Genomic DNA, 120,274 nt, shown 5'->3' on the forward strand with positions numbered 1-120,274 from the left:
TGTGGAGCTGTGAGAAGAGGGCCACCATCCTTCAGACTCCAGAATGGTAAATCCACCAACAGCTTGCACTGTGTGCCCAGAAAAACTTCAGGCACTCAATGCCAACCCGTGAAAGCAGCCACAGGGGCAGTACCCTTCAGAGCCACAGAGGCAGAGCTGCCCAAGGTCTTGAGAGCCCACCTCTTGCATCAGCATGCCCTGGATGCGAGACATGGAATCAAAGGTAACTATTTTGGAGCTTTAAGATTTAATGACTGTCTGCTAGGTTTCAGACTTGCATGGGGCCCGTAGCCCCTTTGTTTTGCCCAATTTCTCCCTTTTGGAAAGGGAGCATTTACTCAATGTTTGTACCCTCATTGTACCTTGGAAGTAACTGACTTGTTTTTTATTTTACAGGCTGATAGGCAGAAGTGACGTGCCTTGTGTCAGATGAGACTTTGGACTTGGACTTTTGAGTTAATGCTGGAATGAGTTAAGACTTTGGGGGACCATTGGGAAGGCATGATTGTGTTTTAAAATGTGAGAAGGACATGAGATTTGGGAAGGGGCAGTGGTAGAACGATTTGGTTTGGCTTTGTGTCCCCACCCAAATCTCACGTTGAGTTGTAATCCCTAGTGTTGGAGGTGGGGCGTGGTGGGAAGTGATTGGATCATGGGGTGGTTTCTAGTGGTTTAGCATCATTCCCCTAGTGCTGTCTTATGATAGAATTCTCACAAGATCTGGTTGCTTAAAAGTGTATGACACTTTCCCCTTCTCTCTCTCTTTCTCTCTTTCTCTCTCTCCTGCCACCATGTGAAGACATGCTTGCTTCCCCTTTGTCCTTCTGCCATGATTGTGAGTTTCCTGAGGCCTCCCCAACCATGCATCCTGCACAGCTTGTGGAACTGTGAGTCAATTAAACCTCTTTTCTTCATAAATTACCCAGTCTCAGTTAGTTCCTTATAGCAGTGTGAGAACGAACTAATACAATCAATAAATACATATTCACAACAAACCATTTTTAATTAACAAAAAACTATGCTTCTTGTAATCATTTCTATGTGAAAAACTCACAGAAAGCAGGCCTTGAACATTCCTCTAGTCAGCCTAGGCTTCTGGTGATGACTTTCCCTGGCCTGCAGGTTCCCAGTTCAACCAAACTGCCATCAATTTCCACCCATGGAGGCTGGAGGAGTTCTGTGGCACAACTTGAGCACCACTCTTCCTCCAAGATGTTTAGCAAGTGTGTGCACATAAATCAGATTAAAGACTCAGCCTAAATCAAAAACATGAAGAATCATCCTTACAAATGCTTTAAAAACCATGAAAGCCCTGAACAATCACCTTTCATTCAAACACCCGCTGAGAACTATGTGGTCATTTGCTATATTTTCTGAGAAGAAATCAAATAAACAAATAGATATAATAATATTATAACATCTAGTTTTAATTAAAACACAAAATTAAACATAACATTTACTTTGGTCAGTTTTAAGAATGATAATTCCACTGATACTTTTTGGAAAACACTTGCTTATTAATGCTGGAGAGAGAAAAACCAAGAATAATGAATGCTTAGCTCATTATTCAAACTACCCTGGAGTCCTTGTTTTCATCTCGTCCTAAACCATTCACGTTTCAGGCTGACAGTTTTTCCACTGTCACTCAAGGCGAAAACAGAAGACTCCTTAAATTATGTTAGAAATAAATTAGCTCCCAGATAACACACACTCCATGTAAGAAAGAAAAGAAAGAAAGAATAAGTCCCGAGGTAAATTAACTCCTGGTGTACATAATGAAACTTTACCCTCAAGCTCCAATGCAGTGATACAAATACCAAAAATTCTGCCAATGACTGCACAATCTGTTTATTTGTGAGAAGGTGGAGGAGAGAAAAAGAAGAGCACCAGGTCCTTAGACAAATAAGACCATAATGAAATGACCCCTCTTAAAAATGGACTTTATTTTTTAAAGCAGTTTTAAAACTGCTCACAGCAAAATTGAGTAGAAAAAAAATTGATGAGAAAGTACAGAGAGTTTCCATATTTCCCCTGTCCCCACCCGCCACACGCACAGCCTGTCCCACTGTCAACATCCCCCACCAGAGTGGGACATGTGTTGCAGTTGATGAATCTACATTGACACATCATCGTCACCCAAATATTACAGGTTTTAACAAGGGTATGACAACATATATTCACTATTACAGTGTCGTATAGAATAGTTTCACTGCCCTAAAAATCCCCTGTGCGCCAACTCTTCCTGTCCTCCCTGGCTAGCCCCTGGCAACCACTGACATTTTCGCTGCCTCCATAGTTTTGCTTTTTTCAGAATGTCATATAGTTGGAATCACACAGTGTGTAGCCTTTTCAGATTGGCTTCTTTCACTCAGTAATATGCATTTAAGTTTCCTCCATGTCTTTTCATGGCTTAATAGGACCCTGACTTTTAAAAGAATCATTTCTACTGTAGTATTGGATATTTATAAATATAAATATTTATGCCTTAAAACTTTAGAAAAACACAGTACCCTTCCACTGATATCCTAGGATACCTCTTATCTTTTCTACTCCCGAGGTGGGTTCAGGAATTTGAGAGAGCCCATGGCCAATCGTTCATTAATGCATTCAGTGTCTGTCATCCACCATTGTTGCAGTTATTATGGATTCAAATAACCCCAATGCTTAGTGGTGTACTCCATTTATTATGCTCAGAGACTCAACTGTGTGGGTTAAGACTTGGCCATGGCACACCAAGGATACCCCGTCTCTGCTCTGTAATGTCTGAGGATTCAGCTGGAAGACTTGAGAACTGGAGGATGGGATCAACTGAAGGCTCATTCATTCACTCATCTATCCTGGTGGGTGAAGCTGGCTGTTGGCTGGGGGCATCTTTCACCCTCCACATGAGCTAGTTGAGGCTTCCTCATAACCCAGTGGCTGGTTTCAAGGGTGAACATCCCTAGGGAGAGAGCTGCAGGCAGAAGCCTAATTGCTTTTTATGACATAGCCTTGGAAGTCAAGCATTCTGTAGCATTCCAATTATCAAGACAGTCACGGAGTCAGCCCTTCCCCAATCCTGAGTCTCTGGAGAAGACAAATAGATTCTGCCTCATGATGGGAAATGGAAAGTTTGTGGAAAAACATGTGAAACTGGAAATACTGCTGTTTCTATTTTTGGAAAACAGTCACCTCTGTAGGGCAAGGACTTTGCCAGGTCTGGGGATTCATAGTGAAAAGCCATGGTTTCTGATCTCAAGACAAGAGAGAGGATCCATAGAGTAGGTTAACAAGCAACAACTCTAATGATTTTAACTTCTAGACTAGTGAATAACTGAAGCATTTTAGAAAACAGGAAAAGCCTCATTGATATGGATAGGAGACAGGGAAATACTGGGTAGAAGAGGGTGGTTCCCTGGCAAAGGCCCCACCCTGAAGTCCCGAGACCCTCGGCCCTAAATGGAAACAGGCATTTCTGTTTTTGAGTGCAAAATTTGCCTTTTGGCCCACCATGCCCCCCTATCCTGTACCCATATAAACCCCAAACCCCCAGGTTCCAGAAGCAGATGAACAGACAAGGAGACAAGCAGAGGAATGTCAAAATGCTGCGGCAGAAAGAGAGAAGAGGAGGAATGTCTCAACACTAAGAGTTTAGCCTGGGGCGGTTCAGCTGCCGGAAGGCCAAACTCCAGGAGAAGACCATCTTCCTACTCCATCCTCCCTTCAGGTTCTCCATCCATCCGGCTGAGAGCCACCTCCGCCATTCAGTAAGACCCCCACATTTATCCTTCAAGTGCATGTGTGACCCAGTTCTTCCAGGATGCTGGACAAGAGCTTGGGATACATAAAGCTGTCACACTGGCCCTCTGCCCTTGCTCGTTAACACTCAAGCCATTCGCAGACGGCTAAAAGAGCACATTGTAACACGTGCCCACTTGGACTCCTGCACCTGCCCATCTGCATGCTTCCCATCCTGTAAGGGGTTTGAGCGGTGTCAGCAATCTAACAGACAAGCCACACCCTTGTTTCATGTCCTGTGAGAGGGGTCAGGGAACTCCTCTGTTTCATCATTACCCAACTTTGGAACTCAAGAAAGGACTCACAGGGAAATTCTTGCAGAATCTCATGGAAAATCTCACATGTATTTGTGAAAATACAATGTGGATCTGTGAGATCCCACTTCAACACAGGCCACGGGGCCACCTTCTGCACCCACATGGGTTGTTTTAAGTCTTCCTTAGTCTCCTTGAGAATAACATGATGCTATGATGTTGGCAGGAATCTTCCACACCTTCCAAAACATGACAATATGGGTCAAGCCCGTGCAGAGACTGTGGCTCCTGCTTTGGGAGTCACCTGGAATTGTTGAGAGATTAGCAAATCCCAGAACCAGGTTTGTTAGAATTAACTGCTCAACCAGATTGTATTGAAAATGGTCTGAAGTCAAAGATGACAGACGCAAACGGGCTAAATTGCTCAGTTAATTCTTCCATTTCTCTTCCTCCTACTTGTTCTAGCTTCAGGGAGGACTCAGGAGAGTACTGTTTGAAAACCACTGATCTAGTTTACACTTTCATTTTACAGAGAGGAAACTGAGAGCCACGGAGATTCAAGTGACTCATCCAAGATGACCCAAACCCTGGGGTTTGTTATTGTTTTTCACACTATGCAAAGCACTAAAAAACATTCATTTGAAACAGGTGAACAAAAGTCTAATTTGTAGTGAGGTCTGGGGGAATGACTGTCCAGTCAATTCCTCAATTCATGAAGGAGCATTTGGGACGCCACAGAGGAACATACACAGGTATCCCTCCTCCTACCCGACACCATTCAGGAAGAGCGGTTACCCCTCCAATGCACTGAAGCAGATTCATTTCCCTCAGGACTGTGGGAGGCGACTGAGGCTGAGTGAATGATACAGCCTTTTAATTTGTTTTTAATTGTCGTGTCCTGGTAACCCTTCCAAAGACCCTTCACGGAGAGTAGTTTTATTTTTCCACTTATTAACCGCATTCACTAGACTGGAAAAAGAATTCCCTATCTCCCAAGAACTCTCCCTTTCATTCTTGTAATTCCTTTTTTTTTTTTTTTTTTTTTAGCACCAGGAAAGTAATGTGTGTAAAACTAGAGCCAAGTATATTGTGGTTTCAAATACAAGCCTGTTTGGAGCAGAAGCCCGTGGGATTGCTGCGTTTCAGCCTCAGGGGATGGCCCGCTGATGGCCTAGGCCTGTGAAAGGGAGGGGCTTGAATGGCCCTTTGATTCAGCCCAAATCTGGGGGTGGAGGGTGGGGAAGGGGCAGGCCTGTTATTTGACACTCTCTGTTGGGCTTGGCCCAGGCCTCACTCCTTATGCAGGCCTCCCTGGAGCCTGCAAGCCCTCTCTGAGGATGCACTGACTTAGCAAGGGCTGAAATGTGTAACATTCTTTGCTGCTTAGGAAGTAGACCAGCAATCCCCAGGGCTCGCGAATTCCCTGCGCTTTGAGAATGGTGCTCTTTATAACGTTCCCCATCCAAACACACACACAGACACGCTACACACACATACCCCAAACATACATACACACGCACACACACACTCCACACACACCCAAACATACACGTACACACACACTCCACACACACACCCCCAATATACATACACATGCACACAATAGACACACACCCAAACATGCACACACACTCGCCACACACACACCCAAATAAACACACATGCGCAAACTACACACACATTACACACACACCCATACACACACATCCAAAAATACACGCACAAACTACACACATACTACACACACACCCAAACATACACACACGTGCACACACACGCTCCACACACACATCCCAACATACACTCTACACACGCGCCACACACACCCCATACACACACGCACACAATCCACACATACACTCCACATACACACACTAACCCAAACATACACACTCTACACACACACCACACACGTCGCAAACATACACACACACTCTACACACACCCAAACATACACATGCACACACACTACACACACATTCCAAACATACATACTCACACACATTCTATACACAGTACACACACGCTCTATACACACACTATACACACACTTTATACACATACCCCAAAACACACTCTACACACACCTACACACACACCCAAACACACACACTCCACACACCTATACACATACTCTACACACACGCACTCCACAGACACAGACTCCCAAATATAAATATACACACACACCCATACACATACATGCACACACACTACACACACCCCCCAAACATACATACACACACTCCACACACACACTCCCCACACACGCTCCATACACACACACTCCACACACACACACCCCATACACACACACTCTACACACACACTCCACACACAAACCTCCCGAAACATACACATATACACACACTCAATATGCACTCACACCTCCCACACACTATACACACACCCCACACACCCAAACATACACACACACGTGCCACACACACACCCAAACATACATATACACACACTCCACACACACGCCCCATACACACATCCATACACATACACACACTCTACACGCACACACCCAAACATACACATACACACACTCCACACACACCCCCCAAACATACACACACCCACACATATGCACACACACTCCACACACACTCCACACACTATAAACGCTCCATGCACACACTACACACACCCATACACACACACACACGCACCTAAATATACACATACACACACGCTCTACACACACACTGCACACACTATACACACACTACACACACCCAAACATACACACACCCCCCCAACATACACACATGCACACAGAAACTCCACACACACTTTACACACACACTCCACACACACACCCCAAACACACACATGCACACACACACTCCACACACACCCCAAACACACATGCACACACACACTCCACACACACACCCCAAACACACATGCACACGCACACTCCACACACACACTTTACACACACACTCCACACACACACATCCCAACATACACACACTCCACACACTCCATATACACATACACATAAATATACACACACACCAAATATATGCACACTCTCCATACACATACTCTACACACACACTCCATAACACACACACTCACACACACATATCTACACACACACCCCAAACATATACACACACCATGTATACACACTCCACACACTCCGCAAACACACACACAGAACCTAAACATTCACATCCACACACACACTCCCAAACAACATCCACACACATATCTACACACACACCCCAAACATATACACACACCATGTATACACACTCCACACACTCCGCAAACACACACACACAGAACCTAAACATTCACATCCACACACACACTCCCAAACAACATCCACACACACACTACACACAAAAACACATTCACACATACAAATCACACACACATACACACAATACATGCATACACCCTCCCACACCCCATACATACACCCTCCACACACTCTCTACACACACACACACTCCACATACCTCACACATACACACCCCATACATACACACTCTGCACACACACACACACACACACACATCCTACACACTTTACTATGGCATTAACCATTTGTGTGTTTGCTAGCTGATTTTAAGGTATTTATTATCGTTGTTTGCATGGAAAACCTGAGAATAGACAGGCATATTATCAGAATTAATAACAGGGCTTACCAAGAGTAAGAAGTAAATGCAGTACCACGAGTATAGCCCTGGATGCTGGAGAATGAGTTTGAATCCTGGCTTCACCACTTATGATGGAATCTACTTAAGTTCTCTGCACTTCTTTGGACTTCAGTTTCCTCATCTATAAATAGTTATAATAATAAGATCTCCCTCACTGGGTCATTGTGAGATTGAATGCATGTCATCCATGTAAAATGCCTAGAACAGTGCCTGACACATAGTAAGAGTTATATGAATGTCTGCTATTATGATAAGGTAGTATGATATTCTGCTATGGCTTTGAGATCAATATGCAAAAATTGATAGTATTCTAAACACTGCAACAAATAGCGAAAATATATAATTTGTAAAAGATCACTTTTATATAACTTGTAATAGCATAAAAATAAGGTACCTAGGAATAAATCTAACAAATGAGGTGCATGATCTTTAAAAAGAAAATTATACAATTTTATCAAATGTAATTAAAGAGACTGAAATAAATGGAGAACTATTCTATGTTCTTTATGAAAAATGTATAACCTTGAACACTTTTCTTCCTCTCATATTACTCTTTAATTCAAAGTAGTTCAAAACAAAATATCGATCGGTATTTTTAGTGTACGTTGTGGAATTTGACAAGTTTGATTTTAAATGAAGGCTAAATAGTAAATATTTGAGAAGCATGGGATCAGCACAGAGATTGACAAACAGAACAATGAAATGGAAATAGCATGTCCAGGAAGACTTTCCTGCATTTATAGAAACTTGATAGTTGGCAAAAGTGATATTACAGGTCAGTGGAAATAGGGTGAATTATTCAAAAATAATAATACTGGGGCAATTAATCAGCCATTAGCAAAAACTCAAAATTAGATCCTAGCTTCAGTCATACCCTGGGCTAAAGATTTCAGTGTGAAAAACAAAACAGAGCCGAATATCTTCCTGGTGACCCTGGGTCAGAGAAGCATTTCTTAAACAAGATGGGAAAACACAAACCATAAAGGAAAAGACCGATAAATGTCACTATGTTAACATTAATTTTGTTAATGTTTTATTGTTTTCCGGTTCACCAGGGTAGGCTATGGTCCCAGTTTTGTACTGTCTCTGCACAGTATCACCACACAGCTATGGCCTTTACATAGTGACTTTGCATCACCTGCCTGTAGGGTGGGCAGCATGCATCTCCACACAATTGAGTTTGAGTCTCACTGGGTGACTTGCTTTGGCCAACAGAATGTAGGACAACATGCATGATGCCCAACCCGATTTTTTTTTTTTTTTTTTTGAGACAGAGTCTCACTCTGTTGGGCAGGCTAGAGGGCAGTGGTGCGATCTCCACTCACTTCAACCTCCACCTCCCAGGTTCAAGCGATTATCATGCCTCAGCCTCCTGAGTAGCTGAGATTACAGGCATGCACCACTACGCCTGGCTAATTTTTGTATTTTTAGTAAAGATGGGGTTTCATCATGTTGGCCAGGCTGGTCTTGAACTCCTGACTTCAAGCGATCCACCCACCTCGGCCTCCCAACGTGCTGGAATTACAGGTGTGAGCCACCGCGCCCAGCCCCAACCTGAGATTTTACATGAGCTTGTGTGGTTTTCCTTGGCCTCTTCCATTTATCATGAGATGAACATGCCCTGAGTAGCTGCTGTCTTTGAATGTGAAATATAGACAACAGACTTAAACCAGACCTGAAGTCTGAGGCAGAGCCACCCTGGTTGAACAATAGAACTGTGAATTAGAAAAATACAATTTTGTTGCTTAACTACTGAGATTTATCTGCAATATTATCCTAGTAATAACTGACTAGTACATTAACTTATTCAAAATAGGTTTTTTTTTTTGGAGAGGAAAGGACATCGGGGCTCATAAAATCAATAAGAGGGTAGAGGCTTCGAAATAGGCAGGAGCCAGGATATTTCTCGGGGATGGATTCCAGGACCACCAGCAAGTGTAAAAAGCAGGCTCTCATAAGGCCAGGGCACAACTGCTGGGATGAAATAGAATTATTTTCTGCTTCTTTGATCCTCTGGTCAAGATCCAAGTACTAGGAAGAGAGTATGTAATTGTCCTAGCTTGGACTACCTCCACCCACGAACTAGACAATACAGGTATCTGGGTCACTATCTATCAGACAATATCCCCTGGGAAGAAAGAAGGCCTCAAAGGAAATGATGAGCCGGGCACGGTAGCTCACACCTGTAATCTTAGCAATTTGGGAGGCCAAGGTGGGTGGATCACTTGAGGTCAGGAGTTCGAGACCAGCCTGGCCAACATGGTGAAATCCGTCTCTACTAAAAATACAAAAATTAGTCAGGTGTAGTGACGCGCATCTGTAATCCCAGCACTTTGGAAGGTTGAGGCTGGCGGATCACTTGAGGTCAGGAGTTTGGGACCAACCTGGCCAATATGGTGAAACCCCATCTCTACTAAAAGTACAAAAATTAGCCAGACATGGTGGCACGCGCCTGTAATCCCAGCTACTTGGGAGCCTTAGGCAGGAGAATCATTTGAACTCGTGAGACAGAGGCTGCAGTGAGCCGAGATCATGCCACTGCACTCCAGCCTGGGTGACAGAGTGAGACTCCGTCCCCACTGCCAAAAAAAAAAAAAGGAAGTGGTGTACTTTTCAGAAGAAGAGATTGACATTGGGTAGAGCCAGAAACAAGAAATGGCCAAGACACATGCTGACCAATGTACTTTTACACTGAGGGTTCCCAGCTTGTGGGCTAAGAATACCTTGGAGAGCTTTGGAGCTGTTGCAAGAGACCCTAAGTCTATCTATGCCACAACTATGGTCTGAGGCTTGGTAGATAACATGATTTATATCCCTATACTACCCTTCCCTGAAGATATATAGATGCTATTGGATGTTATTGGCTTAATTCAATGCAAATTCATTTTCAAGAGTTACTAGATTCATAGTAATAGTATCTTCTTAGGGTAGACTTTCCTAACCAAAAAATACTACAAACAAAATGACTGCCACACGGGAGTCTGCAAAATAGAGATCACTATTTTGATCTCACTAAATTGTTCTAAGGTTCAAATGACTAAGTACATGGAGGTGCTTAGAACAGTGCTTGGGACACAGTAAATATGCAGTAAATACCAACCACTAGCCTTCTGATGATGCCATTTCGTCCCATGAGGGCCTGCAGGAGAGAACTCTGCCAGCATGTGCACTGACCTGGTCACCTCAGTAGCTATATTTCTCACAGTGAACTCACGCTCGGTCTTGAGAGAAGGCCCTCCAACTCTGTGGCTCACCAGCACTGTCTTTCTGTGTCTGGGTAGGACCTAAACATGCATTCCTGGTGACTTAACTCAGGTGCTGCTTCCCAAGGAAGGTCACCTTAGCCACTAGGTGGCCTCCCTCCAAGTCTGTTTGTTGGTTAGGAAAATCTACACTAAGAAGAAACTATTGCTATGAGTCTAGTAACTCTTGAAAATGAATTTGCATTGAATTAAATCTAATAACAGCCAATAACATCTATATATATTCAGGGAAGGCTAGTATAGAGATATAAATTATGTTATCTACCAAGCCTCAGACCACGATTGTGGCATAGATAGACTTAGGGCCTCTTGCAACAGCTCCAAAGCTCTCCCTCCAAGTCTTCTCTAAGGCCAGCATTCTTCTTGTCCTATGGGCAACACATAGTCTAGACAGAGGGTAAGGGACATCAACAGAGTAACAACAAGCAGGTTGGTTGGTATTCGATTTTGCTTTGGAGACGAAGATGGCTTTACCTTACAATAAGCAGTCAGGTAGAGCTGGGGGTCATTTTGAGGGGGAAAATAACCCAAACAGAACTGTGTTTTAGGAGAATTAACCTTCCTAGGGTGTATAGGTTGAAGAATGAAAAGGAGACACTGCCCATGGTCTCTTTTTCTCTGTAGTGTAGCTTTTTCAAGCTAGAAGAATAACTATAACAACTTTCTGAAGTCAGTTTCCTCATCTGCAACTTCCCCCACAATCTCCCATCCAAGACCAAGGTAGCCTGATCCCACTAATCATCAGAGACCAGATGAAATCAGGTGTGTTCAGGATTGTACGGTGTGCCATCTATAAAGCACGTGGGGTGTGCTTCTACACTGGGGGTTCCCAGCCTGTGGGCTAAGAATACCGTGGAGAGCTTTGGAGCTGTTGCAAGAGGCCCTAAGTCTATCTATGCCACAACCGTGGTCTGAGGCTTGGTAGATAACATAATTTATATCTCTATACTACTCTTCCCTGAATATATATAGATGTTATTGGATGTTATTGGATTTAATTCAATGCAAATTCATTTTCAAGAATTACTAGATTCATAGCAATAGTTTCTTCTTAGTGTAGATTTTCCTAACCAACAAATAGCACAAACAAAATGACTGCCACACAGGAGTCTGCAAAATAGAGATCACTATTTTGATCTCACTAAATTGTTCTAAGGCTCAAATGACTAAGTACATGGAGGTGCTTAGAACAGTGCTTGGGACACAGTAAATATGCAGTAAATGCCAACGATTATCATAAAGCAATTCTCATTCCTGAAAGGTGGGGCTCACTCATCTAGATGATCTCTAAAGCCATGCTTTGTGCCTCTGAGCTTTAATGGCTTTCTACATTTTATGAAAAATCTTGTGATGGGGGCAGACATTCTTTGAGATCTGTTGCTGTTGCTGACGCAGAAAGTGCCTTAGCCTATGAGCCATTCTTCTAAGCTTGGATAGAAGGCGTCCTTGGAAGAGGGCCCATATCTCTTCAATTGACAGTGTGGCCCAGAGAGGCCGCAGTCGGAGACCTCTGGGCACTAACACAAGGGCTGTCTGTTTCCTCCAGGGAGGAATGAACTGACTTCTGTCGTGTCCCACGCAGCTCGTCCACTGCAAAGCTCAGGGAAAAATACTAAAGTGACCTCAAGGTGGCACTGCGACCCAAAATTTCACACAAGGGCACACAACCTCAGTTCATTTTTTGGGGTTTTTGTGGGGTTTTTTTGTTAATTTTTGTTTTTTGATCATATCAATTATTTTTATTATCTTTAGAAATAGAAACACAAAACTTAAGAATTTTGTAGAGAATTTGAGTGACTTTAAGAATGTGTCCTCAGAGTCCAGTTTAAAAAAACAATTCTTCCGACTGGAAAGTCCTGGAGTTGCAGGAAGTATCCTGTCTTCAGGTGAGGGTCTCAGAGGTGATTTATTCCTGAAGTTGAGTATTTGCAAGCTTTTCAAAGCTTTCAGAGCTATCATCATCAGAGGGCCACGAGATGGAGAAGGCACTCCTTGAAATATCCTTTATTTTAGGAAAATAATTTTTCAAAAATTTCAATAGGTTTTGGTGGAACAGATTGTGTTTGGTTACACGCATAAGTTCTTTAGCGGTCGTTTCTGAAATTTTGGTGCCCTCATAACCCAACCAGTGTACGCTGTACCCAATTTGTAGTCTATTATCCCTCATCCCCCCGCTCCCACCCTTTCCCCCGAGGTCCCAAAGTCCGTTGTATCATTCTTACGCCTTTGTGTCCTCACAGCTTAGCTCCCATTTATAAGTGAGAACATGCGATGTTTGATTGTCCATTCCTGAGTCACTTCACTTAGAATAATGGTCTCCAATTCCATTCAGGTTGCTGCAAATGCCATTATTTTATTCCTTTTTAAGGCCTTCAGTTTATTTTTTTTAATGATATATGATTGTTTACATATTTATGGAGTACATGTGCTATTTTGTTATATGCATCAAATGTGTAATGATCAAGTCAGGGTATTTGGAGTCTCCATTACCCTGAGTATCATTTCTACATGCTGGGAACATTTCATGTTCTCTCTTCTAGCTACTTTGAAATATACAATACATTGTTGTTAACTAGAGTCACCCTACTCTGCTATTGAACACCTCCCCCCATGCAAAAAAAAAAAAAAAGGATTGTATTGCTCAGTTCATTTTTAAAGCCTTCTTTCTCAAACTTTACTGTGCATAAAATCCAGCCAGGATCTTGCTAAAATGCAGCTTCTGAATCAGTAGGCCTGGGATGGAGCCTGAAATTCTGTATGTCTGACGTCTCTCAGGTGATGCGAACGCTGCAGCCTGGTTTTAGCTGGAATATAGCTTTCAGCAATTCTCTGCTGTTGTTTCTAATTAGGGACAGGAGTGAGAATTAAGAAGACCAGAAAAATGGCCCCTTTCTGTGCCTTTAGGAGGTGATGAAGAGCAAGAAAAAAGAAAAATCAGAAACAACCAAAGAAAACCAAGGCAGCTTTCTCTTTCCATTCCAATCCCATGAGATTTGCGGTTCTGCCCTCGGAGACGACTGATTCAAGGTAGCAGGTGCCCTGGTCAAGATGAGTTGTGGAGAAGGCCAGACCTTCCCAGTAGGTTCTTTCTCTGACACAAGGGCTCCTTCCAGATTTTGTTACAGAATTTACAACACATGAAGTGACCCGATGCTTCAGCAAGTGCTTCATGGCTTCCCCCAAAACCAAAGTCAGGGTTCCTGAGAGAGTGCCTAGAAAGTCGGGGTGGAGGTCGGGTGCGGTGACTCACGCCTGTAATCCCAGCACTTTGGGAGGCCGAGGCGGGCGGATTACGAGGTCAGAAGATCAAGACCATCCTGACCAACATGGTGAAACCCTGTCTCTACTAAAAATAAAAAATTAGGTGGGTGTGGTGGCGCATGCCTGTAGTCCCAGCTACTTGGGAGGCTGAGGCAGGAGAATCGCTTGAACACGGGAGGCGGAGGTTGCAGTGAGCCGAGATCGTGCCACTGCACTCCAGCCTGGCGACAGAGTGAGACTCCATCTCAAAAAAAAAAAAAAAAAAAAAAAGTCTGGGTGGAAAGAACCAAGCTTAGAATTGAAGAAGTGTGGAGTCACAGGAAGAGGCGCTCTGCCGGCAGCGTTACTCTTGCATACACAATGAGATTTATTTTAATCCCATGAACTTCTGCTTTCCACAGTGAGAAGGCCCCGTGGGAAGCAACCAATGAAGTGAAACTGCTTCTACCCCAGTGCTGGGCGTCTGTAGGTATGGACAGGCCCTTGCTTTAAGGTAGATGCCCGCCGCAAAACGGGAAGTTGCATTATGGCTGCCTCCCGCTGGGGTTCTTTTTCTCTTGGTATTTTAATTTTTGTTTTTTGGATTTGGTTTGGTTTTTCCTCTTTAAGGATCTTCATATCGTTTTTGTCGTTTTTGTTCTTCAGCCTGAAGCCGAGTTTTGAGACAATAAAAAATTCAAAGCCAAATTCGATCTTTTCAGTTTTTAATCTATTATAATGATTCAGATTAAAGTTTCTCCAGCCACCTGCTCCTAAGGGTGAAGGAGGATGTTGGCTCTATGTTTTCTCCGAGGCTCTGACAATGGAGTTCATTTCCCACCTCTCCCAGGCGGCCTTAGGAGACAAACTTTCCCATTTAATTTGTAGAAAACATGGATCAGGGTGTCCCAGCTGTACCCAAGCCGGGAGTAACAGTTTGGCTTTTATTTGGGTAAATTTTACTCGTCTCCGTCTGTGTGCATGAATTGATATGCATAGGTGGGTGGAAGGAGGATTATTTGGGGGTTAGAGAGGTGGGACAGAATAGGGACAGTGGAAAGGACGAGGTACTGTGTCACCCTTCTTGCCCCCTTGGGCTAGTTTGGAACCCCCGCGGAGGGAGGAGTGAGAGCTGAAGAAATGGATTTCATGAGCAACTCGGTGAGATGGTGGATCCCAGCATTGCAGCACTGGGATGCTGAGAGGTTGACACACAATTTTGAGGAGAGAAGTACCGAATCTACTGCTAGCTCCGTGGAACTCGGCATGGCTCCTCGTCTCAAGGATAGTTGCATTTGGGATTACTGGGAGAAAGCACCCTTAGCATGGTCGTTAGCACCATTGAGAAAGCACCTTCATTCAGCAATGTCAATAGTGAGAGACTCTTGCAAGGACCTGCAAAGGGCCCAGGGGTAGCTGCTGCGAGCTAGAGGGGAGTAGACTACGGCAGCATGGGGAGAGGAGCTGACAGGAAGCTGTCCGGCACCTGCGAGAATCTCAGGTTCGAATGGAAATATTCGTGTGCACGTTTGCAGGAGGGTGAGAGGCCCCGCTTCAGCAGGTGGGAGCCAGAATAAGAACTGGGGTCACCGATGCTGTTGTGCCTTCTTTGTAGCCTCAGGCTGGTAAGGATTGGTAGCATTTGGATTACACACGTCATGATAAGAATTGCTCTTCCACAACGAGATACCTCCATCCAAGAATAGGGTCTAGCAGGAACAGGTATGTCCATGTTACTACACATAGGAAAGAAACTAATTCTTCAAGTCACCAAGCTCTGGCTCTACCAGTGTAGCAGAGCATCTGTGAAAGCAGACTCTGGGCTGGGCATGGTGGCTCAAGCCTGTAATCCCAGCACTTTGGGAGGCTGAGGCAGTTGGATCACCTGAGGTCAGGAGTTCAAGACCAGCCTGGCCAACATGGTGAAAACCTGTCTCTACTAAAAATACAAAAATTAGCCAGGTGTGGTGGTGCACACCTGTAATCCCAGCTACTCGGGAGGCTGAGGCAGGAAATCACTTGAACCCAGGAGGCAGAGGTTGCAGTGAGCAAGACAGCACCACTGCACTCCAGCCTGGGCAACAGAGCAAGACTACGTCTCAAAAAAAGAAAAAAAAAAAAAAAACAGGCTCTGTCATCACAATCTTGCATTTCTGTCACTTACTAGCCATGAAACCTTGACTTCTGGTTGGGGACTTTATCTGTTAATAGGAATAATGATAATATTTAACCCTTGGATCTATGTGATTTAACAAGTATAACATCATGACAGACTTAGAACAGTGGCTGGCACATTTGAAATCTCAAAAAGGGCTGAGCATGGTGGCTCACGTCTGTATTCCCAATGCTTTGGGAAGCTGAGGTGAGAGGATCACTTGAGCCCAGGAGTTCAAGATCAGCCTGGGGAATATAGTGAGATCCTGTCTCTACAAAAAAAATTAAGATGTGAGCAGAGCATGGTGGCACGTGCCTGTTGTCCCAGCTACGCGGGAGGCTGAAGGGGGAGGAATGCTTTAGCCCAGGAGGTGGAGGCTGAAGTGAGCCATGGTCATGCCACTGCAACCCAACCTGGGCAACAGAGTGAGACCTTGTCTCTAAATAAATAAATAAATAATAAATCCTCAAGAAAGGTTAGTGCCTTGTATTGTTAAGTATACAAGGCCAGGATGTTAATGACAGCATCATGGAAACATTTTTCCAGAAATAAAAGAGCCAGAAAGAGGTTGAGGGCTCAGGGGTAGTGAGTCCAGGAATCAAAGATATCGATCCTAATGGAATATCTGAGCTAACCTTGCACAGATTCTTTCAGCAGCTTTCTCTGGCCTGTTTTTTCCCAGGGCCAAAGGTACTGCTGCCAGGAAAGACACTTAAAGTCCTTAGGTCTAGAAGGTTCCTGGGCATGACCAAGGATCTAACTTTCTTCACAGGGAGAACACAGTCTAATAATGTGGTGCCTTAACCCATCATGGCCTAAAATAATAAAGGCCTCATCTCCTTTCCATTTTTAATAAACACCACAGGAGGAACATCCAATAAACTTAATATGGTGGTATTAGAATGTGCCTGTTCCAATCTGTCAGAGCAACCCATCTTACCACTGAATTTCACCACATCATCCATTAGTACTCAAGATAAAAACTGTCCTGTTGCCAATGACTTCCTCCAAAACAGAAACAAATCATTGTGCAGCTAAAAAATCAGAAGCAATACACATTCTGGCTGCATAAGCCAAGATATTCTTCTTCTCAGAACTGTGTAGCACAGGGCCCCTGTCTATAAAATAATTTGATTAAAAAATATGTTTTGGCAGGGAGCGGTGGCTCACGCCTGTGATCCCAGCACTTTGGGAGGCCGAGGTGGGCAGATCACTGGAGGTCAGGAGTTTGAGACTAACCTGGCCAACATGGAGAAACCCCATCTCTACTAAAAATACAAAAATTGTTCCAGCGTGATGGCGTGCACCTGTAATCCCAGCTACTTGGGAGGCTGAGGCAGGAGAATCGCTTGAACCTGGGAGGCAGAGTTTGCAGTGAGCCAAGATTGTGCCATTGTACTCGAGACTGGGTGATAGAGCAAGACTCCATCTCAAAAAAAAAATTGTTTTGTGGCCCGGCGCAGTGGCTCACGCCTGTAATCTCAGCACTTTAGGAGGCCTAGGCAGGCAGATTGCTTGAGCCCAGTTTAAGACCAGCCTGGGTCACATGGCAAAAACCCTGTCTCTACCAAAAAACATACAAAAATTAGCTAGGAGCAGTGGTACATGCCTGTAGTCCCAGCTACTCAGGAGGCCAAGGTAGGAGGATCACTGAAGCCTTGGAATTGGAGGTTACAGTGAGCTGTGATTGCACCACTACACTCCTGCACTCCAGGTTAGAATGAAATCCTGTCTCGAAAAAAAAAAAAAGATTTTGAAATGGATGGACCCATGTGAGAGGTTCAGTGAGTTATTAACGAGAATTGGTACAGAAGAGTCATTTGCGTATTGTTTATTTTCCAGCTGCTACCTGTGAGGATTCTTTGCAGCATCCAAGCAACATCTCTTCCTGTTCAAACCCAGGAGCCATCTCTTCATGCATTTTATTGTCCAGTGTGCTGTTTTTGGTTAACTGTGTCTCTCACCAAGAAGAAAACAGCAGCAGTGTTGTAATTAATCACAAGGCAGCTCTTCAGAACCTGCTCACATTAAATGATGTAGGTCTTCTTGCCTCTGCAGTTCCCTGACAGTATGTTTGTAATGCTGGTTGAATTATTACTCATGCCGCCACATCATCCATCCACCCTGGCTTCCCATGACTCTCAAAGGTTGTTACTGTGCTTCATGAATGCAAGCCTTCCCCAGATGAGGCAGGGAAATGTGAGCCCATACAGTATTCATTTTCCGATTCTGTTAAGTTTACCATTCAGAATTTTGTAGTAGAAACATAGAACTACCCACCATCCAGCTGCGTTTTCTCTTGGCCTCTTGAGGTGGTAACCATGGCATTCCTACCATGGAAGTACTTTTGGTTCTGACTGAACCCCTGCCTTCCACACAAGGGTAGGCAAGGGGTCAATGCAGAAAGAGGGAAGAGCAGTCCCGCTCCTGCAAGAAACATTCCTCCTCCATCAGGCACAGCTTAATACTGACTGGCAGAGCACCATGTAACCATGGGAGGCAAGACAGGACGTTGATTGGAAGGCCCATTGGTGTTCAGTTTTGAAAGTCATCCTTGAAGGACTGCCTGGCACATGGCTCAGAGCATGCAGCAATGGCAGCTATTGCCCTGGGTGCCCGAGGCTGGGAGCACAGTCGGGCGCAGGGTAAAGGACACCTGCCAGCACAACTGCCACCCTCAGGTGTTATAGACAAGAGGTGGCACCACAGTCAAAACACAGATGGGCATAGGTCCACACTGGTGGCTCAAGCCCAAGGGTCAGCGATGAGCTGCCGGTAGCCTATGCCCTGAAGTCATCTTGTGTTCAATGTGAGAGTCGCCCCAATCAACATGTCAGCAGCATTCTGGTGCCCAATCCTGGGTGGGCCTACACTGCTTTCCAGGCCACCCACCTCAAATGGGGATCCAACCACCAGTCTCTGAGAGAGCCCCATAGATGTGAATTACAGAGCTCCTCAGGATATCTGGTTGACTCCATGCTTGCGATAGAGGGTCAGAGGTCATCTCAAAGGGGAGAAATAAAGACTGGGGTCCATACGGGTCTGCGTCTGGGCTGGGGCATCCTGCTTGGGGAACACTGCCAGTCCCAGCTGTACCAGGCCCTCAGAAGGACTTAGAAAGTTCAAGGGAGACCTTCCAAAGCACTGGGGCAAGGGGAGATCTGAGGCGTGGGCCCACGGCAGGGGCTTCATTGGCCCAGTGCTGCCCCTTCCCCTCTAAAAAGGCTGAGACAGCAAAAGAACAGGGGAAGTGGTTGGGGGTGGGGGAACCAGGTACCCCATTTGCAGTGATTCATATAATCTGCAGACTCCAAAATAGTTAAAGGGCTGCCCACAGCAAGCACCTGAGATCCAGCAGCTTCCAATAGGAGGAGGCAAAGAGAAGATTCATGAAGTGTGGGGTGGTTGGGGGAAGCAATAGGCCAGTGATGGCAGGTCCTAGAAAGTGTCAGCAAAAATACAGATGGTGAGGGATGCCCCCGATATGATTTGGCTGTGTCCCCACCCAAATCTCATCTTGAATTGTAGCTCCTATAATTCCCACATGTTGTGGGAGGGACCCAGTGGGAGATGATTGAATCATGGGGGCAGTTTCTCCCACACTGTTCTCATGGTAGTGAGTAAGTCTCACAAGATCTGATGGTTTTATACGGGGTTTCCCTTTTTGCTTGGCTCTCATTTGCTCTTGTCTGCCACCATGTAAAATGTGCCTTTCACCTTCTGCCATGATTGTGAGCCCTCCCTAGGCACATGGAACAGTGAGTCCATTAAACCTCTTTTTCTTTATAAATTACCCAGTCTTGGGTATGCCTTTATCAGCAACATGAAAATGGACTAATACACCCCCTTACAAGTAAAATCTGTATCCTTGATTTCCAACAACAAGCGCTGACACTGAAGGGGGCAGCCTTGGCAACAGAGGCCCTGCTGGACTTCAGAGGAGCAGAGAAGACCAATCAACAAAGAAAATAAAATCAACACAGAAAGAAAATCCCTGGGGAGTGGACCTGTGCCAGGCACTGTTCTAGGCAGAGATAGAGACAATATCTGTGAGCAAAACAGAAAAAAATTTCTGCTCTAAAAGAGTTTGCATTCTAGTGGGGGAAGACAGGGAATCAGCAGGATAAAGAGAAAACTTAGAAGTAAACTTAGAAGATGGCAAATGCTATGGAGAAATAAAAAGCAAGGAAGGTGGACAAAGAGTGCTGCCATTTTCTGCTAGGTCATCCAGGAAGTCTTCAACGGAAATGGGATTGGAGCAAAGATTTGAAGGGCAAAAAGAATACTGAAATAAATGTCTTGGGGAAAATGTGAATTGATTTAGAGTCCACTCCACTGGCTTTTCATTAAGTATTTCAAAATAATGACTAGAATGTGCATGTGTTGTTAGAGTATTAATAGTTACCCTTGAGGCTGCTTGGACACCACTAACAAGACAGATTCTGAAGACAAGAATCTCATTGTGAAGAGGCAGACATGGGCTGCCGTCGGGAGTTGTGCTGGCCAGGATCCCCCACCCAGCTTCCCTAACCATAATCCTGAACACCCCTACTGTTGGCTGCAACTTTGTCCTTGAACATCCAGAACGCAATGTTGTCCAGCAGCTCAGAGCCCCCATCTGTGAAGGAGGGCAGTGTCTCAGCAGCTGGCTGTTGAATAGATGTACAGGTGTAGGCCACTTCCAGACCCACAGTCAGGAGTTTTTCATTGTGCTTGTCCCCTGGCAGGACTTCAGGATGCACCACCAGACCCACTCCCTATCTCAAGTGGGTCCTCAAGGAGCCCCGTCCAGGGTTAAAAGGATCAATGGCAGCAGCACGTCATGGGTCACAGCACACCAGGTGGAAAATTGAGCTCAGGGACCAAGGGATGTATCCCCAGCAGGATGCTGGTGATTAAGTTGCCTTTGAAACCTCCAGGGGAGAACAGGCTCCCCATTATTCCCCATCCTTTACATAGAGAACATTTTCTGGCTCCTAGACCAGGGGTGGCTGATCTGAGGAGCAGCCCCCATCGCAAGTTACCGATGGCAAAAGAATGTTTTTTTCGGGGATAGAATCAGGTGGCAAATACAGGATGCTTTGGCCATGGAGGAAGACTGCAGAGAAAGCCTAGACCTCAAATGACTTTGGGGAATATAGACGGGATAATCAAAGTGCCCCATCCAGGGCTCTGTTCTTGAGAATTGCAATAGAAGGAATGAGAGAATAAAAATCAAATGCAAAAAGTAAAGGCCACTTGGTTGTGGATTGGAAGGAAAAACATTAGGAGTTAAAAGACTATGACCTTGGGCTTAGGTGGGTCATTTAAAATTCTAAAGCCTCAATTTCCCCATTTGAAAGTGAGAGTTATACTTGACAATCTCCAAATTCTCACCCACTTTTAATATGCCTAGTCTATGCTTCTCTTGAATGCTTCATCATAATAGATAAAGGAGTGAACTTTGGGGAACATTTGCCAAAAATTAGATGTAAAATTCCTTCTTCCCACTAATCTATTGGGAATTCAAGGACTGCAATTCCATTTCAGTACAGCTCTCTTTGCCACATTTGCTGAGAGAATACAGATCATTCTCAACAACTCAACTGTTGACGTCCAGAAAGGATTGCAATTTATCTGTAGAGATGCTAAGAGATTGTGAAAGCCCCCTGAGGAATACACAGACAGACTTCACTTAAGAGTTCAGTTTCCTCGGGGAAAAAAATGAAACAAGCTCCAGGTTGACAAATGGCAAGGAAATAAAAAGGAACTTACAAGCTCCAGAGTCATTTTTAAAACGTGATCGGAGTTCATGACACCGGCTGCTGTTACAGCATTCAGCCTGGGTATGCTCACTTCCGCATCAATGTCATGATTCAGAACAGTGGGTCTTTGTTGAAATCTGAAATTTCTTGGGTAAAAGTATATCATCAGGTTTGTATGAGGCAGGTGTTACTTGTATTTCAAGCCTCAAAAGCAAATAACATACAACTCATGTAAAATTTATTTTTTCTGATTGTAATTCATAACAGTCAAAACCAAGCATATTAGGAAATGTTGGATGGTATTTAAGTTTCTGAGACAGGAACAGCAAAATGATTTGATAGGTAAGATTTAAGGATTGTCCAGCTGTGAAGTTGCTGAGAGCTCAGCCTAATGTGTTATTTTTAAACTTGTAATAAAACACATCTGTTTTGTAAATGGTATTGCTAAACTGAGGGTTCTAGCATGAAATAACTAAATACCGGTGACTTTAGGGCTAATCTTACATTCTTCGTGTGTTCCAAGTTAATTAATTAAATGTGAATTAATTAAAGCTGGATTAATTAATCAAAGGTGAATTCATTAAATAATTAAAGGTGAATTCATTAACTAATTAAAGGTGAAAGTCTCATTCTGAATAATTTACTCAAGATTTACAAACCCTCGTGCAGAATCGGTCTCACTCCTCCAGCAGCCAAGAATCACATTTACATCAGTGTCTTGCCCAGGAAGTCACCTTCCCCATGCTTTGTCTCCATTCCACTGTGGTTTCCTTGGGTTTCCCCTTCTGCCAGACAGACCATGGGCTCACCAGGGAAGAGAAAGAGAGATGCTCAGCCCCCAAGCTGCTAGACTCTAGCTCCTCAACTCCAGCTACCGGCTAAATGGTAGCATGGCCTGGCTTCTAGATTGACACCCAGTGCCCTCCCTGTACTCTCGGGTTGGCCTTCTTGAGTACAGTTTTTAAAATAATCACTAGCATGAGGAATTCATAAGATCACAAACTATAAGAAAATGAATTAGATGCAGAATCCAGTTTTAACTTGTTTAGGAGATTAGTCTTAGTAGATGATGTGATGGCTAATATTGAGTGTCAACTTGATTGGATTGAAGGATGCAAAGTATTGTTCCTGGGTGTGTCTGTGAGGGTGTTGCCAAGGAGATTAACATTTGAGTCAGTGGAATGGGAAAGGCAGACCCACCCTTAATCTGGGAGGGCACCATCTAATCAGCTGCCAGCATAGCTAGAATAAAAGGAGGCAGAAGAACATGACGAAACTTGACTGGGCTAGCCTCCCAGCCTACATCTTTCTCCCATGCTGGATGCTTCCTGCCCTCAAACATTGCACTCCAAGTTCTTCAGCTTTGGGACTTGGACTGGCTTCCTTGCTCCTCAGCTTGCAGATGGTCTACTGTGGGACCTTGTAATTGTGTGTGTCAATACTCCTTAATAAGCTCATATATATATATATATATATATATCTCCTATTATATATATATCCTATATATATATATCCTATTATATATATCATATATATAATATCCTATTATATATAGGATATTATATATAGGATATATATATATAAATATATATATTTATATATACTTTATATATATTTGTATATATATCCTATATAGCTCCTATATATATCCTATTATATATATCCTATTTTATATATATATCCTATATATATAATATCCTATTATATATATATATGTACCTCCTATATATATAGGAGTTTATTAAGGAGTGTTGACCCACACAATTACAAGGTCCCACAATAGACCTTGCAATAGATAGATAGATAGATAGATAGATAGATAGATAGTATTGTGTGATATATATATATATATATCCTATTAGTTCTGTCCCTCTAGAGAACCCTGACTAATACAGATGGAATGAGATTTTTAAAAGTAGATGCTTTTCTAGGTCAAGAGCAACCAAATTTTGGCAATTTCACATGACGTGAGCTCTACTTAGGAATCCTACAATTCTGGATTCTCTGTCTTCTTACCTGAGTTTTACCTATTCCTGCTCTTCCTGAGCTTCTCAGAATATGCCTTTAAATTCCACCATCTATCCTTAAGCCAGTTGAGTTCCCACTAAGCTCCTCTAGCCAACCCAACATCCATTCCATAAACATTCATTGAGCACCGGTTCTGAACCAGGGACTGCTGCAGACACAAGGGCAGATGTAAGTCTGTCTTAGCCTTTGAGGAGTTCATAGTCTAGTGGGAAATTGAAACTTTAAAAATGTACATAATTAGGTTGATGATAGAAATATGTCCAAAGTGTGGAAGAGAATCAAGAAGCATCATGCTTACGGGAAAGAGTGAGGATGATTTCAAAGAAGAGTCGATATGCGGATTGTGTCCTGAGAGAACTGTAAGGTTTCCTGAACAAACCCAAGTAGGGAAGGCATTACAGCAGGCAAGATGTGAAATCTGGGCTCTGGAGCCATGAAAGAACACTGAAAGTTCTGGGGAAGGGCCAGTAGCTCCACAGGGCCCAATGATAGGATGCAAGGAGGGGCTGTAATCCCAGCACTTCGGGAGTCGAAGACAGGAGGATCATTTGAGGCCAGGAGCTCAATACTGCAGTGAGCTATGATCGCACCACTGCATTCCAGCCTGGGTGACAGAGCAAGAGCTAGTCTCTAAAAATTAAAAATAAAGAAGATGCAAGGAGATAAAAGGAGATTGCTGTCAGATCTTAAAGGAGCATGACATTCTCTCCCTGAATCATGTGTTTAAGCCACAAAAATTTTTTCTAACCAGAGAAGTGACATGATGTTTGTTTTTGAAATATAATTTTGCAAAATTATAATTTTTGAAATATAATTTTGCAAAATTATAATTTTTGAAATATAATTTTGCAAAATTATAATTTTTGAAATATAATTTTGCAAAATTATAATTTTTGAATATAATTTTGCAAAAATTATATTTCAGGAGTGCTTTTCTTCCTGTGACCCGTGAGACCAGAAAGAAGAATCAAGCCAAATGAGTAGGATGTGTAGGCTTTAAAAACTATCTTTATTTTTTTTCTACTTATAAAAGAAATACAGATTCATTCTAAACAATTCAAACATTATAGAAATACACAACATAGAAATCAAATGCTCCCTGTAATCCAACCTCCCAGACCCAAACCACTGTTACTACATCTGGTATAGATTTCTTTACACTTTTATTTCAATGCCATTTCAATGGCAAAAACCACAGTTAGTTTTGCACCAACCTAATAGTTTATAACATATTAATATGTTTTTTCCATACCAGGAAATGTACAGCTACCTTATTCTTTTTAGTGGTATGTAATATTATATTACATTAATGTACTATAATTTATTGAATTAGACCTTATTTTGTGGCCATGAGGATGTTTTCCATTTTTTTCTTTTTTTCTTTTTTTTTTTTTTTTGAGATAGAGTCTTGCTCTGTCACCAGGCTGCAGTGCAGTGGCTCGATCTCAGCTCACTGCAACTGCCACCTCCCAGGTTCAAGCGATTCTCCTGCCTCAGCCTCCCAAGTAGCTGGGACTACAGGCGTGCACCACCACGCCCAGCTAATTTTTGTATTTTTAGTAGAGACAGGGTTTCACCTTGTTGGCCAGGATGGTCTCCATCTCTTGACCTCGTGGTTCACCCACCTTGGCCTCCCACAGTGCTGGGATTACAAGCGTGAGCCACTGCACCTGGCCACATTTTTCATGATTATAAACAATCCTGGGATGAACACCTTTTTCCATAAGCCCTTATAAACTTGTGAAGGTGTTTCTATAGGATACATTCTTAGAAATCCTTCTAGAAACTGATATGAAGGGAATAACCATTTTTTATTTTAATAAATATTGTCAAATTGCCATCATAAAGGTTGTATCAATGTACATCCCAAGAGTGTATGTGGTCCCCAACTTCCCAAGGACTGTGGGATTTTATAGGCAGTCTGTTCTCATCAGAGAGATTGTAGAACCTCGAGACTCTTCATTTAACTCTGTGAATGTCTGCAGTTCATACATTTCTCTGGTGGCTGATACATTAACATTAATAGCAGCTCGAAGGTTTGCCCAGAAAAGCCCACATTTACGCCTATCCTTGGGCCATTCCAAGTATGCTTTTTTTTCCAGGAGAGCTTTCAGTTTATGATACCTGGTGGGAATGCAGTAGAATGGAATGGGTTCCAGTAAGATAAGAATTATATGATCAGAATTTTCATGGAAGAGATTGTGGTGGGCAAAGTAGAATTCATAATGGCACCACTCATTCTGGACAAAGTTGGGAGACAAAACAAAGATGGACTTATAGCTTTTCTCAATGAAGCTTACAATATTTTCACTAATGCTTTTGCCAGGGTCAAAGTAGCTTTCATAAAGGCAAATCAAGATAGAACCATCTTCCTTCTCTAGATTGGGGATCAATTCATTCTTCACCCACAGAGAATCATGTTCACTGTATGAAATAAATGCGTGGAATCGGACATTTCTCTTGAGTTGTTCTTGGGTTGTTTTCCTAACCCTGTGCCATGTTTGTGTGCATTGACCTAGCATCCTGAGATACCAGGGCAGATCAAAGTGGAGACAGCAGAAGGCCACAGCCAACCCCAGAACTAGCATAATAACCACAATGGTGACAATCAACAGAGCTGTGTTGCAAGATAATTCGTGGAGATGAACGTCTTTTAACCGAGTTCCCCTTAGGTTTAAAGGGTATTCACAGGTGTATGAATCTGACCATCCAACCATCATGACCTCTGAATATGTTTCAAGCTGAATGAAATTTTTTAATTCACAGGTACACCGGAATGGATTTCTTCCCGCATTTAGAGTCTTAACTTCTTGGCAGCTCTGAACAAAATCCAGAGATGGGCTGAGAATGAAGTTCATTTCAATGTTCAGAATCGAAAGTCTACTGAAATGACTGCACCCAGGGAGATCAGTTAGAAAGTTAAATGCAATATTTAGTTCTCGTAAGGCCATCAGATGAATAGTCTCTTTAGGTACAGTTTGGATTTTGTTATTATTTAGGTCAAGTATTTGAATACTTTTGGGCAAGCACCTGAAGACAGAATCAGACAATTTATTGTATGACAGATTCATATTGACCACAGTTTCTGGCCATGAGCAATTTTCATCATTTTTATGTTGTAATAGATTTTGACTCAGATCCAAGTGTTCCAAGGGTGTGTTGTTAGCAAAGCAACTCACTAAAGAAAGTGTCTCCAGTTTATTGCCATTCAAAATGAGAGTTTTCAAGTGAGGCAGTTGGATAGTTCTTTTAAACAACTCGTCTGTTAAGATATTATTGGCAAAATTTAAATATTGGAATTTCGTAGGATAATTAGGGAAAAGCATGTGTGGCATTTGTGCATTTGATATTGTCAGGTTTTCTATGTCCATTTTGGTCAAAAGCAAATAGATTTTATCCTGTTGAATGTAAAACACTCTGAAATGTACATGCTCCAATTTTATAGTTCTCATTACAGTATTTGAGTAGTCAAATGAATTGTGGTCAAGATAAGCCTTACCACCAAAAGTCACATTTCGGATCTGAAAGTGTTCCACTGATGTATGCCAAACAAATTGTAAGATAAGGAAAAGGTCGTCCCAGAGTAAATCAACTTTATTAAGTAATAGAATCGATGTCTTAGCATTTTCTAAACTAAGATTTCGTTGCATTTCATAACTTACAAATTGGCTTTTGCCATCTATATTTGTCATTTCTAATATTTTTGAAGTCTTGATTCCATCACGCAAAAGAACCCAGAAATTTGTGTCCATTGGTAAAACAATGTGCAGTTTTGTTGTGTTTAAGATGGGCAGGCTACCTTCTTCATAATGAGAAAGAGTTCTGAATCCTAAGAAGACAGTATTTAGATGCAGATGAGCAATTTTCTGGAAATCTGATTTTTGTATTTTTGCCCCACTCAAACCTAGGATTTCCAGGTGTGACATGTTGCCAGCTTCCTCACAGATAGGCATGGTGTCAAAGTCATTAAAAGAAAGATCTAAATACCTGAGACCTGCCAGTAAATACCAAGTTACACTCTTCAGTCTGTTATTAGACAAATCTAAATATCTTAACTCCTTGTTGAATTCAAAGGTTTTGAGATCCAGCTGTTGAATTCTGTTATGGCATAGAATCAAAACTCTCAGTTTGGAGACAGAATGAAAATCTGAACTCTGGAGTTGAAAAAGGAGGTTATAGGATAAATCCAGTGTTGTTGTGGCTGGGGTCAAGTCTGCGGGAACCTTTCTTAGAGACATGTTGGAGCAGTTGGTCATCAGTTCCCTTTCTTCTGGCAGCTCTGGAGCATCACCCTCTACTGTCATAACAATACTACAAAATATGTAAATGTTTCTGATGAGTCTCATTGTATTTCCAAGGATTTTACCACTGATTTCCTCATACGAATGATGAAGATGAGCTCAAAACCCTAAAAAAAAGTATACAATGTTAGATTTTTATTTGGTTTGTTAAATCCTGTAGGATTTTTATTTGCAAAAAAAATGCCAACATCTGACTACATTCATCAAGAGGTTGGAATAAGGTCCCAACCTGTATATTGGGTCTTCGACTTGATCTCAGAGCATTGGCTGAGAAGTCTCCAAGCTGGCTACTGTGCCATGTCTCCGTTGTTGAGGTAAGTGAGGATTCTCAGAGAGGAGAAGCATAATGGCCCTTTGGTTTAAGAACTGCATTGTCAGGCCATACTCAATACCCTCTCTCACATCTCCTTTTGATAGCCTGAAGATTTCAAGAAAATTGAAAGTAATTTGTTTTATTACCAGACATTGTGAGCCTTTGACTTGATATCAAGGAGTTACCCCTCAATTTTTGTATTTTTGGATATAGAAAGTCCCTGGAGCCACTATCTGACTTTCAACACTTACCTTACAGATGGAAGTTTCAAAACAGGAAACAAATAGAATTATTCCTGTCCTTCTGCCTCTATATGTCTTCAGGTTGGTGGCAAAAGCAATCTGGATTACTGCCAAATAATAGTATTAATGTTGAAAAACAATTTCCAGGTGTGACATGTTGCCAGCTTCTCCACAGATAGGCATGGTGTTAGTCATTAAAAGAAAGATCTAAATGTCTGAAACCTGCCAGTGAATACCAAGCTACAATCTTCAGTCTGTTGTTAGACAACTATAAATGTCTTAACTTCTTGTTGAATTAAAAGGTCTTGATATTCAGCTGCTGAATTCTGTTATGGCATAGAATCAAAGCTTTCGGGTTAGATTTCAATGTGCCAAGATACATACTAATTGCTTCATGTATATTATCTCATTTATTTATCACCATACTCTGTGAGGGAAGTACTACTACTCCCATTTGATAGATGAGGAAATTGAAGGATATAGAATTCTGAGGACTTTGGGAGATGTGCCAGGCTTCACGTGGTTGGATTAGACGTAGAACAGAGGTAGTTGGAGTACTAAGATTTTACGATATTCATTATTCAAGATATTTATTAAGTACCTATTCTGCCAGAAACTTTTCTAGGCACTGGGGAAGTAGCAGTGAACAGAAGAGATTTCTGTTTCTACATAGCTTATATTCTAGAGAGAGGGTAAGAAAAGAGAGACTGCAAACAAAACAATACGTTTATATGTTATGACTCACAATTCCACATGCCTGGGGAGGCCTCACAATCATGGTGGAAGGCAAATGAGGAGCAAAGTCATGTCTTATGTGGCAGCAGGCAAGAGAGCATGTGCAGGGAAACTCCCCTTTATAAAACCACCAGATCTCATGAGACTTATTCACTATCATGAGAACAGCATGGGAAAGACCCGCCCCCATGATTCAATTACTTCCCACCAGGTACCTCCCACAACATGTGGGAATTATGGGAGCTACAGTTCGAGATGAGATTTGGGTGGGGACCAATATCAGGCAGTGATATTGTCTTGAAGGAAAAATAACTAAGATAAGGGAAACAGAGAGACACTGGGGAGTGATTTTCTTTTTTATAGAATGATCAAAAAAGGCCTCCCTGATAGTGATCTTCATGCAGAAATCTAAAGGGGGTGAAGAAGCAAGACACTTGTTGTCTGGGGAAAGAGTATTTTGGAGAGAGAGAGAACAGCAAGTACAAATTTAAAGATCCTGATGTGCCTGGAAAATGTGAGGAAGACCTGGAGTGGAGTTAGGGGACGGAATCAGAGAAGAGGTCGGATCTTATAAGAACTTGTCAATTTTCCTCTGACTGAAATAAGAAACCAGCAGAAGATTTAGAGTCCAGGAGTGGCAGGTTCTGACATACATTTTAAAGATTCCTCTGTTTGAGGCAACCTATAGAATGGGAGAAAATTTTTGCAATCTGTCCTTCTGACAAAGGGCTAATACCCAGAATCTATAAAGAACATAAAAAAAAGTACAAGAAAAAAACAACCCCATCAAAAAGTGGGTGAAGGATATGAACAGGCACTTCTCAAAAGAAGACATTTATGCAGCCAACAAACATATGAAAAAAAGCTCATGATCACTGGTCATTAGAGAAATGCAAATCAAAACCACAATGAGATACAATCTCATGCCTGTTAGAATGGTGATCATTAAAAAGTCAGGAGACAACAGGTGCTGGAGAGGGTGTGGAGAAATAGGAATGCTTTTACACTGTTGGTGGGGATGTAAATTAGCTCAACAATTGTGGAAGACAATGTGGCGATTCCTCAAGGATCTAGAACTAGAAATACTATTTGACCCAGCAATGCCATTATTGGGTATCTATCCAAAGGATTATATATCATTCTACTATAAAGATATATGCACACACGTGTTTATTGCAGCACTATTCACAACAGCAAAGACTTGGAACCAACCCAAATGCCCATCAATGATAGACTGGATAAAGAAAGTATGGCACATATACACCATGGAATACTACGCAGCCATAAAAAAGAATGCGTTCATGTCCTTTGCAGGGAAATGGATGAATCTGGAAACCATCATTCTCAGCAAACTAATACAAGAACAGGAAACCAAACACATGTTCTCACTCATAACTGGGAGTTGAACAATGAGAACACATTGACACACACCAGGGCCTGTCAGGGGGTGGGGGGCTAGGGGAGGAATAGCATTAGGAGAAATACCTAATGTAGATGATGGGCTGATGGGTGCAGCAAACCACCATGGCATGTGTATACCTATGTAACAAACCTGCACGTTCTGCACATGTACCCCAGAACTTAAAGTATAAAATAAATAAATAAATAAATAAAAAGATTCCTCTGTTTGTTGGGTGGAAATGACTGGGAGCCACAAGGCTGGCAGGGAAGACTCCTTGGGACACTATAGAGTAACTTGTGCCAGAGAGAATGTATCAATGGAAGTGGAGAGAAGTGGTTAGATTCTAATTTCAAATTAGTAAACAATTTAACTCTACGTGCCCCCAGACCAGGCTCTCTGAAGGCACCAAGGGCAGGTGATAAGTTAGTGGCGGAGTTTTTCTGCTTCCATTTGTATGTATCTGTTACACATTGACCCTCAACCTCCTTCAGACAGGTCACTCCCATAGACAAGCAGAGGGAGCAAAAGACATGCTCAACAGAAAGAGGATAGGGTAGAGAGACTTCTCTGTGCGTGTCATGTTCCCATCATTCTGAAAGGCTGGATGGGAGGTGAGGGAGGCAGTGGGCACGCCCATCCACAGGAATGCACACAAACATGGCGGGGTAACAAAGGTGGGGCAGAATCAAAACATAAGGCCACTTAGAATGTTACCTCTCTCTCATCTGTATTTCTCTTTCTCTAGAACCTTCCCAAGTCTGGTTTTTTTCTTGAAGTGAAGAAATTCCAGAAAACCTATGGAGAGTAGGGAGTGAGAGGGCCACTCCCAAGTTTTCCATTAGCCGCTGATACTAGTAAAGGAGAGAGAGCATCTTATCTCTGATCTTGGGAACACATATGATCATAGTTTCTTTGTGTGAACTCCCTTACAATGTAAACTTGGAGAATTCTTTTGTAAAAATATTAATTATCCACATTGATCATATAATTTTTATATTTCATAAACTATTGTTTCTGGTAAGTGTTCTCAAATATCTTGGAGAAAAAGCAATCATTTTGGTAAGGTCACCACATTTAGATGATTTCTCAAAACACCAACTTTTAAAAACATGGTCAAATGACTTAAGATACCTCCGGCCGTATTTTTCTTTACTGACATTTCAGTGACTCCCTAGAGTGTAATGTATACTAAAATATTATACTGCATTAATATGTAAATATAACACAGTATAATTATCAGAAAAAACAAGTGAATATTCTATTTAATTAACTTAGTTCCTGCTGGATTTTTGAACTGTTATATATTTAAGAGTAAGTTTTCTACATCTACTTTAAAATATTTCTAATAGAAAATCAGTTTACAACTGTGGCCTGGAAGTGTAATTACTACTCAAATTATTGTGTTCATAGTATCCAATGTATAATGATAAACTTTATATTTTCTTTCAGTTTTCTTAAAACTATACATTAAAATTCAGAATATCTTAATTTCCATGCCACTAGATGCAGAAAATAATTTTCCATGAATTCATGATCTCTTCTGAATGACCTCTTAGTAAATAAACTTTCATTCATTTGCTTATCACCTGTCCCTTCTCTGTTCATTCCCGTGGTAGCTGTCTGTCTTGTTCGCTTCTGTATCCTCAGCATGTAGCATAGTGCTTGACACATGGTGCCTGCTCATTACTGCTTGTTGAATGCACATATGAATGAATGAATCCTTGTATGTATGAATTTCAACGTTTTAATCCTTAGCACAACGTGATGCATAATATGCTCTCATAAATATGTGTTGAATGAATGAATTTATGTTGTGAATTCCTGATACAGTGCAGGGCATGATGGTTGAAGAATGAGTTTGGTAGGCCTGGCGCGGTGGCTCAGGCCTGTAATCCCAGCACTTTGGGAGGCTGAGGCAGGTGGATCACAAAGTGAGGAGATCAAGACCATCCTGGCTAACATGGTGAAACCCTGTCTCTACTAAAAAAATACAAAAAATTAGCCGAGCATGGTGGCATGTGCCTGTAGTCCCAGCTACTCTGGAGGCTGAGGCAGGATAATCGCTTGAACCCAAGAGGTGGAGGTTGCAGTGAGCTGAGATGCCACCACTGCACTCCAGACTGGGCAACAGAGCAAGACTCAGTTTCAAAAAAAAAAAAAAAAAGAATAAGTTTGGTTTTACGGATTGATGGATCTGTGTTCAAATCCAATGCTAACCATTCATCCACTCATTAGCTATGTACTCGGACCATTTATTTAATCTCTGAAAGATCTGGTTTTGTCATCTGTAAAATGGAGCTTGTGAAGAGGCATAAGACAATGTATGTAAGTCACTTAGTACCATGCCTAGCATATCACACTTAATAAATGGTGGCAGTTATCAGGTCAAGACTCAGGTGAAGCAAGGAAGGCATAAATGTTAAGGGGGTCCCAAGGAACTAAGTAATCAAGATAATGTTTACATGAAATATTTTTAAAAATGAAAATTAATGCAAAAATCTATGTTGAACAAAATATCGAAATTTTTCATAAAGACAGGATCAGTATTACTGATTGTTTCTTTTGCCTCAGGCTCTATTATGGCTTGATAGGACCCTGGCAGTTATAATCATTAGGTTGACAAAGGTGCTTTTAATGTTATCATCTCATAGAGTGCTTAATTTGTAGCAATTGACTTTAAGCTTCTAGGTCTTAGAGCCATGGCCCCTTAAGAATGCAGCAGAATCTAACCCAGTTGCTTTAGCTGGAACTCTCTGCGCTGAGAAGTCAGAGTTTCTATCTCTTACCCACTTCTTCCCCCTGCCCAATACCACAGTCTTATCTGGGACTACAATGGGAGAGGAACTCTTTTTGAACTTCTCTTAATATAACAATAGTAAAGGTCCTAACTCTCAGGCAATACTTATGCATTATGACATTTTATAAAAACAACTTTTATATAGAGACAGGGTCTCACTATGTTGCCAAGGCTACCCTTAAACTCCTGGCCTCCAGCAATCTTCCCACCTCAGCCTCCCAAATGGGTGGGATTAGAGGTGTGAGCCACTGTGCTTAGCCTCATTAAAGCAATTTTAAAAGTAGGACATACACTTTTTTTTTTTTTGAGATGGAGTCTCGCTCTGTTGCCCAGGCTGGATGGAGTAAAGTGGTATGATCTCAGCTCACTGCAAGCTCCACCTCCCAGGTTCAAGCGATTCTCCTGCCGCAGCCTCCTGAGTAGCTGGGATTACAGGCACCTGCCATCATGCCCAGCTAATTTTTGTATTTTTAGTAGAGATGGGGTTTCACCATGTTGGTGATGTAGTCTATAAATAGTATATATATGTTAATATCATATCCCTACTACTACGTTAAAAGCAGGTAAAAAACAGAGAATGACCTTCCTTAATACATCTTTAATATCTTATAATTTAAAAGTCCAAGTCAAAAGACATCATCAAATGTCTAGTGTTTTACCAAAGAATATTTAATCATCTAATTTATCTTTTCCCAATGATATAAAGAAATAGAAAAGAGATTAAGAACCTATTGAATGTTGAATGATCTTTGCAACATAAGAGTAAGAATGACTTCTTTTCAGTATTTCCTACGTGTCTGACATGGAGCTAACTGTTTTATGTCCATTACCTTGTTTAATCCCTCAATGACTCAACAAAATGGCGGTCATTATTATTCATATTTTACAGATGGAGGAGCTAAAGCCCAGAGGTAAAGTAACTTGCCCAAGATGACCAACTGAAGAAGCAGAGATTTGAACCCAGACCTGTTTTGTTCCTTCTGGATGGTAACTAAACCCAAATGCAAGGCACCTCAAACCTTGAAATGAGGTGGCTTAAGATGTAACGACATCCTAAGGACCGAATCACTGAGGTTGAATCCATTGATCTGACCAGCTGCCATGGCGGCCACTTCCTCCTTTCTCACTCCATGCCCCTCTCTATGAAGCTTCATGCAGCTGCTGTGGGACACTCTGCTAGGTGCCACAAAGTTCAAGAGACTTTGCCTACATGTATAAATATATTCTTAGGAAAGTTATAAGTTCACAAGAATTGAAATAAAACTCGAAGTGCATCCTATTCCTAATTAATAGCTCAATGTAGGTGGTCTGGGAGAAAGCTTATCAAGAAACCAAATGCTCACAGGTTGTTAACCACCTCTTCTTTACAGCAACCACATATGGCCCTCTTTGTCCACTTCTGAAGGAAACGGAATAAGAACTGCATTGTACAAGATTCATCAGGTCTGCCCCTACTTTTAAACAGGTAACACAAATGCAGAACTTTTCAACGGGGTAAAGGAGCAACAAATATGCCTTAAATAGCCAAAGGTTTCATCCAGCAGAGGTTAACATACACCGTGGGGAAATAAGAGCTAGAAAAAACTTGCCACAATGCATGGGACCGTTCAATCTGAATAGAAGAGCTGACCAGGTTTGATCCACAATCAGTGAAAAGAAACCCACGCTCTCAAGCATCTGCAAGAAATTCCTCAGATCAATAGCCCCAAGGTCACTAATCATTAATCTAGACAAAATAGTAAATACTAAAAATCTAAATAACCCTACTTCCCTCCCCTCAATATTAGCTCAAATTATCTCCTCTTTAGAAAATACCCATGCAGCCCTTATATCTTTTTAATGAGAGTTACAACAAACAAAGCTAAGGTTCTTACCCCACGGCTTGCACTCTCTCAGCAGAGCTGCAGGTGCGTGGATGATTCGTTGACACGGTCAGAATTGGCTGCAGGAGGGAATTGAATCAAGTTTTTCTGTAAAGCTTAAACCCCATACGCCCTCTTCTGCATTCTAGTGGTATTTCATGTTATATATATTCATTATAATCTTAGCACTTTTTAAAATTGTGGTCAAATACACATAACATAGGAGTTATCATGCTCACCATCTTTCTATTTTTATTTTTATTTATTTTTTTTTGAGGTAGGGTCTCACTTTGTCACCCAGGCTGGAGTGCAGTGGTGTGATCACTGCTCACTGCAGCCTTGACCTCTTGCGCTAAAGCCCGCAAGAGGCTGGGCTTCTCAGTCCCGCAAATGTCTGGGACTACAGGCGCTCACCAATTGGCCTGGCTAAGTTTTTTGTATTTTTTGTAGAGACGGGGTTTCGCCAGTTGCCCAGGCTGGTCTCGAACTCCTGAGCTCAAGTGATCTGCCTGTCTCGGCCTCCCAAAGTGCTAGGATTACAGTGTGAGCCACCGCGCCTGACCTTAAGCATTTTTAAATGTACAATTTAGTGGCATTAATTAAGTACATTCACACTGTTGTGCAACCACCACCACTGCCCATCTCCAAAGATTTTTCATCATCCCAAACTGAAATTCTATGCCATTAAAAAATAATTTCCCATTTTCCCCTCCCCTCAGACCCTGGAAACTATAATTCTACTTTCTGTCTGTGTGAATTTGACTACTCTAGGTACCTCATGTCCGTGGAGTTATACCATATTTGGTTTTTTGTGACTGGCTTATTTCATTGAGCATAACGTCTTTAAGGTTCATCCATATCATTTCTATTATTATTACATAGAATAATAGAATCTTTCCTTCCTTTTTTAAGGCTGAATACTATTTTGTTGTATGTACGTCCCACATTTTGTTCATTCATTCATCCATCAATGGACATTTGGGTAGTTTTCACCTTTGGGCTCTTGTGAATAATGCTGCTGTGAACGTGGTGCACAAATATCTATTTAAGTTGGTACTTAACATTCTTTTGAGTCTATACCTAGAAGTGGAATTCATGGATCATATGACCATTCTGTTTAATTTTTTGCAGAACCACCATACTGGTTTTCCACAGCATCTTAGAGCACTTTGATGATGCTTTTCTTCAAGGTGCAGGTCGGTTATCCCTTTCATCAGTTGGGTGGGGCAGTCATGTGATGATGGGCAGGAGTAGGAATAGTGACTCCATAATTTCAGCAACCAGGCAGGAAGAGGGCGGAAAAGAGTTATCTAGAGCAGGGGCCCCCAACCCCTGGGCCACAGACAGGTACCAGTTCACGGCCTGTTAGGAACCGAGCCACACAGCAGGAGGTGAGTGGTGGGTAAGCAAATGAAGCTTCATCTGTATTTACAGTCACTCCCCATCGCTTGCATTACCACCTGAGCTCCACCCCCTGTCATATCAGTGGCAGCTTTAGATTCTCATAGGAGCTTGGACCTTACTGTGAGCTGCATATGGGAGGGATCTAGGTTGCGTGCTCCTTATGAGAATCTAATGTCTGATGATCTGTCACTGCTTCCCATCATGTCAGATGGGACCATCTAGTTGCAGGAAAACAGGCTCAGGGCTTCCACTGATTCTACATTATGGTGAGTTGTATAATTATTTCATTATATATTACAATGTCATAATAATAGCAATAAAGTGTACAATAAATGTAATGTGCTTGAATCATCCCGAAACCATCTCTCCCCCCATCTCCAAACCCGGTCTGTGGAAAAACTGTCTTCCATGAAATTGGTCCTGGTGCCAAAAAGATTGGAGACCTCTGATCTAGAGGCCTTTTCTTGAAGTGAAGTGGTAAAATAAGCATGGTATTTTTTAAAATGTAGATCGCAAAGTACGGATCAATTTTTAAAGCAACATTTTTGAGGTTTTTTTCATACTTGACTTAAGATTTAGGTGACTGCTGGAGATCACGAGTAAAGAAGAAAATTTCCAGATGGATTTGTCTACAGGAGGAATGATCAATTTAAACATGAATGATTATGATAGATTTATGTCTCATAAAATTAGGGAGTGGGTGGGTTCTTAAAATACATTTTTTAACTATCATATTGGGGTTTTTAAATTTAAAATGTAGCCCATGTATTTCCACATATATTGTAGGGGGAAATCACACAAAATATAAATAACTGAAAAAAGAAAAACAACAGCAAAACAAAACCAGCTCTGCTCCTCACCTAAACATATACAAACCTGTCTATATTACACAGACGTAGGAAGACAGGTGCTGGCTGTACACCCGTCAGGAACGTTGGAGAGGGTATTCCCAGCTTGTTGGATGAACTAAGCTCTAAAATCTTTTTCATTTCAGAAATTCTCAAATTACTATGATCAGCACACTCACATTGTATATTGCCCTCTCAAGGAAAAATAATCACTTGGGGTTTTTGTTGTCCAAAGACATATTCTTCCTTTCCCCAGAGACCAACATGTTTAAATGCTTTATTGTCAGAAAACGGAGAAGTTTTCTTTAAGTGTTTTTACATTTGTTTACCACAAACAAGTTGAGCCAAGTAGAGTTGTTGTTTGTGTCATCTAATCATCATCATTAAGCTTGCATTTACTTCCTAAGTGCAGATAGTATTGCACACAAGATATTGGCTAATCATCACCACAAACTACATAGAACAATTACTTTATTCCCATTCGCTAGATGGAAAAACTGGTTGAGAGAGAACAAAAAACTTGCACAAGGTCATCATCCAATAGGGGAGGGAGCCAAGATTCAAAACTAAGTAAGTCTGGTTCCAAAGCCCACAATTTTTTCACGACTCCAGATGCCCAAGAGGTTATGTAATACTCTCTCTGCCTTCACCTGAGATTTCTAAAACGTTTAAATCTTTATTCACAACTAGCAACCAAGAATAGTACGCTCAACCATATGTGCTGATAACTTTGAGATGTAATATTTTTATTCCTTTTTAAAAAACTTCCCCCTGCCCCTACACACATGCATGCACACAGACGCGCGCACACACACGCATGCACACAAACACACAAACACACATTTCCCTCCTATGTCTTCCTCTGATACCAGATGTGGGCCAGCTGTGATTCTGCCTTCATATAAGTTGCAATGAACAGAGAACCTTGGGTTACCACAAGGGGATGGAGGTTTATTTTAAAGACACTAGAGGCTGTAAGGAAACACAGCAGCACAGCCAGGCCCTGTAGAGACCTGGAGCAGTGGTTTCTGGGGACTCCCAGAGCAGCCGTGGTGGTCAGCCTGTCTTGTTGGGCTGCTCTCCACTTTAGCTATGACTTGACTTCTCTTTGACTCTTCCTCAATCTGCTTCTCTTTCTATTCCCCACTTCTCTTTATTGCTGCCTTTGCTTCTATATGTGTCTTCCTACAGCCTTTTCCCAGGCTCATGGCTTACAGTCAAGGGCTGAGGCCCGCTCTGAGAATACTTCCCCCAAGAAGGGAAATCTGATCAGATCTTTGCCTCACTATGCAAGATGGAGCGTCTCTATTGGGCAGAGGATTCATGACCACCTTACAGGTGGCTAGCTTATTTTATTTTTATTATTATTTTGAGGTAGAGTCTTGCTCTGCTGCCCAGGCTGGAGTGCAGTGACATGATCTCAGCTCACTGCAACCTCCTCCTCCTGGGTTCAAGTGATTCTCCTGCCTCAGCCTCCCAAATAGCCGGGATTACAGGCATGTGCCACCATGCTCGACTAAGTTTTGTATTTTTAGTAGAGATGGGGTTTGCCATCTTGGCCAGGCTGGTCTTGAACTCCTGACCTCAGGTGACCCACTCACCTCAGCCTCCCAAAGTGCTGGGATTACAGGTATGAGCCACCGCACCCAGTCTATTTTTATAGTTCTTGCCTTTAAGAGGGCCTTGGTCCCTGATCCAGGCAGGTAGGAAACTTACATGACCTAGAGCTGCTCACGGGTAGAAGAAAGGGCCTGGGCTTGCATTCTCCCTAAGAGCACTGTGGGTGGCTCAGGGTCTAGTGTGGAGCACGTGTTAGCTGGGGAAAGCGCCTTTACTTTAATTACTGGTATCAGTAAATGAAAATAGTAACAACTTTTTTTTTTTTCTGAATCCTATTTCTGAAAAATAAATGAAAAGTAATAAAATTCTCACATGGTTAGAAAATGTAAATCATTTGTCATTCATTTACTACATTTGAGTATAAGGAGAACATTTTAGTTCAAACAAATAAAATGATCCTGGCCGGGCACAGCGGCTCATGCCTGTAATCCCAGCACTTTGGGAGGCCGAGGTGGGTGGATCACCTGAGGTCAGGAGTTTGAGACCAGCCTGGCCAACATGGTGAAACGCTGTCTCTACTGAAAATACAAAAAATTAGCCAGGCATGGTGGCACGCACCTGTAATCCCAGCTACTCAGGAAGCTGAGGCAGCAGAATTGCTTGAAGCTGGGAGGCGGAGGTTGCAGTGAACCAAGGTCGCGCCACTGCACTCCAGCCTGGGCAACATGAGCAAAGCCCCGTCTCGAAAAAAAAAAAAAAGAAAAAAAGAAAAAGAATAAAATAAAATGATCCTAGATATGTGCTAGTAACCTGAAAGACTTTGGAGAGATTTGGTAACCACATTAAAAAGACAAAAAGAGGTGAAATTAATTTTAATAATATATTGTATATAATTCACCACATTAAAATATTATTTCGCAAGTACTCAATATAAAAAATTACTAGCAAGATATTTGACATTCTTTTTTTATATAATGTCTTTGAAATTTGGTGTGTGTTTTACACTTACAGCACATTTCAATTCAGGCTTGTCACTTTTCAAGCATTCCATAGCCACATACGGCTGGTGGCTACCATATTACACAAACAGGACTAGAGCCTTAGGTTAATAAATGACAGTCCTACAATGAGCCAACAAACTTGAACTCTAATGCACCCACGAAACTTTCCCTAATGATACCAAATATTGATATTTCTCATCTCTCATTTTCCCATGTGCTACCCCTGACTCCCGCTCCCACTTCCCCTCTCAACTGACCCTGCTCACTCTGGGAATGGTCCTGTTGTAAGAGCCATTACTTAGAACCCAAGTCTTCAGAAATTATCCCAAAGGCTTTAGGGACAGAGAAGGAATATGTGTATCTATTAGAGGTGACATGGGGGAGAAAAGGAGGACAAATAAATATTAAAGAAAAATTAAAGAGGAAAGAGAGAAATGGAAGAGAAAAGCACTGGGAGGAGAGGATCAAAAGGAAAAAGCAAAAAAGAGAAAGAACAAGGGAAACATAAATAGAGAAAATTAGGATGGAAGGCAAAGAACAAGAGAGAAATGGAGAGAAAAGGAAGGGAGAAAATAAAATACAAGGCTAAACAAGGGAGCGGTAAAGAGAAAAGAGTACAGACAAAAAGAGGAAAGCCTGGATTTCTCATCCTGGTCTAGGTATTATTATAACTTTATTAATTAGTTGCTTAGCATTGCTCTTAGGGAGAATTCCAAGACTTAATCATATAACAAATATCCAAAAAGACATGTCAGCTTGAGGAATTCCCCTGGATTTCCTTGTTTGCATCCAAGCCACATGCCATTGTTGCTTGCACTGAATATGAACAATTATACACTGAATCATGCTTACTAAGATATATTTCAATACATCCAGGGCTCTGCTAGAGCCTGCTTATACCAGCTCATAAGAGCCAATTTTTAATTTTCAAGAATTTTGTGAGCCAGTTGTTAAAAATAATCATTATTAAAAATGAAATCATATACACCTGCATTTAAATAAACTATATTTAGGGCCAAGTGCAGTGACTCATGTGTGTAATCCCAATACTTTGGGAGGCCAAGGCAGGAGGATCCTTTGAAGCCAGGAGTTCAAGGCCAGCCTGGGCAACATAGCAAGACCCCATCTCTACAAAGAAAATTTTTAAATGAGCCAGGTGTAGTGGCATGCCCATATTCCCAGCTACTCGGGAGGCTGAGGCAAGAGGATCTCTGGAGCTGAGGAGTTTGATGTTACAGTGAGCTATGATTGTGCCACTGCACTCCAGCACAAGTGGCACAGCAAGACTCTATCTCTAAAATAAATAAATAAATAAATAAAGCTATATTTAAAACAAAAGTAGTAAATACTCAGAACTCATCACTTCCTAATTATTTGACTGTATATTTACCATCATTATGTTCTGGGAGTTATTTTTGTCTACTGTATCTGTATGGTGGAAACACTTTACAATGAATGGTATACTGCACTTCTCTTTCCAACTCCACCTTCAGCGATGTCATGTTGGTACCTTGAAATCAACCATGGTAGGAGTATTTACACCATAAAATTGGCAAAAGCTACAAATTAGGACTTTAGTTATTGTTTTGTTAATTTTCTAGACTTACAAAAGTAAAGAAGAAAATGTTAATAATTTGTCAAAGCGTTTTCTTTTTCTGCGAATCTGTTGTTAAACATTTACCAGCACACTACAGCAGCTGGTATCATTTATATCTGATTTAAAAAGAAAGCATTTATCTAACTCAATGGTTTACTTTTTTTTTCTTTTTCTTTTCTTTTCTTTTTTTTTTTTTTTTTTTGAGCTGGAGTCTAGCTCTGCCGCCCAGGCTAGAGTGCAACAATGTGATCTTCGCCTTCCAGGTTCAAGCGATTCTCATGTTTCAGCCTCCCAAGTAGCTGAGATTACAGGCGCGCACAACCATGCCCGGCTAATTTTTGTATTTTTAGTAGAGCCGGGGTTTCACCATGTTACCCAGGTTGGTCTTGAACTCTTGACCTCAGGTGATCCACCTGCCTCGGCCTCCCAAGGTGCTGGGAATACAGGCATGAGCCACTGCATCAGGCCTCAATGGTTTACTTTTTAAAAGAGCAATATTTTGCAGAGGTTTATATATGAACTCTTACTTTTGGTTAAATTGATGTTCAGTGTTTACATTATTATGATCTATGTAATGTTGGGCCTCACTAAAAGCTACATTATACACTATGATTACAATCTATGATTATGCTTTTTGGTTTTCTTGTAGTTAATAATTGCCTTGTATTTTGTTTTGTTAGTTTTCAATGCTTCTATGATAATTTTCCTCACATTCCCAAATAGCTCTCAAGTCAAAAAATGTAATACAATGAAATCTATCAAATAAATAATCACCTCTCTCAAATTACTGTCTGTCATTTTGCTCCAGTATGCATTGGATTTCTGCAGAGCTGACATCCTCTGACTTTGAGTTGTTGCTATCCTGGAAAGCTGTTGTTGCTATCCTGGAAAGCTGTTGCTCCTCTCTGCTGTATTAGATCTCTTGTTTCTTGGGATGCACAGCATCTTCTTTCTTGGTTTTTATCTGTTATAGTGGAATTCATCATCCAGTAGTTTCCCGAAAGAATGCATTGATGGTTAATTTGGAGGGAGAACTTACATGTCATGAATCATATTTGATTGATTGTTTGGCTGGATATAAAGTTATATGTTGCAAATGATTTTTCTATACAATTTTGAAGGTATTGTTCTATAAGTTCTAGCTTCTAGCATTGTACTGAGAGATGCATGGCTATTCTGATTTCTGATTCTTTGTATGTAACCTGGTTTCTTTTTTCTTTCTCTCTCTCTGGAAGCTTTTACTATTGTTGTTCCTGATGGTCTAAAATTTCAAGAGAAAGTGCCTTGGTTTGGGTCTTTGAACTGTTCGTTTTGCTGGGTACTTTTAGGAGATTCATGTCCTTCAGTGGGATTTCTCTGTCTTATTATTTTTTTTTATAACATCTTCACCTCATCTCTTTTTCTGATTCTGGAACACCTATTAGATGGATGTGGACTTCCCAGAGTTAGGCTCTTACTTATTTTTTCTCTTGCAAAATAAGTCATTTTGTTCTAATTTCATAGAAATTTCTTTAACATATTTTCCAATGCTTCTATTTCTTTGGGTAAGGGGCTATCAAACTTTTTAAGTTCTAAGAAGCGCTGTAACTTCAAGTTGACTTAGAGGAAAGATGAACATCCTCGTAGGTCTGCCTGTGACTATATCATTACCGGTAGCACTTCTGTCCCCTGGCTCTCAATCTTGTTTGGGACCTTGTTGATTAATTTTGACAATTAATTTTTATTAAGGCTTGTCATTCACACAGGTGGGTGTTTATCTGGGGAATTCAAGAAGCGACTCTGTCCTAGTAGGATGAAGTCCATCACACAGTTCCAGAAGAGCCAAGGAGGGCAGTGCGAGCTTGTCCAAAATGACAGGGAGCTACCAGAAGAAGCAGTTCAGAAGAAGAGAATGTAAGAGTCAGCCAGGAAGTCCAGCTCTTCTCTGAAATCCTCAGGAGGAACTGTTTTCCTGTAAACATAGGGGTTGGGGACTTGAGTCATTTTACTTAAAATGAAAAGGAAGTGGTAACCCAAAAAATGAGAAACTTTGGGGACACTTGGGCTGCATTAATGAGGTTGAATTTTTTCATAAATTTGTTTTCTAACTGGATCCTGTTTTGGGCTGACCATGCTTATTGCCCACATATCAATGGAGATCTTAGTGCTTTTCTATTTTATTCTATTAGTTCTTGATATACATGAATTTTATCTATGATATTTGCTAACAGTTTACTTCCCGGTTTCTTATTTCCCCATTTGCCATTTTTAGTTGTTTTGTTTGCCTCATTTGTTCATTCGCTTGTTTAACATGGAGCTGTTCCCAGTTTTTCTCTAACTTTTGTCTCTTTTCTGATTTTATTTCATCTTAGAAAGCCCGGGATAATCTAGATGAAACATGATCAGCACTTCAGCTCCAGTTCCATATTTGTTGGTATAATAAGGACAAGAAGAATGATGATAATGACATAATAACTCTAACATTTATTGAGCTTTTGCTTAATGCCAGGAACTGTTCTGTAGACATTATATGTATTAACTCATTTCATCCTCTTAACAATAGTATGAGACAGGTATTTCCATTACTCTCATTTTACGTCTCCACAATAATAAAGCAGAGAAGGAGTACATAACCACCCAAAGTCACTGGAAGAAGGTGGAAGAAGCAAAATTCAGGCGGAGGTCCGAGATGCTTCTCCTCCCCACTGTGTCTGCCACCTCTAGAGTGAATAGCCACGACCCTGAGATAAGTCAGTTACACACATTGTACCACCGATTTCTAAAACAACCATATGAGAGAGGTACCAGTATTATGCCCATTTTATAGATGAGAAAAAGGAGGCTAGGAAGGGTGAAGGAATTCATCTATGGACAGAGGATTTGTGCCCTCTCTTTTCTCTTCTACAGAGAAATTGAGCCAGGATTTAATCCCAGCATGCTGGTTTACAAAGCCCAGCTTTATAACCTTTATTTATTCTCTACTGTTCCACAGGGAGAGACCTATTTTTGGTCTCCTAAGCCCGATTTCCTTATTTGTTTGTTGTAAATTTTTCAAGTACAGAAAAGTATAAAAACAAAAACAAACACCAGTTGTAGGCAAGCAGTGATAATTTTTTCATATTTCATCTAGACCATTTTCTATGCATATTTTAACCTAGTTGAAATCATAGTGTACATATACGTTTGTATCCTATGCTTTTTATTTATGTTGTAATATAAGCATAGCTCACTGCAGCCTCGAATGCCTGGGCTCAAGTGATCCTCCTGCCTCAGTCTCCTGAGTTGCTGGGATTACAGAAACTGTGCCACCACACCAGGCCCTATACATTTTTTTAAAAATTGTAGTGAAAAAGACATAACATAAAACTTACCATCTTAATCCTATACATTATATTAAATGGTTGTACTATATGTCATTAAACACATTCCCCCATTGTTAGAAATTTGGAGTGTCTCAAATTTTCCATGGCTGCTAATAACCTCACAGTTAACATACTTATAAATAAATATTTGTTCACATTTCAACTTATTTCCTTAGGATAAATTCCTAAAAGTGGAACTGACAGATCAAAGAGCATGACTATTTTCAAATTTTATATATATATATATATCTCCAAATTACTCTGCCCTCCTATTATTGCCATATGAAATGCCCATCCCACTGCAGTCTCGCTAGTATAGCAGGCTGATTAAATGGAACTAGGTTAGTCTCAATTTTGGTGGAGGTCCCCTGAGTGAGGTGTGAGACTAGATAACTGGTTTTGTGACCTTTGCTAACTACCCATCTCTAGCCAATAAAGGGGATTGGAGAGACTGAGAGGAGTTATACATTAGAAGAGCATTTTGGAGAGAGGTTTTGGTATATTATGAGTTTCATTTACCCTCAAGAAGGATGGGTGGGGTGTGCTCCCTCTGACCTAGGTCCTAGGGAAAGGGCTTCAACAGTACCACTTGGAAAGCTCGCTATGTGAAAACTGTAGTTTGGGAAACATATTTGACCACTCTTTTCATTTATACTTGGAAATCTAAAGGTCTTGGCTAGCTACTCTAAGACTATATTTTACAAATAATGAAATCTATGCTTAGAAAGTTTAAGTAACTTGTCCAAGATCATCTGCAAATACACGACGGAGCTAGAATTGAAACCCAGACTTGATTAAGGGCTTGCATATTTACCCATTCTGTAATACTTCCTCTCATTTATCTGTGAAATCTCTCTTATTTTCATTGATATTTATCATACTTTGGCCTGAATTCTTCATCTTCCAACTTTGAATTCTTTGGCAGGAGACTCCACCAATACAATTTCAACCTCCCGCCAGCATCCTTAAAACCACTTATGAGATCAGCTATTTATGTATAGGACTGATCTAACATCTAAAAATTTTGAGTTTATTAAATAAACTCTAAGTGACTTTATGTTCCTTTCAGGGAATTCTTTTTCGGATTTACAGGGTGTAACAAGTTGAATTGTGTCTCCGAAAATTCATATGTTGAAGTCCTGAACCCCAGAACCTCAGAATTAGCCCTTCCTTGGAAATAAGGTTGTTGGGAGATGTACTCAGTTAAAATGAGGTCATTAGAGTGGGCCCTAATCCAATGTAATTGGTGTCCTTATTAAAAAAAAAAAAAAGAATTTTGGACACAGAGACAGACAGGCATAGAGGGAAGACGATGTGAAGAGACAGAGAAAAGACAGCCGTCTATGAGTTAAGAAAAGAGACTGGGTTGTCCACAGTAGAAATGGATCCTTCCCTCTCTCCTCTCAAAAGCAGCCAACCCTGCCAACACCTTGATTTTGGACTTTCAGCCTCCAGAACTATGGGAATAAATTTCAGTTGTTTAGGCCATCCAGCTTGTTAAAATAGACTTTGTTAAAATAGACCTTGAAAATGAATACATAACTGCTTGCTGAGTAGTTGAAACTTGGTTATGAAATCTTGAAGTTCCATACAGAAAGTGCAATCATCCTAGAGAAAATGGGAAAATCCAGTTCTTACAATTTTTGCAATTCCATTACAGAACAATAGTTCTCCTATTTTTAGCATACATTTCATGGTTTGAATTTGCCTCCCACTATTATGCTTCAAAGAAGTTTAAATAATGACTTTCCTCTATCCCCAAGCTCTAACTCCGTGGTTTGACTTTCAAGATCCTTGACAATATAGTCTTAATATAACTTTCCACACTCCTATCCTACTGTTGTTTTTCATGAACCTCACGGTCCAGTCAAACTGGGATACCAGTCCAAGAATAGGCCTGGGTATACCTGCCTTTGCTCTCTTTATCTTTCTGTTTAGAATGGCCTTTCCATTCTTCATCATTACACATTGAAAAATCCAAAGTTAAAGTCTTCCTTCAAGACCTAATGGAAAAAAAAAAAGACAAATCATTTCTAAGATTTTTTTTCACTCAATTTAAGCAACCTCTGAACTTCCATTTTATAGCTTTGTTTCATTGATTTTTATTTTAGTTATTTGGATATGTTTAGTGTTCTCTGATTGACTGTAAGTTCTTTAGGCCAAGAAGCTAATAGATATGTATGTGTTAGTTGGGTTCCTTCCCACTCAAAAAAGTAGAGACTGAGACGAGAGCTTTGTGGGCTGGTCATTTGTAGGCTTTTTGGTTTTTGTTGCTTTTTATTTTATTTATTTTTTCTAGACTCCTTGAGTTAAGGAAAGGTCGCTTGTTTGGAGCAGCGATCTCAGGACTCAAGAGTGACGCGAATGAGAAGAGTGACCAAGGAAGAATGGAAAGTCAATGCAAAAGCAAGTTACTGAGCTGGTTACCCTGTGGGTAAGTAAACCTAAATGCCACTGGGGATTGTCTGAGAAAAGGTATCAATTACACCTCATTTTTTAACCCAAGAATAGAAGAAAGGAGCATGTATATAACGCCTCCCATCCCGTAGTGTTATCCCTTGTGCTTCCAGGTTTGTGCATGTATCAGAATGGTTGAACAGGCTTCTACAAGCATCCCATGCAGTGGTATCAGTGAAGTCATGGGGCATAAAGTGAAAGATACATGGTGTAGTTATGACAAGGTTTTTGTCAAGACTACACCTGCCCAGAGCTGGCTGCTGGAGTAAAAATGTAGACTGACAGGATGTTTGATGGGTATGAAAAGCATCAGATATATCCATTCCTTACACTGCCCCATCTGCTCATGCTCTACCTTAATAGTTCCCCAAAGAGACAGATGCTATATATAGAAGCACCGTATATCAACTATATTCTTCCTTCTAATCAAAAGAGCAAAGGCTCTTGTGCGTGTTAGTTCATACAACCAGAATCTCAGCGAGATCTCCAGTCATGGAAAACCAGACTGAGAATTTTCATTTGGACTGAGGTGGAACACTTTCTTGGTCTGGGCTCCCTCATAAGCAGCCCCTGAGACAAATATTCAGTGGCAAGTAGTTTATCACAGAGGTGATCCCATGGAATACACATGGAGGAATAAGTAAGTGAGAAAAAAATGGGAAGGAAGCCAGTCGAGAATACTTAATCAAGCCATTTCTACTGTGGACAACCAGAATTTTATCCTACTGGGGAACTCAGGGAGAGTGTAAAGTATACCCCATTTTTTGATTTATCTCAAAAAATGAGTGATAAAGTTGGGATATTTATCCACCAGCTCTTTCTGACATTGGTTGAGGGCTGTTTCCAAGGACAATTTTCAGCACTTCTGAACTGCCCTTTGTGTGGGCATGATGGTGGGGGGTTGGGGAGGAACCTTCAGGCATAGTGTCTCCAGCATTATCAACGAGCAGCCATCAATAAGTTGAGTTGAATGCACCATGGATATGAGGAAAGCATCAAAAGCTGTAGAAATCTGCTACACAAACCCAGCTATATTCACAAAAGTCATGGCATTTTCCAATATTGGCCATGATACACTAGAACACACATCACTGAAGAAAAACAGGTGCTTCCCTTGACTTCATGATAAATTCAGAACTCAGTTATAGCAAAGAAACAAGTGGATCCCTTATGTGTCAGAACTGTTTAAATCAAAGTTATATCATTTCATTAATTTTTAATACCACATATAAATGGTGAACTGCGACCCGAAGGTGTATATTTTTACCTACATCATACACTCACAATTGTGTTTACATCTATGCTGATGCAAAATAAAGTCATTGTTGGAACTTCCAAAAGCAGCAACATCAAAAGGAGGAATATTTTTCGCTTGATGTGTAATCTATTTCTTTGCTTGCTCTGTCAGCTTAATATTAATGGCTGCCTTTAAGTTAGCCCAAAAAAGGCCACGTTTGCTCTTTTCCTTGGGCCATTCCAAATAAGTCCTCCTGGCCATGAGACTTTTGAGCTTGTGATAACTGCTAGGAATGGAGTACTGTGGAATGGGTTCCAGCAAGATCAGGATTAAGTTATTAGATCCTTCATGAAAGAGATTGTGATGGGCAAAGTAGAGTTCATAATGGCACCATTCACTCTGGACAAAGTTGGGAGACAAAACAAAGATGGACTTGTAACTCTTCTCAATGCAGGTGATGATATTTTCCACAATGCTCTTGCCAGGAACAAAGTTTCTCTCATGAAGGCAAATCTGCATACCTTCTTTCTCTAGGTTTGGTAATAATTCATTCTTCACCCAGAAAGAATCGTGCCCACTATATGAAATAAATGCATGAAACTGGAGATTTCTTTGGAGTTCTTCTAAGGGTATGTTCCTGGCCCTGCGCCGGGTCTGGGTCCACTGGCACACCATCCTGAGATACCAGGGCAGATCCAAGTAGATGCAGAGGGAGGTCACAGTCACAGCCAACACCAGCATGGTGGCAACGATGGTGACGATCAGCAGAGTTATGTTGCAGGATAATTCAGACATGTGAAAGTCCTTTAGTGGGCTTCCTCTATAACTTTCTGGGTAGTCACACTTATAAGAATCAGGCCAGCCCTCTAACACTTCACTTGATACTTGGTCTATATTTTTGACAAATTCTCTTAGCTCACAGGTACATTGGAATGGATTGTCCCCTGCTTTTATTGACCTCATCTTCTGGCAGCTCTGGAAGAAATCAGCCGATGGGTGGGAAACTGAATTGTGATCAATGATCAATACAGAAAGGCTGCTAAAGCTGCCACATCCAGGAAGGTCAGTTAAAGAATTGAAAGCAACATTGAGTTCTTGCAAAGCTTCCAGTTTTACGACTTGTTTAGGAACGCTCTTTATTTTATTGCTGTGAAGATCAAGTACCTTGATCCTGGGAGGTAAACATCTGAAAATAGTGTCAGTAAGTATATTTGAAGACATATTTAAACTTAATAAACTTTTAGTCCAAGAACAGTCTCCTTTCTTTTCATCATAGCTTACAGAATTCTGGCTAATATCCAATTGTTGCAGAGACTTCATCTGTGTAGTCATTTCAGCTATTTTTGAAAGTTCTTTTAATTGATTCATTTGTAAAATAAGTGTCTCCAACTCAGTAAGGTGCCCACAATTTTCAAAAACCGTGTCTGTTAAGAGATTATTGGAAAAATCCAAATGCAGGAACGGGCTAATTTTGGATGGGCAAAGCATGTGGACCATGCGTGTACCAGACACTGTGAAATTTTTGATGTTCATATTCGAAAAGATTTCATAGATATCACTTTGCGGAAAACTGAACACATCGCTGACAACTTGGTGTATAGACAAGGCCTTCAAGGAAGTGCCAGAATAATCAAAATCTCTGAAGTCCAGCTGACCCTGTAGCTTCACGTTTGAAATTGAGAAATACCATACGGTTGTATGCCAAACCAGCTGGAGGATCCTAATGAAAGAATTCCAAGTTGTTTCAATGTTGTTTAAGGTAAGACTTGATAACTTTGGATTTGTTTGAAGTTTCGCCAGAATACTTAGGAAGTAAGAACATTTGTTATCTTCTAGCACACATTTGATATTAGATAGTTCCAGATTTGCTACAGTCTTGACTGACACATCCAAAATAAAATGGAATTCTTTGTTTGTGGGGAACACAATGTGCAGACTCTCAGTGTTAAAGTCTTGAAGGCCCTCAGGGTCTTCTTTTTCCCCATAAGTCTCTCCTAAGACCAGCAAGATCTTGCTGATATTCAAATGAGCAATTGGCAGCACACTAGATTTTTCTAAGTGTGTGGTGCTCAACCCCAGAAATTTTAGTTGAGACATATTGCCAAACTCTTTGCATATAGGCAGGGCATCAAATGCATTAAATGACAGGTCCAAGTGCTTGAGGTTCACAGTAGGGTGGCAAGAAATCTTCACCAACTTGTTGTGGGACAAATCCAAGTATTCCAATTCGTGGTTGAATTTGAAAACACTGATATCAAGATACTGGATTCTATTATGAGAAATTATCAAAATCCTCAGTTTTGACAGTGATAAGATGTCAGAAGTCCAAAGCTCAGATATATAATTTTGCGATATATTTAAGATTGTTGTTTTCTGGGACAGGTCTTTAGGAACGTGGATGAGACCGTTTTTTGACCTATCAACTAAAAATTCACTTTCTTCAGATAATTGTATTCTGATCTGAAGTATTAACATGAAGATAATGGCAAAATGGAAGATGCTAGGCATTTTGGAACACTAGACATTCCTAAAGGTAGAAGCTGTTCTTCAGATCATCTTGATACAGATACAGATTCTAGAAAAAAAAAATGAAATGATGAAATACATTACATACATTTTTAAAATACATGAAATTAGTCATGGCTGACATTAAACTTTTTTTTTTACAGACTTATAAAGTGGAGGCTACATTCTTTTGGGTTACATGGCCTAAAACTAGAGAAGTATATATATTGGTAAATAATGATGCCAGCTCTAATCAAATAAGTTTTAATATGGATGGTGTAATAGGTTGAATGGTGGCTCACCAAAAGATATGTCTACATCTTAACCATGTCCTAATCCCCAGAAACCATGAATGTTACCTTCCTTAGAAAAGGGGTCTTTGCAGAGATAATAAAGTTAAGGATCTTGAGATGAGGAGATCATCCCAAATTATCCAGGTGGTCCATAAATCCAATGACAAGTGCTTTTTTAAGAGAAAGGCAGAGGGATATTTGACAAAGAGACAAGAGAAGAGGCAACTGAGACACAGAGGAGAAGGCCTTGTGACAGTGGAGGCAGAGACTGGAGTGCAGCAGCTACAAGGCAAGGAACATCAACAGGCGCCAGAAGCTAGAGGAGGCTCTGGAGTGAGGGCAGCCCTGCTGACACCTTGAGTTTCGACTTCTGCTCTCCAGAACGTTGAGGGCAAAGCCACCACGTTTATGATCATCTGTTACAGCAGCCTCAGGAAACTAATACAGGTGGGTTCATAGAAAGTTCTCTGGCCCCAAGCTTCCCAAAATTATTTAGAACTCCAGCTAAGACTCAACTGGTGTACTTTCACTCTTTGACGTGCATCTCCCCATGACTTTCTCAAGAGGTGTTCCTAATGGTGGCATTGGGACTGCTCTTCTATTACCCTTTATGACCTATACACGGTTTGGGTCTAAGTTTGGTCTTACTCAAAAGGTAATTAGATCCTGATAAAAGGCCTCTCAGAAGATCCATTTATTCATCCATTTATTTATTCAACCAGTATTTATTGATCACCTACTGGCCATGTTTTAAGAACTGGAGATAGAGCAGTGAACAAGATAAAGTCCGAATTCTCAAGGAGTTTTTATCTAGTGGGGAGACAGAAAATAAATGAATGACTAAACTCAAGTTCCTGTAGTGATAAGTTCTGTAGAGAAAAATAAAGCAGGGTAAATTGTAGGTATGAGACAGTGCTTGGGGGTGGCTATTTTTGAGTGATTAGTTAGAGAAGGCCTTTTTGAGATGATGACACTAGAGTAGAAATCAAAATGAAGTGAATGAGTAACCTATGGGAAGATCTGGGTAACCTACAGCATTTCTGGCAAAAGAAAAGGCAAGTATAAAGGACCTGAGATGGAATTGAGCTTGGCTTGTCTGAGAAGGAACGGGAAGGTCAATGTTAGCATGGAGTTAGGGAAGATGAGAGGAGTTAGGGCCAAGATCACTCAGGCTTTGTTGATCATTGCAAGGACTTGGGATTCTATTCCAAAAATGATGAGAGGGTGGAGAACACTGGGAGGTTTTGAGAAAGGGAGTTGTTTCCTCCTCTCTCTTATTGAGAATACTTTTTTTCATTCATTCATCAAATATGTATTTATTCTCCATGCAGTGGTAGGCACTGTTCTAGGTTATGCCTATTGTACCAGTATTCAAACTGCTCTAGCTAAGACACCATTTTGTGGTCAGCATTCCAGTGGCGTATGAGAACAGAGGGAGCTGTGTTGGGATGAACTCTAGAGTGTGCAGTCCTCACCTCCAGAGACCCTTTCAGCCGTGATTACACAGCTACCCAGTTCTCACAAGGAACTTATTCAAAATCCCCTAGAACCATTAAACAAGCAGAGCATTAGTATCAGCAAAGCACCAAATTCCTCTTCACATATCCCCTCCCATATCTCAATGAGCACAGAGAACCTAAATAATTTAGCTGCTAGAAACAACCCTCGGTTACAAAAGTTCCCCAATTTAGATGTGCAAACTTATCTGGGTTTTGGAGCCTTCCTTGGGCTTACCCTTTTGTAGGGGTGCCCAATATGCCTCTGTTATCCTGATTTCTTCTAACGAGGAAGAGGGCCTGGTACCCCTATTAGTGTTCATGAAGACCCTGAGCAAGGAAGATGATGCAGACATTAACGTTCATGTTAAAAGTCAAGGTGGTGTTTTTATGACATTAACTGTATTTGGCTGAAAGACCCGGAAATTTCCCAATTCTTCCTCTCCAGCTTCCTTAAAGAGCTACTCACACAAGGAGCAATATTTCAATGGATGTTATAGCTTGAATGTTTGTGCCCTGTGAAATTCTTATGTTGAAATCCTAACCCCCAAGGTGATGGTATTAGCAGGAGAAAATTGTGAAGTAATTAGGTCATAAGAATAGAGCCTTTATGAGTCAGATTAGTACCTTTATAAAAAAGACCCCAGAGAGCCTCAGGCTGTCATTCTGCCATGTGAAAATACAAGAAGGAGGCATCCGCAAACCAGAAGAGGGCCTTCGCCAGAACCCAACACTACCACCCTGATCTTAGACTTCTACCTTCCAGAACTGTGAAAAGTAAGTGTCTGTTGTTTATAAGTCACCCATTCTGGTACTTTGTTACGGCAATTTAAACAGACTAAAATAATGGGAATAAAAATAATACCCTGGGGCAGTGCCAAGCTAGGTCGAAGCAAAAGTGGCCTGGTCTTAAGGCCTAAGTGGGGTTCCCTGCTTATTCCTATGCCTGAATCCAGATCAAGGCTCTTTCCACCTCCTAGCCAACTCCAGAGTTCGTGGAAGCAGTGATCAGCACTGTCAGGCGTGGTATTCAAAAGTGATGAGAGGCACACAGGACCCCGTGCATGAGTGCGAGAGCTTGGCTCGCAGAACCTACCACACGCAAGATGAAAGTTGTCCTTTTTCCCTTAACAATAGCTATCATCACAAAAATATATAAATTTATATAACTGCCTGCCCCCAAGTGTTAGAGTAGGTACTTAGGCAGACAAGAGCAGGACAGGAGAGGGGCCCCCCAACCAGGAATATCAGGTGACCATCAGGTGATGATCAGGCAGTTGTTAAACAGTCTCTCTAAGCCGGGGGCCATGGCTCACACCTGTAATTCCAGCACTTCGGGAGGCTGAGATAGGTGGATCACTTGAGGTCGGGAGTTTGAGACTAGTCTGGCCAGCATGGTGAAACCCCGTCTCTACTAAAAATACAAAAATTAGCCAGGCGTGGTGGCAGGTGCCTGTAATCCCAGCTACTGGGGAAGCTGAGGCAGGAGAATTGCTTGAACCCAGGAGGCAGAGGTTGCAGTGAGCCAAGATCGTGCCATTGCACTCCAGCCTGGGCAACAGGGCTAGACTCTGTCTCAAAAACAAACAAACAAAAACAAAAAAACAGTCTCTCTAGAATAATAATTGTTTGCAGCCAGCATCAGGGAAAGTCAGTCTCCTAATAGATAGAAAACACACCTGAAGCTGGTGGTTAGCAGCCTCCTGACAAACTCTCAGGAGCTGGGCAAGCAGGCTTGAGCATGCATACCAAGAGGCAAAATGGCGGACTTCAACGGGTATGTGACCTTCTTCTAGGAAGACTTGTCTGGCAAGGGAAAAATGTCTCCAATGAGCATGTACACAACTTCAGTAAACACAGTGTGTGTGCAGCCCATCCCAAGGGCTGGCAGGCCACTGCACATGCAGACAGCCCACCCCAAGGGAAGAATCAGGGGAGAAGAAACGCAAGACTCCAGAAGCCTGCCAACAAATAAGCCCCAAGTAATAGGTTAAACTGGGCACTTGGATCTCTCAAGTTGCCCACTTGGCCCTCCTCCAAGTGTACTTTATTTCCTTTCGTTCCTGATCTAAAACTTTTTAATAAACTCTCTGTAAGGAATATGGCTGTGCTTTGGTCAAGGATAGGCCAAGGTAAACATCCAGAGTGACTCAGCGAGTTTAGAGTGCAGGCGTATAACTCACTTTTTATCATAGCCATGTAGACATAACATAGAGAAGCTTACCATAGCCATAACATAGGGAAGGTTCATCCCTTGGCTCTAAGCCACTATTGTCCGTAAATGGTATAATTGCCCTGCTGACGCTGTACAGGTGCATTGGCAGCCAGAGAAAGAGAGAGAGAGAGAGCCAAAGCTGTCCATCTTTGCAGATGGACTGAGGGGAGCCAGGACACAGCTCGGCTTGCTTGTACCCAGAGAGAGAAAGAGTTAAGCTGCTGACCCTGAGGGCCAGGGAGAGCCGGACGCACAGTTGTGTGTGGAAGCTGCCGAACTAAGCAGCCAGGACAAGGCGGACAGTCTGAGAGAACTGCTGTAAGTAAGCTGCTAATGAGAGCTGTTGCTGAATAAAATCACCTTTCACCTGCCTATGGCCCCCTGAGTGTTCTTTCAGCTATCTGCTCATCCACCCCCTCCCCTCAGACCTCAGTATGGGCTGGAACCTGGCCCTGGGCGTGACACTCTCTCTCTTACTCTAAAACTTGCCTTGGTGTCTCACTCTGCCTTATGCCCCTCACACAAATTCTTTCCACTGAGGAGGCAAGAATTAAGTTTCTACGACCCATATGGATTCACCACTGCTAACGCAAGCATTTAATGAAAGCATAGCTTCAGTTTTATGTCGAGCTAAATTAATTGACTCAAATATCTTCTATTTGCCTAACCTCCATCTTGCCCTTTCATTTAAAGTCATTAATTTTAAGTACTCAGTTTATGAAACCATTCTTATTTCTATAATTAAGAAATCAAAATGTTATACACAGGAATAACTGATTTTTAATACTTCCAGGATCTTTGAATTTTATATACCAAACTTGCTAAATCCATGAAAATCAATGTCTCAGTTTCCTAGACCAAAGAATTTTTTGATCAACGTCTTAATGACCATGACTGAGCCTCATCTATTTTAGAACCTTTAAACTCTTTTACTATCCAAAAAATAAGCTGAGCAGAAAAGGATGCTTTAATTTGACAGTGTAAAATGCCTCTAGGTGAGCTTCTGTGAATTTTCATTATTATGATAGGTTTAGCCTCATATTATATGATACAATGAATCAATACATTTAATTTGTCTTCTTTTGGAGACTTTGGAGGCATCAAATCAAGGCTTTGACTGGTCTTAATGGACAATACCCATACAATCTATCTGGCCCATTAAGTTTAGTCCTGTAAATATTTACTAAGGGCCTTCTCTGCACAAGACCAAATAGCTATTAACCAAAGGTTAAAAGAATCTGAGACAGTTCAAGAACTGTTCTGCTTTGCTTTCTATGTGGTTTTGTGAATTCTTGCTTTGTTATAAAACAAATTCACTTTCAAGTCTTTTGACCAAATTGGGTGTAGCCTGGGAAACATTTTCAAAACCTGCAATTCCACCTCACGTCTAGCTCCCCAGAACAGTGTTAGTGGCCTGAGAAACAGAAGGACTAGCTAGTGGGAAGGCCCCAGAGGAAAAAACTGAAACAAACCTGGCCACAAAAACAGAAGAGCTGAACAGCAGCATTGCCTCCGGGAGTAACTGACTTATATCTCATTTTCTTTAACACTGAGAAGAGAATACGAATGGCAGGATTAGGTGAAGAGAAATGCTGTCAAAATCAACAACTAGCAGCTGCTCTGGAAGAAAACCAGAAGACGTGTGTGACCCAAATATTTATTTCCCAACTCAAAAATATTTCCTATAAGCAAATCACACACGAGGTGTTATTCCCAGAGGAGTGTGGGGACTTTCTCTGATTTAGGACTCAGAACTGATACACAAATGCCAGTACAAACTACACAGTAACTATATACATATCAGAAATATAACCCACTTAGAAAAACACCCAGGACTTACACAGATTTTTGAGACTTCTGTACTTAATAACTAGCTATACAATTATTTTCTTTTACAAAATAAAATAATGTGTTGCTTACCAAGACAACCTGCTTGTCTGTTCCATTTGGCAGTCTGTAAGAAATTCAAGCACTTCCTTGAAGATTTATTTCACTGTTAACCACATTTGGTGTTGAAAACAAAACAAAACAAAAAGGCTGTTTTATGCCACCTACCGAATTCCACTGGAATTACATTACATAGTTAAGAATAAACTTATTTTCTCTTATTCATATGTAGCATAGTCTGTGGGTTACCTGATAGGCCTGTATTAAAATAGAATCACGTTTCTATGGTTCCGAATTTCACTACAGTCAGTTTACTATTGTCTACACTGATGAAGTAAATGAGGTAATGTTAATAATCCACAGATCATAATTGGCTGAATTCAAAATGCTTACCGTGGTGGCTATGCTTGGCAGAAGTGTGCATCTGGGTGTGTTTCGGCTGCTTTGTTTTTCCTCTTGCCTTTTCATCCATCCACTATTAAAAGTGGAAAGAGGGAGGGGTCGAGATTAAAGTTTTGCTGAAGCACACTCGTAAAGAGGGAAGATCATTCATGTGCTGGTTACGGGATGGATGTTAATCACGTCTTTTTTGACAAGTTGATTTTCAGAGAAAATTTGGTGCTGAATTTTTTTCCACTGATCTTTTCAAGCTTTCTTCAAAACATATTTTTGTAAACCCTAAGTGAAAAATATGCTAAGAAGAAAAGAGATTCTTAGTGTGTTTTTCACATAGGGTTTATAAAAATCCTGGGGTTTGTTGACAGCATGTTCAAGGAAGACATTCTGATAGCTCTACTCTTGCCTTTTCCAGTAATGACAACAACAAAATAACAACACAATAAATGGGCAAATAAAGCTAAGGGATTCCAGCTGACTGCCTCTGAAGTTGATCTCAGCCTGCATGGTGTCCAGTCAAAACCGGATGTGGGGATGACAAAACTGCCTCCCTTCCTTCCCTCCACGGTTCTCTCCCGTAATCAGCTTTTCTACCACACAGCGAGCAAGGCCAACTTCCCTAAACTAAGAATGCTGAGATTCTTTTCGACTTATAATGTTCTGACTGTCTCTCTCTGTTTCCCCTTACCTCAGAATTTGTTTAATAGAGGAAATATGTTATGTCTACAGGTATTTTCTGAAACTGAAAGAATGAAACCACCCACCTGCCATTTCCTCCCTGAGACCCATAACTGGACAGGAGGGAGGTGTCTTTGACTAAGAATTTAGTTCCTGGCTCCCAAAGGCATTGACTTTGTGAATCCAGGCTGAGGGAGCAATGCCCAGGGGAGGGAAGTGGGCAGGGCAGTAAGGGAAGCTCCTCAGCACTCTGAATTCCTGTTTATCCCCACAGACTCATCCCCACCACTCCCAGTTGTGTACATGATTACAAGTGTGTGTGTCTCTGCCCACCCCTAGCCCATACCTGGGCATTTCTTTTTGGATTCAGGGCAGTAAAAATATGCTGTCAATTAGATGTAATCTGTAGTTAGTTGTGTTTTTTTTTTTTAACAAAACCTTATTGATATATAATTCAGAAACCATAAAAAATTTCACCCTCCATAAAAAATTTCACAAACCATAAAAACTACACCCGTTTAAAGTGTATAATTCAGGCCAGGCATGGTAGCTCATGCCTACAATCCCAACACTTTGGGAGGCTGAGGCAGGCAGATCACCTGAGGTCAGGAGTTTGAGACCAGCCTAGTAGAGATGGCGAAACCCCGTCTCTACTAAAAATAAAAAAAAATTAGGCGGACGTGGTGGCACATGCCTGTGATCTCAGCTACTTAGGAGGCTGAGGCAGGAGAATCATCTGAACCCAAGAGGCGGAGGTTGCAGTAAGCCAAGATCACACCACTGCACTCTAGCCTGGGTGACAGAGCGAGACTCTATCTCAATAAATAAATAAATAAATAAATAAATAAATAAATAAATAAAATAAAGTGTCTAATTCAGAGGCACCTACCTGCCTCTTTTTCCCCCTGCTGTCCAGTGGGTCACCACAGAACAAACACACACTTGTAATCATGTACACCCATCAATCAACAAACACACACCCCTCTCCCTCTCCCCCTCCCCCTCCCCCTCCCTCTCCTTCCACCGTCTCCCTCTGATGCCGAGCCCATGGTCTCCCTCTGATGCCGAGCCAAAGCTGGACTGTACTGCTGCCATCTCGGCTCACTGCAACCTCCCTGCCTGATTCTCCTGCCTCAGCCTGCCGAGTGCCTGCCATTGCAGGCGCGCGCCGCCATGCCTGACTGGTTTTCGTATTTTTTTGGTGGAGACGGGGTTTCGCTGTGTTGGCCGGGCTGGGCTCCAGCTCCTAACCGCGAGTGATCTGCCAGCCTCGGCCTCCCGAGGTGCCGGGATTGCAGACGGAGTCTGGTTCACTCAGTGCTCAATGGTGCCCAGGCTGGAGTGCAGTGGCGTGATCTCGGCTCGCTGCAACCTCCACCTCCCAGCCGCCTGCCTTGGCCTCCCAAAGTGCCGAGATTGCAGCCTCTGCCCGGCCGCCACCCCATCTGGGAAGTGAGGAGCGTCTCTGCCTGGCCGCCCATCGTCTGGGACGTGAGGAGCCCCTCTGCCTGGCTGCCCAGTCTGGAAAGTGAGGAGCGTCTCTGCCTGGCCGCCATCCCATCTAGGAAGTGAGGAGTGCCTCTTCCCCGCCGCCATCCCATCTAGGAAGTGAGGAGTGCCTCTGCCCGGCCGCCCATCGTCTGAGATGTGGGGAGCACCTCTGCCCCGCCACCCCGTCTGGGATGTGAGGAGCGCCTCTACCCGGCCGCGACCCTGTCTGGGAGGTGAGGAGCGTCTCTGCCCAGCCGCCCCGTCTGAGAAGTGAGGAGACCCTCTGCCTGGCAACTGCCCTGTCTGAGAAGTGAGGAGCACCTCCGCCCGGCAGCCACCCCGTCTGGGAAGTGAGGAGCGTCTCCGCCCAGCAGCCACCCCGTCCGGGAGGGAGGTGGGGGACAGCCCCCGCCAGGCCAGCCACCCCGTCCGGGAGGGAGGTGGGGGGGTCAGCCCCCCGCCCGGCCAGCCGCCCCGTCCGGGAGGGAGGTGGGGGGGGTCAGCCCCCTGCCCGGCCAGCCGCCCCGTCCGGGAGGTGAGGGGAGCCTCTGCCCAGCCACCCCTACTGGGAAGTGAGGAGCCCCTCTGCCCGGCCAGCCGCCACGTCCGGGAGGGAGGTGGGGGGGTCAGCCCTCCCCCCCGGCCAGCCGCCCTGTCCGGGAGGGAGGTGGGGGGTCAGCCCCCCGCCCGGCCAGCCGCCCGGTCCGGGAGGTGAGGGGCGCCTCTGCCCGGCCGCCCCTACTGGGAAGTGAGGAGCCCCTCTGCCCGGCCACCACCCCGTCTGGGAGGTGTACCCAACAGCTCATTGAGAACGGGCCATGATGACAATGGCGGTTTTGTGGAATGGAAAGGGGGGAAAGGTGGAGAAAAGATTGAGAAATCGGATGGTTGCCGTGTGTGCAGAAAGAGGTAGACATGGGAGACTTTTCATTTTGTTCTGTACTAAGAAAAATTCTTCTGCCTTGGGATCCTGTTGATCTGTGACCTTACCCCCAACCCAACCCTGTGCTCTCTGAAACATGTGCTGTGTCCACTCAGGGTTAAATGGATTAAGGGCGGTGCAAGATGTGCTTTGTTAAACAGATGCTTGAAGGCAGCATGCTCGTTAAGAGTCATCACCACTCCCTAATCTCAAGTACCCAAGGACACAAACACTGCGGAAGGCCGCAGGGTCCTCTGCCTAGGAAAACCAGACCTTTGTTCACTTGTTTATCTGCTGACCTTCCCTCCACTATTGTCCTATGACCCTGCCAAATGCCCCTCTGCGAGAAACACCCAAGAATGATCAATAAAAAAAAATGAATTAATTAATTTAAAAAAATGCATTCAGGTAATAACATGACAAGAATGTCAGCAGAAAACTAGAAACTATAAAAAAGAATCATATGGAAATTCCAGAACTGAAAAATAGGATACTGAAATTAAGATTTGCAGTTATTAAAATCACAGACTGTGAGCCACACTGCCCAGGTTTAAGTCCGGGCTCCAGTCTCTGCCATGTACAATGCCAAAAAAAAAAAAAAAAAAAAAAAAAAAAAAAACAAACAAACACTTGTAATCATGTATACCCATGCGTTGACACAGCCTCATTTCCCAGGGAAAACTTCCATTCTCAGAGAATACAGCTTCTTTTTAAATTTTTAAAAATATTTTATTTAGCCTAATACATCCAAACATGCAATGAATATAAAACATTATTAATGAGGTATTTTATATTTTTTCATTCTAAGTCTTCAAAATCCAGTGTGTGTTCTACACTTACAGAATATCTCAATTGGGTTATACCATTTTAGGCACTCAATCACGTTTGGCCAGAGACTACCATATTGGACAATGCAGGTTTAGAATAGCATTATCACAGCCATGCAAAGAAGTACAAGCCTAAGTCCAGTTAACAGCAGCCCACAGACTTAATTCAAAATAAAGACTTCATACTTTATACTCTAAGCAACCCCATACATCTCTTCATAGCAGTTTCTCTGCCCACCCCTATCCCATACCTGGGCACTTCTTTTTGGATTCAGGGCAGTAAAAATATGCTGTCAATTAGATGTGATCTGTAATTAGTTGTTGCTTGTTTTTTTTAACAAAGCTCTATTGAGTTATAATTCACAAACCATAAAAAAATTTCACCCATTTAAAATGTGTAATTCAATGACTTTAGGCATATTCACAGAGTGGTGCAACCATCACCAAATCAATTTAGAACATTTTCGTTACACTAAAAAGAAACACTATACCCCTTAGCTATCACCTCCACTTCTCCACGTATCCAAGCCCTAGGCAACCACCAATCTACTCTATAGATCATACTGGTCTCTATAGATTTGTCTATTCTGGATATTTCACATAAATGCAATCATATAAAAAGTGGCCCTTTGTGACTGGCTTCTTTCACTTAGTATAGTGTTTCCATGGTTCGTCCACTCAATATTTCATTTTTAATTTTTTTATTGCCAAATGATTTTCAAGTGTATGTGTGTACCATATTTTATTCATCCATTTATCAGTTGATGGATATTATGGCTCTTATGAATAATGCTGCCATTGACATTCGCATAAAAGTTTTTGTGTAGACATATTTTCTCTTGGGTATATACCTAGGAGTGGAATTGCTGCATCATATGGTAACTCTGCATTTGGCCTTTTGAGGAACTGCCATACTGAAAGCAGCTATACCATTTGTTCTATGAAACAGCCATATAGGAAAAGCAGCCCCCAAATGCCCTAGGAGCTGAGAAACCAAAGAACGAAGCAGACAAATCCAGTTTGTCAGTAAAGGGTGATTTATTTGGGGAACTTACCCACAGAAGCATGGTCATAACAGGAGCAATACAGGTAGATCTCTGCAGCATTACTGTCCAGACCTAGGACTTATAGACACCTTATATAGGGAAAGGAAGTACATGCTCTATAGAGACAGCTAAAGGCCACCTTCCAGAACAGGCGAGACTGCTATGTGCACCATAGCCTATAATATGTGTGATAACATCAATGTTGCTTTGATCTAAAATCAGGATCTGTAGTGAGTTCATGTTCTTACACTAAGGACAGGAAATAAAGTAGGAATCAGGAGGCATTCAGGATACTGGAGCTAATCAGAAGTCAGCATGGTGGATTAGCATCCAAGATAGAGCCCCTTTTGTCTCCACACTCCACCCCTCTAATCCGGCTCTTACAACCTCAAGCGCCCACCTCTTCCATGATGGGTCCTGAGCCAGGGGGCTGCTGCAGTCATTTTGGGGATGTGGGTGACACATTGCATCAGTTTCTTTTCTACTTGTAAGCAGAGGCTGCAGCAACAATACAAACAACAGGCAATGATACCTGTGTCAAGTATGAGACACAGAATTAATCATGCCTTTGCCACCATATTTTCCAGAATCCAAACCAAGAGGCATTTTGCAGGGCAGAGCAGCAGCAGGAACAGAAGACTATGGGAGGAAATACAAGTCTCGAGTAGGTACTTGGCAGGGCAGTTCTTCCCCATCAAGCAAAATGGCTGTGGTAGCTTCATCTCTGTTAGTTATGACGCAAGCAGCCCGAGGATTATGGGCTGAGGGTGCACACCAAACGGGTTGCCTGAGGGGCGAGGGTAAGGTCACAGGGGCAGCAAAGGACCATACCAAGCAGCCACCAGAGTGCCTTTTTAAAAGGGCCATGTTCAGTGTATGGGTATGTGGAGCGTCTTGGTCCAGACTCCAGCAGGATCAATGAAGACCTCTTTAGTTGCCAAGGAATTCCCTATTCTGTAGCAAAAAAAAAAAAAAATACCTTATCCAACCTGGGGGAGATTGCCAGTCAAACTTCCATTCAAGTGTTCCCTCCTCTGCCTCAAGGTCTTGGAGAGTCCCAAATAATATTTGCTGTTGGCCTTTTATCAGCTCCGGTAGAAATTTGTCTGGCTGGACTTTCTTTGCCACTGTGGTTAATGGACCATCCTCTACAGTGGTCCTGAGTTGTTGGTGTGGTGCCAGCCGTATATTTGTCTCAACTGAATTAAAGTTTCTAAGGCCTTTGAGGTAGGAGGCAGGACTCGACTCCAGGGGCGGGGCTCAGACACTGGACCAGATTGAGGACTCACTAAAACAGGGGTGGGGTGAAAGCAGCTTTCAATCAGACACACCCACCAGCATGCCACGTCAATTTACCATTGCCGTGGCAACTGGCAGACATTACCACCCCTTTTCATGGCAATGACCCAATGATTACTATTACTACCCCTTCCCTAGAAATTTCTGCATAAACTGCCCCATAATCTGCATGCAATTAAAAGTGGGTATAAATATGACTGCAAAACTGCCCTGAGTTGCTACGCTGTCTATGGGGTAGCCCTGCTCTGCAGGAGCAGTCAGGGAACTATAATACCACCAGAGATATAACACTGCCTGTTCAATAAAACTGTTTTCTTCTACCTCTGGCTTGAATTCTTTCCTGGGCAAAGGGAGAAGCCAATTCTGCTGAACTTAAAAAGGGAGACCTAAAAGGCCCGGTTAGAATTATCAGGAAACAAATGTGGTATGATCTGATCTCAGCTGGAGTAGGCAAAGAAAAAATAGATCAGCAACCCAATGCCAGAATAGTGGGCCTTTGAAAAACCTGATTCTTGATCAACAGCTTAGACCCCTTCCTACTGTCTATAGTGAGTACACTAAGGATAGTAAATAAAGTAGGAATCAGGAGGCATTCATGGGACTGAGGCTAATCAGAAGTCAACATGGTGGATTTGCACCCAAGATGGAGCCACTTTTGTCTTGATATCATTTTACATTCCCATCAGCAATAGTTAAGAGTTCTAATTTCTCTACATCCTTGCTAACTTGTGAGGCTGAGGCAGGAGAACTGCTTGAACCCGGGAGGTGGAGGTTGCAGTGAGCTGAGATTGCACCATTGCACTCCAGCCTGGGCAACAGAACAAGACTCTGTCTCAAAAAAAAAAAAAAAAAAAAAAGTCTTCTGATTCATGGGCATGGGATGTCTTTTATTAATTTTGGTCTTTAATTTTTTCAATGGTCTTATATAGTTTCAGAGTATATGTTTTGTATTTCTTTCGTTCAATTTATTTCTAAGTATTTTTTGATGCATTGTTTTTCAAATTTTTGATTTGTTCATTGTTGCTGTATAGAAATATCATAGATTTTTATATAGTGATGTGTATCTTGCAATCTTGCTGAACTTGTTTATTGGTTCTAATGGTTTTTTAGTGGTGTTACAGACTAAATGTGTGTGCTCCCCCAAAATTTATATGTTGAAGTCCCAATCCTCAATGTGATAATATCAGGAGGTGGGACATTTGGGAGGTAATCAAGTCTTGAGAGTGGAGCCCTCATGAATGGTATTAGTGCCCTTATAAAAAGACCCAAAGAGCTCACTAGTCCTTTTTCTGCCATGTGAGAGTATAACAAAAGACAGAAGTCTACAACCCAGAGAAGGGCCCTCACCAGAAGACAACCATGCTGACACTCTGACCTCAGACTTCCAGGCTCTAGAACAATGAGAAATAAATTTATGTTGTTTATAAGCCACTCAGTTTCTAGCACTTTTTATAGCAGCCCAAATTGACTAAGTCAAGTAGATTTCTAAGTATTTTCTATAAAGAAAATAATGTCATCTGCAAATAGAGGCAGTTTTACTTCTTCCTTTCCAATGTGGATTCTTAACTCCTAATTGCCCTGGCTAGTACCTCCAGTAAAATGTTAAATAGGAGTGGTGAGAGCAGGGCCAGGCACAGTCGGTCACACCTGGAATCCCAGAACTGTGGGAGGCTGTGGCAGAAGGATCACTTGAGGCCAGGGGTTCAAGATCAGCATATGCAACATAGGGAGACTCTGTCTCTACAAAAATAAAAAAAAAATACCAAAATTAGCCAGGCATGGTGATGTGTGCCTAAAGTCCCAGCTACCCGGGAGGCTGAGGTCGGGGCATGGCTTGAGCCTGGAGGTCAAGGCTGCAGTGAGTTATAATCACACTATTGCTCTCCAGCCTGGGTAACAGAATGAGATCTAGTCTCAAAAAAATGTAGTGGGAGCAGACATCCTTATCTTGTAGCTGATGTTAGGGCAAAAGCTTTAAGTATATATTTTACCATTAAGTACAATGTTAACTGTGAGTTTTTCCATAGATGCTTTTTATCAGTTGAGAAAGTCCTCTTTTATTCCTAGCTTGTTGGGTGTTTTTATCATGAAGGAGTAGATAGTATGGTTTCTTAATCAATAAGGAAGGAAACAAATGCTATGGGCACAGTGTCATAATTTGTGAGGTGCTTCTTGCAGTGAGGTTAGCACTCACATCAATTGTGCAGAATAGTGATCTTCCTTTCCCTCTTTTCCTCCCTACTGCCCCTACACAATCCTATAGTTTCTCTTACCCACCTGATCCTAGAACTTCAAAACTGCACCCTGTAAACATCTTGGGAATGAGAAATGTCATCACATTTACATTTACCTTTTAATAAATTCTCCCTTAATGATCTAAAGTTTTCCAGTCAAATTTTTGAAATTGCCACTGATATATCAGTACCTGAGTAAATCTTAGGTCATGACCAGCCACCCTCAGCTCTGTCTGAGCGGAGATTTGCCCTTTGCATTTCACAAAATGTTATAAGCACCTTTGTACACAGTCGTGGTCTGAATCTTTTACTATTGCTTTAGGATAAATTTCTGGGAAAGAATGACTAGGTTGAAGGACATGAGCATTGTCATGTTACATAGCACCAAATGTTCTCCATAAAGTTTGTTCCACTTTACCTGCGCTCCAAGAGTGTGCTGGGGTAGACATTCTACACATCCTCCACAAAAATAACATTATAGAGATCTGTCAATTTTATAGATGTAGAGTGACATCTCATTATTGTTTTATTTTTTTTTATTATTGGCAATATGTATCTCTTTAGTGAATTACCTGTTCATGTCATTTACCTATTTTTCTTTCAGGGTTCTGTTTTTTACTATTTAATTGTGTAATAGTCCATTCTTGCACTGATGAAAAAAATACCTGAGACTAGGTAATTTATAAAGGAATGAGGTTTAATTGGCTCACAGTTCTGCAGGCTGTACAGGAAACACAGTGGCTTCTGATTCTGGCGAGGTCTCAGGAAACTTACAATCATGGTGAAAAGTGAACAAGAGAGCAGGAACATGGCTGGAGCAGGAACGAGAGAGAGAGAGAGAGAGAGGAAGGGCTACATGCGTTTAAACAACCAGATCTCATAATATGATAACTCACTTACTCACTAACATGAGAACATCACCAAGAAGATGACGCTAACCCACTCATGAGAACTCTACCCCCATCCAATCACCTCCCACTTGGTCCCACCTCCAACATGGGGGATTATAACTGGACATGAGATTTAGTGGGGACAGAGATCCAAATTATATCATTCCACCCCCAGCCCCTCCAAATTTCATGTCCTTCTCATATTGCAAAATACAATCATCCCTTCTCAACAGTCCCCCAAAGCCTTATCTCATTCCAGCATTAATTCAAAAGAAGTCCAAAGTCTCAGCTGAGACAAGGCAAGTCCCTTCCACCTATGAGCCTGTAAAACCATAAACAAGTTAGTTACTCTTAAACAGCAAGGGTACAGGCACTAGGTAAATACAACTGTTCCAAAAGGGAGAAATCAGCCAAAAGAAAGGGGCTACAGGCCCCATGCTAGTCTGAAACCCAGCAGGGCAGTCATTAAATCTTAAAGCTCCAAAATAATCTCCCTTGACTCCATGCCTCACATCCAAGGTACACTGGTGCAAGAGGTGGGCTCCCAAAGCATTGGGCAGCTCCTCCTCTGTGGCTTTGCAGGGTTCAGTCCCCACAGTTGCTCTCAAGAGCTGGTGTTGACTGCCTGCAGCTTTTCCAGGCACAAGGTGCAAGTTGCCAGTGGGTCTACTATTCTGGGGTCTCGAGGACAGTGGCCCTCTTCTGACAGCTCATCTAGGCAGTGCCACAGTGGGGACTCTGTGTGGCGGCTCCAACCCCACATTTCCCCTCCACACTGCCCTAGTAGAGGTTCTCCATGAGGGCTCTGGCCCTGCAGCAGGCTTCTGCCTGGACATCCAGGCTTTTACATACTTCTTCTGAAATCTAGGTGGAGGTTTCCAAGCCTCAACTCTTGCACTCTGCACACCTGAAGGCTTAACACCACGTGGAAGCTGCCAAGGCTTATAGCTTACACTCTCCGAAGCAGTGGCCTGAGCTGTACCTGGGCCACTTTGAGCCATTGTTGGAGCTAGAGTGGCTGGGATGTGAGGAGCAGTGTCCCTGGGTCTGGCCCAGGAAACCATTCTTCCTTCCTAAGCCTCCTTAGGCTTGTGATGGAAGTGGCTGCCTCTAAGGTCTCTGAAATGCCTTTGAAGCCACCTCCCCATTTCTTGGCTATCAGCATTTGCCTTTCTTTTAGTTATGAAAATTTCTGCAGCCTGCTTAATTCCTCTCCTGAAAATGGGCTTTTCTTTTCTACCATATGGCCAGGATGCAAATTTTCCAAACCTTTACACTCTGCTTTCCTTTTAAATATAAGTTCAAGTTTCAGGTCATTTCTTTGCTCACACATATGAGCATAGGTTGTTAGAAGCTGCCAGGCCACAAGTTGAACGCTTTGCTGCTTAGAAATTCATTCTGCCAGATACCCTAAATGGTCTCTCTCAAGTTCAAAGTTCCACAGATTCCTAGGGTAGGGACTCAATGTTTCCAAGTTCTTTGCTAACACTTAACAAAAGTGACCTTTGCTCCAGTTCCTAGTAAGTTCCTCGTTTCTATATGAGACCTCCTCAGCCTGGACTTCATTGTCCCTATCACTACCAGCATTTTGGTCAAAACAATTTAACAAGTCTCCAGGAATTTCCAAATTTTTCTTCATCTTCCTGTCTATTTCTGAGCCCTCCACACTCTTCTAACCCCTGCCTGTTACCCAATTCCGAAGCTGCTTCCACATTTTCAGGCATTTTTATAGCAATGCCCCACTCCTCAGTACCAATTTTCTGTATTAGTCCATTCTTGCACTGCTATAAAGAAATACCTGAGACTAACTAATTTATAAAGAAAAGGGATTTAATTGGCTCACAGTTCCACAGGCTGTACAGAAAGCATAGTGGCTTCTGTTTCTGGAGAGGCCTCACAGAGCTTTCAATCATGGTGGAAGGCAAAGGCGGAGCAAGGTGTCTTCCACAGCAGGAACAGAAGCAAGAGAGAGTGTGGGGAGGTGCTACATACTTTTAAACAACCAGATCTTACAATAACTCATTCACTCACTATCACGAGAACAGCACTAAGGCAATGATGTCAACCCATTCATGAGAACTCCTCCCCCATGATCTAATTACTTCTCACCAGGCCCCACATTCATTTTTATATAAACAAGTAAGTTCCCCTTTTCTTTGCTATTACTGTCTTTCAGATGTGTGCTGGTAAAGCAGTTTCAAAAGAAAAGTCTGATTTGTAGCATTTGCTGATATCTGCAGTGTCAGTATTCCCGCTATTGCTGAGGGCTAGCTACCAACTAATTTTTTGGCAAAGCTCTTGAATATTTTATTTTTATTTATGTATGTATTTATATTTAATTTTATTTTTTGAAATGGAGTTTCGCTCTTGTTGCCCAGGCTGGAGTGCAATGTCATGATCACAGTTCACTACAACCTTTGCCTCCCAGGTTCAAGTGATTTTCCTGCCTCAACCTCCCTAGTAGCTGGGACTGCAGGCATGTGCCACCATGCCTGGCTAATTTTGTATTTTTAGTAGAGATGGGGTTTCACCATGTTGGTCAGGCTAGTCTCAAACTCTTGACCTCAAGTGATCCACCCGCCTTCGCCTCCCAAAGTGCTGGGATTACAAGTGTAAGCCACCGTGCCTGGCCCTGAATACTTTAGAATCAGATTGAACAAATCTGTGCAAGCAAGCTCCAGCACACCATGGCTACCCTGGTTTTAGATTTAGAAAGTTTTTCTCCATAACAAGATAAGATAGATATACGTGTATCTGTTCTTCGCAAATGTATTTTTTTAGTTTTTTTAATTTTCAATTATCCAAGTAATAAATGTTTACTGTAGAAAAATCAGGAAATATAAATAAATTTTAAAATATTTAAATAAGCAGTAATCTCACCAAATAGAATCACACCAATATCATTTTTAGAGCAACCATGCAGTCATTTTTCTCTATATGTTAACATTCTTTAGATTCTTGGCTCCTACTGCAAATTGTGGTTCAGAAAGTTTATAACAATTTATCTACTTACACATGCCCAAGTGCATGCACACACACATAGCATCATACTACGTATACTGTTTGTAATATGCTTTTCTTAACCTATAATCCATCATAAATATCTTTTCATGTCAGTAATTATCCATTTACAATTTCATGATTATTGGCTGGATAATATTCCTTTTTATTTATAATGCAATTTCTAATATTTTAGTTTATAATGCATTTTACCAATCTTCTGTTGTTGGACATTTAAATTGCTTCCAATTTTCACAATTAGAAACAATTCTGCAATAAGCAGCAATGTTTCCTTGGGATGTGTATGAACAATTATTTTTATTTTTATTTATTTATTTTTTTTGAGATGGAGTTTCACTCTTGCTCCCCAAGCTGGAGTGCAATGGCATGATCTCGGCTCACCACAACCTCCACCTCCCAGGTTCAAGAGATTCTCCTGCCTCAGCTTCCTGAATAGCTAGGATTACAGGCACACACCACCACGCCCGGCTAATTTTGTATTTTTAGTAGAGACAGGTTTTCTCCATGTTGGTCGGGCTGGTCTCGAACTCCCGACCTCAGGTGATCCACCCACCTCGACCTCCCAAAGTGCTGGGAATACAGGCATGAGCCACTGTGCCTGGCTGAACAATTATTTTTTTAATATATATTCTATAAAGTGGACTTTTTGAACCAATAGACATAAACCCATACCACTATTCTTTGCCTTTTTTTCTATTACTATAGATGAAATGTCTTTTTTATTAATTATTTAACCCAAATTTAGGATACTTTTTTTAGATTGCTCATCTGCCATATAATTCAATAGCCTATCAACAATTTGGTTTCTCTTCTCATCTGTTGGTTGTACTGATTACATAATAAGGTGTTGACTGGAACTTGTCCTATGACTTGGGTCCAAAACTGAAGACAAAGAAGTATTATGTACCACATTCTATACAAAGCTGCTAGCAACTGAAGCATGTCCTCCGGGGCATTCTAAGAAGCAGTAGAACCAGATAGCACTGTCCACAGCATCGCCTCACCCTACCTTCCCCCATTCACCTGAAAATGCTGGGGAGGGTGACAAGAGAGTCAGCAGCACCAGGAGATGAGTGTTAATGATGTAAGCCTGCAAGCTCTTCTCTCTATGCAAGAGATGACATCTCTTTCTCAAGCCAAGTGAAGGGGAAATAACAGTAAAATTACTCTTAGACACGGGACAGGCAGATCAGGCATTTCTTTCCTCAAGAGGATTCTTGTTTTGATGCAGCAATGTGTAGGATCACCCTCTGAGGTTGATCCCCCTGCCCATCTGAGCAGTATTAGAGAACATTACACGTGCCCCCTGGGGGTTCAGGAGTGTAAATTAGTAGAGGGACTGGTGTCTACTCTGTTGGAGATTTCCATTGGACCAACCCTTGCCAACTGGCAATTAGAGACTGTGGTATCAGGTACCTGGGAAAGGGGGTGTATCTCCACCTCAGCATCCCATGGGCCACACACACACAAAAAGGCACAGGAGGGCTTCATCAGCTCCTGTGGCTCCATGCAAGGGAGAATGGAGGCCATAGGATAAGACCAGAGCTATAGGAAACAGAGACATCTGGTCATCCTGAGCCCTTGAATGATTTTGTGGAATAGAGACAGCTTACCTATTCTAGACCTCTTAGCTATACTTTTTCTATTATATGAGAAAGAAATAAACCTCAATCTTATTTAAGCCTCTGTATTTGAGGTCTCCCAGTCCTGCAGCTTAGACTGTACCTTAATCGACACAATTATAGAAAAGGATATCTGCCTTCTTACCACTCATCCCTGATCTCCACTTCAGGGAGCTAGATCTGGGAGAGGGAGGGGCAAGAAGAGTGTATCTCAGATAAACCATGCCTACCTCCAAAATATATGCCAAGGTTGAGCTGCAGACCTAGCCTGTGACATGCAGAAAGAAGATGAGTTTTAGATGAAGATGGAGATTTAGAATTTTAAACTAGATTGGAGTATCAGTATCTCAAAAGGACTGCAGAAGTATTAAATCTGCTCAAGATATCACTAAGGAGTGACAAGAGGGGAATTTCAGAATCCAGTTGATGGAATGACTGAGAAAAATAAACACTACTTCACATTTGGACTAGACGATGTTGAGATTCCTCATAAACTAACCGTAATTGAAACTCTCAGAAAGTCCCTGTGGTTTTAGAAATCCCCTCAGGTCTTTTACTCCCTGTAGTTTAGTCTCATTCCTTTCTAATCAAACCAGTCCCCAGAAACCTAGACAGAAATACCTCCACCTTTCCCCATATTTGTGGTCTCATTCTCTTTAAAACTCCCACACTCTCACCATTTATATCCCGGGTCTCCATCCACTGTCTCTTTCCTGTGCTCTTACACCCATCCACTCTATTCTCTTTGCCTATTACTCCTTTCTTTGTACCTCTGACTTTCCAAGCAGCTTCTTTTAGTGTCTTCACTCTTTCCAGGATAACATTTCTTTTCTGCTGCCACACTCAACTGAGTCTCCAGGGCATCAGAGCTGGTCATGCCAACTCCAGATGACTGGGTTGAATAGTGTCCTCCACCCAACCTCCAAACATTTATGTCCATTTATTTCAGATTTATTCTGAAATCTCAGAATGTGACCTCATTGAAAAAAGAGTCTTTGTAGATCTAATTAAGTTAAGGACCAAGATGTGATGGCATCAGATTAAGGAGGCCCCTAAATCCAACTAGAGTGTCCTTGTAAGAGACAGGAAAAAAAGACAGAGACTTGGAGGAGAACACCATGTGAAGACACAGGCACAGATTATTGATTATTTAACCCAAATTTGGGATACATTTTTTTAGATTGCGCATCTGCCATGTATGTCAATAACCTACCAATAATTTTGGTTTCTCTTCTCATCTGTTGGTTCTACTGATTACGTAATAGGGTGTTGACTGGAACTTTTCTTATGACTTGGGTCCAAAACTAAAGACAAAGAAGTATTATGTACCACATTCTATAGAAAGCTGCTAACTATTGGGGCATGTCCTCCAGGGCATTCTAAGAAGCAGCTAATGCATCTGCAAACCAAGGGACGCCAAGGTTTGCCAGCAACTACCAGAAGCTAGGAGAGAGGAAAGGGATGATTTCTCCCTGACAGCCTCTGGAAGGAACCACCCTGCCAACCTTGATTTCTGACTTCTGCCTTCCTGAACTGGGAGAAATATATTTCTGTTGTTTTAAGCCACCCAGTTTGTGGTAATTTGTTTTGGTAGCCACAGGAAACTAACACATCCAGCAACACTGCCAATTTGATGCTTTCTTCGCTCATGGTATTCTTTCACTTCCAACTTTGCACCCACTGTGCCCTCCCCTTTGAAGGGTCTTCCCAGCCACATGCCCAGGACCCTTCCCAGCCACATGCCCAGGATCCTCCTGATGAAAGATCTTTCATCAAGGCTCATCCTAGCAGCCCTCCCTGGTCACTAACCTAGGTTTCTTATCTCTTTTGCTATGGTCTGGATGTTTGTGTCCCCCCAAAATTCATCTGGTGAAATCCTAACCCCCAAGGGGATAATACAATCAGCCCTTCATATCCATGGGTTCCACATCCATAGATTCAAACAACCATGGGTTGAAAATATTCAATAAATGAATAAATAAATAATAACAATACAATAATACAAAATAATAAGAATAAAAGACCATACAGTTTAACAACTACATAACATTTACATAACATTTACATTGTATTAGGTATTGTAAGAAATCTAGAGATGATTTAAGTATATGAGAGGATGTACATAGGTTATATGTAAATAGTACACTTTTTTATCAGAGTCAGTGTCTTGCTCTGTTGCCCAGGCTATAGTGCAACAGCATGATCATAGCTCACTGCAGCCTGGAATTCCTGGGCTCAAACAATCCTCCCACCTCAGCCTCCTGAGTAGTTGGGACTACAGGCATGTGCCGCCAGGCATGTATTTTTTTTGAGGAGGTGGGGTCTCACTATGATGCTCAGGTTGGAAGTATGCCATTTTATATAAGGGACTTGAGCATTCACAGACTTTGGAATCTACAGGGCTCCTGGAACCAATCCCCTGTGGATATGGAGAAAGAGCTGTATTAAGAGTTGGAGATGTTGGGAGACAATTAGGTCATGAATGTGGAGGCTTCATGAATGGCATTAGTGCCCTCCCCCAGGTGAGGATACAGTGAAAAGACAAGCCATCTATGAACCAGAAAGTGGGCCCTCGCCAGGCACCAAATGTGTCAGCAGCCTGACCCTGGACATTACAGCCTCCAGAACTATAAGCCATAAATTTCCATTGTTTATAAGCTACTCAATTTGTGGTAGAGTCATGCAGTGCATAACAATATTTCACTCAACAGTCATGGCCCTATAAGATAATAATGGAGATGAAAAATTCCTATGGCCTAGTAACATTGCAGTGCAATGTATTACTCACATGTTTGTGGTGATGCTGCTGTAAACAAACATACGACACTGACAGTCATATAAAAGCACAGCACATACAATTATGTACAGTTCATAATACTTGATAATGATAATAAGCAACTATGTTACTGGTTTCTGTATCTAGTAGACTATAATTTTAATCATTATTTTAGAGTGTGCTCCTACTTATTTTTTTAAAAGCTAACTATAAAAATCCTTAAGCAAGTCCTTCAGGAGGTTTTCCAGAAGAAGGCATTGTTGTTACAGGAGATGATGGCTTCATGCATGTTATTGCCCCTAAAGACCTTCCAGTGGAACAAGAGGTAGAAGTAGAAGACAGTGATATTGATAATGACCCTATGAGTAGGCCTAGGCTAGTGTGTGTGTCTGTGTGTGTGTCTCAGTTTTTAACAGAAAAGTTTAAAAAGTGAAAAATAAAAATAAAATATTTTAAAAATAGAAAAAACAAAATAAAGATATAAAGAAGGAAAATATTTTTATATAGCTGTAGAATGTGTGTTTTAAGCTAAGTGTTATTACTAAAGAGCCAAAAAAAATTTTAAAGCAAAAAGTTGATAAAGTAAAAACATTACAATAAGCTAAGGTTAACTTCTTACTAAAGAAAGAAAACAATTTTAATAATTTTTCTTACTAAAGAAAGAAAACAAATTTAATAATTTTTGTGTGGCCTATATGTACAATGGGACTTATAAAGTCCACAGTGGGACATGGTAAAGTCCACAGTAGGATATGGTAATGTCCTAGGCCTTCACATTCACTCACCCCTCACTCACTCACTGACTCACCCAGAGCAACTTCCAATCCTGCAAGCTCCATTTATGGTAAGTGCCTGTATTCGTTCATTTTCATGCTGCTGATAAAGATGTATCTGAGACTGTGCAATTCACAAAAGAAAGAGGTTTATTGGACTTACAGTTCCACAGAGCTGGGGAAGCCTCACAATCATGGCAGAAGGCAAGGAGGAGCAAGTCACATCTTACATGTCAGCAGGGAACAGAGAAAACTTGTGCAGGGAAACTCCCCCTTAAAGAACCATCAGATTTCATGAGACCCATTCCCTAACAGGAGAACAGCACAGGAAAAGACCCGCCCCCATGATGCAATCACCTCCCACTGGGTCCCACCCACAACACATGGGAATTCAAGATGAGATTTGGGTGGGGACACAGCCAACCCACATCAGTGCCCTATACAGGTGTACCATTTTTTATCTTCTTTACCATATTTTTACCATACCCTTGCTATGTTTAGATATGTTTGGATACACAAATACTAAGCATTGTGTTACAATCACCTAGAAGCAACAGGCTATACCATAAGCCTAGGTGTGTAGTAAGCTATGCCATCTATGTCTGTGTGAGTGCACTCTATGATGTTCAACCAAAGTCAAAATTACCTAACACACATCTCAGAACTTAGTTAGAGCAGCCCAAACGGACTGACACCTTTCCTCATCCAAACTCATCTCTGCCATGCCCCATTCCTTTTAACAGGTCATCTTACTATGGGATCTATTGTTTATTCTCATCACAGTGTTAAGAACTGAAAACGTGTTGAGGCAAACTTACCAAATTGTGGCATTGGATGGAGGAATGAGAAGGAATAGCGCAAACATGGATGGAGGAGATACTTTATTTGTATGGATTTTTGTTTTGTTTTGCCTCCTTTTCGCTCTTTTGTTTTTCTTTGTTTTTTGTTTTAGGTCTTTCTGGATCAATTTTTCAACCTCCCAAAAACGACGGCAGGGAAGATGCATGACCCTCAAAACAAAAGCGCGCGTCCTACCGGGCAACGGCCCCGTGGGACGAGCTGCAGGGCCGCTGTGGGGCGGGCAAGTGAGGCACAGGGAAGGGCTCACCCAGCCTCCGAAAGGCAGCCATTTCCTTTTCTCGGTGTCCTGCTAAACCTGGAGCCGCGTGGCCCCAGCATCTTCCAGTGGCGGATGGGGAGGAGCAGCGCGCACCTCGAAGGTGTCTACGGCCAAGGTCAGGCGCCCGGGCCGCCCAGGCACTGCGGCGGGGACGAGCGGCCAGGAGGCAGCTCAGCATGGAACTGTAGCCCCGCCGCCCCCGCCCCCACTTGCCTGGGCTTTTTAGATAAAATCCAGGACTTCATGGACATTTCCTGCATGGGACCGTTTCAGAGTCATTTGTTCATCCCACGAATTTTTACTGCGCATCTACAATGGGGTGCACAGTGTCCCCTCGGCACTGGGGAGAGGCAGGGAACAGGTGGAGAAGTCTCCCTTTTTCCTGGAGCTTAGACTTTAGAGGAGAGAAAAAGAAGACGAGTAAGCAACTAAGCAAACAAGATAATTTTAGACAGTGATGTGTTCTGTGAAGAAAAGAAATGGGAAGAATGTGACGGAGAGGACTGTGAGGACCCTACTTTCCACTGGGATGCAGAGAGGCCCCTCTGCCGAGGGGATGTAGGTTTAAAAAAAATTAATGCTAAAATTCTATATTTTCAATGTCAATATTTTGTGGGAAACATTGATACCATTTAAAAAGATCTGATTATTTAGAATCTGTGGCAGTTTTTTGTTGTTGTTGTTGTTATTGTGGTTGTTTGTTGTTTTTATTGGTTTTAGATTAGGCAACAGTTTAACAAATCTGTTCAACAGGGGTTGTGGAAGAATGTGCCATTTGGGATAGAGCCTAGGGAGGAAAACAAATGTTGTTCTCCTGAAGAGCAAGGAAGGGCTAATGCAGACAGAAGATGATGCTAATAAAATATCATTAAGGCTTATTTCGTTACAGCTATTATGAAACCAGATTTTTTTTCTTTTAATTTTTTTGAGATGGAGTCTCACTCTGTTGCCCAGAGGGGAGTGCAGTGGTGCTATCTCAGCTCACTACAGCCTCTGTCTCCCAGGTTCAAGTGATTCTTCTGCCTCAGCCTCCCAAGTAGCTGGGACTACAGGTGCACACCACCACACCCGGCTAATTTTTGTATTTTTAGTACAGACAGCGTTTCACCATGTTGGCCAGGCTGGTCTTGAACTCCTGACCTCAAGTGATCCACCTGCTTCAGCCTCCCACAGTACTGGGATTATAGATGTGAGCCAACGTGCCTGGCCAAAACTGGTTTATTGAATGAACTAAGTCCAGAAAGCAAGGGCTTCATTTTTCCTTAACCATTGCCTTACAACAAAGTTCTGTTGGATCTCCTCCCATCATCACTCCTGAATCTTGGGCAGATACCATAAATTTTAGTGACAAATCTCATTTTAGTCATTGTACCTCTATTTAAGGGATTAAAATGTCCAGGCCAGTCCAATTTAACAGCAATCTCACACCTCATTCAAAAATCTGCTTGGCCTTCCTTGCAGTGAAATGAAGAAGGCATATAGTCAGTTTCTTTACTCTTCCTCCATTGTCTCTGTCTTCTCTATATTCTAGATGTCCCTATGCCATTGCAAGGGAAGAGGGTATTACACAAAGAGGAGCAGATCTTCCTGTCGTTAACTATTGAATAAGGCAGACAGGCCAGCATGTTCCTGCCAGCTGCTATGGCAGAGTCCAAATGCTGGCTTTTTCATAGGGCACATCTGTGAGTTATTGGAGGGCCTTGAGTGTACCCCACATTGCACAGTTCCATGATGCAGGGCCACATTATCTGGTTGACCTCTTGCAGCAACCTCCACCCCAAACCCCTCTTCAGCCTAACCCCGTGTCCTCTTACTGCTATAGTTTCTTTGCACAACAGGCTACCCTATTGGCTGATATCCCATCATGACAATGCAAGCCCAGCTACTCTTCCATAGTCAAAACCATGTGAAGAAATTCACATCCTTTTACCATGTCAATAATGGAAGGGCAGGTTGCTATCAGTGCTTCTCTTCTCTCATCCTGCCATTTTGGGTTGCTCAAGCCAACCTTTCACCTTCTGAATTCCCCAGGGGGGAAGAACTCATCTATTCATTCAACAAATATTCATCAAGCACTTGTATTTGCCAAACACTATTTACCAGTCTCTGTGTTCCCAGTGCCCACCCTCATCCCAAACTCCAGCAAACACTCATCAAGCTCTTCCAAGAATTCTCAAGCCACACCACATCTGCTGCACTGAACCTGTGTGCTCCTGTTACTCTGCAAGCTTTCAGTCTTGGAGTGGGATGCCAGGCTACCTTCTACCGTGCTGAGTCCCTCACACTTGTCTGCAAGAAATTCAAAGCAATCTCCCTATGGCCTAGAACCTCCGCTTAATGACTCTTTAATCACGCTTTTGACTCCAGTCTTCTAGAGATGGATAATACGGACTGGGAGTCATTGGTCTCTTTCTGCTCTTTTGATAAGTCCAGACTGGCTGTGTCTAGTATCATGTTGGTGCAGTTACTGTCTTTTGTCAGCTTTGAGCCTTTAGCCAGAATTCTAAGGCAACCAGAAAAGTCCCATTCAATATCCAGTTGCAAATAAATTTGGCCCTGAGTTTTCTTGGAAAGCAGGTGAATCCACGTCTTTCACCTCAACAGCTTATGATTAAGTCCATATATCCCTTTACATACATACACTATCAAGTCATGAGTCCTCCTTGGTTAATTACATATTTGTGTAGCAGGATAAAAAATTAAACAAGCTATTACACATATGTGAAACAAAAGACTTTTTTACATGCCGTAGCTGATCTAATTTTTCCCTCAAGCCCCAGACTTGAAGAGAATGATGACACTGACCCAAAGACCAATAGGATTCACAGGGCACTCTGAGGACTGGTGCATATGATGCTGAAGTTGACTGTTCCCTTGCTGCCATGAAGCCATATAAACTCTTGCTCACAACAGAATCCATTTGGGAAAGCAGAGTGGAGAGGAGCTGAAAAACTGAGCATTTACTCAAAAGAGACTGTTTCAATTTGAAACATAATGATTAAACCAGAAGAGACTGGGTTGTCTCTAACTGGCAGGTTGAGTACCACCTCACCGCCTAGCCCAATTCCCCAGATGAAACATTGTTTTTGTTAAGTCTTTCCTGAAGGCATGAGGATAATGGAGGCACCTCCAGACAGTTACTTACGACTGTACTATTCACCATCGTCCAAGTAAATAATGGTTTCTTAAGTTGAATTTCCTAAATTTTTTTAAGATTTCACATCATTGTTTTCAGTGACTAGTGTTAATTTCATATTAAAAGCGGCTCTAATGTTAGCCCAAAAGAGCCCACGTTTGCTTTTCTCCTTGGGCCACTGCAAATAAGTCCGCTGCATCATGAGAGCCTTCAGCTTGTGGTACTTGTTGGGAATGCTGTTCTGTGGAATGGGTTCCAGTAAGATGAGGATTAAGTTATTAGATCCTTCATGAAAGAGATTGTGATGGGCAAAATAGAGTTCGTAATGGCACCATTCACTCTGGACAAAGTTGGGAGACAAAACAAAGATGGACTTGTAACTCTTCTCAATGCAGTTGATGATATTTTCCACAATGCTCTTGCCAGGGACAAAGTTTCTTTCATGAAGACAAATCTGTATATCTTCTTTTTCTAGGTAAGGTACCAATTCAGTTTTCACCCAGGCAGAATCATGTTCACTATATGAAATAAAAGCATGAAACTGGAGATTTCTTTGGAGTTCTTCTAAGGGTATGTTCCTGGCCCTGCGCCGGGTCTGGGTCCACTGGCACACCATCCTGAGATACCAGGGCAGATCCAAGTAGATGCAGAGGGAGGTCACAGTCACAGCCAACACCAGCATGGTGGCACCGATGGTGATGATCAGCAGAGTTATGTTGCAGGATAATTCAGACATGTGAAAGTCCTTTAGTGGGGTTCCTCTATAACTTTCTGGGTAGTCACACTTATAAGAATCTGGCCAGCCCTCTAACACTTCACTTGATACTTGGTCTATACTTTTGACAAATTGTCTTAGCTCACAGGTACATTGGAATGGATTGTCCCCTGCTTTTATTGACCTCATCTTCTGGCAGCTCTGGAAGAAATCAGCTGATGGGTGGGAAACTGAATTGTGATCAATGATCAATACAGAAAGGCTGCTAAAGCTGCCACATCCAGGAAGGTCAGTTAAAGAATTGAAAGCAACATTGAGTTCTTGCAAAGCTTTCAGTTTTATGACTTGTTTAGGAACGCTCTTTATTTTATTGCTGTGAAGATCAAGTACCTTGATCCTGGGAGGTAAACATCTGAAAACAGAGTCAGTAAGCATATTTGAAGACAAATTTAACACCACTATACTCTCAACCCAAGTGCAGTTTTCCTTATGTCTACCAGATTCCAAAGAATTCCAGCTAACATCCAGTATTTCCAAAGAAGGCATATCCTTAGTCATAAGACCTACTTTGAAAAGGTCTTTTAATCCATTCTTTTGTAAGATAAGTGTCTCCAATTTAACTAACGTGGAACATTTTTCAAAAATACTATCTGTGAAAACGTTCTGGGTAAAGTTCAAAAACTTGAATGTGCTTGGTGCATGAGGACACAGCATGTGTATAAAAGGTGTATCTGAAATGGTTAACATCATAATGTTCATCTCAGAAAACACGGTGTACAACGCTGTCTGTGAAAACAGAAAAACTTTGTTCGTGATATGTTCTATTTTCAATGCTTTCAATGTCGTTTTAGAATAAGTAAACTCTTCTTCATGAATGCTTTCAATTATTGTTAAATTGTAAATATTGAGATATTCCACAGGTTTGGGCCAAAGAAATTGAAAGACTCTGACCAAGCATTTCCAAGTCGTTTCTATGTGGTTGAGGGTAAAATTCAGTAAGGTTGGACCTCTGGTGAGTTCTGATAAAAATTTAATGAAAACTTGACAGTTGTCATCATTCAATTTAATATTAGTCAGTTGTAAGCACCCTAAAGTATTAACTGATATGTTCACTTGGATAGCGAATAAACTAGTTGGGTGAAAAACAAGGTGAAGGGTTTTTGCATTCAGAATTTGTAGACTTTCCGTCTCATTTTCTTTTATATAATAATTTCTTAAATCCAGAAGGATATAACTTAGATGCAAGTGAGCAATTGGCAGCAAATCTAATTTTTGCAGCTTCATAGCACTCAATCCCAAGAAATTCAGTTGTGACAAGTTGCCAAATTCCTTACAGATGGGCAGGGCCTTGAAATCATTGAATGAGAGATCTAAATGCCTGAAACTCACAATAGGATGGCAGGATATCTTTTGCAACTGATTATGAGATAAATCCAAATATTCTAAATCCTGGTTGAACTTGAAAACACTTAAATCAAGTAGCTGGATTCTGTTATGGGAAAGTCTCAAAACTTTCAACTCTGATAGAAAGCTCATGTCAGAGACCTGAAGCTCAGCTATGTAGTTCTGAGACATATCTAAGACTTTGGTTTTCAGCGGTAGGTCTTTTGGAACATGAATAAGACCTCTTTTTGACTTGTCTACTGCAAATTCATTTCCGTCGGAGAAGTGGATTCTGGTTCCAACTATTATGATCATAAGGCAAACAAAATGGAAGCTTTTAACAATAGGTTCTTTGTCTTTGGTCATGATGTTGCAGTGGCTATCCTAAAGAGTTGTTCTTCTTCAGAGCATCTTGATATTAGTCCAAATTCTAGAAATATAATTAATATACACTAAGATTAATAAAGATCAGATGGTTACTCTCAAACCTCCACTTACTAACCATAAAATCTAAATGATTTCTTCATTCACTAGTAGAGTCATTTCTGTCCCCATAATTTAATGTAATACTTTTTATAACCAGTTACATAGCTTGCTCATGCCAGAAGGGGCAATATAGGCCTTGTTATCAAAGAATTGTGGTTGTGTGTTTTGACCTGTCTGGTTGCTGCCTGAGGGATTCACACTCAGGGGCTTGCCTTTGTTTTGTACACCTTAGAACTTTCTCAGGGCTGGAACAGCCTTCTGGCTGGTGTTTGCTGTAAACAATTAAAGGCAAATATACTAGCTGCAGCCACCTGAGCAAGGGCTAACAGAGGGGGCAAGCAGCAGACACATCAAAAAGTCTGGGAAATATGCAAAGATATATGGAAAAAGATATGTGGGAGAAAAAAGGCTGAGGAAATCTCTGTATATACCAGGGAGTCTAGAAGTCCACTCACATGCCCAAGCCTGGACGCATGTTCAGAGGAGACCTGAGAAAATCCTAAACTTCACCTCTGGCTCATCTTTAGCTTCCATGCATGCAGAAAGTGAAGGCTAAGGTAGAGCTGTGAATAGACTGGCTAAGCATTGAGAAAGTGATCCAACACAGTCAACCTGCAAAGATCAGGGGTGTTTTTGTTTTTGCTTTTGCTATTTTGTTTGGTTTTTGTTTTTGCTCCAGATGTTTAAAGAAATCTCAAGTCACTGGCTGACCACTAAGCTAACTGGACAGAAAATGTAATAGCCACACATGACAAAGAATAATCTTTATAAAAATTATTTAGAAAAGTCATTAAACAAGCAACTATAAGCCACAAGAAGCAACAATACACCCTGGGAAAGGGAGGCCAGGCACAGTGGCTTAAGCCTATAGTCCCAGAACTTGGGGAGGGCAAGGCAGGTGGATTGCTTGAGTTCAGGAGTTCAAAGCCAGCCTGCACAACATAGTGAAACTCCATCTCTACAAAAAATACAAAACTTAGCTGGGCATGGTGGCATGTGCCTGTAGTCCCAGCTACTTGGGAGGCTGAGGTGGGAGGATTGTTTGGGCCCGGGTAAGTCGAGGCTCCAATGAGCTATGATTACACCACTGCACTCCAGCCTGGGTGACAGAATGAGACCCTGTCAAAATAAATAAATAAATAAATAAAACACCACTGGGAAAGGGGGCAGAATTTGATTTCTAGAGTTACCTCATTGTAATGTTTAAAATGTCTGATTTAAAAAAATAAAAATCAAAACAAAATAACCACTGGCCCCCAGATTTGCCAGTGGACTTGCTCTGCGTTTTGCCCTGAAATAACACAAACCTTGCAAAAAGCAAATGGAAAGAGATTGTTGTCTTTTTTATTGTGTAACTTGGCATTAAAGGAATCTCTAGTTTATTTGTTTAAAAAAATTAGCCATGCAAAGACACAAGAAAGTATTGTTCATTCACAGGAAAAAAAAAAGAAATTAAAAGAACAAAGTCAGATAACTGACACCACCTAACACTGAGACTTGCTACAAAGCTACAGCAATCAAGGCAGTGTGGTTTTGGTGAAAGAATAGACAAATAGGTCAAATGACCAGAATACAGAGCTTAGAAATAGACCCACAAAAAAATCATCAACTGCTGTTTGACAAATGAGCAAAGGCAACTCAGTGGAGAATGGATAGTCTTTTCAACAAATGGTGCTGGAACAATTAGACCTCCACATGCAAAAAAAAAAAAAAAAAAAAAAAAAGAAGAAGAAGAGAAAGAATTTAGACGCAGACGTTACAGTTTTCACAAAAATCAGCTCAAAATTAACCATAGACCTAAATGTATAATGCAAAACTATAAAATTTCCAGAAGATAACATAGGAGAAAATCTAGGTGACTTTGGATTTGGTGATGACTTTTTAGATATGCATCAAAAACATAATCCAAGAAAGAAAACACTGTTAAGTTGGACTTCATTAAAATTAAAATTTTTGCTTCGCAAAAGACACTGCAAGAGAGTGAAAAAGACAAACCACAGACTGAGAGAAGATATTTGCAAAACACATATATGATAGGGACTTGTATCCAAACTAGGCAAAGAACTCTTAAGCTCCACAATAAGAAAACAAACAACCTAGTTTTTAAATGGGCACAAAAATCTAAACAGACACCTCACCAAAGAAGATATGTAAAGAGCAAATACACATATACATAGCTATTTGACATCATATTTCATCATGGTTTTGCAGATTAATACAGCAATGAAATTACATTACACTTATGAGAATGGGTAAAATCCAAAAACAACATCAAATGTTGGTGAGGATGTGGAGCAACAAGAACTCTCTTTCACTGTTTGTGGGAATGCAAAATGGTGCAGCCACTATGGAACGCAGTTTCTTATAAAACTAAGCATAGTCTTATCACACGATCCAGCAAATCACATTCCTGGGTATTTAACCAAAAGAACTGAAAATTTATGTCCACATAAAAGCCTCCATGTGGATGTTTATAGAAGCTTTATTCATAACTGTCAAACATTGGAAGCAACAAGATATCCCTCAATAGGTAAAAATATTAACAAACTGGTACATTCACACAATAAAATACTATTGAACAATTAAAAAATGAGCTGGAGAAGCATTAAAATGGCTGAATAGAGGCACCTAGCCCTCACCCCCTCTGCAAAGAAGGACAAAAACAGTGAGCAGATAATCACACATTGAATGAGCATCTAAGAGAGAACACTGGAATTCAGCGGAGAAGTGACAGTGCACCTCTGCGGCATGGGAGAAGAGGGAAGTGAAGCAGCCAGCCCAGCTGGGACTAGCTCAGAACCAGGAGGAACTTCCCATTCCAGGGAAAGTTTAACTGAGAGATCTTCAGAGGTCAATGTTTCCACTATGGACTCCTGTAATCCTAGCCATGAGCTAGCTCCTTGGCCTTCACATGCCCTGGGGCTGTCTGGAATATATGCAATGGCATTGTTCCACAATGGGACTTCACATTGGGTCCCACATACCCCATACCCTGAGACCCAAACAGCTTCAGCATAAGGCTCTTTTAAGAGCCCAGCCCTCACCATACACATCCTGTTCTGGGGCCCAACGACCCTGAATCTCCATACCCCTGAAGCCCCACTGATATTCTCCTACGTCCACCTAGAGGGCTACAGCATTGTAATGCCAGCTAAGACCAGCAGTGCAGCTAGGTCCCCAGCACTCTAGCCCATGCAATGCCCCGCATCCCAGGAAACAGGAAGCACAGGGCACCTAGTGGCTCTCCCTGGGACAAAGGGAGTCAAAGTGTGCATTCCCCAGAGCCTCAGAGTTACCTGCCCAGGGCCACCACCACTTACAGCAACCCCACCTTCCCTAGCAGCAGGACTACGACACATCTACACATGCCTCCAAGGGGCCTGAGGACAGGTCCACCATGCCTTTTGCTGCTAGTGCCTGCCTGCCACTGCCATGGCCAACACTCATCCATGCATGCCACATGGGGTCCTGGGGACTGGCTTGCCCAGCCTGCTGCTGCCACTGCTGCTGTCTGTGCCTACCACTTGGGGGCCAGAGGGTTGGTCCACTTTTGCTACTGCTACAGTTGATGCCACACAAATTGTGCAGGGTCCCAAGAACCTGCCCTCCCACTTGGTCCATTACTGCCACTGCAAGCATCCAACTAAATCTCCTGGAGGCTCAAGGACCCATCACCACCAGTGCCCACATACTTCACACAGGGGCCTGAGAACCAGCAAGCCTAGGCCACTGCTGCCACCACTGGTGCCTGAGAACAGGCCTGCCTGGTGTCCCCATCCCCAACAAAGCCTTGCCATAGCGTCTGCTAACAACTGGAACCTAAGCCACTGAGGAACCCAAATGCCACTGACACTGATGACAGCTGAAGAAATCATACAGAAACTACACTGCTGTGCCCACTCAGAATCAAAGCCAAAGCACCCTATACTCAACTAACACTGTAAAAACACCTAGAGGCAAAAGTCTTTCCCTATCAAAGCCAATCCATAAAATCGGAAGCAGCAGCTATTACATGAAATCCATAGATATCAACATAAGGACACAAGAAATACAAAAGTGCAAGGAAACATGAAGCTTCCAAAGGAACACAATAATTCTCTAATAACAGATCCCAACAAAAAGAAAATCTATAAAATGCCTGAAAAGTAATTCAGAATAATGATACTAAAGAAACTCAGTGAGTTACAAGAGAGCATAGATAAATAATAAAAGAAATCAGAAAAACAATTTATGATCTGAGTCAGAAATTCAACAAAGAAATAGATATTAAAAATAGAACAAAACAGGAATCTTGGAACTACAGAAGTCAATAAATGAAGTAAAAAAATATAATCAAGAGCTTGTACAAACAATAGACTAGGCCAGGTGCAGTGGCTCACATCTGTAATCCCAGCACTTTGGGAGGCCGAGGTGGGTGGATCACCTGAGGTCAGGAGTTCGAGACCAGCCTGGCCAAAATGGTGAAACCCTATCTGTACTAAAAAAAAAAAAAAAAAAAAATTACAAAAATTAGTTGGGCATGGTGGCAGACACCTGTAATCCCAGCTACTTGCGAGGCTGAGGCATGAGAATTGCTTGAACCCAGGAGGCAGAGGTTGCAGTGAGCTGAGATTGCATCACTATGCTCCAGCCTGGGTGACAAGAGCAAAACTCCAGCTCAAAAAAATATATATACATATAAAATTAAAAAACAATAGACTAGATTGAGCAAAAGAAAGAATTTCTGAACTGGAAGACAGGTCTTTTGAAATAACCCAGTGAGGCAAAAAAAAAAAAAAAAAAAAAAAAAAAAAGGAAAAAAAAGAATAAGGAAAGCCTATGGGACACCATTAAGCAAACAAAATTCACATTTTGGGAGTTCCAGAAGAAAAGATGAGCAAAGGGATAGAAAACATGTTTAATGAAATAATAGCTAAAAACTTCCCAGGTCTTGCAAAAGGTATAGACATCCAGATACAAGAAGCTTAAAAATTCCCAAGTAGATTTAATTCAAAAATGTTCTCTCTAAGGAAGATCACAGTCAAACTCTCAAAAGTTGAAGACTAAGAGAGAATAAAAACAGCAAGGAATAAAAAAAGTCAAGTCATATAGAAGAGACTCCCCATCAGATTAACAGATTTTTCAGCAGAAACTATAGGCCAGGAGAGAATGGGATAATATACTCAAAGTGCTGAAAGAAGAAACTGTCAGCCAAGAAGACTATACCCATCAAAGCTGTCCTTCCATAATGAAGAAGAAATATTCTTTCCCAGACAAGCGACAACTGAGGGAATTCATCACCACTAGACGAGCCCTACAAGAAATACTTAAGAGAGTAGAACGTCTGGAAGTGAAAAGATTATATCTACCACTATGAAAACACATGAAAGTATAAAACTCACTAGTAGAACAAATACATAAATGAAAGAGAAAAGAGCTGAAGTTACTACTACAGAAAACCACCAAAGTTCAATGATAAACAATGAGAGGAAGAAAGGAACAAAGGATATACAAAACAACCAGAAAACAATAAGCCAAATGACAGAAATAAGTCATTACCTATCCGTGATAACCTTGAATGTAAAAAGATTAACTTCCTCACTTAAAAGATATAAACTAGCTGAATAGATTTTTTTACTTACCCAACTATATGCTGCCTACAAGACACTCACTTCACCTTCAAAGATGCATGTAGACTGAAATTGAAGGAAAGGAAAAAGATATTCCCTGCCAATGGAAACCAAAAGCAAGCAAGAATAGCTATACTTATCAGATAAAACAGACTTTAAGTATAAAACTATTTAAAAAGACAAAAAAGCCATTATATAATGGTAAAGGGATCAATTCATCAAAAGGATATAACAATTCTAAGTATATATGTGCCCCACACAGGAACATCCAGATATATAAAGCAAATATTATTAGATCAAAAGAGAGAGATAGACTCCAATACAATAATGGTTGGGAACTTCAACATCCCACTCTCAGCATTGAACAGATCATTTAGACAGAATATCAGCAAAGAAACATTGGATTTAAACTGCACTTTAGACAAAATGGACCTAACAGATATTTACAGAACATTTCATCTGATAGCTGCAGGGTACACATTCTTCTCATCAGTGCATGGAACATTGTCCAGAATAGACCATATCTTAGGCCACAAAACAAGTTTCAACAAAAGTTTTAAAAATTGAAATCATATCAAGTATTTTCTCAGATCACAATGGAATAAAACTACATGGAATAAAATGGAATAAAATCAATAACAAGATGAACTTTGGAAACTGTATAAATACATGGAAATTAAACAACATGCTCCTGAACAACCACTGGGTGAATGAAGAAATTAAATAGGAGGTAAAAAAATTTCTTGAAACAAGTTAAAATGCAAATACAGCACACCAAAGCCTAGGAGACACAGCAAAAACAGTGCTAAGATGGAAATTTATAGCAATAAATGCCTACATCAAAAAAGTAGAAAGATTTGAAATAAACAACCTAACAATGAACCTCAAGGAAGCAAGAACAAATAGAAAAGCAAGAACAAACACTTTCAAGTGTTAGGAGAAGGAAAGAAATACTAAAGCTCAGAGAACTAAACAAAAGAGATATTTAAAAATAGAAAAGATCAATAAAACAAAAAAATTGTTTTTTGAAAAGATAAACAAAATCAATAAACCTTTAGCTAGACTAACCAAGACAAGAAAAGAAAGAAGACCAAAATAAATAAAATCAGAAATAAAAAATGAGACATTACAATTGATACCACAGAAATATAAAAGATCACTGGAGACAATTATGAACACCTATATGTTAACAAATTGGAAACCCTACAGGAAATGTATAAATTTCTGGATACATAAAACCTACCAAATTTGAGCCTGGAAGAAATAGAAAAATCTGAACAGACCAATAATAAGTAATACATTTGAATCAGTAATAAAACATTTCCCAACAAAGAAAATCTCAGGACTGGATGGCTTTACTGCTGAATTATACAAAACTTTTAACAAATAATTAACACAAAGTTTTCTCAAACTATTCAAAACAATTTAAGATGAAGGTATTCCTCCTAACTCATTCTACAAAGCCAGCTTTTTCCTGATACCAAAACCAGACAAGGGCTGGGTGTGGTGACACACACCTGTAATCCCAGAACTTTGGGAGGCTGAGGTGGGCAGATCACCTGAGGTCAGGAGTTCAAGACAAGCCTGGCCAACATGGTGAAACATTATCTGTACTAAAAATACAAAAAATTAGCCAGGTGTGTTGGCAGGCACCTGGAATCCCAGCTACTCAGGAGGCCGAGGCATGAGAATCACTTGAACCCGGGAGGCAGAGGTTGTAGTGAGCTGAGATTGTGCCACTGCACTCCAGACTGTGTGACAGAGTGAGACTCAGTCTCAAAAAAAAAAGAAAGAAAGAAATCAAGAAAGCAATCCTATTTGCATAGCTACAAGACAATTACAATACCTAGGAATAAACTTAATTAAGAAGGCAAAAGGCCCCTACAACAAAAACTACAAAATACTGATGAAAGAAATTGAGAACACAAAAAAATGGAAACACATCCCATGTTCATGGATTGGAAGAATTAATATTGTTAAAATGACCACACTACTCAAAGCAATCTACAGATCCAATGCAATCCCTATCAAAATACCAATGATATTATTTACAGAAATATAAAAAATAATCTCAAAATTCATATGGAACCAGAAAACACCCCAAATAGCCAAATCAATACCGAGGAAAAAGGGCAAAGCTGAAGGGATCACACTACTTCAAACAATACTGCAAAGCAAAAGTAGCATGGTATTGGTACAAAAACAGATACATAGACCAATAGAACAGAATACAGAACCCAGAACTTAATCCACATATTTACGGCCAATCAATTTTCAACAAAGGTGCCAACAACAAACATTGGGGAAAGGCCACTCTCTTCAATAAATGGTGCTGGCTTTGTATTCACTCATATGTGTAAGAATGAAACTAGACCCCTACAAGAATGAAACTAGACCCCTATCTCTCACCATATACAAAAATCAATTCAAAATGGATTACAGACTTAAATGTAAGACTTGAAAGTATAAAACTACTAAGAGAAAACAGAAGAAATGCTTGAGGACATTGGTCTAGGAAAAGATCTTATGGCTAAAATTTCAAAAGTACAGGCAATGAAAACATAAATAGACAAATGGGACTACATTAAACTAAAAACTTCTACACAGCACAGGAAACAATCAAGAGGGTGAATAGATAACAGGGTTAAATGGGCGAAAATATTTGCAAACTATTCATCCAATAAAGACTAATAGCCACAATATACAAAGAACTCAAACAACTCAACAGCAAAAATAATAATAATCCTATGAAAAAGTAGGCATAGGATTTGAATAGACATTTCTCAAAAGAAGACGTAGAAATGGCCAACAGTTATATGAAAAAAATGCTCACCATGAATCATCAGGGAAGTGCAAATCAAAACCACAATGAGATGTCATCTCATTCTAGTTTAAATGGCTGTCATCAAAAAGACAATAAATAGCAAATGCTGGTGGGAGTGCAGAGAAAAGGGAACCCTTATACAGTGTTGGTGGGAATGTAAATTAGTACAGCCATTATAGAGAACAGTACAGAGTTGTCTCAAAAAACTAAAAATAGAACTAACATACAATTCAGCAACCCCACTTCTGGATGTTTATCTAAAAGAACAGAAATCAGTGTATCAAAAGGATACCTGCACCTCCATGTTGATTGCAGCACTATCCACAATAGCCAAAATATGGAATCAACCTAAGAGTCCATCAACAGATGAATGGATAAATAAAATGTGATATATATACACAATGGAATACCATTCAGCCATGAAAAATAATTAAATCCTGTCATTTGCAGCAATATGGATGGACCTGGAGGTCATTACGTTAGCAAAATAAGCCAGGCACAGAAAGGCAAATGTGTGTTCGCACTCATCTGTGGGAGCTAAAATACTCATCTCAGGAGGGTAGAGAGTAGAACAATAGTTACCAGAGACTAAGAGGTGAGTGAGGGAATGAAGAGAGGTTGGTTAATGGATAAAAACATACAGTTAGATAAAAAGAAAAAGTTCTAGTGTTCAATAACACAGTAGGGTGACTATACCTAACAATAATTTATGGTATATTTCAAAACAGCTAGAAGAGAAGATCTGAAATGTTCCCCCACCCACACACAAAATGATATATGTTTGAGAAGGTGGATATCCTAAATACCCTGATTTGACACATGGTATGTATGTGTCAAAATATTGTAGTTACCCCATAAATATGTATAATTATTTTGTGGGGAAGGAAAGAAGAAAGAAAGAGAAAAAGAGAAGGAAGGAAGGGAGGAAGGAAGGAAGGAAGGGGAGGGAAAGAAGGAAAGAAAGGAGGGAGAGAGAGAAGGAGAGAGAGAAGGAGAGAGAGAAAGAAAGTTAAGAAAGAGAGAGAAAGAAAGAAAAAGAGAGAGAAAGAGAAAGAAAGAGGAAGGAAGGAAGGGAGAGAGGGAGGGAGGGGAGGCGAGGGGAGGGGAGGAAGGGAGGGAAGGGAGGGAGGGGAGGGAAGGAGGGGGAAGATCCTTAAATCCGTTTTGCTAGGTGAAAGAAGTCAGTCTGAGAAAGCTAAATACTATTTTATTTCAACTATATGATATTCCGGGAAAGGCAAAACTAAATAGACAAAAAAAAAACTGCTCTAAAAAATAAAGTCTATTAATTTTTTTAAAAAAAATTTTCCATAGAAATGGAAAAAGCATAGACATTGGACTTACTAGGCAAAGGCTTTAAATCAACTGTATTAAAACTTAACTACGTGCTGTACTCAAAAAATAGTTATTCTCTTTTAAAGAAGAAGTTCTTTTATCCTCCCCCACCACCAAATATTAGACCAGCCAGTTTGATAATCTGAAAAAGCAGGCAAGAAGCCAGTCCCCAAAACTCCAAGACATACTCAGTAGTTTATACCAGTATCCAGTTTGGCACCAACTCAGCCATCTGCTGCAACCAGTGACCCTTCACGGCTGAAGGGTTAACAAATCCATTTCTCTCTTTCTCCATGGATTGATCTGACCTCAAGTTAACTTCCTAGCCCTATTCTGAAAACCTGAAACATGTAGAAAGTCAGCTGTGTACCAGCCAACATTACTTATTGTAACAATGATCCCTGACTGGTAAACTGCATCCAGGATGAAAGGACTGTGTATGAACTATAAGTACCAGGTAGAAAATTGAGCTTCTGAGTGTGGCCTATTGGGGCATGTGGGTATGAATGTTTAGTTGAGCCTGAGAAACCTCCGATGGGCACTCGACAGTGGTGCCAGTGCTGAGCTAGACTTTCAGCAGTGCTGATTATAATCCCGAGAGACACAATCCTGAAGGCCATAATCCTGACTGCTGAAATCCTAAAAGATCAAAGTCCCCAAAGTCTAAAATCCCTAATGTCCAACTGAATCCTCAAATCATAATGACCTATCATTTGATTTGGAATTAGGTGTGATCAAGGCTTCTAAAAGGGAATTTCAAGGTGTTACCAATAAAGTTTGTTTTCTTCCATTCAGTCCAATGCATTTGTCAGAAAATTCAGTTGAGAGGATTGGCCACATAATGTGGCAATGATGAAAAATTTAGTTTAAAAATACATTATTTGTCTGCACTGGCATTCCTTCTGGCTGATGAAATACCAGGAGTTCTCAATGAATTAAAGTTGCATTTGCCTAAAGAACCCAGTGAAGTTACTGACTGATTTGAAAATAATAATGCATATGGTGGGATAAGAAGACACAGGCCTAGCGCGGTGGCTCACACCTGTAATTCCAGCACTTTGGGAGGCCAAGGCTGATGGATCACGAGGTCAGGAGTTTGAGACCTGCCTGGCCAGCATGGTGAAACCCCATCTCTACTAAAAAAATACAAGAATTAGCTGGGCGTGGTGGTGGGTTCCTGTAATCCCAGCTACTTGGGAGGCTGAGGCAGGAGAATTGCTTGAACCTGGGAGGTGGAGGTTGCAATGAGCCAAGATCACGCCATTACACTCCATCCTGGGTGACAGGGCAAGACTCCATCTCAAAAAAAAAAAAAAAGAAGAAGACACACGATGCTGTTGCTGATTGATCACCAGTATTGTTTCTGCCAAATGTGTGGTCTGTATATGAGCGCATGCAGAATAGATTTTCATGTACCCAAATCAACACAGAAGCATGACACTGAAGATGGGAACATTTAACAGGAATGCTCATGTTGGTGTAAATAGAAGCAGAGAAGCATTTCCAAACAAGCAGTGCCACATCAAAAATAAATGTGAATGTATTCTCTGAGGAGAACAGTGCCCTGAAAGAAATCAATCAGCTATTTGTTGTGATGCAAGACTTTAAAATATTAATAATGGTGAAAGTTGGCCAGCTCTTATGGACTACCTCAATGCAATTGCCCATAATCTGTCCCTGTGATATACTTTTTCTTCTTAATTTTTTTTGCGGGGGTGGAGTGGATGGTTAATTTTTTTGCTTTTTCTTTTCCTTTGTCCCATTATTTTAAATCATCAACACTATTTTTTACAATTTGCTATGTTATGTATTTCATCTTCACATCATTTCCAATACTTGAGGTATAAATTTTGTAAAGACGATTAGAGAGTTCTAATTTATTTTATGCAAAGTTGACTCCATAAAAGTACATTATCACAAACATTGACTTTGTGTGCAAGCATTGTGTGTGTATGTGAAAACACTGAAACTTCTGCCGGGAGCAGAGGCTCATCTCTGTAATCCCAGCACTTTGGGAGGCCACGGCGGGCAGATAGCTTGAGCTCTGGAGTTTGAGACCAACCCGGGCAACACAGTGAAACCCTGTCTCTACAAAAAATACAAAAATTAGCCAGGCATAGTGGTGCCTGCCTGTAGTCCCAGCTACTAGGGAGGCTGAAGTGGAGGATGGCTTGAGCCCGGGAGACAGAGGTAGTTGCAGTGAGCAGAGATTAAAAGGAGAGAGAGAGAGAAAGAGAGAAGAAAAAAGGGAAACTTTCTCAATAAATGAAGAGAAGTCCTTTTTGCCCATCTGCATTTGTGAAAGATAAAATTTCTCAAGCTCTCAGCTCTCTGAGCAACTAACTATATATGTGGTGGTGACCCATCACAGTTTCTGATCAATCACATCAAAGGACTTAGGTTGCCCATCATGGTTTGACAGTGTGGATGGCAGCAGTTATATAAGCCATTTATTTGTGAGTACGGTTCATCTGTTCATGAGTGTTTACGCATGCAACTGTCCTTAGCATATCTGAGTGTTCATGCTTGCAAAAATATGTACGTCATTATTGTGTATTTTATTTGTAAAGTGACTTATAAAATATTGTCATGTTTTCATATGTTTCTCAAATAAATCGCCTTTCAAAAATGTAAATCAATGTCTTTTAAAGAATGTTTAAAATTTTTTTTTCAGAATTATATTTTCAGGATTTTGATCTTCCAAGATTTCAACATTCAGGATTATGGCACTTGGGATTGCATCTTTCAGGATTCTGACCCAAACCTGACTTTCTGATCCCCAACCCAATTTGGCCAAGGTGACATCAAAAGAAAGGGAAGGGGAGGAAGGTGGTTGGCAGGACATTGAGGCCTGGCCAGGAGGTGGATCTGCCTGCAATGTGATGACCAAAGCCCTGTGGAAGATGAGAGGGATCAATCCTTTTGGGAGGACAGATGAGGACTGGAATGAGGCTATATTTACATCTGAAGGAGGAACTACCCACTCCCTCCACCTTCATGAATTGGACCTGACCAAAACTAGCTATAAGTGGCCTGGCAGAAATGATATCACCATTCATGAAGCCAGTGAGAAAATGCAATTAACCCAGGCCAAACTGGTCATTTGTGCCTTGCTGGGGGCTGGTAGCAGGCACACAAGCCCACAGATCCCATGTTTGTGACTGGGAAAAAGGGGTGGGACTAAAATTACTATAAAGGAAAAGCAAGGAGCCAGTCTCAGAAACTCAGACATACGCTTAGGAGTCTAGTCCCCTTAGGCTCTTATCTGCACAGAAAAGCATCTGTGAGCCCCCACGGGGGGCAAAAGCCAGCATGCCTCTGTGTGCCAGCACACAAGGCCAGACAAGTCTCCATGGCCACCCAGCTCCGACAGGGGCATCCTGGCCGCCTGTCCTCATGACCTAATCACCTTCCAGAGGCTCACACATCTAATACCATCACGTTGGTAATTAGGTTTCAACACATGAATTTCGAAGAGACACAAACATTCAGGCCATAGCAATGACACATATACTGTGCTTTTTTTTTTTAATCCCAGGAGTGTTTTAGTTATAGAATCTCATTGTTGACACAATTCCCATTACAATGGGTAAGTATTTTTCCAACCAACATTAGACTGCAAGCCGCAAATTTAGAGAGACAGGATTCAGCACATGATAATCTGAAAACATCAAGTTCTAACAGCTAACACACTGACAAAATGAAGAAGTTTGCCAGGCTAAAGCTGCCGTATGGAAGAGATAACTACTTTCTCAGGGCCCAGAAAGCCTCGTTGCATTACAACACATTATAGACATTGACGTTCATGACAATGATGCTGAGCAAACAAGAAAAGAATACTTGACTGAGGCAGGGCGGCAGGTGCATGAGCCCACAAACCCCATGTTCATGACTGAGACAAAGGACTGGAACTGCCAGGCTGGCTCAGAACCTTTTCAGGCTCTGTTCTGCACAAGAAAGCATCTATGAGCTCCTGGGGGACAAAAGCAGCCACCAACATTTTTAAAGTAGGTCTCTGTGTTGCAGGGATAATTGAGAGCAGATTACCAAAATGAGCACTGCACATTGCTCAGTTTTATTTAAAAAGGACCCACTTTTCACCATCAGGGGATATACTGGAAATAGTAAAACAGTCAAGAGATGAATCCTTTATTTACAAAGGGTCCACTTTTCACCATCAGGGGATATATTGGAAATAGTAAAACAGGAAAGAGATGAGTCCTTTATTTACAAAGGATCCACTTTTCATCATCAGAGGATATATTGGAAATAGTAAAACAGGCAAGAGATGAGTAGAGTTTCAACCAACCTTTCTTTGGAAGAGTGAAAACTCTGAGTTGGGGAACTTTTATTACTGAATGGCATATGGTTAAAAGCTCTTCACTGATCCATATAACTTCTCCCAACTGCCCATCAGAACACCCACAGAGACACACATACATTTGAAAAATCCACTTTGCCACTGAAAACAAAGAAGCACAGAAATGTAATGGCAGGATCCAGGAGCATCTTCACTCACAAAAATGTAACTGGAGCTGTGTTAGGGCAAACCTGCCACACTCAAGCTTTGTCTCAGGAAAATAGACTCCCTGATGAAAGACAGGAAGAAATTTGTCCTCTCTCTGTCTCTGATTCAAACAGTGAGGATGAGTTCCAACTAGTACTTAATGAGTATCTAGGCAGTGTCCCTTTTACCCCAATGGTACTGACATGAGTGGATCAGCATGCTGAGTTTTCCTTCTATGGACTGCCACACTCCATTCTCCCCAAACTTTACACTTAGTGATGGACACTACCAGGTAAGAGCTGGACATGGGGCAGGGAACCACTTTAGGGAGCACACCACATTCTGAGATGTGTAACTCAGACAATACTTACAGATATGGACAGCGATTGGAATACTGGTAACGGTGTTCATCAGGAATTGCAGTTTTTATACACAATATATACAGAGTATATATTGGTCAAAGTACTAGAGAGTTGGGAAATGATAGGAGAAGCTACTACTTTATACTGGTTATATGGTCAAAACAAATAGCTCACAATGAAGATGTAACAGATAAGAACACTTATGCAGCAAGTAATATTGCATCAAAATTTACAAAGTAAAAAATGTTACAAAATGAATGGAGACATTGTGAGTAAAAGTATTTAGCATATTTCTCTGGGTCACTGTTAGATCAAGTAGCAAAAAATAAAAACGTATATGGAAATTTGAATGAGACAATTAATAAAGGATTTAATAGAGACATAAGCTGTACCCTACAAAAAGAGAACATCATATGTCTAAGTCTCTAGAGTTCATAGAGCATTTACTAAAATCAATTGTTTTTTAGGTCAAATACATACATCTTAAATTAAGTATCCCAAAACAGAAATTATAAAAGTCATATTTCTGACTATAAAAGGAACTTTTAAAATCACATTTAAAAATGTTCTAAGAGACCTGGCATGGTGGCTCATACCTGTAATCTCAGCACTTTGGGAGGCCAAGGTGGGGGGATCTCCTGAGGTGAGGAGTTCGAGACCAGCCTTGCCAACATGGTGAAACCATGTCTCTACTAAACATACAAAAAAAAAAAAATTAGCCAGGCGTGGTGGTACACACCTGTAGTCCCAGCTACTTTGGGGGCTGAGGCAGGAGAATTGCTCGAACCTGGGAGGTGGAGGTTGCAGTGAGCTAAGATTGTGCCACTGCACTCCAGCCTGGGTGACAAAACCACATTTTCGAATACAAACATTACAAATTATGATAGTCAAAGGGTGGTTTGTATGTGTTCCAGCTTCCTCTTCTTGCCTTAAATTCCTAAAATGACCAAATATTTTTAAAAATATTAATTAAGTTATATCTCTATCTATCTATTAAAGTTTTATCTATATTGACGGATTGATAGATCCATAACACACTAAAAGGCAAGCGGACCTTTAGGGGACTGAAACCGAGAAGCCTCTGAAATCCAGAAAGGGACTCACCTATGATAGAATACTGGCCTCCCAAAGATGTCTACTTCTAATCCCCCGACTTGGTGAATATGGTATGTTACACGGCAAAGGAAAATTAATGTTGCAGATGAAATTATAGTTGCTAATCAATTGATCTTAAAATAGGAAGATTATCCTGAATTATTTGGGTGGCCCCAGTGTAATCACAAGCACCCTTAAAAGTGGAAGAAAGGCAGAGAGGATGTCAGGGTGATGTGATATGAGAAGAACTTGGCCCATCCTTGCTGGCCCTGAAGATAAAGGAAGGGGACTATGAGTCAAGAAATGTGAGCAGCCTCTAGAAGTTTGAAAAGGCAAGTACCTGGATTCCCTCCTAGAGCCTCCAGAAAGAATGCAGCCTTGCCAGTCCCTTGATTTTAGCCAACAAGACCTGTGTCAGACTCCTACCCTACAGAACTGTAAGATAATAAATGTATATTGTTTTAAGCCACAACGTTTGTGGTAATTTGTTACAGCATCAATAGAAAATTAATAGAGACTGGGGCCAGGCACGGTGGCTTACCTCTGTAATCCTAGCACTTTGGGAGACCAAGGTGGATGGATTGCCTCAGGTCAGAAGTTCGACACCAGCCTGGTCAACATGGTGAAACCCTGTCTCCATTAAAAATACAAAAATTAGCCGGGTGTGGCAGTGGGTGCCTGTAGTACCAGCTATTCAGGAGGCTGAGGCAGGAGAATCACTTGAACCCGGGAGGTGGAGGTTGCAGTGAGCTGAGATTATGCCGCTGTACTCCAGGCTGGGCCACAGAGCGAGACGTCTCAAAAAAAAAAGAAAAGAAAATTAGTAGAGACTGGTTTGATCCAGCATCCCAACAAGCAGGCTATGAAAATAGATCAACAAGCACTTTCACAAGAAGGCTTAAACACAGTTGCACAATCAAGAAGCATGATACTGCAGAAAGCAAGTACCATAATAGAAAGGAGCCAAACTCAAGATATGAAAGAAGTTAATACCCAACAAAACAGAAATAAAAGAGCAGAATAGGCATTTATAATAGATATCTTCAGGAAGAGGCAAGATTCTTTTAAAAATAGAGTAAGAATCATGGAAATTATAGACAATTATTGAAAAGAAAAACTCATTGGATGACTTGAGTTGCAAATAGCACCACTAATGAGAAAATTAATGATAGAGAAGACCAAGGAGAATTTTCCCAAACTCACCAGGAGAGGCCAAAGAGACAGAAAACATACTAAAATGCTAAAAGACATGGAAGACAGATCCATATCTGAATTCCCAGAGGAAGGAGAGTTTAAAAAGAAATAAACTCTAAAATAATAAAATACAAGAAGGATTATTTAGCAAAGAAAAGTAGTAAAATTTAGTGCTAAGTACCAAAAAGTATTGATGACAAAAATCTTAATAGAAATCTCAAGCTAAAAACTGCCAATGATAAGAAGGGAGAAGGGAGCTGGCTGAAGGTGGGGTAGGGAGGGAGAGAGTGCACTAAAACCATGTAAGATAGTTGTCTAATTGAAAGGAAGCTATAGATGCCAATTAACTCCTGATGTTGTTAGAAAAATATTTGTAAGTATATATATTATAAAATTAGGAGTAATTATGAGAAAATACAAATGAAAGGGATAAATTTCAGTCATTTATGGGGAAGGGATAGAGCTCAGAATAAAGAAACCCCAATCAATCTAGCTGTGTCCTGAAGAAAAAATACAATGAGTAATTAGGATGTTTCTGAGATTGTAGAAATGGTCTATCATTAACAAGTCTATAACAATAATTCAATTGAGTAAGTCAAACAAGAAAAATAGATGAGCATCTCTATAAAGGTGAAAAATTCACTTGATAAAATTCAGTCCTCATCTTTGATTAAATACAACTTTAGGTATTTAAAAAATACTTTGAAAACTTTATAAAGAATACCTCAAATATCTAACTTTAATCAATATTCCACCCCAAGGCATTCCTGTTAAAGTCAACATCAAGAATGCACACATTAGGGGGGGTGGTTCCAAGATGGCCAAATAGGAACAGCTTCAGTCTATAGCTCTCAGCATGAGTGATGCAGAAGATGGGGGATTTCTGCATTTCCAGCTGAGGTACCGGGTTCATCTCACTGGGGCCCGTCGGACAGTGGGGGCAGGATAGTGGGTGCAGCCCAATGAGTGTGAGCCGAAGCAGGGTGAGGCATTGCCTCACCCAGGAAGCACAAGGGGTCAGGGAATTCCCTTTCCTAGCCAAAGGAAGGGGTGACAGATGGCACCTGGAAAATTGGGTCACTCCCACCCTAATACCGTGCTTTTCCAACGGTCTTAGCAAATGGCATACCAGGAGATTATATCCCGCACATGGCTTGGAGGGTCCCACACCCACAGAGCCTTGCTCATTGCTAGCACAGCAGTCTGAGCTCAAACTGCAAGGCGGCAGTGAGGCTGGGGGACGGGCGCCAGCCATTGCTGAGGCTTGAGTAGGTAAACAAAGCAGCCAGAAAGCTCAAACTGGGTGGAGCCCACCGCAGCTCAAGGAGGCCTGCCTGCCTCTGTAGACTCCACCTCTGGGGGCAGGGCATAGCCCAACAAAAGGCAGCAGAAATCTCTGCAGACTTAAATGTCCCTGTCTGACAGCTTTGAAGAGAGTAGTGGTTCTCCCAGCACAGAGTTTGAGATCTGGGAACGGACAGACTGCCTCCTCAAGTGGGTCCCTGACCCCCATGTAGCCTAACTGGGAGGCACCCCCCAGTAGGGGCATACTGATACCTCACATGGCCAGGTACCCCTCTGAGACAAAGCTTCCAGAGGAACGATCAGGCAGCGACATTTGCTGTTCAGCAATATTCGCTGTTCTGCAGCCTCCGCTGCTGATACCCAGGCAAACAGGGTCTGGAGTGGACCTCCAGCAAACTCCAACAGACCTGCAGCTGAGGGTCCTGACTGTTAGAAGGGAAACTAACAAAGAGAAAGGACATCCACACCAAAAACCCATCAGTACGTCACCATCATCAAAGACCAAAGGTGGATAAAACCACAAAGATGGGGAAAAAACAGAGCAGAAAAGCTGAAAATTCTAAAAATCAGAGCACCTCTCCCACTCCAAAGGAACGCAGCTCCTCGCCAGCAATGGAACAAAGCTGGACAGAGAATGACTTTGACAAGTTGAGAGAAGAAGGCTTCAGATGATCAAACTTCTCCGACTAAAGGAGGAAGTTCGAACCCATCACAAAGAAGCTAAAAACCTTGACAAAAGATTAGACAAATGGCTAGCTAGAATAAGCAGTGTAGAGAAGTCCTTAAAGGACCTGATGGAGCTGAAAACCATGGCACTAGAACTATGTGACGAATGCACAAGTTTCAGTAGCTGATTTGATCAACTGGAAGAAAGGGTATCAGTGATTGACGATCAAATGAATGAAATGAAGCGAGAAGAGAAGTTTAGAGGAAAAAGAGTAAAAAGAAACAAACAAAGCCTCCAAGAAATATGGGACTATGTGAAAAGGCCAAATCTATGTCTGATTGGTGTACCTGAAATTGACGGGGAGAATGGAACCATGTTGGAAAACATTCTGCAGGATGTTATCCAGGAGAAATTCACCCATCTAGCAAGGCAGGCCAACATTCAAATTCAGGAAATACAGAGAACACCACAAAGATACTCCTCGAGAAGAGCAACTCCAAGACACATAATTGTCAGATTCACCAAAGTTGAATGAAGGAAAAAATGTTAAGGGCAGCCAGAGAGAAAGGTCAGGTTACCCACAAAGGGAAGCCCATCAGACTAACGGCTGATCTCTCAGCAGAAACTCTACAAGCCAGAAGAGAGTGGGGGCCAATATTCAACATTCTTAAAGACAAGAATTTTCAACCCAGAATTTCATATCCAGCCAAACTAAGCTTCATAAGTGAAGGAGAAATAAAATCCTTTACAGACAAGCAAATGCTGAGAGATTTTGTCACCACCAGGCCTGCCCTACAAGAGTTCCTGAAGGAAGCACTAAACATGGAAAGGAAAAACCGGTACCAGCCACTGCAACAACATGCCAAAATGTAAAGACCATCAATGCTAGGAAGAAACTGCATCAACTAACGAGCAGAATAACCAGCTAACATCATAATGACAGATCAAATTCACACATAATGATATTAACCTTAAATGTAAATGGGCTAAATGCTCCAATTAAAAGACACAGACTGGCAAATTGGATAAAGAGTCAAGAGCCATCAGTGTGCTGTATTCAGGAGACCCATCTCACGGGCAGAGACACACATAGACTCAAAATAAAGGGATGGAGGAAGATCTACCAAGCAAATGGAAAACAAAAAAAGGCAGGGGTTGCAATCCTAGTCTCTGATAAAACAAGCTATAAACTAACAAAAATCAAAAGAGACAAAGAAGGCCATTACATAATGGTAAAGGGATCAATTCAACAAGAAGAGCTAACTATCCTAAATATATATGCACCCAATACAGGAGAACCCAGATTGATAAAGCAAGTCCTTAGAGATCTACAAAGAGACTTAGACTCCCACACAATAATAATGGGAGACTTTAACACCCCACTGTCAATATTAGACAGATCAACGAGACAGAAAGTTAACAAGGATATCCAGGAATTGAACTCAGCTCTGCACCAAGCGAACCTAATAGACATCTACAGAACTCTCCACCCCAAATCAACAGAATATACATTTTTCTCAGCACCACACTGCACTTATTCCAAAATTGACCACATAGTTAGAAGTAAAGCACTCCGCAACAAATGTAAAAGAACAGAAATTATAACAAACTGTCTCTCAGACCACGGTGCAATCAAACTAGAACTCAGGATTAAGAAACTCACTCAAAACCACTCAACTACATGGAAACTGAACAACCTGCTCCTGAATGACTACTGGGTTCATAAAGAAATGAAGGCAGAAATAAAGATGTTCTTTGAAACCAGCGAGGACAAAGGCACAACATACCACAATCTCAGGGACACAGTTAAAGCAGTGTGTAGAGGGAAATTTATAGCACTAAATGCCCACAAGAGAAAGCAGGAAAGATCTAAAATTGACACCCTAACATCACAATGAAAAGAACTAGAGAAGCAAGGGCAAACATATTGAAAAGCTAGCAGAAGGCAAGAAATAACTAAGATCAGAGCAGAACTGAAGGAGATAGAGACATAAAAAACCCTTCAAAAAATCAATGAATCCAGGAGGTGGGTTTTTGAAAGATCAACAAAATTGATAGACCTCTAGCAAGACTAATAAAGAAGAAAAGAGAGAAATATCAAATCAATGCAATAAAAAATGATAAAGGGGATATCACCACTGATCCCACAGAAATACAAACTACCATCAGAGAATACTATAAACACCTCTATGCAAATAAACTAGAAAATCTAGAAGAAGTGGATAAATTCCTTGACACCTACACTCTCCCAAGACTAAACCAGGAAGAAGTTGAATCCCTGAATAGACCAATAACAGGCTCTGAAATTGAGGCAATAATTAATAGCCTACCAACCAAAAAAAGTCCAGGACCAGACGGATTCACAGTCGAATTCTACCAGAGGTACAACTAGGAGCTGGTACCATTCCTTCTGAAACTATTCCAATCAATAGAAAAAGAGGGAATCCTCCCTAACTCATTTTATGAGGCCAGCATCATCCTGATACCAAAGCCTGGCAGAGACACAACGAAAAAAAAGAATTTTAGACCAATATCCTTGATGAACATTGATGCAAAAATCCTCAATAAAATACTGGCAAACCGAATCCAGCAACACATCAAAAAGCTTATACACCATGATCAAGTGGGCTTCATCCCTGGGATGCAAGGCTGTTTCAACATACGCAAATCAATAAATGTAATCCAGCATATAAACAGAACCAAAGACAAAAACCACATGATTATCTCAATAGATGCAGAAAAGGCCTTTGACAAAATTCAACAGCTCTTCATGCTAAAAATTCTCAATAAATTAGGTATTGATGGGACGTATCTCAAAATAATAAGAGCTATTTATGACAAACCCACAGCCAATAGCATACTGAATGGGCAAAAACTGGAAGCATTCCCTTTGAAAACTGGCACATGACAGAGATGCCCCCTCTCACCACTCTTATTCAACACAGTGTTGGAAGTTCTGGCCAGGGCAATCAGGCAAGAGAAAGAAATAAAGGGTATTCAATTAGGAAAAGAGGAAGTCAAATTGTCCCTCTTTGCAGATGACATGATAGTATATTTAGAAAACCCCATCGTCTCAGCCCAAAATCTCCTTAAGCTGATAAGCAACTTCAGCAAAGTCTCAGGATACAAAATCAATGTACAAAAATCACAAGCATTCTTATACACCAATAACAGACAAACAGAGAGCCAAATCATGAGTGGACTCCCATTCACAATTGCTTCAAAGAGAATAAAATACCTAGGAATCCAACTTACAACAGATGTGAAGGACCTCTTCAAGGAGAACTACAAACCACTGCTCAATGAAATAAAAGAGGACACAAACAAACATTCCATGCTCATGGATAGGAAGAATCAATATCATGAAAATGACCATACTGCCCAAGGTAATTTATAGATTCAATGACATCCCCATCAAGCTACCAATTACTTTCTTCACAGAATTGGAAAAAAACTACTTTAAAGTTCATATGGGGCCAAAAAAGAGCCCATATTGCCAAGTCAATCCTAAGCCAAAAGAACAAAGCTGGAGGCATCATGCTACCTGATTTCAAACTATACTACAAGGCTACAGTAACCAAAACAGCATGGTACTGGTACCAAAACAGAGATATAGATCAATGGAACAGAACAGAGCTCTCAGAAGTAATACCACACATCTACAACCATCTGATCTTCGACAAGACTGACAAAAACAAGAAATAGGGAAATGATTCCCTATTTAATAAATGGTGCTGGGAAAACTGGCTAGCCATATGGAGAAAGCTGAAACTGGATCCCTTCCTTACACCTTATACAAAAATTAATTCAAGATGGATTAAAGACTTAAATGTTAGACTTAAAACCATAAAAACTCTAGAAGAAAACCTAGGCAATACCATTCAGGACATAGGCATGGGCAAGGACTTCATGTCTAAAACACCAAAAGCAATGGCAACAAAAGACAAAATTGACAAATGGGATCTAATTAAACTAAAGAGCTTCTGCACAGCAAAAGAAACTACCATCAGAATGAATAGGCAACCTACAGAATGGGAGAAAATTTTTGCAATCTACTCATCCAACAAAGGGCTAATATCCAGAATCTACAATGAACTCAAACAAATTTACAAGAAAAAAATAAACAACCCCATCAAAAAGTGGGCGAAGGATACGAACAGACACTTCTCAAAAGAAGACATTTATGCAGCCAAAAGACACATGAGAAAATGCTCATCATCACTGGCCATCAGAGAAATGCAAATCAAAACCACAATGAGATACCATCTCACACCAGTTAGAATGGCGATCATTCAAAAGTCAGGAAACAACAGGTGCTGGAGAGGACGTGGAGAAATAGGAACATTTTTACACTGTTGGTGGGACTGTAAACTAGTTCAACCATTGTGGAAGACAGTGTGGTGATTCCTCAAGGATCTAGAACTAGAAATACGATTTGACCCAGCTATCCCATTACTGGGTATATACCCAAAGGATTATAAATCATGCTGCTATAAAGATACATGCACACACATGTTTATTGTGGCACTATTCACAATAGCAAAGACTTGGAACCAACCCAAATGTCCAACAATGATAGACTGGATTAAGAAAATGTGGCACATATACACCATGGAATACTATGCAGCCATAAAAAAGGATGAGTTCATGTCCTTTGTAGGGACATGGATGAAGCTGGAAACCATCATTCTCAGCAAACTATCACAAGGACAAAAAACCAAACACCGCATGTTCTCACTCATAGGTGGGAAATGAACAGTGAGAACTCTTGGACACAGGAAAGGGAACATCACACACCGGGGCCTGTCGTGGGGTCGGGGGAGGGGGGAGGGAAAGCATTAGGAGATATACCTAATGTAGATGACGAGTTAATGGGTGCAGCACACCAACATGGCACATGTATACATATATAACAAACCTGCACGTTGTGCACATGTACCCTAGAACTTAAAGTATAATTAAAAAAAAAAAAAAGAATGCACACATTGTTCTTTCTGGAAGTTTTAACCACTGTAATAAAGGAAAAAAATGACAGGAAGAAATACTGAAATGAAGAAAGAAAATCATTATTATTTTTAGATTATAAGACTGTCAATGTGGAAAGCCAAAGAGAAGTCATTGAAAAAATGTTAGCACCAATAAAAGAATACAATAAAGTGGCCGTCACAAAATAAATTATTATCATTACTATTTTCTTAAACACTTTCTTTTTAAGAGACAGGGTTTTGTCCCACTGCCCAGGCTGGAGTGCAGTGGCACAATCATAGCTTAAGGTCCTGGGCTCATGCCATCCTCTCACCTCAGCCTCCCACGGAGCTGGGGTTACAGGTACAAGCCACTGCTCCTGGCAAAAATAAATTCTATTTTGAAAACAAATCCCTCAATTATCCAAAAATAGCAGGTTATCAAATAAATTTTAGTATCTCTGTATAACTAAATAGTACTATGTAGCCTTTAAAAATAATAAAAATCGAATTGCATGAAAATATTTTCACTATATATGACAAAAAGCAGTTTATTTAAAAAGTACCAAAGTAAATATGTACCTATGCAAGTAGAAAAATTAATAAGATACATACCAAGATATGAACAGTAATTATCTTTGCACAGTAAGATTATAATGGAACTTTATTTTCCTCTTAGTTTTTATCTATATTTTTCAAACTTTTAACATTCAAAATTAAGTTTACTGTACTATTTACTGAATAATTTGCCAAAAATCAATTGCCAATAATATGAATAATGTCCAATCTCACAAAAAGTAAAACAGCATGTTAAATCAAAAAAGCACATAACATCTAGATGAAACTCATGATCTTGGATTAGATCTCAGTTAAGACAGACTTGCTATAAAACATATTCAGTAACAGGAGGAGGGGCAGATTCTATGATGGACCAGCCATTAGATGCTATTAAGAAATAAATTGTAATTTTTTATAATGTTATTTGGCTATTTTAGGAAAATGTAATTTTTTTAGAGATAGAGAATAAAGCATTTAGAAATAGGTTTCCAGAATGCCTGTTATTTTTACTATAAGATATTTAAGCATAAAAAGAGGAAAGGGGTCAAAGGAGGACTCTTGTTTCTTAAAAGATTTTTTAAAAGGCAAGATTTTTTTTTCACCTATCAAATAGGGAAAATTAAAAAATATAATATCCAGGTTGGTAGGTGGAAACTAAAATAAGAACCCTCATCTACTACTTAGGCAGGAATGAAAAATTAGTACAAGCTTTCTAAAGGGTAATTTGGTAATTTACATAAATTTCTTAAAAATATACCTTCCTTTATTTTAGCAATTCCACTACAAGGAATTTTCTAAAGAAATAGTCAAAAATAACACACAAAAGATATGACTATAAGGATACTCATGACATAATGAAATATTGAAAAAATCAGAATGTCTAGTGTAGAAAATGATTAAATCAGTTATGTATAATTAAATAATAGCCTCAAATACTGTACTTTGAAAAAATGATAATGTTAAATGAATACAGTAATACAAAATTATGGCCGGGCGCGGTGGCTCACGCCTCTCATCCCAGCACTTTGGGAGGCCAAGGCGGGTGGATCACGAGGTCAGGAGATCGAGACCATCCTGGCTAACGGTGAAACCCCGTCTCTACTAAAAAAAAATACAAAAAAATTAGCCAGGCGTGGTGGCAGGCGCCTGTAGTCCCAGCTACTCGGGAGGCTGAGGCAGGAGAATGGCGTGAACCCGGGAGGCGGAGCTTGCAGTGAGCCGAGATCGTGCCGCTGCACTCCAGCCTGGGCGACAGAGCAAGACTCCGTCTCAAAAAAAAAAAAAAAAAAAATTATATATGTAGTAAGACTCTAATTTTGCAAAATATGATTAAAACCTGACATATACATAAAAGGTAGAGGACAAAAAATGTGATGAAATATACCAAATACTAATAATAGTGGTTCTCTGAATCTCTGAATTATAGATGAATTTAATTTTCTTTCTTATACTTTCAGATATCCCTAAAATGTCTCATTTTGAACATCCTTTATAATCCAAAAAAGTTATCGTAAGGCAATTTAAGAGTTGTCTTTATAGCTGTGTGAAAATATTTTATATTTAAAGAAACGTGTTTGTTTTATTTGGAATATTAAAATATAAAGATGGAGAACTTTCAGATAATAGTAGATAACTGACATTCATAGATGCGGACCCACCCTACAGGTCCCCGGCAACCAGACCCACGGTGTCTGGGTTCATGGGACTGAAAATCAGTCACCAGGTGGAAAAGCTGGTCAACTGTCCTTATAGTATCCTGCCACAAAAACGCAATATTCCTCCAGAGGCGTTCATACCCTGAGGCAGTTCCTAGGGAATACACTAAATGAACAAGATAGTAAGTTTTCTATTTATTGGGAAAAAAGGAGGGAAAAATGGGAAGATGAGAGTGGAAGATTAGAGAGTTCACAGTTTTTTAAAGAAAGTAAAAATAAATAAACAGGTAAATGCTCTTGATTTTTTTAAATGCATCAAATAAAAAGGGTGAGGAAATAGATGAAATAAGCTACATTTCAGAAAAAAAGGGTAGACAAGACCTATGAAAATTAAAACTACAAGGAAGAAGAGAGCAGAAAAAAAAATTAAGTGAAATAAGTGGAGGAAAGATCACATAATCAAGTCAACAAATAGGCAAGAAAAACATTGTTTCATTTGTCAAACCGAAGGTGGAAGGACCTGGAGGAAGGCAATTGCCACACTGTGCCAGATTCAAGGTTGTGAAGGGCTTGGTCCCGGCCACTTCCTCCATTTAATAAATGTTTATTCACAGTCTATTTTTCTGCCAGTGCCATGCTACGCACTAGGCACCAGGGATATAAATATGAATAGGACTGACATAATTCCTGCTTTCAAAAAGCTTATGAATTAGGGACAGACACAGACCAGCAAACTATTACAGTGACAAACGACAAGGGAGATCAAACACACGTCTGCTGTAAAAACATATAATAAATAGGTGCCATATCAGTGGTATATATAAATTACTGTTAAATGTTACTGAAAACAATAAACTAGAGAAAGACGAAAAGAGAAAATTCACTAGGCCAAATCAGAAGAAATAAATAACATTAGTTTTGTTCCTTAATTATCACCACAAGCGCTAGTTGTTTTCTATCTTTTCGAGACAGCTGTAAAGACGCTGCTCTTCATCCTGCTTGTGAAATTCAAAGGACATTTGCAACATCTACAAAAAAATCCACTTCAAATCATTTTGCAAAAATTTCAAGGAAACATTATCTATTTCCTATATAATGAATGGTTAGCAAACTTGCTTACTTGAAGCACCTATGCCATAATGTGAAAAAGCCACAGAAGTCTTTCTACTTACCAAGATCTCTTTTTCAGAAGAAGAGAAAATAACTTGTAAATGAACGGAAATACAATTGAAAATGCTTGACAAACACAAGTTCTTAAAGTTGAGTAAAGCGATACCTTAGAAACAGATTGGTGCCATCTGTTGGCCCACATTGGAATTACTCCTACGTATATTTTTACCTTTCAAAGGTCTGGAGGTGAGTTAGTTTTTTCTGGGCTACAGACAAAACCAGTAATCCAATTTTCTAATTCGTGTGAGGAAGCAACTTACAAACAATTCAATGTGAAGAAAAATATTTTTCTAAGGTAATATTTCTCTGTAAGAGTTTGCAGCCTGGTTATTACATTTGTCACCTGAGTGGAAAGTTATTTTAAACAGCCTGTTTTCTATTATCACCATATTTAACATTTCAAGAATAATTGCAGTTTCCCTTATCAAGCAATTTTGAGCATTATTTTAGCTGGATGAGATAGTTTAAAATAAAATAAGTATAGTTCCACAATTTGGGTTTTTTTTTTAAATCAACTTCTAAGGAAAGTTTACTGGTTGATACATATTTATGACTACATATTTAGCCATATGTACGAGCAATCATACCCACATTCTGATCAACATTTGGTGTTATTAAATGGTTTAGATTTTAATTTAGGAATAATAAATAACACTGAAATCCTGCAAGACTAATTTAAAAATCAATTTTCTAAAGACCATTTAGAAGAATTTCAGAATGACATCAACAAAGGCTGATTACCAGAAGTCTCTGGTTAAACAGAGACTTCTGGTGGACAGTAAACCCTTTTCCCCAGACTTCTTGCTTAACTGAGTTCTGCAAAGGACAGAAGGCATGAGTGAAACAATCATTCTATAATTTATCTCACTGTCTGGCACAATCTCATCTTTATTAAAAAAAAACAACAACAACAAGTTAAGACCTTACAATTTGGCTAATGACAAAGTTGGACATCTCGGTAAGAATGACTTCTGCTTTCAGGAGGAAGAGAAAGGCTGGCTTCTTGTGATTCAGCCTTACTCATCAAACGTAACAGGAAGTCTCCTCAGGCCTGGGGAGGCTCAGTAAGGAGTGGATGGATCTCTGCTCCACTGGCAAAAGGAGACAGCCAGAAAGCTGCAGGTATCTGTGACCCTGGAAAACCAGATTTGTGAAACAAGCCAAGGGAAAGGGCTGGCTGTGGCTCTGAGGGAATTTCAAGTAACTGTGGACTAAAGTCTTAAGAAAACAGACAACTATCACTGCAGATCTGGGCACATTGACATGTCTCATTAGGAGATTGCATCACAACACCAATGTTCAGAAACAAGGAGACTATTCTTGTCGAGGCTGTCATAACTCAGAAACGTCTGTAAGGGGATGACAAAAACACAAAAATCAAGTAATAGCGAAGATGGCAATGACAGTTAAGCAAACAAAGAAACAGACAGTACTGGGCCGAACCTCCACTTGGCCACTTACTGTGAGGCTTGGGACAACTCCCTTAACCTCCATTTATTCATCCACAAAATGGGAGTACTTTTAGGAAAGATAATGAATTTAAAGTGGCTGGAATAGTGACTGACACAGAAGAGAAGTCATAATAGTAAGGAGTTTGGTGCAAATCATATGGTTTTTTTGTATGCTGAGGGGTAAAGATTTCAGGATATACTATGAAGTGAAGAAAATCAAGGTGCAGGCTGGGCATGGTGTCTCATGCCTGTAATCCCAGCACTTCGGGAGGCCGAGGTGGGTAGATCACCAGAGGTCAGGAGTTCGAGACCGGCTTGGCCAACATGGCGAAACCCTGTCTCTACTAAAAATACAAACATTAGCTGGGTATGGTGGCAGGCAACTGTACTCCCAGCTACTCGGGAGGCTGAAGCAGGAGAATCATTGGAACCCAGGAGGCAGAGGTAGCAGAGAGCTGAGATTGTGCCACTGCACTCCAGCCTGGGCAACAGAGTGAGACTCTGGCTCAAAAGAAAAAAGAAAGAAAGAAAGAGAGAGAGAGAGAGAGAGGGAGAGAGAGAGAGGGAGAGAGAGAGAGGGAGAGAGAGAGAGAGAGGAAGAGAGAGAGAGGAAGGAAGAAAGAAAGAAAGAAAGAAAGAAAGAAAGAAAGAAAGAAAGAAAGAAAGAAAGAAAATTAAGGTGCAGAACTGTAAGAAGAGTATGACATCAATTGTATAAAATCTAGCCATTTACACAGGTTATCTTCTTGCCAGGCATTGCTGTGACTACTTTCCAAGTATTAACTCATTAAGGTGCTGTGAGATAAGTACTGTCACATCATCTCCACTTAGCGCAGCTGGGTAATCGTTCCAGCTTGCACTGCTGGTCAGTGGTGGGGGTGGGATTCGAACCCAGGCAGTTTGGCCCCAGTGCCTATGCACTTAAGCATCACACCATGCTGCCTTAGAAGACACCCTGTGTCCTCATAAGACACACAGAGAAGAGAGACACAGAGAAGCAGAGCATTTGCAAACAGAGGCAGAGACTGGGGTATTGCAGTCACAATGCAAGGGATGCCTGGAGCCACCAGAGGCTGGAGAGAGCATCACCCTATGAACAGCTTGATTTTGAACTTCTAGCCTCCAGAACTCTGAGAGAATAAATTTTTGTTGTTTTAAGCCACACAGTCTGTGGTGATTTGTCATGGTAGCCACAGGAAACTTAATACAAGGGTCTACATACATATGTTGATAGAGGCATATGAATCTTTTTTTCTCAAAGGTTACATAAGAAATGTTCACCTTTGAGCAGAAGAACTAAGAGAAAGAGATTATTGGCCTTTTTTTTTTTTTTTTTTTTGAGACAGGGTCTCGCTCTGTTGCCCAGGGTGGAGTGCAGTGGCGTGATCACAGCTCACTGCAGCCTTGACTTTCCCCACTCAGGCGATTCTCCCACCTCAGCCTCCCAAGGATCTGAGACCACAGGCATCCACCACCATGCATGGCTAATTTTTATATTTTTTTGCAGAGACAGGGTTTTGCCATGTCGCTCAGGCTGGTCTGGAATTCCTGGGCTCAAACAATCCGCCCACCTCAGCCTCCCAAAGTGCTGGAATTACAGGATTGAGCCACCCCGCCTGGCCTCTTCACCATTTTATGCTTTTTGTCCTATTTGAATTCTTCACTATATATAGATATGTATATATATCTTAATTTTTAAAAAATAGTGTCACACTGGGTTAAGTATTATAAACATAATCTGAGGCCACCAAATACACTGTCCCAATACAGACACAGGCAAAACATTATTTTGATGACTTTTACTTGTTAAAAAATGTTGTCTTTCTCCAGATAATAAATAAATAAATAAATAAATATTAGTGTCTACCAACAGCTTTAAAGTAAGTTTTGTGACAATTATCAATATCATAAGATACACATATGACAGAGATAAGATTGATAATTTTGGCTGGGCTCAGTGGCTCACACTTGTAATCTCAGCACTTTGGGAGGCTGAGGCAGGCAGATCACCTGAGGTCAGGAGTTCAAAACCAGCCTGGGCAACATGGTGAAACCCTGTCTCTACTAAAAATACAAAAATTAGCTGGATGTGGTGGCTGGCGCCTGTAGTCCCAGCTACTCAGGAGCCTGAGGCATGAGAATCACTTGAACCCAGGAGGCGGAGGTTGCTGTGAGCTGAGATCGTGCCACTGCACTCAAGCCTGGGCAACAAAGCGAGACTCCGTCTCAAAAAAAAAATGCTAATTTATATATTATTGATAGTAAACCTAAACTTCTCTGCTGAATTTAAAAAAAAAAAAAGACAAGCTGCAGACTGGGAGAAGGTATCTGCAACTTGTATAATCACAAAAGCGTTAATATGCAAAATATATAAAGATTTCCTACAAATCAATTTTAAAATGACTAACAACCCCAATGCGGGGAAATGAGCAAAGGAGATCAACAGATGGATAACAGAAAAGGAAACAGAAATAGCTCAAACACATGGAAAGGTATGCATCCTCATTAGAACATGGGAAAATACAAATTAACACAACCAGGAGACACTATTGTACACCCCTAAGGTGGACAAAATTTAAAACATCTAGTAATACAAATGGTGGCCAGAACATGAAGAAACAGGAGCGCACATACATGTCCAGAGATGCTGATGTAAGTGGTCTGGGAGGGGCCGGGCATACGTTTGATTTTGAAAGCTCTTCAGGTGAGTCCATTTCATTGTAACCCCATGAAAATCAGGGGACTGAGACCTACACGCAGGCCTGAGCACAGTGCCCTCTAGTGGTCTATATCTTCTTGGGTGCACCCTTCACACACCAGAGCCTGGGAGGTGGTGCAGGTGTTCTTGACTCTCACTGCTACTTCCAGATCACTTTCCTTCCTCCAAACCCACCCCTTCTCGTTGCAGTCATCTAGTGAGCCCCATCACTTCATCAAGTATTCTAGCAGTACTCACTATTTCAATCCGATACCACCCCTTTTATAATTCTAGTGATTTCCATAGCTACATAGAGACTCTTCCATTCACCTGGCCTCTGAGTTCTTGGACATTCTCTCTTCTAATAATCTTGTCCTGCACCCTACCTCAGTCATGCATTCCCTTATTATATCCTAGATATCATTATTAGCAATGGCTGCACCCCCTCCATAATCTCAGTTGCCTGAATCCCACTTTCCATCTCTCACCTCCAACTCTTCCTCCAATGCAAACGATTCCCCAGCCCCACTGCACTGGACTGAAAGATCATGCTCCATCCTCTTCATTATTCTTCTGCAGCTACCTACTCCTCTTTCCTCAACCCAGTTTAAATCCAGCTCTCCATTGGACTACACTGAGCTTGAGTGGCTGAATATAGTTGGAGAAAATACACACCCATGCTGACTGGCTTACTTGAAATGTATGACTAGATCCCAGCCTCAAGAGAGCAGCCATCCTCCTACCCTCCTTACTACCCTTCCCTAGCCCCTTCACTCTCCTATTCTCCTCTTTCACACCTCCTGTTGTCTCTTTCACTTCCAAAATCTCCTTCTCGTGTCTAGGTCCTCTTTATCTCTCTGGCATGGATTACCCAAGGCTCAGATTTGGACCACTTCTTTTCTAAATCTATGCATTGTCATCTGGGTCCGTGGCTTCAAAACTATCTGCTTGCTGATGTCTCCTCAATTACCAACTCCAGGCCAGACTTCCCTGAACTGCAGACTCTCACATTCAACAGCCTACTAAATAGTTGCTAAAACATTCTTGTTGAAAACCAACATTCTCACGCGATGATGCTTCATTTTCACAATGAAAATAGGTGCTACCAGAGGAGCATTTCCACATCTTCCCCAAAATTCTATAAGCCCCCCCTGCACGAGTTCTACCTGAACTCTTGCTGTCCTTCAGAATGAACTCTCTGTGCCAAGAGCCAGCTCCTTCCCACTGAGCACTGGGTCCCCTTCCTGCTCATCTGCTCAAGGAAGTCACTCTTGCAATGATCTTCTCTCTACTGTATCAACATTTTCCTGCTCTGATGTATTATTCCAATCATATTTTTTTTTATTTTAGATAAGGTTTCACTCCCATCACCCTGGCTGGAGTGCAGTGGCATGATCTTTGGCTCACTGCAACCTTCACCTCCCAGGTTCAATGGATTTTCTTGCCTCAGCCTTCTGAGTAGCCTGGATTACAGGTGTGTGCCATCACTGTCTGCTAATTTTTGTATTTTTAGTACAGACGGGGTTTTGCCATGTTGGCCAGGCTGGTTTTGAATTCCTGGCCTCAAGTGATCTGCCCGCCTCAGCCTCCCAAAGTGCTGGGATTACAGGCGTGTACCACCACACCTGGCCCCAATCACCATTTTTTTTTTTTTTTGAGATGGAGTTTGGCTCTGTCACCCAGGCTGGAGTGCAGTGGTGCAATCTCAGCTCACTGCAACCTCCGCCTCCCAGGTTCAAGCAATTCTCCTGCCTCAGCCTCCCGAGTAGCTGGGACTACAGGCACGTGCCACCACGCCCAGTTAATTTTTTTGTATTTTTAGTAGAGACAGGGTTTCACCTTGTTAACCAGGATGGTCTCGATCTCCTGACCTCATGATCCGCCCGTCTTGGCCTCCCAAAGTGCTAGGATTACAGGCATGAGCCACTACACCCGGCCCCCAATCACCTTTTAAAGCAACAATTTCTCCCATCTAAAAAAAAAAAAAAAAAAAAAAAAAAAAAAAAAAAAACTCCCTTTGAATCCACAACCTTCCCCTCCTTGCTCCTCTATATACCAGAACTCCTTGCAAGAGCTTTTACTGACTATCTCTAATTGTTCTCCTCTCATTCTCTGAAGTACACTTCAGTCAGGTTTCCTTCCCCACTGGTCAGAAGAAATAGCTCTTTTCAAGGTCACCAATGATCACCACATTGCCAAATCCATGGTCAATTCTCAATTTTTAGCTTCTTTGAACTATTAGCAGTGTTTAACACAGTTGAAAGATCCTGAAATGTTTTCTTGCCTGACTTCTTAGACCCCATATCCCACTCCCCACTCTCCCTTCCCTGAATTTCCTGCTAACTCATTGGCATTCCTTCCCAGTCTCCTTCTGGGTCCTCTTTATATCTCTGGCATGGAATACCCAAGACTTAGTCTTGGACCACATCTCTAACTCCATGCACTCTTATCCTGGTCCTTCAAACCAGGATGAAGTCCCAGACTTCCCTGAACTTCAGACTCACATTCAATAGCCTGCTAAATGCTTGCTAAACCATTACTGTTGCAAGCCAAACGCCTGAATCTTTACTACCTCTAACTCCAAACCTGCCCCCTCTTGCATCCTTCCTCATATCAATAAATGATATTTCTACTCTTCCAGTAGTGCAGACTAAAATCCTTGGAGTGATTAATGATTAATTTCTCTTTTGCTCAAACTCTACATTCAATCTATAGGCAAATTTTGTTGGATTTTTCTTTGAAATATGTCCATAAGCAAACACCTCTCATGTCCCCCACTACTCCCATGGTGGTCAAAAGCATCATCATCTCTCACCTGGATAACTGCAATGGTGTCCTAACAGGTATCCCAGCCTCCATCCTTCTCTCCCCTCCCACCTTCACCCAATTCCAATATGACTAGAGTCAGATACTAGAATCATACTCAAAAGCCATAAGGGTGCCAGTCTCACTCAAAGTATAAACCAAAATCCCTCTGCCCATCTCTCAGCCTCCACTACCTCTATGGCCTCATTTTCTTCTACTCTTCCCCATCCTCCCTCTGCTCCAGCCACACTGGCCACCTTACCTTTCTGTGAATGCATCATCCATGCTCCCAAACTGCCTGAGACTGTCTACAGATATGGCCACTGTTCATTTCCCTACTTCCTTAAAGTCTACATTGCAATGCCACTTTATCAGTAAGGACTTCCTTGACCACAGTTGGTCCTACCCATCATTCCCTAAACCCTGTAGATTCTATAGCCTGCTTTACTCCACCACCTCATATAGACCCTCTAGTTAGGGTCTATCTCCCTTTCTGTGGAGTGTAAGTTCTTGAATACCAGGAGTTTGCTTTGCTTCTTTTGTACTCCAAGCACCTACAGCCGTATTTGGTACACAGTGCATGCTTTCAGAAAGGTTATGTTGAATAAATGGTTGACCCATAATGAAGGGCAACTCAGCAATGTCTAGTAAAGGGGAACCAGCTATTCCATTTTTTTCCTAGATACTAAAAAATATATTCAAAGGTGGCAATTGTAGCATTATATGTAATTGAGTGAAATATGAAACACAATAAAGTAGATCAATCGGGAAATAAATTGTGGCATATTCATACCCTCCTATGAAGACTTTGAAATGAATGTGCTAGAGCTACATGTGTGAATACGAATGATTCTCAAAAATATAATGCAAGTTAACAAGTGTACAGGATGTCCTTAATATTCTAAAACATTGAAAAACAATTATATGTGCATTTGTGGGTGAGGACATATGCAGCAAACATTTAGAAATATGAGTGAGGGGGGCTGTGCATGGTGGCTCACACCTGTAATCCCAGTACTTTAGGAGGCTGAGGCGGGAGGATTGCTTAAAGCCAGGAGTTTGAGACCAGCCTGGGCAACACAGCAAGACCACGACTCTACAAAAAAATTTAAAAATTTGCTGGGTGCAGTGGCACCCTGTGATCCTAGCTCCTTGTGAGGCTGAGGCAGGAGGATTGCTGGAGCCCAGGAGTCTGAGGCCGCACTGAGCCGTCATCACACCACTGCACTCCAGCCTAGGTGACAGAGTAAGACCTCATTCCTAAATAAGAAAGAAAGAAATATGGGTGGGAGGGATATACAACCACCTCAAGAAAATGGCTACCTGCAGAGATGGTGGACAATGGAAGGGATAGGGTTTCAAACATATCCGTAACATTTTTTTCTTTGCAAAGAAAATTCTAAAATAAATACTGCAAAAAATTTTGTTAAATCTAGATATCATCATAGTATTTCCTATATTTTTTACACAAATAAGTATTTGTCATAGTATTCTTTACTTTTCTATATATTTTAAATACTCCAGAAAATTTTTAAATGAACTTAAAATGTTTTACGTTGCAAATAAATAAAATATCTGAAATAAAATCTGGTAGTCCTGGAAGCAGCTACATGAGTAAAAGGGACAAATTTGCAGTGGGCAAAACAAAAAACAAACTTGTTGCCAGGATAGTTTGCTTTATTTTCTTTATTGGATAGGTGTGGTTTGGGTCAAAGGAGAAGAGGAACTCAGCCCTTTAAAAAGAGAACATCTGATTGGGCTGTTACGGCACAGCAGGGAAGGGAAGGCAGGTTAGCAAAGGTGCTTGCTGTCTCTGGGCAGGAGCAGAAGTCCCAGGCACAGACGTCTGTGTATATGCTACACCAAAACACACCTGTTGCAACTGGAACATAATTTGATAACACTCGCAAAGCCAGAACTGGAAGGGACTGTGCCGAGCAATGCTCTTTATTTTAGAGGTGGAAAAACTGAGTTACAGAAGCCACGTGTTAGTTAAGCTTCAAAGTCTCGCTTAATTCAAAAAGGCTATTGATCTCAATTTAAAGCAGTTTCCACCCACTCTCACATTAAGATAACTTTCTGGTTTTTCTATGAATTTAAAAATGACAGGCTGGGTGTGGTGGCTCACGCCTGTAATCCCAACACTTTGGGAGGCCGAGATGGGCAGATCACTTGAGGTCAGGAGTTCGAGACCAGCCTTGCCAACATGGCAAAACCCTGTCTCTACTGAAAACACAAAAATTAGCCAGGCATGGTGGCGGGTGCCTGTAATCCCAGCTACTCGGGAGGCAGAAGAATCGCTTGAACCCAGGAGATGGAGATGGTGCCACTGCACTGCAGCCTAGGCCACAGATCAAGACTCTGTCCTCCTAAAAAATAAAATAAAATAAATATTCAGTAGCTTAAAAAATTATTAATATAAAAATATTTAATAAAAATATTAAATAAAAAATATAGCCAGGCACGGTGGCTCATGCCTGTAATCCCAGCACTTTGGGAGGCTGAGGTGGGTGGATCACCTGAGGTCAGGAGTTCGAGACCAGCCTGGCCAACATGGTGAAACCCCGTCTCTACTAAAAAATACAAAAATTAGCCGGGTGTGGTGGCACGCACCTGTAATCCCAGCTACTCAAGAGGCTGAGGCAGGAGAATTGCTTGAACCCAGTAAGCAGAGGCTGCAGTGAGCTGAGATCACGCCACTGCTTTCCAGCCTGGACGACAGAGCAAGACTCCATCTCAAAAAAATGAATTAATAAATTAATTAATATACATATGGAAGAAACTGGAATATAAGGAGCAAACTAATTGTCAATAGGAGAATGATTGAATGAAATATAATTACAAACATATTGCAATATATAAGACAAGTCTTAGAAGAGTGGTTTTGGTTGATATGTATTGACCAAGAAAGATGATTATAATATATAATAAATAGGAGGAAATTTACAAAATACGTCAACATCTCGCCATTTTTATAAAAAAGCAAACAAAAAGCTGTTTATGCATACGTGTATTTATATAAGCTTAGAAAAACTATGGTAGGATCCACACACTATAAAAAATGGTAGTGATTTTGAAAGGGAGAGACTAGGGCTATTTTTTCTTTAACTTTGAATTTATAATTCTTCAAAAAGAAGAAGGGATGGAGTGAGAGAAAGAGGAGAAAATCTGCCTTAAACACATCGCTCAGAAAGAATCACTATTTTTAAATTGTATTTCCTCCGACTTTTATAGAAAATACAAAATTGTTTACAAAACTAGTTAATACTATAAACACTGCGCTTCCTCCGCATCTGAGTTCATATTAAGCCATATTTGAGGAAGGCCTTCATATGCGGCCTTCCCTCCCTGTCAACGAATCCTTATTTTTAAGGGCTACAACATATTCGATGTCTGAAGTTACTGTAGCTTACTTCACCAATCTTACTGGGGGACATTGAGATTGTCTCCGGCTTCCCTCCGCAGAAACAACTACAACAAACATCCTTGTACATACATATTTGCCCATTTGACTGCCTACTTAGGACAAATTCACAAATGTGGAATTCCTAGGCCAAAGCTAATACATCGGAGTTTTAACCCACAGCTCCAAACTGGCCTTCTGGAAAGTGGGTTTTCGTTGT

At 41.2% G+C, this 120,274-nt stretch overlaps 4 protein-coding genes across 24 annotated transcripts in view; 1 reads left to right on the forward strand and 3 right to left on the reverse strand.

Annotated features, from left to right (window-relative positions):
* LOC107974232 (uncharacterized histidine-rich protein DDB_G0274557-like) overlaps positions 1–8,190 on the forward strand; it is a 12,784-nt gene extending 4,594 nt beyond the window's left edge. Inside the window, exons 3-7 of one of the 3 annotated variants that reach the window (XM_063808709.1) lie at positions 397–519; positions 800–887; positions 2,695–2,840; positions 3,533–3,746; positions 4,564–8,190. In XM_063808709.1, the coding sequence (XP_063664779.1) occupies positions 5,693–6,661 (969 nt within the window). In that variant the 5' untranslated portion in view covers positions 397–519; positions 800–887; positions 2,695–2,840; positions 3,533–3,746; positions 4,564–5,692 and the 3' untranslated portion in view covers positions 6,662–8,190. Of the gene's footprint in view, positions 1–396; positions 520–799; positions 888–2,694; positions 2,841–3,532 lie in introns of all 3 variants that reach the window. The other 2 variants (XM_054682828.1, XM_063808710.1) reach the window with 2 other exon arrangements.
* Positions 8,191–25,134: 16,944 nt separating this feature from the next.
* Positions 25,135–35,936, reverse strand: TLR10 (toll like receptor 10). Of its 4 annotated transcripts, XM_063807978.1 has the most exons (3): positions 29,010–29,326; positions 28,675–28,863; positions 25,135–28,552 (listed from the first exon to the last, which is right to left on the reverse strand). In XM_063807978.1, the coding sequence occupies exon 3, from the start codon at positions 28,488–28,490 to the stop codon at positions 26,055–26,057; it is 2,436 nt and encodes an 811-aa protein (XP_063664048.1). In that variant the 5' UTR covers positions 28,491–28,552; positions 28,675–28,863; positions 29,010–29,326; the 3' UTR covers positions 25,135–26,054. The 4 variants fall into 4 exon arrangements, with proteins under 4 accessions (XP_063664048.1, XP_009445751.1, XP_063664054.1 ...); XM_009447476.3 differs by lacking the exons at positions 28,675–28,863; positions 29,010–29,326 and adding an exon at positions 35,809–35,936; XM_063807984.1 differs by having other exon boundaries at positions 28,675–30,589.
* Positions 35,937–49,188: 13,252 nt separating this feature from the next.
* Positions 49,189–98,813, reverse strand: TLR1 (toll like receptor 1). 14 transcript variants are annotated; one of them, XM_063808005.1, is made up of 8 exons: positions 98,726–98,813; positions 58,031–58,112; positions 57,671–57,743; positions 57,223–57,299; positions 55,215–55,341; positions 53,774–53,865; positions 53,515–53,582; positions 49,189–51,816 (listed from the first exon to the last, which is right to left on the reverse strand). In XM_063808005.1, exon 8 carries the CDS (start codon positions 51,747–51,749, stop codon positions 49,389–49,391), a length of 2,361 nt encoding a protein of 786 aa, XP_063664075.1. In that variant the 5' UTR covers positions 51,750–51,816; positions 53,515–53,582; positions 53,774–53,865; positions 55,215–55,341; positions 57,223–57,299; positions 57,671–57,743; positions 58,031–58,112; positions 98,726–98,813; the 3' UTR covers positions 49,189–49,388. The 14 variants fall into 14 exon arrangements, with proteins under 14 accessions (XP_063664075.1, XP_063664074.1, XP_063664073.1 ...); XM_063808004.1 differs by lacking the exon at positions 53,515–53,582 and having other exon boundaries at positions 57,671–57,704; XM_063808003.1 differs by lacking the exon at positions 53,515–53,582.
* On the reverse strand, positions 75,745–109,793 carry TLR6 (toll like receptor 6). 3 transcript variants are annotated; one of them, XM_063808450.1, is made up of 3 exons: positions 109,700–109,756; positions 98,726–98,981; positions 75,745–82,396 (listed from the first exon to the last, which is right to left on the reverse strand). In XM_063808450.1, the coding sequence occupies exon 3, from the start codon at positions 82,330–82,332 to the stop codon at positions 79,942–79,944; it is 2,391 nt and encodes a 796-aa protein (XP_063664520.1). In that variant the 5' UTR covers positions 82,333–82,396; positions 98,726–98,981; positions 109,700–109,756; the 3' UTR covers positions 75,745–79,941. The 3 variants fall into 3 exon arrangements, with proteins under 3 accessions (XP_063664520.1, XP_009445762.1, NP_001123940.1); XM_009447487.4 differs by lacking the exon at positions 98,726–98,981 and having other exon boundaries at positions 109,700–109,793; NM_001130468.1 differs by lacking the exons at positions 98,726–98,981; positions 109,700–109,756 and having other exon boundaries at positions 79,942–82,332.
* Positions 109,794–120,274: the final 10,481 nt, after the last annotated feature.

Source organism: Pan troglodytes, chromosome 3, assembly GCF_028858775.2.
Source record: "Pan troglodytes isolate AG18354 chromosome 3, NHGRI_mPanTro3-v2.0_pri, whole genome shotgun sequence".
NCBI classification, from domain to species: Eukaryota; Metazoa; Chordata; class Mammalia; order Primates; family Hominidae; genus Pan; species Pan troglodytes.

What these genes read in the sequence shown, in the direction of transcription:
- TLR10 (XM_009447476.3), bottom strand. Translation starts at nt 28,490, where the DNA reads ATGAGACTCATCAGAAACATTTACATATTTTGTAGTATTGTTATGACA.
- TLR1 (XM_063808019.1), bottom strand. Translation starts at nt 51,749, where the DNA reads ATGCCTAGCATCTTCCATTTTGCCATTATCTTCATGTTAATACTTCAG.
- TLR6 (XM_009447487.4), bottom strand. Translation starts at nt 82,332, where the DNA reads ATGACCAAAGACAAAGAACCTATTGTTAAAAGCTTCCATTTTGTTTGC.